Here is a 142,919-nt window from a genome sequence, read left to right on the forward strand (position 1 = left end):
TTGCTGGTTTGTTTCAGTAATTTCTAGGCATAACATAATTTTTGGGAACTCTGGCTTTCATGTAAGTTAACTATTGCAGAAGAAAGCAAGGAACAGTCCTGAACATTCCAGGATATCAATGCTTCTGGTTTTGGTTATACCTTCTGAGGAATAAAAAGGTCAGAGCTACCTGCTTCCCTTTACCCCTTTAAAGGTCACTTCAGGGGTCTAACTATGAATGGAATGGAATGGAATGGAATGGAATGGAATAGAATAGAATAGAATAGAATAGAATAGAATAGAATAGAATAGAATAGAATAGAATAGAATAGAATAGAATAGAATAGAATAGAATAGAATAGAATAGAATAGAATAGAAATAAAGTATGTAACTTTCCCCAAAGAGATCTCAAAGCTCTGTGCAATCTTCTTTCACTAAGTCCTTGAAAAATACACATTTGCTCACAGGAAAAGTAGATTTAGCTGTTTTCCAGATAAAATGTGGCTTGTTAGTCTGTTGTAGTACAAACCTCTCTGAGTCAGTAGGGTTTTCCTGCTTTGGGCTGGTAATGGCAGCAGGAAAACCTTTCTTTTCCTATAGGGGAAAGAGGGCATCGCTGGTGCTGGCCCCGGGACCGCGCACGCAGCTCAGCTCGCTCCAGTTCATATTTCTGCTTTCCAGGTCTATGCGTCTGTTTAATATTCGGCTGGAGAGAATGCAAAACACTTCCTCGTGTGGCGCAATGGGGACAGCGCTCAGTCCCGAGGCGGAGGGAAGTTCAGCGCCCCGGGGCTCGGGGCGATTGCGGCGGAGGTGCGAGTCCCGCCGGAGGCGCGGCTTCCCTTCCCTTCCCTTCCCTTCCCTTCCCTTCCCTTCCCTTCCCTTCCCTTCCCTTCCCTTCCCTTCCCTTCCCTTCCCTTCCCTTCCCTTCCCTTCCCTTCCCTTCCCTTCCCTTCCCTTCCCTTCCCTTCCCTTCCCTTCCCTTCCCTTCCCTTCCCTTCCCTTCCCTTCCCTTCCCTTCCCTTCCCTTCCCTTCCCGGTGCCGGGCAGCGCCACCGCTGACACCGGGCCAGCTCCTGCTGCCGGGGAGCGCATCCAGCGTCCGGCCCGCCTGACCCCCCGTCCGAGCAACTTGTTTTGCCATTTGTCACTGCCAAATGTTCCTTTATTCTGCCTCAGTCGCTCGGTTTGCCACTCATTTGACTCCCCGCATAATTAACTTTGCCAGCCAATTGACTCGCTGTGTAATTATCTTTGCCAGTCGCTCTGGTCTCTGCATGTTAATCACGGTGTGTAATGGGCCTCGGGGCAGGCTGCAGCTCGGTGGGGCTGGCAGCAGGTGCTGGGCAGCCCTGGCACCCACGGGCGCTCCTGGTGCAGGCGGAGAGCCCGAGGGCTGCGGGCGCAGCCGGGACCTGGCGGGGCTGGGACAGCTGCGGAGACACGCTGCCACTTGCTGCTTCTCTTCCCTGAGCCCAATTTAACTCCGCTTCCCAGCAGTGCCCCCCTCCAGCCCTGCCCCTCCTCATTTAATTGCTCTCATTTGGTGTCTCGTGCCTCTGTCGCAGTCCCTGACACACTTCCCCATCTGCTTTATTGCACAGCCAGAGCCCTTCGCTCCCCGAGCAACCTGCCAGGCGTCCACAAGTTCTTTGTTCAGCTTCAGGTGCGGGGCTGTTTCAGCAGGAGGCCTTGGAAAAATCATCTGACTTAGAGTGACAAGTGTGAAGAGCAGTTGCAGACAGTTTATACATCCTCCTCAGGGAAAATAAACCTGTTAGTGTGCGCCATATGCTATAAAGAAGTGGCTCTTGGCCACACAGCTGAAACACTGGAGCCCTTCCTTGACTCTTTGTCTGCTTGTCTATTTGTCTTCAAAGCAGGAACCCCTTACAGCTGACACTTCTTAAGTCCTGTTTACCAAATAGCTGTGGACTTTGTAAATAATGCAGATAAAAGTTTTGGATGTTGTTGGGAATAAATAACATCATGTCTAGATTAATAGCAGGATAATGTACTTTGAAAAACTATCTTGCCTGCCCACCTTCCAGAGAGGGTTGTTTTTCTCCATTGGTGCAGTTTGCCTTTAAAATCTCTCTAGCCTGTGCTTAGTTCTTCCCCTTCTGTCCAGCATCAGTCTGGCCCCTGTATTGCTTGATTAAATTTCATACAACTTCATTCCCTACTGGATATGCTTTAGCTCTAAAAACATGATTCAGCACCAAAACCAAAGACTTCCTCCAATCTAATTTTCTCTGATGGTGTTTTCTAGTTTGCCTGGATGGATAAAAATCCATTGCTAGGATTTTGGCCTTTCTGCATCCTTTGGTAGTGACTGGTTATTTCATAGTCCCGTTATCCTCTTTGCTTAGTGGACCTGTAACAAACTCCTGTAAAGAGCTTTTTAAAATCTTCTCCCATTGCTCAATGTTTTGCATCTGTATGTAACCAACAATATCATGCAGGGCTTATTTTTCTGAAGTGTCAAGAAATATAAACTCCTAAATGCATTTCTGAGATACAAAAGCACAGGTCCCTGTGCTGCAATCAAGAATGGTGATGCTATTTCACCTGATTTTAGCTGAGCTCTCCAACAGGAACTTTCCAGGTGCTGGGGTTAGTACAGCTCTGACCTGAGGCGCTTTGGCCCCTCTGCCCAGCCCCGTGCAGCCTTGCTCAGAGGTTTCTCATGGACCTGGACCCGGTGTCCTAAGGGGTGAGAGATGTGAGTGTTTTGCTCTTGTCAAAGGGAGGAAAGTATCCCCCCTCCTCCCAGCTTTTCTTTTGGTCTCCAGCCTTTACATTCCCTGGCATGTTCCTTGGAGAGCCTGAATTATTGTTGGTAGCGGTTTTGTTTTGCAAGAGGATGAGTTCCTTGGCTGAGTAATGCACCAGCAAATCATCTCTCCTGGCTTGGTCTTCCCTGAACTTCAGCATAACAAAAGGAGAAGGAGCAATCCCATCTCATCTGTCCTGGGCTCTCATGCCTGCGTTTCAGGCTGGGGCAAGATGAAGGAACTCTATTGGGAAGAGATCTGGAGTCTTTCTTCTGAGGCTTAGCAAGCTTTTTTTTCTTTTTCAGAAAAAAATAATGAGTTCATGTGTGAAGTATGACTGGTGTTTATTACTATTTTTTTCCTGAAGTGTCTCTGCTCTGCCTCTCCTGACAGCTTTGAGCTGCAATAAACCCGCTCAGAACTGCACCAAGAGCCAGCTCTGACTGGTGCAGACAGTGAGGCTGCTGAAATTCGATTTCAGCACAGGAAGTGACATGACTAGGGCAAATTCCTCAGCTTGATATTTAGGAGCAAATATAACATTATTGGTGGTTTGGCTGGGGCTGCTGTTGTTCTGGACTAGGTTTGGGTCAGTGGTACACAGTGACAGAAGGGATGTGCTAAGGCAGCCTCACGTTTCCTGCTCAGGGACAATCTGGGGGACAAGGGCACAGCTTTGCACTTCCCCCAGGTCAGTCTCTGCCTGTATGGATGTACAAACTCAGAGCTGCGTGCACAAGGAACTCCAGCAGAAAGGAGGAAAGAAACACAGACCTTCCACTGAGCTCTGGCTAAAGATTAACCTTGCTGACTAATGGAATGCTGGGTATGAAAAATGTTAAAACTAATACACTAAAAAAAAACAGGCTGTATTTTTCCTCTCCACTGGCTGATGGAGGGCAATGTTGCCACCTGTTTGGGCCAATATTTTTAGATATTAAATGAACCTGGTCTCCTTCTGTGATACAGTACTGAGAAGCTAATTTAGGTCTATTAGAATAGTCTAGAGCAGAAAATGAGCTAATAACAGCTTTGAGTGTGTCCTTAAAGCTGTGTTTCACACCCACCCAGAACACAGAGATAACAGTGTTTACTATCACTTTGTAACTCTGGATGACTAAATCAAAAAGTAATGAATTGGGCTGCCTGCTGTGTTCCTCTTTCCTCTTTCATTTATTCATCTTTCTGTAAAAGAGCCCAGAGTCTGTGATCCCCTCCTCTGGGAAAAGCAGGAGTAGGTTCCCCTCTGGGGAAGCCTGGCTGCATTTGGGGAGATGTGGAGGCACAGAATGCTGCTCCTGGGGGATTTCAGCTTTGCTGACAGAGTGGGCTTTGCTTGGGACTCTGAGTCCCCACTGAATAATCCTGCCACCCTCCAAACCCAGTGCAATATCCCTCTCTCTACCACTACTGACAACAGATTGTCAGGGTGAGGGAGGAAAAAGAGACAACAGCAGAGGAAGGAAACAGGGATGCTGCTGGAAATCATTGGCCTTTGAAGACCTTTTTTAAAGTCTCTCTATTATTGCAAAGATGAGCTTGCTATAAACTCCTGAATGGACAGACAGAGCCTGATGTGCAAGAGAATGGGCCTGAGACAGTTTTCTATTATCTGGGAGATTTCTGTCTTAATAGAAGCTTTCAGAGCCAGCATGAGAATTGAGCTCTAAAATTATGCCCCCACAGGAACATAGTGTGTCCTGATGGAAAAAGCAAATAAATTGTGTTTTATGATATTGGACACACACAGTATTATTCTGCTGGCTCTCAAGTCACGAAGACTCCATCGCAGACATTGAGCCTAAATATCTTCTGTGACAAAAATCAAAATCACTTTCTCTTCTCACTGAGAAAATGGGGCAATACCTGGTGAAGGTGGCTGCAGAGCTCTCAGAATCTCACAGATTTTCTTCTCTCATAATCTTGCAGAATTTTCTTCTCCTCTCTGCTGCTCAGCCCTTTCTACTCTCATGCCCTCTTTTTCTTTTAATTTTTCTTTTGACAGTATCTACTTATTCAACCTGTAAGTGTGAAAATCAATGTTTACACAATTTGAACCAGTTAAAACTAATTAAAGCAAACCATCACCTTCCAGGCTGGGTTGAAGTGGGGAATATTCTTTGCCCCAGTGTACACACATCCTTTCAGTCCCCTGCCTGTCACACAGCAGGAGAAAATGGTAAAAATTTCAGAATCAAATCATAATGTCAACTTAGAGAAAGTTCTGCTACCACACTGCTACTCTGTGCTGTGATTTCAGCCATCGGAACAGAACTCACTCCACATTCAAACCTGTGGTTTACGAAATAGATTTTGTGCTTCCAGCCTTGCCACTACTTTATTTACTTTACTTCTTTCTTGCCACTTGTGGGTGGTGCCTCCTTTGGGAATGCTGGCCATAGCTTCCATTACTGACTGCACCATTTATCATAATTCCACATTATTTTATTTTCTGCCAATGGCAATCATGTTATAGCAATGGATTATTTACCTCCTTTCAGCTTAAATATGATCTATATATTTCAGCCCAGCTTAATAGCTCTTACATTTACTGTGCATTTTTTGAAGATTTTAATCAGATGTATGCTCCAATAATCCCTACAACAATATTTATTTTTCTAGCAAAACCCAAGATTCAATAAAGAGGCTGCCTTCAAGTTTTACAGGTTTTTATAAGGAAAGAATCTCATGAGCAATTTTTGATGTTATACTTTTTTTTTTTAATCTGCAATTAAGGGAATATAATTACTTTTCACCTTGTGTTCTGTTTGCTTTTTGCATTCCGCTTCTGTGCTTGGGGTATGAATCATGTTTTATTTCATAGTTGGAAAGCAGGCATGGGTGTGCTGCTGATTCCATGTCTGGGCTGTATTTTTGGTAGAAACACTCAGCTGCTACAAATCATAAAGGAGTCACTGAAGCCAAGTTGGTTTAGATGAGCAAAGGATGTAACCTTTGATCTTCTGCAAGAAAAAGCCCTTGACCCTACTCCTTTGAAAAATCTAATTTCAAACAAAAAAGTGCATGAGTGTCAATCAAACACATACTATTGTCTGGGCGAGGGTTTGCCCTTGAAGGTTTTTTTCCTCCTCTAAGGAATGCAGTCGACAGAATTCAGATAAAAACCTGATAGCTAAGAAAGACCCTTCAGCAAAATGTTTGTCCAGCAGTGTTAGAACTTGCCCTGGATGATGAGTTAGATCCACCTTTGTCATTCCCTCAGCTCTCAGGCAATAATTAGGCAGCTGATTCCAGACTCCTGGAGCTCGCTGAGTTTCCAGCCTGGATCTGCTCTGCTGACAATCCTGCAGTCAGTCCTGCAGCCTGACCCTGCTGGAGCAGAGGGGGCCTGGGGGCCTCTCCCAGGTCACCTCCTGTGCTCTGCTCTGCTTTCCAAACCTCGGGCTGTGTCACTGATGCAATAACTCTGGAGGCTCAGCCCAGCTTTCCCTTGAACCTGCTCTGTAATTAACTCTCTTTCAGGTTCTTATCAGCAGATTAACGTACTGCAGAAACATTCTGTATTTCCATAGCTTCCAAGCCACAGAGGAACTTGGCCACAGCCTTGGCATTACTCAGTATGTCAGCTGGAGTCTTAGAAGTTTTCCAGACCTTTTAATCTTTACTCCTCGCATAATATTGTTCCCTTCAAATAGATGTCATTCCACCCACAGATACTTTGCCTCGTGGGGATCTAAAGCAAGCTGGTTTGAGTAAAGACCCATTTCACACATGGAGGGAAACACAGGAAAGATAAGGCCTCTAAATATAAACTTCCATTTAGGGGCACAATAAAGCCCCTGCTTTAATCCATTCCTGTTGTAATTATTGATGTTATGAGAGCTGTAGAAACTACAGCCCTATTTGTATTTGATGTTGTATGAATATATGAGGAGGAAGTGGTGTGTCCTGAAAGACTGCCTGGCAATGTGAGGATAAAGGCAGCAGGGAAATCCAAGCCACAGTCAGGAGCGCAGGAAAGTTGACAAAACCTTTATCTACAGAGGAATTCACTGGCCAAAACAAATTACCTGGTGAACAGCACTGTGATCTCTGTGGGTATTGTGGCATACCCTCAGCCCTAAGCATGCATTTAAGTCTAATTGAATAAATTAAAGTTTAGCATGTGCTTCAGTGCTTTGCTGAATCAGGGCCATAGTGCTGCCACCAGCCACTCTAACACGGGACAGAGAGGAGCTAAGGACTGTGTGATATCAGAGACATTCCTCAGCAGCTCCCAAATTGGGGACGTTGTGTCCAGCCAGGAGAACTGAAGCCCCTTTCTGTGCTGTGATTTTCAACTCTGATTAAACCATCTCAGTATACATTCCCGAGGCCACTGATGTAATAGATTCCTTCCAGAGAAAAAACTGGTCCAGCAATGCTGCCAGGAAATGGGAGCCCTCACACTTGGTGCCTGTATTTATTGTAAATATCCTGACTGAAGTCTTTTGTGTGATAGTTTGAGAAGCAGCTTGTTGTTGTCACCCTCTTCAACTGCACCATTGTCCAAGTCTGAAAAGAAATTGGGATCTCATCTGTGGTGAAAAAAAATCCATCTTAGAAAAAGAGATAAAATACAGTGAAAACAAAAATAGCCTGAAAATGGGTTTTCACTGGGAAAGAAATTTCCTGGAGTTTTTGTCAAAATAATCTTCATCAACAAAGAGTTCTTAAATGCTATGGGATTTTCAGGGGCTTTTTTCCTGTAACAGATTCAATACATGAATGCTCATTCCCAAAAGTGGTGCTCTCCCTGACCATATGGTCACAACATGACCCCCAGTCCCTCGCTGCAAACAAATTCAGCAGCTTGGCAGCCTTCTATGCAAGGGGCCAGCTCACCTCACCCTTAGCCAGTTCCCAGAAGCAGCAAAAGGGAAGGGGAGTTGTGCAGCTGAGGAGGATAAAACCCTGGAGTGTTTGTGCTGGGTACTCCACCATGCCTGTAGCAAAGGCTTGAGAGCTCTTCTGCTGGAATCAACAAGCCCCTTGTCCCAGTACTCCAAATGTGCAAGGCTCCTTTATGCATTAAAGCAGCTAAAATGTAGGCAGAAGAATCAGCCAGCTTTTTGGCATACTAATAGTATGAAATGTCATTATACTGTTAAAGATCAAAGGAACTGAGCTTGGACCAGAGTTCTCTCTTGCTGAAACCAGTCAGTGACTGCAGGCTATGGCACCTGGGCAGGCCAGCACTAACCAGAGGGGCACATCTGCTGGCTGTGCCTGGCTGGAGTCCTCAGCCACACAATCAGCCTCCACAGCTGCTTTCCAGCTACTGCTGAAACTTGTGGGCTTTCCCATAGCCCTGACCACTTGCCAGATCCTCATTAAGGTGTCAGAGCTAAAGATGAGGAATGTCAGGTAAAATGTGGGGCAAGGATGGGGCTTAGTCACACGAGGTGCTCCAGACTTTGGCCCTGGGGACACGTGGACTCTGCTCCAGGATGATAAGTGCTGTGGTGGCTGTGGACAGCCACACTGTCCTGTGGCTGCTGATGGGCCTCACCTGGTAAAAATTATCCCAGCACTAACAAAAGAGCACAGCTAATTACGGAAATTGAGAGGGGAATGTCTTAGTAAAACCACACAGCTCACTGGGTGAGCCTTCAGTTTGTGGTAAATCCCTCCGTGGAAACATCATCAATCTGCCACCACAGGTACCTTTCTAATTAAAGTGGCAACATCCCACATATATTTCTCAATGTCCAGTGCTCTTTCTCCATTTGCAATACTAGTTTTGATCTAGCAGCTCCTCATGTGATTTGGTTAAAGGCTGCCTTGGAGTGTGCTCCTTCTCTCTCCAGCCACCACAGCAGCAGAACCCAGGGATGCTGTGACAGGGACTTGCTGAAGCCAAACTGCTGATAGAGTTTTGGGCAGTTCTGTCTTACTGGAATTGATTCCCCTATTGAATCAATAAAATCTGGATGTTGAAGTTAGCACAGAGTGTAGCAGTGAGCCATGTGAGTGAGAACTGAGAACATTTCTTAACTGGGGAAACCATGCTGGTGACTGTGAGAGGACACATTTTTCCTTTCACAAAAAAAGTATGAAATAAATCAGCTGTGTTGAAGAAAATACACCTCTTTGCCACCTTTTTATCTTAGAGTCATATTTGTATGGCAAATGATGATGAGTGAGACCCCCACCCTTCCTTCAGAACCCTGCACTTCCATCTGCAGCCTGCTGGCAGCAGAGGAGATGTGGCTCAGCTGTCTAGAGACAGCAGTGATGAAGATGTAGAACATGTGAAGACCAGAGAATTCTCTCTGGATTTTTTCCATGGTGTTTTGTAGATTCTACCTCCATCCTCCCTCGCCTGTGGGAGAAGGTTGTGATGTGACAGGGAGCAATGCTGTCACACAGCTGAGTGAAGCTGCGCCTTTATGTGCTAGTACCAAAAAGTCCTTTTGTAGGAAGGTAGAAATAAGGAAAGATTGGGAGACAAATTCAAAGGTATTCTGGGATTTTTGTGGTTTTGTGATGTTTCTTCACTCTCCCAGGTGTCTCATTAAAAATGAATTAAAATTAGACAATTAGCTGCTACAGAAAATTTACAATGCTGCTGCATCAAAGTACTTGGGAGTATTCACTAAATAAGAGCCAGGTAATTGGTACCTATCTCTACTGCCTGTCATAAAAACAATGGACATGGCGAGTGTCCTGGAGAGATGTGGTCTTTATTGAAGAAAGAAAATGTATGCTTAAAAATACTAATTATAAACAACATATATAAATTAATATGATTAGCAGTAGCTTGGCTGGCTTTTTCTTTCATTTCTCTTTTTTTTTTTTCCCTGCTTCATTTCACACAGTTTTGTTCTGGTTGGCTGTAGAATGGGTTTCCTGGTGAACAAATAAGGAAAGGCAGAAATAATATTACTTTCACAAACCTATGGTCGAAATGCCCTTGTGCTTCTTAAAAATGGAAGCAGGTCAGCTGGAACCCACTCACTGACAGTGCCTGCAGGACAGCTGCAGCTTCTTCTGTCTGTCCTCTCTAACCTTGCTGCTTTTGAGCAGAATTCAGGTCTTGATTACCATCAGGACCAAAATCAAGGCCAAGATTTCCCATGTCAAATGTGCTGTGAGTGCAGCAGCAGCACCTGTGTGTGTGGGGCAGGTCCCCCTCTGGCACAGGCATGTTTGATCCCTGCAGGCAGAGCCACCAGCCTGGACTGAGGGATCCTGCCAACCCTTTGCTGTGAGCAGGATTTACTGCTTTTCCACATCTTCACAGTGGTCTGGCTGCTTCTGCCTCCCCAGCTCTCTACTCTGCAGCATTTCACCCCGACAAAAAGAGGAAAGAAACAGAAAAAGCAATAAGGCAGGGGGAGTGGCAGGAGAGAATTTCTGAGAATTTCTGATTAACTCGTTTTCACAAGCTCCATTTTTATTTGAGACTATACCAATTCCACTTTTCATAACAATGCATTTTTCCTTTGACAAGTGCTTATTTCATTTCATATAGTTGTCTAAATAGTTATCACACTGCTAATGTTCCAGCCAGAAATTATTCCCCAGTGTGCCAGATCCAGACCTTCCAGTAATTTGTGTATGTAAATTTAGATTATTATTATTATGTTCACATGTAATACTACAGGTAACAAAATGAAAGAACAGGTACAAATTATCTGCATATAAATCTGCATAAAATATTCACATAGAGAAACCTAATTTTTGTTTGTAGGAATGTCTGAACATGTGAGATCTATTAATCAATCTCACTAGCACCCATGCAGCTCATATTTATTGTGTGAATCCTAACACCATCTTCCAGTAGTTCATAAAATATGATTGCTGCGAGGAGCTGAGCAGAATTCAGAACTGTATGATTATTTGGTTACTACTCTGGGTCTAAAATGACTTTTTTTTTTTTTTCCTCATTTGACAGCCAGCTCAACTATAGTGATCTGGGATTTAGCAGCTGATGACTGTTCAGCACTGCAGGATGCTTAATGCAATTAGCAAAGTTAATAAAATCTTGGACAGGTGCCTTGTACTGGGGGAAAAGGCATTGTTCTTATTTGCTCATGATCAAACAGTTATGTTACCTTGTTCCTTTTAAGAAAGCATTTATTCCAAAAATTGGATGAAATAAAGAACAGAATCAATGATTGACTTGTTACTGGTTGAATTTTACAGTAAGTTTCCCTGTTTTCTGCTTCCAGGAAAATACAATGCTTTCAGGAAACAACACCCACCTATTTGCAGAGGGGCACAGAAACAAAAAGTACACTGAAAAGGGCAAAGCCTGAAGAAGATTACCCTGGAATATCTGAGGAACAAGGTGGAGCCAGCTCTGAACCATCTACCTTTAATAATGGGTGGAGAACAGGAAATATAAGAGAGGTCAGAGAGAAATAAGTCCAGTGTTCCTCCTCTCTTTGACAGAGTTGATCCTTGGAAATCACACACTTATCAGCTTAACACCTGGAAACACTGCAGAGAAAGTCAGTGAGAGAGCTGGAAAGTATCTGTAGAACTGGGGGCAGCAGAAAGCTCCTGCTGAGAGGTCAGCCATGAAGCATAAGAAAATCAAGGATAAGGTAAGTGTGAGAGTTTGCTTGTACCTTCACTGGAGAGCTCCTCTGCTAAGGTGAATGCTCTCCTGCATCTGCCCTTGAGGGAAAACTAAACTAGGTAGTTCTCTGTGAAGTAATTTCTGTGTTGGTGTTAAAGGAAGATTGGGAAGTCTAAGTGAGAGCTTGTAATTATGATGGACTGGTTTTTTAAAATGAAAAAAAAAAAGCATTTAAAGAAAAGAGCTTGAAAGAGAAATTGCAGAGTCAGTCTGTCAGGTTGCTTGTCCTCTGTTTCGAGTCATGTTGTTCCAGGTTGTATTGCTTTTGTGCTTCCCTCACTTCTTCTATATTTATATCCTTCTAAGAAAAGATTCTACTACAGCTGAAGGGAAAATGGAGGAAAAGATAGTCTTCGTTTCTTTGTCCCCATCTGGCCTCCTAAGCCATCCTCTGCAGAAGCATCTGCTCTCAGGGACCACACACTGCACCTTCCCCATGCCTTCACCCTGGGACCAGAACTGAATCAAGAACAAACAGCAGACATCAAAAATAGTGTCTGGAAGACCAGCATCTCTTATATCTCTGTGATTGTGTTGGATTCTCTGTCTCCTGAGCAGCCATGGGTGTATGCCAGGGTGAGCAAAACCCCAAAGAGGCCCAGCTGAAGGCAAACCAAGGATGCTCCATGTCCTACCCAGCTTGTGAAACCCTCTATCTGTTTTGGTCCCTCAGGAATCTGCAGAGCACAGGTTTTCTTGTGAAAACAATTTTACTGTTCTTGCTGAGGCAAAGGCAGAGCTCCTCATGCTGAGACCAGAATTAACACTGATGTAGCTCCAGACTCTGCATAGAGACACCCCTTTACCCTTTCCGTAGGTCCAAAATGCTTCTCTGTTCACAGGTGCCACCTAGGTACCACTGGTAAATATAAAATGGCAGCACGACTATTGTGGGCTCGGGGTGAAAAGTTTGTAATTTATTGAAAGAACTGTAGTCTTTTGCCTTCACTTAAATTGATAGGAGCTGGTGGTTAAGATCCTGGACTGGGCAGGACAGAATCTCTTTTTGGGATGGTGGAGCTGACTTCCACCCTGCACTTTGTGTTAACAAGCAGGACTGCCCATCCCCTTAGACACTGCCCAAGCTGACAGAAGTACAGATGTGTCAGCTGTCTGCAGCTCCCCTCTGCAACCCCGGGCTAAAAGAATTCCCTAATCCTGCTTATCTGAAGTATTTACACACCTTGTAGTGTCCAGGTGTCAGCAGGAATGGCATGGCTGGGTTTCAGCTTTGAGTCATCGGGTGAAAGCAGTGTGGTCTGGGGCCTGTAGGGACTAGAAATCATTACCTTGTGTTGGCTGCTTATCCTCTGCAAGATGAATTTGTGGGCTTGATCCATTTTCCTCACATAGATGCATAAAACGCCCACACATCTGACTTGTATTAGCGTGTCCTCATTGGCAATTTCCCTAAAGACAAACCAAGCTGGGGAGAACCAGGGTGTTTTAACCATCTGCAGCTCACCTGGCCAGTTGAGAGCACAGGTACAGCGAGGGAGCTGCACAGGGGGTGCTGGTCCTGCTCAGGCAGTCAGGACATCCTCTGCTGCCGAGCTCCTGTTCAAGAACAAGCTCCTTCCTTCCCCAGTGTGCGCAATAACCTTTCCATCCTATAACCACGGCGTTTCATCCTCTCTGGCTACGGGCAGTCCAGTTAAGCCCATGCTCGCTGAGGACACACACTTGAAGAAATAAGTAAATAAGCATTGTCTCTCATCTTCGCCTGCTGTGAGACTGAAAAATCGCAGGTGTCCGAACGCGGGTTCTCGGGAGCAGGGCCCTGGCCATGCGGGGTCCCCAGGGCAGTGCCCGGGCGCGGTGTCGGGGGCGGCCCCGGCTCTGCGGAGCCGGCGGGGGGAGCGCACGGCAGCCGCGCGGGGGGATTCGATCAGCGCGGCTGCCAAAGCCAATTATCGGGGAGAGGACGATATAATTATATTAGGGAACATCTGTACTTCATTAAAAGCCCTCGCGGGGCGGATTCGCGCCTGGCCACGTTACACACAGGCGCTCCCAGCCGCTCCTCGCCCCCGTTCCGCGCACGGCCGCCGCCAGCCCCGCTCCGGCAGCTGCGCCGCCCCGGGGCCGCGCCCGGCTCCGGCTCCGCGCCGCCCCCCGCCCCGGGCGGCTGCACCTGCCCCCGCGGCCGGGCCCCCGCGCCCGCCGGGAGCCCATCCCATCCCATCCGGACCCTTCCCTCGCCATCCCATCCCGGCGCGGCGGGCAGGCGGCGCTCTGCGGCCGGGCTGTGCGGGGCTCCGGGGCGGCGCGCTCCGCTCTTCCTCCTCCTCCTCATCCTCCTCCTCCGCGGCGGCGGCGCCGGGCAGATGCGGCGGATCGCGGGGCGGCCGTGGCCCGCAGCGGGCTCCCGTCGCCCCGCCGCCCGCATGGACGGCAGCGGGGGCAGCAGCAGCCGCGCGTAGCTCGGTGAGTGCCGGTCCCGTCCCCTCCGCCGCGCCCTGCCCGCACCGCGCTGCCGCTCCTCTGCCGCTCCTCTGCCGCTCCTCTGCCGCTCCTCTGCCGCGCTGCTCCGGCTCCTTCTCCCCGCGAAGAATCCCCCCCGTGCCGGCGCCCCACGCGTGCCGGGGCTGGGCTGCGGGACCGGCTGTGCCACCTGCTCCCCGCGGCGGCCCCGGCTCCCCCCGGGCTGCGGAGCTGCTCCCTCCGCCGGGACGGGGCTTGGCGAGCGCGCCCCGCTCGTCCTGCCCTCCTCTACCGGGAGTCCCGGGCTGGGGTTGCAATTGGGCTCCCGAACATTTGTTTCAGGGTAGGACTTTACCGGTATCAATTTTAGAGTTATTTTGTTTCGGTTAAATTTGATTTAAATTGACCCAGTGTCTGTGAGAAGCTGGGAGGAGAATGTCAGTTTGAGGATTGTTTTATTTACCTTACATTTAAAGATCTCTCCCTGTATATTCGGTAATGATTTGTTTTTGCAAAATAATTTTGTTGTGATTTATTAACTCCTGGAGTTTAACAGTCCTCTAAGACAGAGAGGCTTGTTAGAGGTTGAAATAATCAGCTTCAAAGCATAGACAGTGCCCTTGGTCGTAACAGGTGCAGCGTGCATATTCTTATGAACAATGAAATGGTTTCGGCATTCAGGTTTATTTGTATGCTCTGCATTTCTGTGACTCTGGAAAAATTGTCATGCTGTGTTATGTCAAAGATGTGCTTACGGCGTGAGCGTGTCCACAGTACCCAATTAGCAGGACAGGGGAGCAGCTGCACAGACCTCCTCAGCCCGTGGTGGTTTAATGCCCACGGTATTCCTGGGTGACATTGCATAGCCTTGGGTGTTTTGGTGGCTGTTTGAAGACCCACGCTGGGCACTGTTCCCTCTGGCACAGCATTAAACACTGGGAGATGACGAGGAAAAAGAGAAGTGCAGAGGAGGAACCATTTATGCTTTGATTGTATTCTCTAGACTTGATGGTCTCTGCCCATGTGTTGAGTAGGGTGGTGATGGCACATCATATGATGTTACTGACACCTGAAATACTGACGTTTGTATTCCACGGGAGAAATTTTCTGGGCATGTATTTTCCACATAAAAAGATAGTTATTGTTTTTTAGTGCCTTCCCGGGCTCCTTATTTAAGGCAAATGCCCAGAGTGATACCACAATTGGGAATTGGCTTAATAGGAGTCACTAAGGAGTTAGAGCTGTAGATCAGGAGGAAATTAGGCTGCAATTTAATTATTGTTCTCAAGCCAGTGTAGCTGAAAAGGTGTATCCAGCAGTCCTTGCCCAGGTTCAGCTCTTGCTGTGGGATACCTGTGCTCTGTGGTGCAGCCAGTGGCAGCTCGTTCCTGGAGGTGTGTCTGCCCTTCTGAGCACTGAAAGATGCCCCTTGCTGGTGCTCTGTTTCCCAGGACTTTTTTAATCTCACTGGTTTGTTAGGGATGGGAGAAGGGGTGGGCTGCCTTTGAGGGATGGGGGGGATGACTTGGTGCAGGAGTGAGGATGGGGAGTGCATTTCTTTGTTGCACTCTGGCTCTTTGTGTACTTCAATGAAAAAGCAAAGGAAGAGTCAAAGCTCCAGCAAGGGGAAAGTGCCTGGAGGCTCTGAACAAAGCCAAGGCACCGGAGATGTCTGAGAGGTCTGAGCTTATTGTGAGAGATGCACAGGCTTGGAGTTATGCCTGCTAGCTTACCCCATCATAGAGACAGTGCTTCCTCCTCCAGGGAATTGGTGAAAGTCATGGAGGTGTCCTCTGGGGCTTTCAGCCCTCTCCAGAGGGCTTCTCCAGTGGTGGGTCTGTCAGATCATGCTGATAACTGCAAGCAGTCAACTTTGTGTTGTTTTGTAGTGTCTGCAAACCTCGGGACAGCAAAATGTCTTGCAAAAGAGGTGGAGAAATATAACCAGGATTCCTTGTGGTGTCTTAACTTCCCTTGGACTTCTTACAGCCTCACCCAGCATTCTAATTCCATCCCCCACGGCAGGTGAAGGTAGGGATTTGTTCTGCTTCCTTTGAGTCAGGGCATTTTGTGTAGTTCTAATTCAGCCAAACAAGGAAGATAAACACCTTGTTAACCATTTGTAAGGTGTGACTAGTACAGCTCCCTCTGGTTTATTAAGGTAAAAGTGCTGTGTACTGTTAAACTACAACACGCTTCCCAAAAAGACTTTATTTAAGAAAATGGTTATTTTATACCATCAAGTCAATTTAATCTAATGATGTTTGGTTGAAAATATTTATAAAATTTTTAAATCAAATTTGAGGACAGTAATCTTGAAGGATTATTTAAAAATGCTTAGAAATAATTAGCAGCCTTATTTAACTTCTCGGAAAATTTATGCTGGTGAGAGAGTGATTTGTACTTTTCACATCGCTGGCAAAACGTGATGTTGCTGTGACTAAGCTGGATAATGTTTATGGGTCTGCTACAGCAATGAAGCTCTGCACAGTGGCCCTTTGGTTGCCTGAGGGTTTTTGTGCTATACATGCTTGTTTAGCAGGGTTTTGAAATGCATCTCTGGAAGGCAGCTATATGTGTAGCTGCAGATGCTCGTCTGGCCGGGCTGTGGCCAGGCTGCTGCTGTGCTTGGGAAGTCTCTGCTCTGCAGGAGCGTCTGACTGCGTGGGGCTCGCTGCATCCTCACGCTGCAGGTCCCTGCAGGTCACACTGCAGAGCTCACCTGCCCCAGAGGAGCTCTGGCCCCTCTCCACAGAGCTGATCCATCTGCAGGAGAGGGCTCAGGATGACCAGGTCAGGGTGGGGCTGGTGCGAGAGCAGAGACTCCTGGACACTCTGGCTGGCTGATTTAGCAGACTGGTAGCCCCAAGCCATTAGCTAGCCCAGTTTAGCAGGATGTAAACTGAGTTAGATGCTTCAGATACTGAGGATGAGAGAGCAGCATGTGCTGAAAATGAGCAAGGCTTTAAGGGGATTCCATTCCTTTTGCTCAATATTCTTCCTTTCCGACACAGTTACGAGAAGATGCTTTCTAGATGCTGCTGAAGGCATATGAAATTTGTGAGGAGTGGGTAGCAATGCTGTCCTCTGAGGAATGCCTCTTCTCTTACAGTAGGTAGTTAATAAATGAATGCATTCTTTTGCTACTATAAATTCCTAGTCAGAAGTTCGAATCTGTGTGGTGAATTTCTTAATTAATTTCATGTATTCTGTTTTCTGAATTCCTTGCTCAAGGACTGCTCTCTGTGTGTGTAAGAATAGTAGGTCACATGCTCTGGGATGCTTCTTTCAAACATCACCATTCTGGTTATTTTAGGAAGGTTTTGTCTAAGTAAACTCACTCTGGACACTTTTCCCAACTGCAGGTTTCCTGAGGGATGCAAAAGCTTAGCAGGTGTATACTGAAGGCTTTTCCTTTGCTGGCCAAATGTTTGCTCATGTCCTAAATATAGCTTCTGGGAATTCATGTTTGTTTTGGAGCTGGGGAACACTTTTCTCTTTTACTTTCTTTATAGATTCAGAGAATTTAAGCACAAGATTAACATTAAACATGTGAATATTCTCCACTGACTCATTTTTTGGATCAAAGGCAGAGTGCTCAGTCTGTTGAGAGGATGGAGCTCACAACCACTAAATGCAGGGAGCTGATCTGCTGCTATGCTTGTCTGAAAGAAGTATATGATATGAGTATTTTGGATTTATGTCTGTCTGTGCCCTAAATCCCTCTGCTAACTGCTGTCTTGATGTTGCTTATCTACAAAGTGCTTACAAAGCACTAACAAACCTTTGTGATGCTGCTGAGACGTGTTGTTATCCCCCTTTTCCATAAGGGGATGCTGAGAGAGTTTGGTGATCTCCTGAGACCACTGTGGGTTATGGACAAAGCTGGGCATTGAACGTGGGCTTTGAATTCCCAGCCTGGAAGAGGCAGCAGCACGGTGCCAGTACTGGGTCCAGCATTGCCATCTCTCACACTGCCAGGATGCTTCCCAGATTTCCATCCTGACACAGAAGCTTCTCATATCAGCTGCTGGATCAGGCTGCAATACAAAATGCAGCCTGTCTGCAGGAGTGAGCAGTGGCCTGTTAAGGGAAGGAATCTCAGAGTGAATTGTGTGTCCGTGCTGGCTCTCAGCCTTGCTGGATGCTACAGGCAGAGCTGATGCGTCAAGAGTCCTCTAATCTGAGCTTAGAGAAAAGGGAATTTTTCCATCTTCTCTAAGTACAGTGATTTTTGATTTCTTGCTGATTTAAAAATACTCATAGTGCCTCTACCAAGCAGGGAGCCTGAGTCCATGAATATAAATATAGACACACTAGGTGTGTGTGCCTATGAGCTGGCAAATGAATCAGTTTCCAAATCTGAACTTGGCGTGGTGTCACTTTTGACTCTGAGGTGGTTGTTTTTAATCATCCTTGTTTTATTGTATTTCACTTGCTTACATTAGAAGAATGTCTTGAAAGAGAACGGGCAAACTTTGAGCACAGAAGGACAGGCTTTGCACTGGTCTCACCATGCCTGTTCAGAGGTGGAAGGCCAGTGCCTGACTCCCTCCCTTGTCCCTGGTGCATGAGATCCTCCTGGACCACTGCAGGATTCCAGGACACTTGCTGTGACAAAGGCAAGGTTCTGTGTTTATTGCATTTTTCCTTTAGGAAATGCAATTCATCAAAATCCACTGTTCTGTAATACAAGACTGGTGACGAATTTGCACAATTCTCGTTTTCCATAAGACAGCCATCTGCTGTACCTGCACAGTAACATATGAGGGACAGACAAGCCCTAATTGGGAATTTACTACCTTTATGTGCTGGGTGAATGAGCCATCCTGAGCTTTTGCATGTATATAATGGCATCTTTTCTTCTTTCCTTTTATCCTCTGTAGGGAGCTTGTGTTCTTCTGAACTAATATTCCCTTCCATAAATGACCCAATCAGCCTTCATCACTGCTTGTTAGATCAGAAACTTATTAGTTAATAGCAGTTCTGTTCTTCCTTTTAGTCCCTTCTACAGCTAAGCTCATGGCATTTACAGACAGACTTGTTAGTCATTAATATTCTTTGTATTCTTCATCTTTGGCTTCAGAAGAGAAGGCCTTTCATCTTTTGCTTTGCTTTGCTTTGTTTTTTAGAAGAAGCCCAGTTTGACTGGAGGAAAAAAGAAACCAAAAAAACATTTCTCTACTGCTTTCTTTCAAGCTTCCAAGCAGTCTCCCCTGCTGACTTTGTACTTTTGCAGTAGACAAACATTGACTTTGTTTTCACAGAATATAGCTGATTTTTTTTTTTTTCTAGTTTGCCTTTTTGGTTATGCCTCAGTAGCTTGACAGGACCGGATTAATTAATTAATGACTGCATCTTTTTCTGAAATTCTCACTCTTTATTCAGTTTTTCCATCAGGTTTATTGTACCTCAAATCAAGTTGGTATAGAGAGAACATAAGCATGTGTCTAAATTTAGCAAAATTGTGAAGGGTTTCCCTGGTTTGGAGACTAAAAGATTACTGAGACTGATCTGTGGATTCTTGTTCTTTTCTTTAAAAGAAACCCAAATGCTTATACCCAGGAATGTGTTTTAAGTCTGTGCTCTGGGGGTGACATGTGCGTGGGCAGGTTCGTTTGTAAATCATGTTTCTCAAATGGGAAAGGCTTTGTTAACATCACTAAATCCTCACTACTTGTAAGTGGTCAAATTCTTTGCTAATCTGCAGTGCTAACTAAAATGAAAATACAGAGATCAGCATTTGTTGTCTGATCACATGAAATCTCACACCTCATTTCTGATGAGCAGGATCAAAAGATAAAAAACTTGGTGCCTGAGTTGCATGTTTTGTTCTTGAGGTTCGTTCAATGCTTTTTTGAGCGTGCCAGTAGTTCATATCCATTCTGCTCAGGTTTCCTCACTCCCAGCTCTGATGCGGTGCACATCACAGTGTGATCATTAAGTGTGATTACTGCATTTTTGACCTATTTAAAAGTGTCTGGCTGTGAAATTCCAAAGATTCTAATTTAAGCTATAAAACAGATTATTAATGTGCTGCTGCTTACACATTTCATGGCTCATTTCCTGATTACAGCTGTTTGGAATGTGTACGTGTAGGCTGTTCCAATGCATGTGTATAAACATCCTACACCATTTTCAGCCTGGTCACCTGGCTTGGGGATCACGTTCCACCTACCTTCCACAGCTTAAAAACAAATAGAAGAGAAAGCCACAAGTGCAGGAAGTTGGGATGTTCCACATGGGTGCTGTCAAAAGGTCTGATGCTTTCTGCAGGGCTGGAGCTCGGGACAGGGTGTAGGAATGGGGATTGTGCAGGGGTGTGGAAGCTGGGCAAGGAATGTCTTCAGACAATCCCCTGCTGTGCCCTGTGGACTGGAGGAGGTGCCCTCTGAGAGCATCAGGGATCCGTGGCTCTCCCTGGATTGCTGCCAGGAGCTGTACTGAAACTGGAGCACAGACAAGATGCTGAGTGTAATCAGTGGGTCTGCAGAGAGAAAAGATGACTGTTGAGCTCTTCAGTCTTTTCCATTGCTTCATTCAATTCTGACAACTTGTTCATGGAACTGAAACTCTGCAGTTTCAGTTTCAGACCCTCCCTATCCGGGTGCAGAAAGAGTTTGGGGTTATGGTTACATGGGTCACTTAGGATTCAACCAGCATGGAATAATTCACCAGGGTTACAGGTGCAACTGCAAACAGTGGGCCCAATAGAGAAATTCAGGTAGGAAGATCAAGAGCAGGTGAAAGTGTTACAGAAAATATCCTGTGAGGCACTTCTGCACAGTTACACTGAGTCTTCTCCTGGCGAGGCCGTAATGAAAAGATTGCCTTGCTGTGTTTTGTAGGATAAATTAGGTGCTGAAAACTGCACCTGGAGATTTCTCTCTGAGCTGGGAACATGTGTAAAGCTGGGTGTCTGACTGGCTGAGTTTGGTGCTTTGTTCCAGAAGGGCTGAACCTGATCCTGTGTGAGCTGCCAGATTCAGATATCTCCTCTGTGTGAGATTAGCAGTGATTTTATACAAGTTTTGGCTGCAGGATCAAAGCAAGGTCTGGAGCAGGTGTGATGCTCTCTATCAGGGGTGGGATTTGTGCTTCTGCTCCTGGCATGTGCAACACTATACAGCATTTCAGTGTGTATTGCTTCAGAACTTTATGAAGGCAGAGTTGCTGCCATTTGTTACTCAGTCGCTGGAACTGGTCGGGACCCTTTGGATCCTTCTGTCTTTCTCCCAACTGGAAGGTTGGAAGTGAGGATGGCTTAGCCCTGGTGGAAGATATCACTGCACAGTGTACACAGCTGGCAGAGCAGCAGCTTGTCGTTTGCCGTTGTCTTATTTCTTAATGTGGTGTAGTAAATTATAAATGTACACAAACACCTACGGAGTGTTTCATTCACGAGCTGCCAAACTGCAGAGTGCTTTTTGAAAGTGCTGTTTTGGGGGTTGTTTTTGTTTTGTGAGATAATTTCATTATCTGATACCAGGCATTTCCTAAAAGTAAATGAATCACATGAGGACTCTGTGTCCATTAGTGATTCTGCTAATAAAAATCTGGTTGTTTTTTTTTTTCATTCCATAAAAGACCTTCTGTACCACAGTCTTTTTATGCTTTGTGGCAGTTATTAGCTGCTATCAGGTCATTTTAGAAAGATCATTATTTGCCAAAGGATGTGCTGTGGCCAACAGAAGTATTTGAAACCATAGATTGTTAGGATTGTATACATTGTTGTGCAGGAGGGTTATATAAATAGGGATGGTTCCTGCGAGTCCTCTTGTGGCATTACTGACATGCCCCTCTTCTGGGCTGCAGCAGTGCTAACAACGATCCCATTTGTGTATTAAAGCAAGGATTTTCTGAGGTGGAACCACAAATGACATCAGAATTAGGATTAAAGGGCGGTCAGTACTGATGGCAAGCCCAACATAACATACAAGCCTGGCTGCCGTTAGGAGAATGTGCCCATCTAATAAGCAGCTTAACTTGGTGTATTACTGTGAAATAGAAAGAACCATGGAATATGTGATGTGAATAGTAGGCTGGATTTCCCTGTCACTTCGTATTTATGCTCCTGGAGCTGCTCTGGTTTCACCAGGGTTACTTCTGAATTGCACCCAAGGGATTGAGAGGTGGATTTCCACTTCTCAACACCTTTCTTTTTAATCTGGAAACTACTATAATTTCTTTGGTTTAGCTCTAGATTTGAATTTTTCATATCAGATAAAATGTGTGCTAAATATCTTAGCAGTAAAACTAATTGGTTCAAATGTTTTATTTTTCCAGTTCAGCTGCTGATACAACTTCATCCAACTCTGTTGAAGGAAATGGTCATTGTCCTTTTCTCAGTAATAGTAGTTGAATCGGGCCATTAAAGGCCAATTCCAGGAGAGATATTAGCAAATACTAAGGCTTGATCCACAGCACTTTGCAGTCAAATAAATCAGCAATTGCTGTCTACACAATAGCAGGTCTAGCAGGGCTTGAGTGACTTTGAGATTGAGAGCTCTTGTCTTGAGTATTGCTTAAGTTTCCTGAAATCAGTTAAACTGAGATAAAGCCAATGGCTTCTTCATGTCTGTTGGGGTTTCTCAAAATTTATGTTCCTCACTGAGAATAGACTTTGCCCTGCCGTGGGTTGGGAGAAGTGGAAACCTTTTCCCTTGAACTGTAAATAGACTGCTGAATATTTATATTCTAAAGGTGTTCAACCAGCCACTGCAATGATATTTCCAAATTGCCTTAAATCACTTCCTGATGGTTTCTGTTGCAGGTATCCGGGTTTTACTTTTTTGTAGGCTTTTATATGTGTGAAATTTCCTTATAAGGTTGTTGTGTCTCCCTTCCCTTCCATCAGGATTCTTCTTTACAGCCACATCTCAGGGGTATGTTGTGAAAGAAAAGCCTGTTGGTACCAGGCTGTGTGTTTGGGTGTTTCAGTAAAGACCACAAGAAACCAGAGGTTCTCTCCTGCACACCTTCCATCTTGATGTTTTGACAAGCCCCCATTTAAAGCTCTTATGGCAAGTGATTTTTATGAGCACGTGTGGAGGGGAATGTGCAAAGTGCTTGAGATGGTGGGGACTGGAAGAAGCATGACAACTGCTTTGTGTAAGCTGATCTGTGTTTGGGGGAACAAATGGTGCATTGAGATGACAAATGGAGCAGCCGAGGTGCAGCTGGGCAGTTCCATAGCGGGGGCACCGCCAGGCAGCTCCATGGAAGGAGTTTGCAGTCAATAGAAACAATTTCCTATTAGTTTTGAGCTTTCTGATGAATTAATGGTATAATTCTCATTGATTTAATTTAATCAGATTCCAGGGGCTTGATTTGCAGTTTTCTGGTAGTAGTGTCTGGTGATAATGACTGCATTTATCAAAGTCCTTCCATGTTGGAGACAGGCTGGTTTCCATCTGTGATAGAAACAGGGACAGTGAGATTCTGAGACTCGTCCAGTGGCTGCAGTGTGATGGGTCAGAGCACAAGAGTTAAGTGTTGGCACCCTAACAGCCAGACTGGTCCCACGAGTTGTGCATCTCACATCCTTTGGGCCACTCTGTGCCCTTGTCCTTCCTGGGGAGGGCAAACAAACCCCACACAGACCTGGCACTGCTCCCTGCCCCAGAGCATTACTGCTGGCACCAGTTAAAGCTCCAAATACTTGAGGTCTCCAACCATCCCAGCTTGGCTTTTCACCTGGTGAGGACACATGCAGTGTCACATTGCTCTAATTGGTTTTGGTTTCTCTCACACGGGTTTGAATGTTTATTGGCTTTTGTCAGGAGATCAGGAAGGAATTAAAGCTGCATTCTACTTAATTGTTCCTCAACATTTCAATCATGACAAAATTGCTCCACCCCAACTAGTAAAATAACACTTAAGGAGACTTAATTAGAGTCAATGCCTGAATTTTATTTATATGTATCTTTTTATTTCTACTAATTACTGTGTTAAGTAACAAGTTTAATAAGACCAGCTTGTAAAATGAATGACAATAAAAACAGGGGAAGAAGAGAATGCTTGGGTTTTTCCCTGTAACAGGACTGGAGGATTTTTTTACCCATGGGTTAGACTTGCAAAGCCTCCAACCCTCCCCTATTGCTTTTTTTTTTTTAAAAACAAAGATGCTGTCAACACAAATCACCACGTCTCCAAGAGGGTCTTTTACCTTTCATAAAAAATAATAAAGGCCTGTATAAATACTCCTCATATGCTGCTGCTGGATTGTATTAGTGAAATATGTCAGTGGTATGTGCAGCCCCATGTTTCATGGCACCGCTTGAAAAATGAAAGACATTCATGTGAGTTATTTGGAAGACAGTGACAAACCTATTTGGCCAAGCAGTGTCCTGCAGGGAGCGTTTCCAGTGTCCTGCAGGGAGCATTTCCAGGCTCCCAGCAGAGGCAGGTGTGTGTGCCCAGGTGCTCCCAGCGCTGGGGCAGCTGCTGGAATGGGGGTGGCTGTGGGGCTTTGCAGTTTGCTGGGCTTTCCCAGAGTGACCTGTGGGACTGAGTTACAGGCACCAAGCCTGTAACTGGTGGCCATGAAGATCTTTCCTGCATGGCTTCCAGAAGTTTGAAAGCAGGGAAGGCAGGGTGGCTGTTTTGGTTTTTTTTGGTTTTTGGGGCTTTTTTGACAGTTAATGTGCTGTTGGGTCTCTACTATACCTTGGCATTTCTTAGCCATGTTTTACTGAGCTTCTTGGATAATCTGTGTGTTGCCAAGACGTGCTGCAGAGCTCATCAGACACAGCAGAATCCAAGGCTGTGGTCAACCTGTAAAGCAATGTAGATTTCCACCTGACAGTGCTGGCTGGAGCAGGTTGCACCCCTGTACACCTGGTGCCCCATTCTGCTGGGTGCAGACGTTTGCATTGGTGACCAGAGCTGGTTTTTTGAGCCAGAAGAACAGGGGTGCTCAGGGACAATCTGGGTTTGGATTTGGGCAGCCAAGGAGAAGGTTACCCCCGCCACCACTCCTGCTGAAGCTGTTGTGCTTGCCTTCCCTATCCAATACAACAGGGACAACTGGTAGTAAAAAGCAAGCAAGAAGCAGCTTTTGCCTGCAACTTTTTATTATTTTATCTAGTCCCTGAGCCTTCACTGTATTATCTCCTTAAATCTCTGTGCCTGACACTTCTGCTTTAGCACAGTTGAATGTATTACTGTCCTGGGCTGTAATAGAAAAGCATGTGCTTGCAAGCTTCCAGAGGTTTCCTGGGAGGGTTTGGAGTAAATCTCCCAACGTGCAGCTGCCCATTTCAATTCTCCCTTTTCATGTAGCCTCTTTTTTTAGCAGTGAACTATTGCGAGGATAAGTTGCTATATGCAAATTTGAGATTAAACCTTTTGTGTTTCCAGCATTTTCTGTTTGAGTTGCTCAAAGAGTGGTTGCAGGTTCCCAGCTTTGGGCTCTGCCCCAGCTGAGGGCTGGGAGTGTTGCTGCATTCGAGGCTCACGTTCCTGGGACAGTGAGTGACGGGATTGATAAAACCCATGGGAGGGTGATCTGTACTGCAGGCAGCAGCAGCACAAAGTGGGGGCTCTTTTGGTTAATGAATACTGAACGTCTCCTGTCTAACAGCAAGTTGTGTCGTGCTCTGCAAATGAGCATCTTTACAAGAGGCTGAGCTGCAGGCAGGGGGGGCTGCTTGGGAATTCATTAATTCCTGTCTGGCTGATGAGTGTGCTCCAAACTGGGCTCTCTCTGCGGGTCACCCAACAGTTGGTACCATGCAAGATGATTTTTTTCTTTTTTTCAGTTGTTCAGTTCTAATTTTTTTCCTCTTAAAAATCTTTACTTAGGGTTTCTCTGGATGCTTTTTTCTAGCTGCCCACATTGCATTTCCTACATCACAGTGTCCTCAAAGAATTGGTGTTATAAATTTTTGCACTTAGCAGTCCCTAAATTTGGCTCTATTTGTGGCAGGAGTTCCAAAGGGCAAATGCATCTCGGAAGCATTGTGGCTGTGGCATGAAATGGTAATTGTAATGCATGGAAGATCAGCTGCTGATTTATTTTTATTAGGGCAGATGGAAATTACTATGATGTTTCAAGTAGGGCGTAAAATAATATCTTTCATCTCATTCCAGTAGGAATATTAACTTCACATTTTGTATTTCTTTTCTTTCCCAAACCACTGAAAAATGCTTAGTATGTGACTTGAGTGTCTGTTCTATCATGTTTACGTAGGAAGGTTTCTCTTTTTTTTCATGCTCATAATAGGAAAAGTGTATTTTGGTTTGTGATGCTTTATGTAGTGTAGAAGTTCCAGTTCCTTTGATCAGAAGAGTCTCTGTTTTTAAGCAGAAATGTGCATTTATCCCCATAGACAAAAGCACATTAGGGAATACTTTTCCAAACAGGTCACTGTGGGTGAACTTCAGTTTAAAATCCACCTGGAGTCAAAGATTTGCTCTCAGCAGGAACACCTGGGCAGCCACGGCTTGTGGGAGGACAGTTTCTACTCTTGGTTTCCTACAGGTGAGAACCAGTTTGCTCCTGGAGACTTCATAGATACACAAGTAGTTCCCTGGAAGGCTGACTGCAAACTGAGGTTCTGAGCAATGTCTGCATGCTCCACTCTCACTTGTGGAGTTGCCCCAGCTGTCCTGGCATGAGCTGCAGGGAGGACACGACTTTGGAGACTTCAGCTGTGTCCTGTCTGTGGCAGGTTAATCTGCTGCCCACGTCCATGCCTCAGGGTGGTTGGCAGCATGAAACCAGCCCTGGAAATGGAAATCCTGCTGCCACTTCAGGGCTGGCACGTTTGGAGGGGTGAGGGGCACGATGTGTGCCAGCTGCTCCAGCACCCTGCACGCTGTGCTGCTGCTGCACAGCCCAGGTCGTTCTGTGAGTGTTACCTGGTGGCACTCGGACATCACTGGAGAAGGAATGATGGCTCTGCCAGCATGACTCAGTACTCTTGCTCTGATCTACCAAAACAAAGGAGGGTAGGCAGAGCTGTGAATAACCAAGGGTCTTCATCCCTAGACAAGTTAACAAAAACATGGTTGTGGGCAAGCTAGGACTTCATACCTGCATGTGAGGACATGAGTGTGTGTTTCTGTCACATTGTCCTGTCTCCGAGTGCTGCTGTGAGAGCGTTGGGCAGCCGTGGTGTTTCAAGGGGGTTAATTGCTAGTCTAAATAGCATTGTGGGGAAAATTGTAAAAGGCCTTGAAGAGAATATTAAAGGATTCAAGTATTGCTTTAAGCATTAACAGAAGATGCACATGTAGGTGTGTGCATGCATGTGTGTAATTGACAAGGCAAAGCCTTTGAATTGGAAATCATTGGTACAGAAATACAGTTAAGGGTTTAGAATGGACTTAGTTCAAACAGCCATGGGGAGAAGTCAGCAGTAAAAAGATGTATGGCAAGGCATTCACTTCCCTATCAATATATTGATTATACTGAAGGTGGAGTGTGTGCTGAGGTGGGTCTTCTGGTAGGAAAGGAAAATGTATTTTGGAAAAATGACTGAAAGTGCTGTAAGATGTTCTTAACACATCTTTCCAAGTCTGGAGAGAGTCCTTGTGAGTTTTGCTCTGTGTTTCAGGAAGTTGAGGACAAGGACTGTCTTCTGTCTGGGAAAAGCTTTGCACAGGTGAAGAAATCAGTGTGGTCTAAGATCCACAGGTATAAGAGAAGGAAAATAATGATATGAAAATATTTATAGTGACAAGAAATTGTACACTGCTGAAGTGACACTTCTGCTGAGAATAATTTTCCATAATGAAAGTCAAGAGCTGGGCATCCTGGTGAGTTGACTTTGATTCTTTGTAGTGAGAGTGCTGAGATGTTCCTGAGGAGGCCAGGTTGGTGCTTATTAGTCCATAGAACAACTCAAATAGTCTTTCTCTATCAGTGGCACATAATCTGATAAGGATTATGACCAGCTGGCCCCGGGAGTGAACACCTGGAGTTGTGTGGTCAAGGTGTTGCCTGTCCCAAACACCTTGGAGCCCTCTGTGTGCAGCACTGTGAGCATCCCCTCAGCTGGCCTGAGCACTCTGTGGATGTAAAGCTTTTTGTAGGCAAACTTTTGAGAGGAATTTGGAGGAAGTGTCTTTGGGAGTGTTACAGGTTGAGCTGGGCAGAGACCTGATAACCCACATTGCACTTGTGGACAGACTGCTCTGTCTGCTGTTGACCTTGTTAGTGATGCCCCTGGCCTCTCTCAGCAGGTTTAGGATGTCTGGGGGGCTGTGATGGAAAGCTGACACGTCTGTGTGCTCCAGAGTGAAGTGGGAGCAGGTATCCATTGGTGGGCTCCACCACTTCTGTTTGCTCAAGCTGTGCACTCACCCCCTTGTTGCTGGTGCCCAAGGCCAGTGTGGATTTCTGCACAGTGCTGGGGCTGCTGAGCCTGTCCTGTCCATACCCTGCAGTGAGCACACTGCACAAATGCTCTTAACCCCATCCAAACCAGCTCCCACTGTGGCTCACTGTTCACATGAAGGTGCACAGTGGCCCCCAGGTACTGGCGGTGTGAGATGTGGTATCTGTGCAGTGCAGGGTATGCAGCCAGTTCCTTGTTTATACTGCAGAGCTTAAACCTTCTCCAAGAGCCTCTGGTCACAGGAGGCAGCTCATCCCTGTCTCCTGAGCTTTTGTAAAGCCAATAGGCTGAGCTACTGTGGGGCTTTTTTACTACTAAGTGCTAAATCTTTGAATGTACCAGCTCCTGTAGGAGGTATTAGTATTTTTAAGGATTGCTTGGTTTCCGCTTGCAAATACACTGCTTGTATTCCTGGATGAAGATATTCTTGGAATACTTTAGTGTGAACACTCCAGTGGGCAATCTTTTATTCCAGAATAATGGGCCTTTGTCCAATTTAACATAATGTACTTTGGAAGTGGAAGCCTGTAGTTTGTTGCGCAGGAAATGCACTCATTTACCAAATCTCATTAATTAACTGGCACCTATTTAAGGGAGGTCTCTTCTCTCATGTGGTGTTTAAAACCTCATCTATCATAAAAGTAGCTCTTCAGTTTTTTAGCTTTCATCTTTGATTTTACAAATGATTCCTTCTGCATATTAAAAGTAATTTTTCTGCTGTTTCTTGTTATGTAAAAGGAACCTCTTCTTTGAGAATTACAGTTTAAGCTGCTCAGAGTTTTGTGGCTGCTCTGTGCTTGCTGCCAGAAGCTGGGACTGTGCTCAGGACACTGCGTCTTTGCCGTTTGACATAATATTCTACGTGATGAAAAACTAAAGTAGCTATTTTTTTATTCTGTGTGTAGCCCCCACCACTTCTGAAAGGTACAAGATTAATCTTCTGGCTGCCAATCTACAGAGCTTTGCCCACAGCAGAGACATCCAGCAGTGCCTGCACTGCACCAACTGTGTCAGACAAACCTCGTTGCCTCTCCTCAGTGGGTTCTGTAGAAATAACTGTGCAGATGCTTCTCCTCAGCCACCTCGTCTTTGCTCCTTCCCTTGCTTCACTTTGTCATTTCCAGGTCACTTCCCTTGCCTTTGTCAGCATGTTTAGCATTGCTCCGTGTAGGCACTGCCCCCAGGAGCACTGTCATGCATACTAAATCCACGTCTGGGGCCACAGTGTGGAGTGGCCCATCCTCTTGGGAGTGAAATACAGCCATAGGGAAGAACAGGCAAGCTGCTGACCTTCTGGAGGTCAGCTCTGGGCAGCCACACAGGCACCTTCTCCTGTCCTCCCAGAGTCAGGGGGCCAGGGTGGCCCTTGTGCAGGTGGGTGCACTGCTTCTGGCATCCCTGGCTGCTCTGACTTATCTTCAGTGGTGCCTGAGCCAATCTATTTCAGTAATGCAATTATTCACATTGAGCTTAATCAATGAGCCACAGAGCAATCCACTGGTGGCTCCAATCAGTGGAATTACTCAGAAGGATCAAGATGAGCTGCTCTTCCTGAAAATGAAGCTGTCGTTCACACAGAAATGAGTTCAAGGGAGCCCTGTTCTTTATGCAGGTCATGCTGTACTCAGAGTACCTGGCCATAGAAGTCCTTGCCTTGCTGTAATGTAGGAGTAGGGGTCTGTGCATGTTTGGGAGGGTGAGCATGCCAAAGCAGAAGGGCCAGGGTGACAACCTTACTGAGAGAATATGAATAAAGGGCTGCAGAGAATCCTGCATTTTGCTGTGTGCCTGCCAGCAGCACCAGTGCAGTGGGACCCAGCTGAGTGTCTCGGGGACAGTGTGGCACAGCCCAGGCTGTGATCACCGCCTCAGGTGGAAGTTTGTGCACTGTGAGCTGCTGTGTCTGCTGGCACGAGCCTGCTGTCCCCATGCAAATGTTCCTTAGACCTTCAGCACCAACCACTGAACCCCCAGCATGTGGGCAGCTCCTCCTGCCTCTCTCCATGTGCTCGTCCTTCCGAGTGACAAGCATACATGGAGGATTGCAGGCAGTGGGGGGATTCGGTGTGGAAGCTGGCACTCCTCTGTGCTTGGCAGGGCTTTGTCCAGGCTCACAGCTGTACAAGGAGAGGCCAAATGTGTCCCCCTGTCTGAGCGTGCCTCGGCACAGCCGTGGGGAGCAATCCTGCAGATTGTCAGCCCCGTGCTGTGATGTTTATGTGCACATCTCTGCCTGCACTGGTTATGTGTTACTCTGCAAACCTGCCTGTGTCTGCTGGCTAGACCCGAAATCCCACAGCGCTGTCTCCTCCCCAACATGTGCTGGATGCCACTTGCTCACTGAGAGCGTGGCTTGAAGGCTTTACCCTGTCCATGAACTGATGCCAAAAGGGAGTCTCTTTCCTCTCCCCTTTCCTCTTTTGGAGCTGTGCATCTCCTCCCTCTCCCTTGCCTCATGTTTGCAGGTTGTGGGGCTGGCAGCAGCGGGCTCCCTGGGCTCATTCTGTGGTCAATGTTTGCTTTTGCTGAGGGGCAGGGCAGTCCTTGGAGGGGTTTCCATCTCTGTGTTTTCATTCTCTGCTAGATCAGCAGATTGAACAACCCCATCCCACTTTCTGCCAGTTTCTGTCTGTTGCAAGGAAAGCAACAGGCAGCAGTGGGAGAGCAGGACCTCTCCTTCACTCTCTGCACAGTCACACCACATTATGTTTAACATCCAGATGCTGTCTTGCCACTTCTTACCTTGGATGTGACTGCAAGTGGAAACTGCTGAGCTTTTATATGATTAATTATGAGTTCTGAGTATAAAAGTGCAGCCACAAATAGCTGTTTGGCTCTATAAAGCTAAAATGTTGGGTGCATATAGTGATTATTTATTGTCAGACTCTTAAACTGGCTGGAGTAAGTGAGAAGCTGATGGTGAGATCCAAATACTTCCACTCTTTCAGAGGCCTCAGTTCCCAAATTGGAGATTAGGCCCAGATATTCATGGTGATCCTTCCCAAAATGCTTTATCCCAAGGGGCATAACACTCTCTGCCCATCACTGGGCCTTCAGCTCGAGTTCTTGAGTTCAGTTCCTGTCCCTGGTCATCCCATGCTGTCCTGCAGGGGTAAGGGGGAGACAAATCTGAAGGCATTTTGAATTGCCAGAGCCATTTGTATCTTGTGTGTTTGAAATCTAGCTGGGGAGGAGGGCTTGTTCTACACTACATCACTGTTATTTTATGGTATTAGTTTGGGTGTTTGGACAGTTTTCGTGCTTTATTTGTAATCTTCTCTGTAGATGTTTATGTGATACTGAAAACCTAGTCTAGGATTCCTGCTGCTCAGTAAAAATAAAGGCATAATTGAGAAAGATCCAACTGGATCCAGTTTTTCAACTCAGTTCAGCTCCCTGACTAGGGAACCCAAAATGGGGATGAGAAAGCCAAAGTGCACAAGTAGCCAATGTCTCCAGGACACCAGGCTGGCTCAGAGCACGTCTCTGGCATTGCTGTTTCCCTTGATTTATGGGAGTAGGCATGGTAACATTTGGCAAAATGGTAACTTCTCATGGCAGCCTCTGCAGGCTTCAGGCATCAGTTCAGCAAAACCCAGAACCTCTGAGCATCTCCATTTCTGCTGGATGAGACATTTATATGTTTACTAAATTTTGAGCACATGAATAGCTTTCTTGGCTGTTGCATTTTGAAGCACACATTTAAATGATTTACTGACCTGAGGCCTACATGCAGATGTGAATATTAAAAATTAAAATTAAAGAATCCAGTCCAGATTGTGACTCTGAAGTACATGTTTTCAAGACAGTCTTGAGGATTTAAGCAAACATTTTCCATTAACTTTAATGGAAGATACATGCCTTAACTCCTATAGACTGCTTTGAAAAGCATCAATTGTTGCAGTTTGAAGCCCTAAATGCTGAATGTCTTTGCATTGCAAGTTCTCAGCTCTGAGGATCTTGTAACATCTCCTGGTCACTGTTTTGCATCAGGACTCTCACTGTCCTTGTCTCACTGTCCTTGTCACACTGTGTTGCCAGCCCCTGCAATTTTATCTTCAGCTTCATAGCTTCATGGTACTTAGTTAGTTTTATCTTAAAATAACAATTCCTCATCCTGACCGGTACAGTTTCAGTTTCTAGTCTTATTTCTCCTTAGCATGTTTTGCAGGGGGAGATGAACAGCCTTTAAATTCCTGAGGGAAGCACTTGAAACACTTGACAGCATTAACCATAAGCACTCTTTATGGTTAGGGAATTGGAATTTGATAGACTTGTGCATGTGTTTTTAGATCTCAAGGCTTTAACATCAGTCTCCTGACCTGTTCCATTGCTGGGGGAGCATTTGGTGCCAACCTGGCACATGCAGCTTCACAGCCTCCCATGTGGGCATCAACTCCAGTGGCTGCACTGGGAGACTGGGTCTGTCCTGCTGTGTGTTTAGCATGAAGCTCAGCTGGATGGGTCTCCTACCTTTCTGGAGGGCACTTAGAGTTGTCCCAGCTTCTCACATTTCTCAATGCTCTGCCTTCTTTATAGTGGTGCTCCAGGGACTCCAGGTTGGTGCAGCAAATGTAATTTCTGTGTGCTATTTGTAGAACTGCTTTGGTTTTTTGGAGGTAGAACTGTTTTCCTTCAACTCTGCCTTTTGTTCATAGGCACGGTGCTTGAGGCAGAGTGTTTCATTAAAGATTTATGTAAAGCAGGGGCTGGTCTCTGAAGCAGGAGGATAAAGCTGTGCTTCAGAATGCTAATGCAGAGCTGGAGCAGTTTGAGATGTGCATAATGCAGCATCGGTTGGCACGAGCTGATGTCTCATCCAGGAGAGGGAAACTTGCACCATGCTGATCTTTGCCACCCTGTAACTTGGAGGATGGTTCACATTTCAGTGTAGATGAGGAAACGGAAACATCCTGCAGGCAGGCCCTGCCAGGAGCCCAGAGAGGGCACAGGCTGGGAGGAGTGAAGAGGTTTTGGCTCCAGAGCAGCCACTGCACTGAGCTCCATTTGTTGGAAGGCAACCACAACTATGTGATTTTGTTCTCTCTCTGCCTGATCCTCCCTTTTCCAGCTGGCATGAGCAGAATGTGGAGGTGAAGCTTGGCTTACATTTCCTTCACTGAAATCTCTCTGATAACTTCTGCAGTGGCTGAAATGTGTGGAGAGTGGCCTTCCTTCTGTCCCTGGATCCCCAGTGCAGTTGAGGTAGGGAATCCAGGGAGTCTGTCAAACATTGAGACACTTGTGAAAATGTACAGGTGCACCCAGAAGCACGGGTGTGAGTGGCTTCAGGGAGTACCTGGCAGCTGCTGCAGAGCTGCTGGAAACCTGCCTTGTGGGAGAGCACGTGTGTTCCTAAGGACTGCCCCAGCCCCATCCCCAGCAGCTTGGGCAGAGCCAAGCAGCCTTTGTCTGACAGCACTAACCAGATATCTCAGAGCATATGGAGCTTCCCCTGGGCTCCACAGCTGTGCACAGGAACCCACAGTACTCTTCCACACCAGAGCTGTTTACTGTTCATGGCAGGTGCAGCTCCTGTTCCCCACTTTGCAGGCAAAGCTCCTTCCTGTCAGGAGGCACCCAAAGCTCCCAGGGACTTGCCAGCCTTCAGCCATGCATTAATGTATTGCTGAGCTGTTTGTTTGGATGTAAAGGCATAACAGGAAATGGGGCTTGTATTCATGGAAATGTAATTATGTATGTTGTGTAAACGAACTAGTAAAAGTAATTCTGGAACTCATAACAGGACAAGATTTGAATACTTATTAATGAAAACAATTGCAGTTGCTGCGTAGGTTGGAGTAAACATCTTTATCCAATAGGAAAGGCTGTGTTGTCCCGTCCTCCTTTATAGCCCTGGCAGCTGGAAATGACCATCCTGGAGGCCTTGTGTAGGAGGCTTTGGCAAATGTGGTTCTGGATTGTCTCTGCTGTGTGGAGATCCTACAAGTTACAGGATAAAAGACTGGATGGAACAAGCTTGCCTGCACAGGCAGTGCCCTTCCAGCCAGTCTCCTGAAGATAGGATCTATATATCCCTTCAAAGTCATTCATGGAGAGCCATGATAACGTGGAAATCTCTTGGGCTGTCTCCTTCTGCCAGCAGCTCCAGCCGGGCTCACAGGCCAGACTGCTGCATTGAATGTGTGAGAAGCAAAGGCTGCTGGAGGACTCTGGGCATGCAGAGGGTGCTGGTGGTGAACAGCCTTGTCAAGGGATGAATGGGGTAGGGTTTGACTTGAGGCTGAAATTCCAGCCAGAACAGCTCAAGTGTGAAACAGCTCGAAGTTGGAGAGCCCAAAGGTGTGGTTGTGGTGTGAGCTCCCAGCCTACATCAGCTGTATGAAACAGTTGCACTGCCTGTCACTGACCCGTCAGACCCAGCGCTGATTGGTTTCACTAATTTCACCATGTACCTGAATTAATATAGCAGACTGTGACACTCTCATGTGCAGTTTGTTTTGAGGTAGAGCTGTCGCAAATTGGAAAGTCCAGTCCCAGTCCTCTTCACATCAATCATCTGCATGGAGGACACCAGCCAAGTGTGTATTTTAACAAGAACACACCTAGAGAAACACCTGGTGGTTTTTGCTCTGCATTTGCCAGGGCCAGGTAATGCCAGCTGATAGCTTTTATAAGGGAAAGTTCTGAGAAACTCGAGTTATTCTGGTGCAAATCAACTTGGTTGCAATGTGAGTAGAGCTAGAGATAAATATTGGCCAATGTTGATAATCCTAAGCAAGGGACAGTTCTCTAGTTCTCCTAAGCTGTGGAATACAAATTGAAAAAAACTCCAAATCTATTTCTTCATTTTTGTGGTCTCCATTTTTGGGCAGTGCCTGTGATGTAGGACAGCTAAATGTCACCTGGCTTACCTGTTGTGTCTTCAGCAATGAATGCAGGCAGCCATCAGCTTCCAGTGACTTTCAGCATCTCTGCAAACAAGCACTGGCAATGGCTTTGCTGATGTACAGACAATGTCCGATCTGGAAATAACAGGTTGGCAGTGTCAAGTTGTTGTTTCCCAGCAGCTTTGGAGGACAGGGTATACTTGAGATAAATCTATCAGGTAGGATTTCAAATTAGCCAGGGCTGTAAGTAACAGTTTATTGAGCTTATTTATGATGTGGCACCTAGGAAATGAAATGGAGAAATGTCAAGTGCTTTCACCACCAGCCAGCACAGTTTAATACCCCCTCCCCCTTGCTTGGAAGCTCTGTCTTGGCTTCATGCCGGAAGCATATTATTGTAATAAAACACATTCATATTCTAGGTGCTAAATGGACTTTACCCAATAATTAAAACTGGAAATAAAATAAACTCATTCATCATCTTCATTCCCAGCATAGCTGACATTCTTACCACTATATATGGTATAAAAATGTGCACCTTGGGTTTTTTAGCTGTTCATGGTGTAATGACCAAATCCATCTGTGAGATTCTTGGGAATTGAAGCTGAAGCAAAACCACACAAAAGCCAGATCTGAGCAGTTCCCATAAAGGATGTTTCCACCGTCTCTTCTCCTGAATTTGGACTTTGGCCCAGGCTGAAGCCCATCTTCCTTCCAGACTGCTGTTTTCTGCTATTGTACAAAGACAGAGCAGCCTCAAGTTCCTCAGCTGAGTAACCATCTGTCTGCCCTCCCACACAGACACCTGAAGATGAGATAATGTTGAAAAGAAAACAAATATTTTAAGTAATTTTAAAGCCTCAAATGCATCTTTCTGCAATATTTAAAATTTCCAATATATTTTTAATGTGTTAATAGGATGCTATGTTCTTAGAAGTTGTTTGCATTCAGTTTGATAGAATTGTTTCATAATTGTGCAAAAGGTCTGTGCAAATGCACAAATGAATTGGACTCAGTCCTGAGGGCCAGCAGCCCTTCTGCAAACCTGGGGCCTGCGAAGAGTGACATGAGCCCTGCAGTCTGCTTTGCAAGTTATGTCTCTTTGTGCAGTCTTACTGAGTAAAGCCTTAGTAAGCAGTCAAATAATCCAGTACAAGCAGCACAACTGAGCGCAGCAATTTCTTTTCAGAGGAAGGCTTGCTAATATTAGGATAAACTTACACAAAATAGAAAAATTAAAGACAACTTTGAAATGAATCCTGAAATGCAACTGGAGGGATCTTGGATTAAAAACCTCTTGTGTGCTGCTTTATGAACAAACAACTTCATCCGTGATAGATTGCGAGCCCTGAGCATACATAACAAGGCAATTAAGAGAAAGCACAGTCAATGGGATAACATTGCATTATCTTTTTGTTTCACATAAGTCCTGTATCTCCTTTCCACTGCCAGTTTGCTGTAAATTGCACCTTGTCATTAATAGGATTATCGATAACTCTGCCAAACAGAGCTTCTGCAGAATTTAGTATTTTCTGAAATGCCTCCTTCACCATTTAAAAGTGTTACTAATATGCTTTAAACATAAATCTTGTACTGTTAATACTCTAGTTTGCAGCCAGCAGCAAGCAGAGCTCTGTGGATCACTAAAGCTGGAAGACAGGGATGCACTCCTGTTGTGGGATGCGGTGGGTTCAGCTGCTGGAATTTTTTTCAGGTCTCTAAATGCTTAAACATGAATTTGCCCTTCCCTCATGGGACAAATTCAGGGGTGAATTGCACCCTGGATAAATTGTCTTGTGCTACAATCAAATGTTCACCAGACAAGTGGTATTTTCCTTTGCTTCCGCCCTCTCCTGCAGCTTCCTTGAGGGAGCAGCTGTGGTGCAGGTGGCCCCAGGTTGTGCTGCTGGTGTTGGCTCTGTGTGTGGTTTGTGCTGGCCTTGGCCACAGGGACACGGTGATCACAGGCTCAAAGTCTGATGGCCTCTGGGTCAGCTGAAGGACGTGGGTTCATGTCCAGCAACACAAGGCTCTTAATTTCCTGCCAGCAAGACTGTCAGCAGTGGGGCTGCATGTCACACGTGTCACACACTGTCCCTCTGCTTGGACACAGGGTGGATGACTGCAGGGCATGGGCTCATTTGGGGATAAAAGACAGAATTGTGGCTTGAACTTTGTCCAAACCACTTTTCTTTGCAGAGTAGCATCAGATTCTGCAGCTTGGCTCTGGGTTTCAGCCAGCAGCTTCTTCTCTTTGTCATCCTGTTGTGTGTGGGACATCTTCATGGCACCTCTAGTGTGGCTGGGCAAGGAAAAGGGTTGGTGGCACTGGGTCTCCTCTGCCCTTTGACAGCTCCCCAAATCCTCCCTGCCCAGTGTGGTCCCACAGGTGCTGAGTGGGATTCCAAAGCAGAGCTAGTAAGCAAAGGTGCCACTGCCCGTCACTGGATTTATTAGGAAGAGTTACATTGCAGGATTATCCTGGACCACTTTGCTCCTGCTGTGAAGTGCTTTGTTACTGACATGTCTGAAAGCTGCAGTGGATTTGTAGAAATGAAAATAAATTACTTTCCCATCTGTGGTAAAAGGCAGAGATCATCTTTCACTGCTTCTGGTGTCTCACCTCCAGCTTCAATCCAGGTTGTTGTGTGGACCATGAGCTCATTCAGGTGATCATTGCTGCACCCAGCGTTCCCTGTCTCTGTGTAGTATTCTCTAGTGCACAGTCCAGCTCAGACTGAAATAACGCAAATGGATTTAATGGTTGTTTGAAGGGGCTGTGTGGTATCAATCTGACGTAACAAGATGCAGACATGCTATGCTACCATCCTGATGTTTTCAGGACAGTGACTAAATTCAGGCCAAGCAAAGATGGTGCAGAGCATTTCCTTGAGATTTTCATTACCAGTGTGGTGATGTTCAGATATTGTTGAAGTCCATGGCCTGCATGGAGTGGAGCAGTTACCATGATGTGCTCCTGTGGTCGGTCCCTTCTCTAGCCTGTGTAGAGCAGTGATTGAGGCCTCCTGCTCAGTCATTTAGAAGATGGCTGTTGTCTCAAAGCAGCAGTTTGTCAGACTGTAATTTTAAAATTACACTGTGTTTTTCTAGGACTTGGAAGAACTTTTCCAAGACTTTTAAAATAGTACTCCAGAAAAGCTCATTCCTGGTGCAATTAAAAATGAAAAAAAGGAGGAAGAGTGGTTTGAAATGAACTGTTTGTTTGGGAGCTGGGTTTTTGTTTCAGTTTTTTCTAAGAGAATGGTGCCTGAAACTCTTGCTTTTGAAGATGCATTCCCACGCTGAGTCACATGCAGGGTTCCTGCAGAACAGCTTGGCTGGTGTTTTAGAGGTCGATATCTGTTGACTATTTCAGTGATGTTGCCGGTGCGCAGCAGTGGTGTCTCACAGAGGAGGGCTGCAGGCATGCCCTGAGATAAATTGATTCAAAAGGTAGGCACTGCCTCTTGGCTGCTTTTACTTTCCTCCTGCCAGGTTCACTGTGCTGGTGTGATTGCAGCACACACCAGGCTGGAGTTGCCATCTTTCACTGGGTGACAAGGACAAACATTTCTGCCTTCAGAGAGAATGAAGGTTTCTCTATTGTGTGTCACTGTGTCCGGGGAGCATGTAACTGCCTGTCACCTGTGACAAACGCAGCATTAGAAATAAGTCTGCTGTGGGTTAAGAGCCTCCATCTGGAGGTTATGTGGCTGTTATGCTACTAAATGTCACTTTAACTTACAGAGTCTCCCTCCAGCCTTATTTCTCAGTGCTTCGGTTGGTGAGCGCGTGGTTTTGTTGCTGCTCCTCATGAAGTGCATAACTCAGAGTGAGTAAAGGCACCCATCTGAAACCATAATGTACAACTACATTAAGCTCCATTAGTTAAGACTCAGACTGGTGACAAATGAGGGTAAAATGGCCATTTCATTGCTGCATGTGTCTCTTCTCTGTGTGCGTGTTTAATTCTTTGGAAAAGGGGTGGGAAATTAAGGGACACCTCTGTGATACATTTGGTGCCATTTTGAGCCAGCCCAAGTCTGGGAGAGCAATCGTATTTTCATCATCTCTGTGAGTCATCACAAAAAGTGCCAGCTCAGGTTTGATTGCTGAGATTGCATTGTTGCTGAAGTGTGAGACATGGAGTAGAAGGAACACAATGTGGTATTTAGCTGAAAGACTGAGCTCAAGATGCTGACAATTTGAAAGCTCATTTTTGACTTTGTATGCCAGACAAATTTACTATCGGAAGAACACGCTGGCCATGCAATGATGTCATATGCATAGAGTCACCTTACAGATGGTACCTACAGCTCAGCAGAAGTCTTGGTCTGAATACAAAGACCTCTTCAGGGTTCTTCTAAGTCTCCTGGTTGGAAAAAGGCCAGTACTGATGTGATACTGAAATTCCTGCCTGAATTCACTCACAAATCAAAAGTGTCATTGAACTGCCTAGAGAAGGTGAAAATTATCAAAGATTTGCAGATGTGAGAGAGAAGGAAAAAAAAAATGAGGATTCCACAGGGGATGGAGACATGGTGCTGCACCAAACTCTTTCTTTGTGGAAGGGTCGTTTGGAACTTGGAAGCTCCTGGAGGCTTTTGTAGAAATGAGTGTTGAATAATGATGGACTGAGCTCCACAATGACCTCTTGACTCCGGCTTCTCATGGTGTGTGGTGTGGCAGTGAAGTGGAATGAAGAGCTGGTGTAACATGAAAAGCTTTAAAAGTGGAGGAATTAGGAATTTTGAAATTGAGTTCTCACAGAGAAGTCACTCAGCTGGCAAAATGGACTACAGCTCTGAAAAATGGTGGTGGATTGTACCATATATAAGATGGAACTTTTTTTGCCCCCAGGTAATTGTGGTAGCCATCTAACTGCTCACTATGTTAATACAGATTTTAAACAAGAAAGCAATTATGTATTTATGAATGGCAGGCACACACTAAAAATGCCCCGGACAATCAAGAAGAATGTTGGTCATTAGTGTGGTAAAAGATGTATAATAGGCTAAATCACTTAATTTCCCACACATTTCTGGATTTGGCCAGTGGGAAAGATTTCACTGAAACGTTCACAAAACAGACTGAGATAATCTTGGCCAATATCCTCCTTTTTGACAAAACAGATTCTAATAATAAAATCCTGCATTTCATCACTTATCCCAGTGAAAGGCTTTTCGTGGGCCTTCCTTTTCATGGTGTTTAATAGGCTGTAGCACCACTGCCAACCAGCCTGGAGCAGGAAGGGAAGGAGAGCTTTGTGCTGGCCTTGGCAGGAAGGTCAGGGCACAGATCTGGCCAGAGTGCAGTGGCATTTGCAGGGACCAGCTGGGAGCTTTATTGAATGTGTGGGATGGAAGTGAATGGAAGCATTGGTGTGAAGGGGGGAATTTTCACAGATACTTCTATTTAGAAGACAGTTCTTCAACAAAATGCTTGTAACAGTATGGAGGGTATTCAGATGAGGGTGAATTCCTCTGTTTCCCAAAGGGACTTCCATGCCAGGACTGATGGGGACTCTTGGCCCCACTGAGATACATACACAGAGCTCTCCAGGTGTGGTGATGTGACTGCTGAGCAGATAAATAACAATGCATCTATGCTTTTGGACAGTGCAGCTTTTTTGGAGTTCAATCTGCTAAAACTCTTTGAAGAACTTAAATATGCAGAGCTCTGTCTAAAACTTAAATATGCAGATCTCTGTCTAAAACTGAATTCTGTCTTGTCCTGTTCATGTAGCACAGTGTAGTGTTTTCAGGCAATCTCTGAGTTGCTGGGTTGGATTTTTTTTTTCCCACTGACTATTAAAAGGCATCCAGTTCTACCATGTTGTTTTAAAGCTTGAGTATTTCAATTTTGTGGATATTTTAAGCTGGCATCCTTGAAATCCCTAAGAAACCAGCCTGTTTCTCCGAGTCCCAGACATGTCTTCTGAAAACACTGTAAATGTCGTAAGAAGCGATTTCAGTGCACGGCTGCCCAGAGCAGACATATTGATGTTATTTAGCCTTCACTTGCCAAGCTGAGTGTTAGGATTGGGTTTTCACATGCGAGGCAGCTATCGGCTTTACTGATAGCCATATTTTCATAAGCTGCATTTGGCTGTCACACCTTCTCCTGTAATTTCTTGATATGCAAACAAGTCTCAGTTATATATGCTCCTGGCATATCAACTGATATCCCTGAAGAGTTCCTGATTATCCTTCCATTAACTTTTACTCTCCTCTGTCTCCCTTGGGGAGGTAACAAGTAGTCTTTCCTCCATCATGGATTTCCAGCTGGTTACCTTCCCACTTCCCTCCTAAATAGATTCTTTCAGTAGGGAAGTACAGTCTGTGAAATTTCAGTGCCATCCAGGAGTACTGCAGGGACTGCTGAAATGGGAATTTGAAATTCAAAGAGTGCATCCTGGATCTGAAAGTGCCCTCCCAAAGAACAGAATAATCATACACGTCTAAATGCAGAGTTGTAGTGAAGGCAGGAGCAGGGGCTTTGCTGTTCGTACTTGGTGTTTCAGCTCCTCAGCTGTACTGCTGGAAACTTTAATGGAGGCTTGTGTGAGGCTCTGCCATTCGTACATTTTCTGGTCTAATTAGTGTCATTTACAAACCAACATTCAGCCCCACTTCTTGGTTTCACTCAATACTGCACACTTCATAACATTCCTCACTTCCATGGTTTTCTCTTTACAGAGTTCATGTTGGTTTTTAACCAGATTCCCATGCCCCATGTCCATCCTAGCTGCAGCTGGGTCATCCTAGCAAAGCATTCAGCAATGAAATCCTCACTTGTGCTTGTCCATCCTCCTGCAAACTCATGCAATGCTTGTGTGAGTACAACCCGAGTCCTGTTCCCAAAGACTGGGTCCATGCAGGGTGTGTTGTACTGGGAAAACACCCATGCAGGTTTTTGCACATGCTGCTGGCTTGACCCCTAATCTCTATGATTATTTATGCTCTAAGTGTTCTTAAAACAGTCCTTGGGGCCTCTGTGCTATCACATATTCCTCTTGGATTATATCCAGTTGACAAAGGGCTGCGTGTATCTTCTAATTACTGCCTTAAACTGAGCATAAAGCAGGATTTGAGTCAATATTCTTTGTTTGCAGCAGGATGCTGGCTCAGATTCTTTAGAATTATTCAAACTTAAATAACTATTTACTTGAATAAACATTTCAAGACAAGTTGCACATTTCTGCTTTTGGTATTAGCACTCCTAGAAAGTTTGCAAATACCAGAGACTGGGTTTTTTAATGTGATCTCTAACCTTGTTGCTGTAAATATTGATGTGAGCCTTCAGTTGTATTTGGGGAGCAAAGGTGACTCCCCTTTCCCACATGAGCAGAAGCATATTTGTGGAATACTCACACTTATTTCAAGAGTTTTTTGAGGCTACAGAACAGAATTAAGATGGCAAGAATATGGCCCCAGCTATGAGCTGATGCCAGACCTAATTTGAGCATGTGATTCATCCAATTTCCCATGCGGAGTGGAAAGTCAAGGGTTTTCTTCAATTGCATGTATAAATCTGCAGGCTTGAGAGATTACAGGTGACATTAGACTCTTCCTTTTGCAAATACTCCATGTTTGCATATCTGTAGATGCATAGTTTACCAGAAATTCCCCTGTGGAATTTAAAGTCCTGTGTCTGTCTGTGCAGGTCTGGAGCCTGAGAAGATTAAGTAAGGGTGAGACATTTAGCCACAGGGTAACAACTCTGGTGTACATTCAAATTTTGTATCAGCAAGTTTGTTATATTATTAAAATAGTGCAACTTCATAACAGTGAGAGTTGCTGCTTTTAAAACGTCACTGTTGCTCAAACAATATGCAAAATGAAGGAATGAATATAGTTTTTGTATATTGGGTGCTATCTGTAGACACAAATTGGGATTTTCACTGTCCTTGTACAGCATATCCTTTTCCAAGCATTCCAGAGGGGTGTCTATGTCTATGCCTAAACCTCAGGCAAGCTGCTACCCTGCAGTCTTGAGGCTGGGGGGGAAGAAAACCCATGTGTGTTGTTTAGGGCTTCTCAAAGCACCAAAATAATGAATGATTAAAGCTCTGTGCCTTCTGACGGGTCACATATCTTTTTGATCTACAGGATTTGCACCCTTGACACCATCTTTTGAGGAGCACTTCCAAAAAGTATGGAATGAATGTAGGTTGTGTGGGAAATATCTCAGTAGTGTGCTCACAAAGCTCGAGTCAGTCTCCCACTGTTAACTGGACATGTCCTTCTTGGAAATGGGCTTTGTAGCCCACATTTCAACTGCTAAAGAGTTATGAGGTCATCAAGTGCAGCTAATTTTGTGTATATCTTGGACCATGTTCACCCCTGGGTTTTATACCACAAAAATCAGTGGAATGATGCCAAGAAAAAAATCAGCTCCTCTGACAGGGGTGTATTTCACTGAGCTCTCTGCCATAGCTCTAGGAAGGGTTCTGGTCCTGGTTCCTGAGGGTTATAATTTCTGAATGGGCACTGAGAATCACTAACAGAGCAGGTTTTGGATGGATATTAAATCTCATGTTTCAAGGTACAAGCTGTTCTCCTAATTGGGGAGCAGAAAGAGGTTGCTGTAGTGGGCAAAGTGTTGTATTTCTGCCCCTGCAGTGCTCTTGCCTAAGATGCACCCAGTGGTGGTGGCCAGCGTGAGAGGCAGGTGGTGAGCTGGATGGACCACAGGCAATTCCCATGTTTCTCTGAGAACAGATTGTTGATCCCAAAGCCAGGGCATCACATTGCTGGTGCTTTGATTGGAAGCTAAGAACTAATGTCTGCAGTCCTTTTTAATGACAGACTTCTAGCAGTGATCACAGAATTATCTTGCAGAGTTAATTTCAACTAATGAGCAATTACTAGCTCAGCAGTGACTCTCCCTTGCCCATGGCCCCTGGGGAAGGGGGGGTCAGGGCTCAGCATGATGCTTCTCTGAGCTGTTGGGAGCCCCAGCATGTGGGCCCAGCACCCTCACCTGTGCTGCTGCTTGGGCTGCAGCTCAGATTTCCTCCTTCTGAAGCAGAGGGATTTATTTTCTACCTACAGACTTGCGGTGTTATCCTAAATGTCAGCAGTCTCTTCTTTCTTTCTTTTTTTTTTTTTTTTTTCTTTTTAATACTTAATGCAGCCAGAGAAAATCTGTCAGCCAAAGATGCCTTGCCTGCCCAAATGAAGGTTGCACTTGTATGGGTTTGAGCATATTCCAGCATGAATGTGTTTAAATTTGGGAGAGCCCCAGGGGTGCTGCTGCTGCTCCCAGGCCCGTGCGGGGCCTCGGGTGACGCTGCGGCAGCGGGTGGTGGGACTGGGAGCGGGCACAGATGGTGCTCCAGAAGGGGAAATCCAGAATTTCCCGAGCTCATTTCTTGTAGGGAGACGTGTCCATATGTCACCCATAGAGGATGAGAGCCTGCTCATCAGTCTGGAGCACTCTGAGGCTGCTGGGATGAAATAACCTGAATCTCTGTCTAGGTTGGAGCCAGTGCTGGTGGTGCTGATGGAGCCCTGTGCTCTGTCCACACTCCCTGCCAGGGAGGGAAGTCCTGAATGTCTGAGTGCTCAGTGCCTCTCCTGCCCAGGGCTGAGGGGGGACTTTGCTAGGCAGCCTGCATGGCTGGATCCATCAGTGACAGCTCTGACCTCCCAGTTTTCCTGCCACAATCCTGTGCACAGCTCCTGCAGGTGAGCTGAGGCTCAGGGATGTGAGCACCATAAATCAGGTGCTTGGCTGTCTGTTCCCTCAGCCAGGCACTGCACACTGGAGCACGGAGATGCTCCACACAAAGGATGCCTTGCAGATGGACATAAATCTAAGGGATGCCTCCAGACCCTGGCATTGGCACAAATGTCAATTAAATTTTTGCTTCTATTCTGGTAACTGAGCATTGCTTGAACACACTGTAATGAACATTGGTGATAACTGACATTGGTGACAGAACTTATGCTGCTCTTCAGAATGTGTTGATGTTTTCTGAGATAAAAATGAGACCCTCTCCCATTTAATATTTTAGCAAATTTGGGGAAGAAAATAGGTCAACAGAAATGTTGTCCCACTCAAACTGGAGCAGTGGTAAGGAAGTTACTTGAATTTCTGTATTTACATATTGAGGAGGAGGGGTGCACTTACATGAATGTGTGTGTCTCTATATAACTGCATTTACGTACGTAACACCCAAAATACATCATTATGCATTCATATTCACATGTGGTGTCTGAGGATGTTTGTGTAAAAATACAATTTATAGGATTTTAAACCTCCCTGACAGATTCCAGGAGACCAATTTCTAAATGTATGCCAAGATTTTTGACTAAGAGACAGGTAGCAGTAGGTGCTAATAAAGGAAAGAACTGCAAGTAAAATGTTGTGACATCCACCTCTCTGAGCAACCTGCAGAGAGCTGGCAGAATCATCAAACCGAGCTGAGAGTAATCAGCAGGGACTGATAAAGCTGCTCTTGTAATTATTTGTTTGATATACAGCTTTCCTTCTTCCTTCTGCATAAATAGCAGGATTGCTTTGCTTAGTGTGGGAGGTTTTTTTATTCCTGTCAGGGCTTGTTCTCACCAAGATGTCATGAGAGGAGGACTGAGATCTGCATTTTTGTTTTATTTACGGGCTTTCCATTGTAATTCTGACAGCATTCATTGAGCTGGGGAGAGGCAGCCTTGCTCCTGCAAAGCTGTCGGTGTTCCTGGGAGGAGGCAGCTCTGAGGTCTGGAGGCAGTCGTGATGTCGTGCTCAGGTATTTCGATGTTAAATACAATTTCCACAGTGGCTTTCCTGATTTTAGGTGTGAGTTTGATGATGCCCAGGCTGCCCAACAAAACCACACAGCCCTGCGGGTTGACAAGTGTTAGTTATCCTGAAATAACTTCCTCTCCTCACCACTTCCACTGCTGAAGCAAGAAGATCCAAGCATTGACTGATTTCCAGGCAGCCCCAGTGGTGGCCTGTCAGCGGTGACTGACCTGAGCCAAAAGGCTCCTGTTGATGTCAGTGGTTTCTGGGAATGCTGCCTGCATGGTTTTGTTCCGGGATTTCCCTCTCTGTCCATGCCTGGTTGAGCTCTGACTTCACTCAGGGCGAAGTTTGCACTTTTGTGTTTAACAAAAGGTGCAGTAATTTGTTCCCACCCTAGGCACCCTCATTTTCCTTTTCCCATTTATGTACTATTTAGCCTCTTTCTTTCCTTAAAAAAGAGAGGAAAAGGATAACGGATCATTTCTGATCAGATAAAAAAAATATAACTTTTACTTTAAAAAAAATTCTATGCACCAGAATAGTTTTTATATTGTCTAAGGGTTTTACCAGGATACCAGAAACTCTGGAGGAAGGGGAGGCATAAGGGGAGAGAGAGCAGAAAATAGGTTTCCTAGCCTAAAGAGAGAAAACCAGACTGCTGCCTTTGGCACGCATTTGAATATTGTCAAGGGCATCTGGAATATGTTGATAGCTGTTCTCCTTCTAATAATTCTGAAAATCTGCTAATGATGAGGCACAGACGTGCCACGGGCTGTGTCTGCCACGTGCACACCCAGCCTTGGGAAGGGGTCTGAGACATCAGAGGCTGTGTTGCTCTCCTGGCAGGGTCAGCACCAGCTCCCTGTTACTCAGGAGAAATTCTTCAGACTTGAACCAGATTAATGAAAAGAGAAATTGCTCTGAGACTAAGAAAAAAAGCTTTACACCCATTGCAGTACTGTGGGGGGTTGTTCTTGAGCTATTACAGCTCATCCTTTCAATGCCTTCCGATTCCAGGCAATGATGGCATTTTAAGATAAATAAAGTGTTCATAGCTCTGCTTGTTATTGAAGGACTTTTATTATTGCTGATGTTACATGAAAAAGAAAGTTATTAAAAAAATGTGGCACTAACAAATTGAAGCCCCCAGGGAACTGTTGCCTGAATGGGATTTTGATTGGAGTTCAATTTAATTGGCCATAAATCTTCTCTTTCCTGATTTACATTCTACTTCAGACCAGTCTACCAAATTCATGATAATCAGGTTTTCATTTTTCTCTATTGAGCAAAATACTCTGACATGAGCATAAACAGAAATATTCCTTCAGCAAGGTGACCTTGTTCTTGCTTGCACTGTGCTGGTAATTGATTTAATGCCTCCTCACCTATAAATTGGGCCTCTTTCTGAGGCATGTCCGTCAGATTTCGAGGTAATTGGTTAGCAGGGTTGTTTTTCTGACTGCAAGATATTTCTCGTAAACCTCAAGTACAAGATAATTTTACCTCTAGGATCATTTTACTGACATGATGGAATGAATTCAGCAGGCAGACATACACTGGCTCTGCTGCAGCTTTGAATGCACCTATGTGCATTTCTTGGAGAATTACAAAAAGTCTTGTTCCAGCCTGGTGTAAATCTGTGGAGAAGTAAAGCTCAGTAATTTCTGTGGAGTTCAATTTTGCAGAAGAAAAAGAAGCAAAGTTTTCCAGGCACCCTGAGGCTCCTGGCCCACATCCCCTGCTCTGAGTGCTCTGTACCACAACACATCAGGGAGCTCTGCTGTCCTGTCCTCTCTGCTACTCAGCTCTCCTTCCTTTACCCAAGGTTGCTTTCTGTGATTGCTGGCTTAGATTTGTGAGGAGTTTTCCTTGCCCTCCACTCTAAGAAGGCTTCACTGGGTGAACTCTTTAGGGAACTGATACGTGTGGGTGGATGAGTAAGAGGTGAGAACCAGGTGGGATCAAAGGAAACAAAATAGTCATCTAATTCTGGTTAGATATCCAAAGCCATAAATTCTCTTGCTGCTCTTGCAGTCTCATTCATGGGAATCTCAGTGAAGTCCTCAGCTGCTGCAAGGAGTGGGTAGGAAAGGGGAGGGAACCTGCATTGAGATGTAATCATCATTATTGAGATTGGAGAATATTGGAGTTAAATGTTTTTCCCACTGTTCTTATCCCTTGTGCTTCCTCTGTGTTTCTAACTCATGTAGAGATTTCATTATATTGCTCATTTAACCACTTCCAGCAGTACTGGGATTGACAGGTTGAGTTTTCAGCAATCTCACAACTTCATAGGCTGTAAATTGAATGTTTTAGGGCCTGGTGAAAAGGTGATAAGAAAGTTACATCTGCTTTCACTTTCCTAATTACATCATCATCAAATACATTGAGTTTGTTAATGCCAGGTACTCTTGCTGAAAATACGTTTATAACAATGGCCTTGGCAACTGGAAGCAATTACTTTGCTGTGGTTCTCCTTTTGTATTCTGAAACACCAGAATTCTTTTCTCTTCTTTCCCCTTCTTCCCTCCCTACAAAGAAGCAGAGAAAAATCTGAATTTTAACTTGTTATGATTATCTTCTGATTTTTTTTTTTTTTTGTCAGCAAAGATGAATAGCTGGAAAATTACTGAAAGTAATGTAAAGAAAAATGAGCATCTGCTGCTGAAGTTTCTGCTGAGCTCAGTGCTGTCTGGGGCTTGTGTGACAGTGGTGGGCAGGTACTGAGGCTGATGAGACCTCAGTGTGTCTTCTGCTGTTCTGAGAGGGCCTGTGGACAGGGTTAGTTCCCCATATAGTGATGGCTGGGTAGTAGACCTGGTTACTAAAACTGGTCAAGATGTTTTTCCCAAAATGTTTTATTGCGAGCTGTCTTCCTTTAGCTATGGTTTTGAGGATTGTTTGATCAGAAAATATTTTTGCAGGATTGAGATAGGATGGGAGACGTCTCCTATCTTGGTTCCCAACTCACTGTGGATTAGGTATGTTTGTTAAAGTCTGTGCCTTGCCAAATTAATGCTTGACTTGAGTCTCCCATACCCTTGGTTTGTCCCCTGCCCATGCTCCCTGAACGCTGACTTGCTTGGGTGACACTGGAGCCTCCCTCATGGCACAGATGGATACCCCAGCCTCCACACCTTCCCTTACCATGTCTAGTTCCTGTAATTCTGCTGGGAGATTGTCAGAAGCTTGTGCCTTTCATCCCTGGAGTGGGAAGGCTTTTATTTATTTGGTTAATCCAAAAGTTAAGTGGGTGGGAAGATAAGTCAGCCCCGTTCCTTTCGTCACATGGTACCAACTCTTGTTTCCCCTAGAGAGAGGCAGAGCAGATGGAAGGCAGAGATGAAATGAAGATCAAAAGTAAACAGTGCGATTAGGTTTTTGATAAAGGATAAAACACTTATCACATCAAAGGCTCTGAAAACCACATTAAATGTTTCCTGAACATTGTGTGTCCACGTAAGCATTAACTGTGCTTGCCATGGGGACACTTGTAAGAGCCAGTGGTGGAGCTGGGGGATGCAGGTGGGCATTTGCCCTCGTGGCTGTGCTGCAGGTCCCCTGGCTGGCCCAGGAAGGCAGAGCTGGCAGCCTGCAGCTGTCCTCTGGCACCTTGAACCTCTCTGGCTGCAGATCAGCAGGCCCACATGCATGCTTAGAACTCCTTTAAGCCTCCTCAGTCTTCCAGGTCTGGGCACTGGTTTTCCACAGATTTCAAGGCACTTGCAGATGTAGATAGATGTGGAGTTTGTGGGTAACTTTTCTCCCGAGCACTGGTGATCCTTCGGTTCCATGCTTTAGCTCAGTGAATCCAGTCCTGAAATATTTTGTGTAAGCTGCATCATTGGTAGGGAGAAGTCTCTATGTCTTTTTTTATCACTGTGTTGAAATACTGGGCAGTGCTGGCCAGTGAAGGAAGATATAAAGGTGTATCTTGCCATTATTTTTTACATGGTCTGCTGATTGCTCTGGCCACTGCTGGTGGACATAGCATTTTGGTGAAATTAACACAAGATGTTACCAGCCCAGCTCAGCAGCATTTGGTGTTCCCTTTTCCAGGTAGTGCTGAGTCCAATTTGCCTTTCTTTTGAATTTATCACCTTGTTTTTCTGTAGGCAAGGAAGGAGGCACATGCCCTGCCTTCTGCCACATGGGAGGTTCTGTGTAACAGAGACCAGGCCCAGAAACAGTCTACCTTTGAATTTTCTTTTTAGTTTTTTTAGCCAGTGCAGATACATGTTCCTATCTCCTGGTCTCAGCCCTTCAGAGCACAGAGGTAGTTTAAATGCTGCGTGTGTGCAGCCACATGTATCATCCGTCATTTTGCATGTTGGGGGTGGAAGTTTGCCCTTCACTAACATCTCACCATCTCACTTCCTCCAGAGCACCATTTATCAACTGAAATTGGCATCAGATTTGCTTCTGAAATGAGAGGAACAGCAAAACATTGTGTGTTGAATTGGATGAAAGTTCACAAAGCACCTGCTGAATGTTCACATGCTTAAATCTCATTACTTCAGGTTAAGTCCAAGGGGTTTTCAAGTGAGGTTTTGAGTCATTTTTACCACATTTGAGCTGTTATTTCCAGAAAAAGTGGAAAAACCTTTTCCTGTCAAGATGGACTTCTTTACAAATATCTAATATTCTGGACTCAATTTTTACTTGACAGGGTTCATATTAAAAAGCTCAGATATGGGGCAATACTTGAATGGAAATGTGTCAGTCACAGAGAAGCTAATTAGAAGTGACTTCTTGCACTGATTAATCCAAGCTCCCACTTGAAGCAGGGCTTGAAGTTTGCTCAGAGTCTTGTCTAGTTGAGTTTTGAAAACCTCCCAGGATGGAAATTGAGCATCCTTTCCAGGTCCCTCTGCCACAGTGCTGAGGGGATGATTTTCTCTTCAGCAGGAATTTCTCTGCTGCAGGCTGGGAATGCTGCCTCTCATCCTGTCACTGCTCTTCAGGGAAGGGTCTGCCTCTATCTGTGCTGCCTTTTCCATCATCCAAAGAGTTCAATAAGACAAATCTCCTTGGTTGTTTGCTTGTTTGTTTTCCTCTCAGTGCTTCCCTTGTTTCTGTATTCTGTGAGTGATTGACAGCACAACATTGTCTGTGTATTTGGGCTCTTTCAAAGAAAGATCTTGTTTCTATTTAGTACTCTTGAAAAGAGAACTCTGGAAATGTATGAACAGAAAAAGGAATTGGGCAGTGTGAGCAGAGAAGTCCCTGTCCTGAATTCACATCTGCCAAATGCTAATGTTAGTTATTTTTGAGCTTAGAAGTGCAAGAGGCTTTTATCCTTTGTACAGCTGGCCTCATCCTGCTGTGAATGTAACATAAAAGGGAGCAAAAGGCATCTGTTGAAACCTGCAGGTCTTCTTTGGTGGCAATCATGCACCAGCTCAGATATGACACACACCTTTCCTGAAAACTTAAGGTTAGACCAGGAACTTAATAATAGAAAAGTCAAATTTAATTTCTTGACAATACCAGAGATAGATGTCTCAGTGACAGTTGTACAGCTGTTTTATTTCCTTTTTAAAAATGTACTTTTTCTTAAAAAGCATTACCATGTATTTCAACAAGATTTCTCATTTAATAAGATGCAAAAGTTTAGGCAATATCCTGTTTAGATGGTTTCTATCTGATAATAAAAATGGCATTGACAGTGAGAGATTGCACCGAATAAATCATTAGTTGTGAGTTCTATTTTATGCTGCAGCCAGGATGTGTCCTGTAAGTTCACAGCTGTTCTAACTTTTTCTTTTCCTCATCTAGACAGCTGTATGTCCATGAGATTTATTTCTTGATCTGTGTGGACATGAAATCCTTCTTGGGATTATTGCCATAGAAACAAGGCATAACATAGAGCGTGTTAGAAGTAACAAATGGGATTTGGCAGTCCTTCCCATTTACTACACAGAATCTGAGCTATGTGCTACAAAAAGCAGCAATTACTTGCTCTCAGAGCTTTATTAACAGGCACATCTGCACATTCATTAGAACTAGATGCTTCAACTTCCATTCTGGCTGGGATGGCATTTACATATTCTGGTCCTTAAATGAAAATCCAACATCTAGTTTATTTTCTAGTCAAGGTAGGAATTGGTCAGGTTTGACATTTTGGTTCCTTTTTGTTGGTTGCAAATCCCAGAGGCAGCCCGTGTGAGCCTCCCAGAAGGAGATAAGGGATGGAACTGCTGGCTCCAGGGAACGCTCCCTCCTTTGAAGGATGAAGTCACCCAAGTTTTGCTTGTAAAGCCTGATCTCCCACGGAGCTGGGACTCAGCTCCCAGCCTCTCCCAGGGTTTCACACCCTGCCTAGCTCACAGGAATGATTCCCTTCTCCTCAGTGGCCCAGGGTGGCTCTGAGCTGCGGGAGTAGATGGGCTGTACCAGGCAGGGAAGGGTTTTTTGCAGGAGTGAGCCCAACAAGCTGTACCTGGAGCTGAGGCTGAGCTGTCTGAGTCACAGCACAGCTGCTGATACACATGGCAGAGACAGGCAAACTCCGAATCCTAAGCCAAATCCATGGGTCAGATTTTGAAATGGTATGGGATGGTGAAGAGGCAGAAAAGCAGAGGGAAGAGAATACAGAAAAGGGCAGAAGAATATATTAAAACCCAAGGTGTGTCTGCTGGCTGTGTGTGCCCAGCAGCTCTGTGGCCCTGGGCATTCTGCCATGGGAGGTCAGTGCTGGCTCAGTGGGGCACAGGATGCAGATCTTGCTTGGCTCTGGTGCTCTTCTCTTATCTTTTTCCTATCCTCACTTTTATGAAGTAAAACCAAACATGAAAACAAATAGGTCACAGAGGGGTCCCTTGCTCTGGATGATGCATTTGCAGACCTGGAAGGGAGCATGCACTGTTCTTTTCCCATCCATATCCTATAATGCTGCCCCTAGCTGAGAGGAGCAGCTTCCAGGGGGGGTTTCAGAGGCAGCTGGAGATGCTTTAGAGCTCTCAGGGCAAAATCTCTCATCCCTCTGCAGCAATTCAAAAACAAAACAACTTTGCTAACAGGAGGAACATTCAAAGCTGATTGTAAACCACAAAATCAAGATGAAACCTAGAATGCAACCTGAAAAACCCAGATAATTGAAATGCAGGGATTTGAATCTGGGCTATGTGCTCAGAGTCTGCCTGGCCCTCTTTTCAGAAGTGCTGAGGACTGAGCAGAGCATGTGAAGGCAATGAGTGCTCAGGATTTCTTTGAAACATTTATTTAGTACCTAAGTATAGATCTAGGACTGACTAACTTCAGGCTCCAAATATAGTTCAGGTGTCTGCCTTCTCACTCTTCCTCATTTCTCTTTTCCTTGCTATTTAATCTCTTCGTCAGCTCCCACATTCTCTGTTTCCTCCAACTCCCTTAACTTTTCCATCCTCCCCCAGCTGACTTCTGCTCCTGTCTCCTCACTCACTCTGACACTCTGCTGTCCCATGGGAGCCACAGGGCATTCTCCAAGGCCCATCCCAAGCAAGCTCTGGGTGACGCCGCTTTTCTCTCCCTCACACCCTAAATTCTCCCTGCTTCATTCTCAGCAGGGCAGAGGTTCAAACACACTGCTTCATCCTGTTCAGGAACCTGCTGAGGTTTAAGTCCCAAATATCTCCCCTCTCCTGTGTGGGCCTGATCAGAGATGGCAGTGAAAAGGGAATCATCACAGACACCCTTGACTGGGGGGGAGCCCAAAGTGGCTGCCATCACTTTGTACCCCAAAAGCATAAATCAAAATGTTCCATTTTCTGTGCTCTGCCCATTGCAGGTGTGATCTGCCAGTACCAGCAATGAAAGAGGTTATCAAGAAGGGATCAGGTTAATTTTGTGACAGGAGGCTCTCATTAGTGGCTGTGCTGTTCCAATCAGCCAGAAGACAGATGTGGCTGTGATTTGATGGATCTTGTCCCTGTCTCTGTTGCAGGAAGGCATGCCCCAAACGCTGACTTCTACCAGTATGTTTACCCCATGTGGCTTCAGCCCTCATCTACATACTTCAAAAGAAGGTGAACAAGGAGGACTCATCTTCCAGGATGGAAACCTTACCTCAGCATCTCTGGATGCTCTAATCCAGCATCTGATACCTACCACTGATTACTACCCTGAAGTAAGCAATTCACAGTATAATAAATGGTTTAATTTTGATGAATTGGGGCAGCACTTTATGCAAAAGTGCAAATGTGTTAAATTTTGAATTAAGAGGGCTCATTTAAAAGCTGCATACAATTAAAGCTTGGTAAATTGATGCATTGCTTTAAATGCTGTTTCACTGCTCTATAATTGTTCCCATGAAAAAGCAGATCCCAAAGATGATGCTGCCTTTAAATAAGAGAACAGGGTAGTAGGGGGAGCTGTCGTGGTGATGAATTAGTGATGTAGCAGTTGGAGCTTTTCAAAAATAGCAATGCTTCCCAGAGATGTTTAGAGGAAAACTGAAACAAAAAGCTCCCAAGTCTGAACTGGACTAAATTAGCTGAATTTCAGTGGCTGCTGAAGTCATCCGGGTTTGCCTGTATGTACAGAGCATTCCCTTGGTGATGACAGAGATGCTTCTTCTGGTGGATTTATAATTTACCTGGCATTGTATTCACAACTTTGCAGTCACTGGACAGCATAGTCCAGATCCTAATCCTTGCTCCATCAGTGGAAATTAAGTGTTTTCTCACCAAGTGTGTGAGGATCTAAACTGGAAGCAGGTTTATGGTCCTGCAAGCTATTGACTTCCCTGGATTTTGCACATCCTCAGTGGAATTCAGACAGAGTTTGACTGGAAGACTTTTAAGTGCTAATATAGCTCCATGGCTTGTATTTCAAAGCACAGAGGAGCATTGACTTCTGGGTACTTGAGGAGACTGGGGAAGTTATCAATGCAGAGCAGGCAGCATGTTTTAAATTACCCGGAGCTCAGTTTCTGATCAGCTAAAAATAAGTAATAAAGAAGCATCTCAATTAAAAAAAAAAAAGGAACAGAAAAGCAATAAAAATAGGTAATGGACAGATCAGGCTGTGAGATTTTCATTATAATGTATGATATGTAATATTATACCTGCTGCTAGGGAGCATGGCTAGGGCTGGGGGAAAGGAGATAATTCAGGTGCAAGGATGCAAGGAGGGGTCAGGGTGGAACAACTGCAACTTCATGCATGTATTTTAAATTCACTGCTGGAATAATTTGAATAATCCAAGGATTTATCCAGCAGACCTGCTTCCCACAGCTTGACAGATGTGGAACTGCATATGATATAACTTGGCTGATAGAAGTGAAATTTGGGGAGTTAATAGAAAAAATGAAATATTGCTTAAAATAGGCTGGGTGATATCTGCAGGGCAATAGCAAGATGTGGCTGATGTGGAGGTGTCTGCAGCTCCCAACCCAGTACAACACAGAGATTCCTGCCCATTTAGCATTACTGTCTCCAGCATCCTGGTTGTGCTGTCTCCTGGGCTTGCTGCTGCACACTCTCTTCACTGGATGTTTACCCAGGGCTTAGGTAACCAAGGGCTGGACATGAATGCTGTGGAGGAAGGAAATGCTGCTACCTCCTGTGCCCAGTGTAACCAGTTCCATATTCAGGGTGAGGAATTGTTGTCTTTTATATAAAAAAAGTCTTGCCAAGTAGAAAGGAAAACCTGTGAAGTTCAGGGCTTTACAGTCAATAGCACCCACTGTATGGCTGCTTACAGTAAGTCTACTTGTCTTTCTCCTGCAGAAAGCCTATATCTTTACATTCCTGCTGAGTTCCAGACTCTTCATCGAACCCCATGAGCTTTTGTCCCGCGTTTGTCACAAGTGCATTGAGCAGCAGCGGCTGGATGACCCCGTGCTGGACAAGGTTAGTTTATGTTTACAGCAGAAATGTGAGGTATTCTCAATGGGTAGAGGATTCTGGGGCTCTGGTGTGTGTGCCTTGCCTTTCTTTAGATTGAATGAATCTTTCTCATAAAGGATTTGCCACGGAGATCCTGCCACTGAGGCATCCTGGTATCCATGTCTGAGAGCAATGCTTCAGGCAGTAGTCACTTCAAATCTTCTAATTTTCCCTTTCCCCCTGTCTCAGTCTTCCCAGGTGACTTTCCTTCTTTAAGGCTCTGGGGAAGCCTGCAGGATGCAAAGAGGTAGGACATGACCCTCACACACTGTTGTGTGCAGATGTCCACACACCACTCTCTCTCCCATTTTTACTTAATGTCTCTGCCCCTTTGCTTTCTTGCTCCTGGTACAGTAATACTTCCTCTTGGCCTTTCCTGTCACTTTGAGCAGCATGTCACAGGGGGCAGGTGCCCACCACCCTCCTGCCTTCTGCCCTCAGAGCAGCACCCAAGGAGCACCAGGAATGGGCAGGAGCAGCAGTGGGGCCCTGGCAGGTGAACAGAATGAGAAAATCCAAGCTGTTCCTGCCTCAGCACTCTTCCCACTTTGCCCCAGGGATTGTGCAGCCTGGTACAGTGTATAGCAACACATGTGCATCCTCTGGCAGTGCCACAGACAGTGCAGGGGTGATGGATGCTGCTCAGTGTGGGGCTCTGCCCAAGCTCTCCTTGCTGCATTGATGAACACTTGTTTGGTATGTTATCTGAAGCAGGAGATGCACCCTCAAAGCAGTGGAGGGGAACAGAACATGCGTTTGTTGGAAATTTCCAGAAACTCCAAATTTCTGAAATGGTTTTCAAGATCATGCTTTCCAGCTTTGGAACTGTGAGTTTGGTGTCAAATACTGAGTCACCAACATCTGACCATGTATGTGCTTATTATTGCACAGGCAGCTGGTTCCACGAGTAGCAGGAGCTCTGCCCTCACTGTGAAGAGCCATTCTCCAGAATGCTCAGCAATCCCAACCTGGGTTACCCATACAGTCAGTGTTAAAAGAAATATCTGTGTGGGGTGAACCATGCAAAACAACTTTTCTCAGGTGTGAGGTTCTGTTCTCCAATTCTATGACAGATACAAGTTTGGAGAATTAAATGTGAGCATTGCAAAGTTTTGCTGCTCATTAAACTTTTAAGAAATGAAAAACACTGTCTTACTATGAAGACTTATCTGCCTGAAGTTCACCTGGGTGTTATAGCAATACAGGCCTGGTGGGACACAGCTGATTTTGTGTTCCCCAGAGTGGGGCTGATTTTGAAACTTTGTGCAACCTGCCATCCCTTGTCCTGTGACTTGCACAAAGTCCTCTCCATCAATTCATAATGCAGTTTACACAGCTGGAGCAAATGTCTCCCCAGACCTTTGTAGTTTCCAATAAAGCTTTCCCTTTAGCAGCCACCTGCTGGTCTTTGAGCCTGAGCATAATGCTAGTTGACAGCAGTTATTTTTAGAGATGTGGTTCATTGAAACCTGTTGTTGGTGGAAAGCCGAAATATGCATTTTGACCACCTTGGTTGAAAAACAAAGAGCCAGGGAGCTTAAGAGTATAATTTTTCCTGATTACAGGGTACACTTGAGCTGCAGTACGTGGGGATGCAGAAGAAGGCTGTTTGTTTTGGTCTGTGTTTTCTGTAAATAAAATGCAGTTTGTTTTTTAACACAATTTCCTTTTCACATAACAGAGGATGAAAGCTTTGGGAGCAGCCACACTGGCTGTCTTTTGAGATAACACTAATGCACCAGTTGTGCCATTCCTTGCATTTCCCTCCTTGCCCCATCCTGACTATTTCCACTGCCACATCCTCAGATAAATCTCCATCAGAAGTGGGGATCAGCTGGATGCTGTGTGAGTGTCTTTGTCCCATCATGACATTGAGCTCATGTGGGAAGAAAGCAACATTACCAGCAGCCCAGGTAAAGTTACAAAAGTGCTGCTGTTTTGTTCATCTTTTTCTTCATTGTGCATCTGCCACTGGCCACTAAGCAGTTTTTTTTATACAGCCAGAAAGCAAAGGAGCAAAAAACCTCTTTGATGGTCAAGAAATTAATTGCAGTTTTTCAGAGAAGGATGAAAATATAGAAGGGGTGTAAGTACAAAAGGGAAGAACAAATGGTTCGAATCAGCAAAAAGGCCAGATGTTTTAAAAAAAGGTATAAAGGTTGCACCAACAAAATGTCCATCCAGCCATAAACAGGCCAATTGCATGTGCAGAATACTTAAAACTGCATGTAAAACAGGCAGTTGTGCATGCACCTGAGTTCTGGTACATTTTGCATGCCAAAATGTATTATTTGTGCACCACACTCTTTGTATGCATGTGTGCAGGTTTTGCAGGTGCAACACAAATGCCTTCTTTGAAAACCTGGCCCCGCGTTCAGTGACACACACAGTGGGAGACTTTAATGAATAAACATGTTTCAGTCCCTGAGCATCATTCAATGGTTTGCATTTCAGGCTCGAATCAGAAAATTTGGACCCAAAATCTTACAGTTGCTGACAGAGTGGACAGAGACATTCCCCTATGACTTTCAGGAAGAGCGGATGATTGGCCATCTCAAAGACATGATTCACAGGATAGCTCCATGTGATGAGGTGAGGATGCCTGACTTGGGATGTTCTGCTGATGTTCTGCTGATACATTAAGTTCATTTTCCCACTTGGTTCCTCCTTTTCCTCTTTTTTCTGCATTCTGTCCCATGCCTCTTCCTGGATACTCCCAGAGTTCTTTTCTCCAATAATGTAAAACCTGTAGTATCATCCCACATCTCTCTTTAGGTGCTCCTGGAGCAGTGAGCATTGGAATTTATCTTCTGCACATTGAATTGTAGGATAACAACATTCCCATTTTATAGAAGGAATGTGTGAAGGCATAGCATAGACTGAATGTGCTGGTGACAATTCAAATTGCAGCAGAGCTGTGATCACCCAAGTTACAGTCATAGAATCACAGACTGCTTTGGGTTGGAAGGGACTTTAAAGACCATCTTGTTCCACATCCCTGCCATGGGCAGGGGCACCTTCCTCTTGACCAGGCTGCTTCAAGCCCTGTTCAACCCTGCCTTGAACACTTCCAAGGGTGGGGCATCCACAGCTTTTCTGGATCCAAGTTCTTATATTTAAAGAAAATACTAATATTAGTGGACATGTAGCTTGTCTGGGAGCAGGGAGGTGGCAGAAGAAAGCAGTGTGTGGCCTGCTGAGCACAGAATCAGGCTAGAGGTCTGTATGGTCCTGGTGCTCAAATATGTGAGCTCTGTGTGTGGCACAGTGAGTCACAGTGAATGGAGCTCTGGGAGACCTGCTTGCAAATTCAGGTGGGTGAACCCCATCAGTTAATTCGGAAACATTAAAAAGACCACAAAATTCATGAAAGTAATAAGCAAATAGTACACTGAGAGTCTCTAATTACTTCTAGGTTAACTGTGGGATATGGAAAAATTCAGTTCCACTGGCTACATGAAGGCCTGGCCTCGAGCCACAGAGGGGTGCAGTCCAGTAGAACAACAAGAACATTCCCATGAGGATGAGAGAGAGGAGAGAGGACAGAAGGAATTAGCAGGGCTGCAGCACAACAGAAATGGAAATTGGGCTCTCCTGTGTGCATGAAATATGTCCTAAATGGAAACAGCTGCTCTTGGCCTGGGCTGGCAGCATGTCTGGCACTTCCAGGGAGCTGTAGGCTGGCATGGATTGACTGGGCTGGGCAGCCCATGGGAGAGAAGGAGTTGGACAGGGAAGTTGTGAGACACGGTGGAGGTGAAGGCGACAAAAAAAACTCAGAAAGAGCCAAAGTGGCTTTAGTTCCATTTACCAGAGTAGTAGAATTCCCTCAAGGAAAAGAGGCAACGGCCTTGCTCCTGGCCAGGCACAGCAAAAGATGCCTTGCAGCCCTTCAGCATCAGAAATGAGGGAAATCAATACAAACCCCCTAGAATTGTGTCCACTGGAGAGCAGGAACCAAAGGGTGGAGAACAGGGACTTAGCATGTGCTCTTTAGCAGCAGAAGTTGCCCTGGTGAAGAACCATAAATGCTATAAATCAACTTTCTGCATGCAAAGCAGTGGTTTATGTGCCTAACCTGAGCAAGCACTGCACACCTTTGGTCTGGAGCGTGCACAGCTGTGAACAAATCCTTGTGGGTGCCCTGGGGGGCCTCAGACTACATTAGTTTCAAATTACTGTTTTTCAGATATTACTAGGTGCTGTAATTGCAAGTGATTATGCCTGAGCAAAATCAATAATTAATTTAAGAAACAGCTCATGTCCTCCGAATGCAAATTTCCTTTTTTTTAAGGGACAGGACTGAAGAGTGATGGTGACCATTAGTTTTTTGGAAGAAACTTGTTCCCATTGTGAACCACAGAAGTTAAAGACTGAAAGATTTGTGATGTCATCCAGTCCATGTAGGTCAGTGCAGGATTTTCCCCTGCAGTGTATGCTCCTCTTCTTTGTAGAGTCCACTTTCTAAAGGCTGTGATGTGCTTATAAAGGTGTCCATGCTGAGAAGCATTTCTTAGTAAGTGCTGTGATTTGCATTTAGAGTTAGAAATTTTAATTAAAATTTGAGCTCCTAAGCCACCTGCTGAGACCTGCTGTCTTCAGAGGAACTTTCCTAGTTAAGAACGAAACATTTTCTTTAAATATTAAACAGTAGTGTGCTTCTTTTGACTGTTAATGTGGCAGTGAAGTGAAATTGGTTGATAAGTCCAGCATGCAGCCCCTATACAGTGGGGGGTCACTTTGTGGCAAGATAATTACCAGCACGCTGAAGGTAATGAACAATGTTGTTTTCAGTTAGTGGATGTAGTTTAAAGAAGGCAGGAAAGGCTTTTAGAAGGGCAAAAGCAGGATTTTTTTATTTTTGTTAATTTCTTTCTCAATGTGCACAGAAAGGCTTTCTAAGCAAGGGTGCACCCAACTGATTTCCATTGAGTCTCTTCAAGAGCTGATTTCTGTGTAATTGTTTGTGTCCTTTAACTGTGTCTCTTTTTTTTTTCATTCTTTATTAGGTGGTTGGCTTACCTGAGTTTTTGTTTACTGTTGTCCATATCTATTTTTTGTGTCATATTCCCTACAAAATTAGGTGAAACTAGATCTCTTGATAAAGATTTCTTGGAAGACTGGCTAATATGCATGTCTTTCAAGCAATTTTATGCAGCTTTTTGACTTTTTGTCCAAACTATGAAGAATTTGTTGCTGCATAGACATGGCTGGTCCAAGATTTTTCATCCAAACTCCTTTTAGAAAGAAGAGCTGGGTTTCCAGCCAAGTTCTTTTAGCCAGATGTTTTTTATTCATTAGAAGGCTTGGCTTTCAGTGCTGTCCCCTCACCCCCAAAAAACTGAGTTTCCCATTTACAAAATAAGTTCACAAAATGCCAAATAACTCCCTATTTTTCACTGAAAAATCACACTGTGTTCACAGAGCTTCATAAGATATGTTGGGATTTGCAAACACATCTGGAAGTAAAACAGAGAAATATTTAGATGGTGGTAGTAGTTTGGGTCCAGAACAGTCTTTGTTAATCAAAAGTGTGGCCATCTGTTGACATGAGGATTTACATGAAGAAGGCCTTTCTTGGAACTAATATACATCAGTAACAAATAAAAACTGAAGGAGTGGGGTTTTCCGTAGTCAATTTTCACTCCATCTTTGGGATTTGATTCCAAATACATTGTGTGTTGTCATTCTCCAAGACATGTCCCTCCTGCCTTCTCTTGGTTCTGGCTTCATTTCAGACTTAACAGCTCTGTTTTACAGAAAAGAGCCTGACTTATCCTGCTTATCTGGTTCATATTCTAGCCCAGCTCAAGAGGGCATCTTCCTTAAGTGAAAGGAGGGCAATGTGAGTCCAAGGGAGCAATGTGAAACTTGTTAGAAAGCTGCATCAAAGTTTCAGTGTTATGGCAAAAGTTGAAGCACTTGGGATGTTCTAAAGGTCTCCAGCCTTTCATACCCTGTAATTAAGAGAGAGTAGATGTGAGAAGTTATTCTTCACTGTGAAGTAGGAGGAGGTGCTATCTCCAGTCTGCAGATTGGATTCTGTGCAGCTGGGAAGATCACTGACTCTGGTTTCAGGTTCTGTGAACACTTAAAACATGGATGCTTTCAATGCCTAGCACTGAACACTATCCACAGCCTACAAAACTCTGAAGACAAGGCTGGATCTAAACCATGGGATTACTTCCCAAAGGCTCACTTGAGCTGCATCTAGCTTGGGACATGACACAGGTGTGTTGTTCTTTGTAGTGAGCTACAGTCTAGCCAAGGACATTTCCAATTAATCTTATCCTTAGAACCCATCCACCAGTTCTGTTATCTCAGTTTTGTGATGTCTGCATCTGTCAGCCCATCCTCCATGGCCAGAGACTCCACTCATTGTCTCTAAAGAGTTGCTCTGAGAGCAACCTGGGCAAGTTGGTAATGATGATCCTGCTGAGCACATGGCTGTGCTTGGAATACAATATGAGCTTCCTTCACTAGCAATTAACATTTGGATATTAAATACTCCAAGCTACACAACACCCCAGCCACTCCAGCTGGGTAGCAAGCAGCTGTGAGCTTCTTCTGCATTCAGGTCAAAAGGATGGAGAAATAACATTAGAAACATTTCTTATTCCTAATAAATAAGAGTTGACAAAGCAGCATTGACAGGTAGAGTTCTCAACCAAAATGTAGCTGGCATAAAAGATAGGTACCAAAAGCTGCTGTGCTCCAGAAAGCTGCAGTAGCTTTTGGCAATGTGGTAGCATTTCCTCTCCTTTGAACCTGATGTTGGCAGGAATGTGGAATATCAGTGCCAGCCCAACCCACCAGTCCTGCCTGCCTCTTCTCTTGACTGCAGTCTCTGTGTCCAGAAGCACAGAATTGTAATTAAGCCAACTGGTTATTCTGAAATAGGCTTGTTGGAGATAAAATGGTAACCTGTTGCTGGCTTAGGAGTATTCTGCAGAAAGCAAAATTCAGCACAAAAAACCACTCCTATGTCATGTTTTCTGGGTGGCTTATGTTTCTCTCCCTATCTCTCCAGGCTTACTGGAAAAAGATGAATCAGCTTTTGCAAGCCCTGAATCAGAAGCTTGCAACCCTCAGCCATGGGCAAGAAGGGATTGTCAAGATCAGTACTGCTGTCTCTGATAAGCTGGTTGCCTTTAAAACTAAACCTCCATCAATTCAGAGAGAAATCCTGAGCGTCTGCAGTGACCCTTACACCCTGGCTCAGCAGCTGACACATGTGGAGCTGGTAAGTGGGAATGGTTCCCAACTTCTGCAGCCAGAGATGTTATTTTAAGCCATCAGCTGCTAAGTATTCCAGACATAACCAGAAAATGTCTGCACTGCTGCAGCCTATCCCATGCTGTATCAGCACTGCAGCAGGAGGCAGGGTTTGACAGGTTAAGAGATGCTTGGGAAGCAAACTATATATCAGAGTGTCCCTATGCAGCTTGGAGCAGGTCACTGTACTTCAGCTTGTTTATTTGTGAAATGAGAATCCTATCCCAGCAAAGTCAGGTCTCAGGAATGTCACTTCTATAAGATGCTCAGAGCCCCACAAGGTCTGCAGGAGCTATTGAAATGGCTGGTCATTAACCCTTTTATAAATTTGAAATAAATTTTAGCAGTTCAAATCCATTTCTCCAGATGCATGAAGCAGTGGGTTGTCTGATGTGCCTTTCATTCTCCCCTTTGGGATTTTGTGCATGGACATATAAGGGTGTGCAGATACCACCCCCACAAATTCCTGCTGTTCCCTCTCTGCTGGGCTGCAGTCTGCTCCCAAACAGGCTCTTGTGTGAGAAATTGCAGTGCTGAAGCCTTGGATGTGCTGTTGTGCTGCACACCCTTCTCCCAGGGTCAGGTCCTCCCCACAGACCTGCTGGATGTGCACAGAGAACATAAAACATTGCTGCCATCTGCAGATCTCTTGTTGCTCTGGGGCCCTGCTGCCTGTCCTCCTGTGGACTGTTCATCCTTCAGGGGAGGGATGGAAAAACAAAACATGAAATGCACTGTGGGTTGGAATGAGTATTAGGAAATCAGCCTTTGGATTTCTGAAAATAGTTCATATTCCATTTGTCAGGAAGTAGAATGGATAGTTTTCAGAACATGCAACTTTGCCTCCCTTTGCTTTATATAACTTAAGCCAGAGAGTGGAAAACCTTTTGCGTGGAGTTTTTTCTTGCTTTTGTTTTTTTCCTCTTCCACAGCACAGCTGTCTTCCAAGGGGAAATTCCCTGTAACTGAGGCATCACTTCCTTTTTAAAACAGAAGCAGCTAGAGATTTTAATTCCACTGTACTGTAATCAATTTTCTCTACCTTCTCTTTCATTGCTCTGTCTGATACATCCAGTGCTCTGCACTGAAACTGTCTGATGCTTATTTGTTAGTAAGAATTATTTGATACTTATATAAAACAGTTATTGATTAATAAGAGCCCTATACAGTTATCAGTGTTAAGGTGAGAGGCCCAGTGAAAAAGCATAGGACTAAACATAACATTTTGCCTTGACTAGAATTACCATTTATGTTATTGTTGCTTGAGTATTCTAAGTTTGGACTGTAGGAATTCCAAAATACCTCCTCTGAAATATCTTTGTGGCCTACAACCTCCTGAAAATATTTATTTTTCTAATAAACATTTTTAAGGAGAATGAAAAACCTAGCAGGAAAGTCAGTGTGTTGTTGGAGCTGCCATGTTTTTTCAGGAGCTGCTGGAGGTGGCTTCTCTTTTGCTAAGAGAGATTTGGATACTTTATGCTTGTTTTGCTTACTGCCTGGGATACTGTCCAGTGTAAACAAAGCCTTGAATGGTTCATGTGCATCTTCAGTGCCTTCCTTAGCCAGTGACCCAGAGCCAGCACCCCGGGGCAGCTCCTGAGGGCCAGTGGGCAGGGAGCCAGGGCAGAGCCCTGTGTGGGCACCTGAGCAGAGGATGCTGTGAACTCCAGATGACAGCATTGCTGCCATTGCAGCAACTTGGCTTTTGAGTGATGCTGCACCACAGCAAACAGAACTGATGTCTGCTGGCTCCCAGATGAGGCCCTGTGCATCCAGTGTAGTGGAGGGGACTCTTACTGTGGCTTGTTAGTAATGAGACGTATTTATTCTAATTTTCATCTTTCTGCTGACATAGTTCTAATTGTTGTTATGAATTTTAATGTCCAGTTAGTTGGCTGTCTACCAGTTCAGTGACACCACTCAGAGCTGACGTAAAATGATGCTCTTTTATCAAGAGAAACAGAAGATATTCTGGGGTGCTTTCTTATTTTTCCCTCTCTCTTCCCACTCCCTTACTCTCAACAGGAAAGACTAAGTCACATTGGACCCGAGGAGTTTGTGCAGGCATTTGTACATAAGGACCCTCTGGACAGCACCAAGGTATGGTTTCTCCACATACAAAGTGTCTCCTGTGACCCCAGTTTGTCCAGGTGTGACGAGGTCCCCAAGACAGGGCCCGAGTCCCAAGCTGACATGGGCCAGGCCAGCTGGTGACCTGTGTTGTCATGGCAGGGATGGGAACCTGTTGACAGAGCTCTCACTGGCAGGTCACTGCCATTCCTCCCTGGTGACAACCTGGCCACCACCCTGGTGTGCTTTTGGCCTTGTTTCCTCCCAGGCTGCTTTGGCTGTGGCTGTGCACAGCCAGGGAATGGCTGCTGCTCTGGTGAAGGGCTAAAGGCTCGGGATGTGATGTAACAGCCTCAGTGTGTGCCCAGACACCACAGCAGTGAGTCAGTGCACCATGAATCAACTCTTCTCTCTCTACACAATAACCCAAAGCACCACAGGGAACAGAGTGCCTGATCAGGGCTTCATCCAAAGGCAGTGAAAGCCACTTGGAGTCTTTCCACTGATTCCCCTGAGGTTTGAAGTAACATTTCAGTGAGTGTCTCAAAAAGGAAAGATGCTTCCTAGCTGGAGAGTCAGAGATTTCACATGCTGTCTGAAAAGAAAGGGTAGAAAATTCTTGCCCTGAACTGTGTATACATTCCCACTGAGATCATACATCAATGGCTGAATTTCCTCACTGGATGCCAAAGGTACCAGGAAGATCCGTGTTTGTAGTTCTGCACAAAGAGCACCAAAATAGCTTGTAATGGTGAAAAGGTGGATGGATGGATGGATGGATGGATGGATGGATGGATGGATGGATGGATGGATGGATGGATGGATGGATGAAACATGCAATATTGGGCCCTTTCCTCTCCTTGGACTTGTGGAGATTCTGCAGTTTGTTTCAGGATGAGGGAAATAGGCAGAGATGGAGTTCCCAGGTATTCTGGGCATTGATCATATTCCTTAGAAAGGAGATCAAAGGCAGCAAATGTGTGTTAGAAACACAAGATACCAAACCAGCCACAGTGAGATTTCAGCAACCTGGGCTTCAAGTCAGCAAGGCTGATCACAGTGGGGGTAGTCTGGAGCTCTTCTTCATGCTCTGTGTGGTTGATTTAGAAAAGCTTCTGTGCCAAGACACAGCTCAGGGGGAGAGCATTGCACACAGAGTCACAAAATAGTTTATGTTGGAAAAGACCTCCAAGATCATTGACTCCAACCCTTAACCCAGCACTGCCAAGGTCACTACTAAACCATGTCCCCAGGTGCCACATCCATGCATTTTTTTAACACTTCCAGGGATGGTGATTCCACCACTTTCCTGGGCAGCCTGTTTCAATGCCCAACTACCCTTTCAGCGAATAAATTTTTCTAAACCTCTTCTGGCACAACTTGAGGGCATGTCCTTTTGACCTGCTGCTTGTTACTTGGGAGAAGAGACAAACTCCCCCCTGCCCTACAACCTCCTTCCATGGAGCTGTGGAGGGCAAGGTTTCCCCTTTTTGTCTCCAATCTGAGCTCCCTCAGCTGCTGCTCCTCAGATCTGTGCCCCATGTCCTGCCCCAGCTCCTCTGCCCTTCTCTGGACACATCTTTGGACAAAGTAGCACAAACCTTATGTGGATTCATATCCCCTGACCCATGAAGAATATCCCTGTCAAACACAGGGAGTTGGCTCAGGTCTGAATTCCCTCCAGCTGGAGATCATATTAAACATCTTTCTTGCGTGAGGGCTTCAAAAGGCTTCCCTTATGAATGTTTATCAAGCATTCTGAGCTGCAGATGGAAGATGCTTGGGAGGTGCTAAATATTGCTGCCATTTATAAAGCTTAACCTTTAAAAAGCAGTCTGTCTCCACTTTAGTGTTGCACATTTTTCACAAGTTTTGCCTTATTAGCTGTGGCTCTTATGCCCTGGCACAGGACATCAGTTCTGAGATGGAAATACTATTTTCAGACCAAAACCTGGGTTTTGTGTAGTTTTTACTGTAATAGGAAACAAGAAACAGAGCACATGAAAAGCAGCTCCTATGGTTAGACTGGGGCTGATTTGGGTTCCCTTTGGTTTTTTGATATTTACATGCTGCTTGCTAACATTTACTTTTGAGATGCTTTAAAAATACACTTTTATTGTGTTTGTAGTCTATTCATAAAGTGGCTCAGAATTTCAGTTCTGTTAGGCTTTGCTCCTCCATAACATGGTACTGTGATTTCTGCTCTTAAACATGTGTGTATACAGAATCACAGGTGAGTATTTTCTTACTTTGAGTTACCTGGGGAATCATATTAAGCCACATTTCCGAAGGGGTCCTTAGTCACTGGTTTACCTTACATAATATGGGTGATCCCATGATGGATTATGCATTATGATTTTCCTCTTAATGGCGTGTGTTTATGGTACCTCTGGGAAATGATCGACCTAATAAAACAAAAATCAGTATTCTCTGGTACCCTCTAGTGGATGGTACTGAATGTTCAGACAAATCTCTGGAACTTTAGAGAGCTGAGTGTCCTAGATGGATTGTCTAAGAGTTTAAAGCTGGGCAAATCTCTTAAATTCTTACAATCCCATGCAACACATTCAGGCTGTGTGAACTGACCTATCACTCCTCAGAAGTCAAATTTTCTGTTCATGAAAATGGAACTGGAAGAATTCAGCCAAGTATCTGCTCACATAGCCTGTATCAGTTATGGGAATTTATGTTAAGTTTTATATAAATAAGTGAAAAATATCCTTCTTGTAATGGCTCTTATCAATGAAGTGCCTCTGACATGTAAGTGACCTGATCAAACACAGCCATCCAGGCAAAGCTGGTTGCTAAGAATCCATTTTTCTGAAAACTCACTAAGGAAAATAGTGGTTTTTTTCCACAAAAAATCAGCCAGAACTGTGTTTTCCCTTGTTTATCTCTTGTACACTTCACTAAATTCTGGTCCCTCCCCTCCAGAAAAGGGCTGTTGGTGATTTTATTTGCTGAGGTGGAGGAAATCCTGGAATCAAAGTCACAAACTGAGCCTGCTGTGGAAGACTGTGCCTGTCTTATTTTATCTGCATGTCCTTGTTGATGTCAGAATCCTGCAATGGCTCAGCTGTTCACATCCCAGTGAACAAGGGTCCGTGCAGACTCCCAGTGAACACTTGCTGCAGGCAAATGGGGCTGCTTTCTGGACACCAGTGTCAATTGTGCAGTGTGACACACCCAGGTATTCACAGGATTTTTAAAAGGGGCCCTTAAATGCACAGGCTTCCATGAGCAAGAGAGAGATGTGGCCAGTGATTACCTTTGTGCAGTATTTATCTTAGTGATCAAGTGTCTGACTGGAACACGGTTCTATCTTTCTCTGCTTTCTCCCCCCCAGACTTGTTTCAGTGAACAGAAGAAGACGAGTAACCTTGAGGCCTATGTGAAATGGTTCAATAGACTCTGCTATCTTGTAGCAACAGAAATTTGCATGGTAAGTTACAAGTATGTGCCACGTTTTACCACATACCTGAAGTACCACTCTGAGATTTTATATTAATAAGCAATCCTGGGGATTTATTTCTTATGACCCAGCTAAGCATCTGATGGTAAGTTTTAGTAGTGTTGCACTTGCAGAAGAGACCTGATAAATGACAAACATATTGCAAAACAGAGGTGGTGGCACACAGGGGAATGCACTGTTCTCTTGATGTAGTAGAAGCACAGTGTGGAATAATGAACCCTGCAGGGAAAAAGAGAGGAAAAAAAAGCCTTGAGTTATCCTGTGAGATTTCTGCCAGCAAAGATTCTAGCAGTGCCATATTTGTTATCTGTCATCCTAAAGATCTGCTGGGTGAATTCCCACTGCATGGCTCTCTGTCCTGCTGTCCACTAGTGTAGTTATTTCTGTTGTGCCTTAACTTGTAGTGGTTTTAGTTTGTTTAACTTGGTCCCATCAAAATGAAATTAATGTTTTCCTCTTTGAAAAAGGTATGGAAAGGAGGAATATTAATAGTTTTAAGAGCCACTAATAGTTTAAGAGCCAGCCTATGACACATAAGAATTACCATTTGAAGATCATCTCTTTGGAAAAGATAGGGTGATTCCAGTCCAATTAAAATGGGTTTTTAAAATGGTAGCATTTGGTCTGGCTGTATTGCTGAAGGGATAGAAGAGGGGAAAGGGATTAATGCAATGAAACAAGCTCTTTCTGAGACAAAGATGCTGCTGGTACAGGGGTGTGAAATCCTGCCCTTAGGGAAGTCTGTGCTGTTGATCCCACTGACTCGAGGGAGGCCGGCATGGAGCTGAGGCTCTGCTTCAGGGCTGCTTGGGCTGCGTGTTCCAGCACTGAGACAGTCACTGGGGCTGGGAATTGCTGTGAATTTCTTCAGTGTCACTGCAGTGAAAGCTTTGATTTCAGAGGCTGCCAGTCACCAGCATCCACTGGATTGCTGGAACAGAATTAGGGCCAGTGACTGAAAGCAGATGGCCCAAGCTGTGCATGAAGCCACTATGCATGGAACAAATGATTAGGATGACCTCCAATTCTGCATATGCTCATTACTGATACTCATTTATTTTAATTTACAGCCTGCAAAAAAGAAACAGCGAGCACAAGTCATTGAATTCTTCATTGACGTTGCCCGAGAGTGCTTTAACATAGGGAATTTTAATTCACTGATGGCAATCATTTGTAAGTACAGCTTCTAACTGGGTCTTCCATCAGCTGTCACAGATGAAAAAGGAAACCCAGCTCTTATCAATGGCTCTGTTTTTTTCTCTCTCACTCATAGCTGGAATGAATATGAGTCCAGTTTCAAGGCTAAAGAAGACTTGGTCAAAAGTGAAAACAGCCAAATTTTTCATTCTGGAGGTAAAAAAAAAAAAAAAAAAAAAATCCTGATGCATTGCTTGAATTATATTCAGGATATTTTTGTTTGGGAATTTTACATTATTATCCAGGTGCGAGATGTCTGGAGACACATTTCAGGGGCAGAGAGCCTGATTTTAAGCTGAAATATGCCAGGTGTAGTGAGGAAGGTGTAAAGCTGATGATATGCAGAGGGAATTCAGAGTACTCAAAAAAACAAGGGGAATTTAAAAAACCCCAAGGTATGAACCTATATGTACACCACAGTGCTTCTACCGATGCATATTTTGTTTGGCCATGGGCACAATGCTGAATGTAAAGCTCCCAGTCTATACGTTGAGTGAAGAGCCAAGGCTGTATTTTGTATTGAGAATTCCAGGATCTGGCACACATAGAATGTGCAGTGCTTATTCTTCACATAAAAGCTCGGTAAGCTGTCAGTAGAAATATCAAAGGTATAAGCAGCCATGGGCTGTAGACCTCTCATTGCATCTTTGGTGCGTTGGGTTCTGCAGGCATCCGGATTTTGAAGATGGAGGCTCTGCTCTGCTCTGCTCTGCTCATGGTTTGCTACAACTGAGTGTAAAATTGTCTTTAGAGGGCCCAGGCTGCTTTCTAACCAGTGTGTGTTGTTTTGTGCACACAGCACCAGATGGACCCTACTGGCAACTTCTACAACTACCGGACAGCGCTGCGGGGAGCTGCCCACCGGTCCCTCACCGCCCACAGCAACAGGGAGAAGGTGGGTGAGCCCACAGCCCCCGCCTCCACACCGAGGGTGCATCTCTGCTGAGAGTCACTGCCTCCTACACTTGATGCAGATGCTCTCCTCCCTTCCATGGGTCACCAGTGCAAGGCCTCTGTGCTTCAAAATGCAACTGGAAATGTGAAAAAATTAAAAAAAAAAAAAAAAAAAAGTGATTGAAAGAGTCTGGATAGGATCAAAGCAAATCTTTGTGGACTTGCTGTCTGACATTGGGAGGGTTAGAGAGGGCAGGACACACAGCATGGAGGGCTTTGTAGCAAGTGTCTCTACATCTCTGGAAAATTCACATTGTTCAGATTGATAAACCTGATGGAACAGGTATTTCAGACTGAAAAGACTTTTATTTTGGTGATGGAGCATGAGCCTGGCAGACGCAGGTGGAGCTGTGCTTTGTTACAGCTGAGCCCCAGGCTCTGGCACAGAAGTCCCTATTGTGTGATGTGTGAGGTGAGATGGAGAGCAAAGGGCACAGCAATGGAGGCAAGGTGGATCTCCATATACATCAGGGAAAGATGATTTACCACAAGTCCTGCAAGGGAGTCTAGTCTAAATCCATTGCAGCAAATTTGGGGTGATATTCTGTCCTTGTGAATTTTCATTTCATTTGGTTGTTGCTGCCATCTCAGTGAGCAAGAACTGAAGTGTTTTATCAGTGTTCATGGCAGATGTGGGGCTTTCTGACATGTCACTGATGCTGCAAAAATCAGACTGACAAGATGTTAAGAGTGTAGGATCCTCCTGGTTTGTGCCCCAATGTTTCTTGTTAACTTTCTTATTCCTCCATTCAATTCTTTATTTATTGGTATGTGAAAAAAGGTTTGTGTTCTATACTGCAATTGCCCATAGTCATAAATGGGTAATCTCTGCTCTAAGCATGGCAGAGCTAAAGTAGATGCTGCATGAACAAGCACAATATGGAATTTAATATTCTTTCACTAGAGGAGCCAGGCCAGATGCTAATCTCACACCCCTGTAAATTTGATGTAAATCTGCTGAAGCTAATGGAATCTCAAAGCATTTACAGTGAAATGAGATCAGCATCTGGTGGCAGGCTGACTCAGCTGCAATGGGAGTACACCGAGTTGTTCTGAAAAGCACTTCTCTATGCAAAGGAGAGATCATTTGGATGTGTGTGACTGGAAAAGCAATTCTTTCAACTCTCACACACTGCAGTGAGGACCTGTCAGTCTGAGATGCTTTTGCAGTTTAGCTCTTCTGCAACCATCATAGATATTCAAGCCAGTTGCTTTATTGTTTGACTTAATTTCCTGTGAAGTTAGCAATCTCTGTCATATCTCTACCCCCAGCTGGTTAATACTGATGGCAGAGAGGTTATTAGACTGAAAGGAATCTATTTTACATCAGAAAAAGCCCATATTCTGTTTTCCTTGTGTAGAGAACATTAGTTCAGGAAAATGCTCCAGGATATGATTTGGTAGCTCATACTGGGTATTTTACAGTGTCAGATACAGCAGATCATGTAATGCTTTCTGTAGGATTAAGGAATTTTGTTCCTTTTTAGAAGCAAGATTATAATTTATTTGTTTTATTGAAATTGAACACATCCAAAAGAACATGATCACATCTTTTTGACAGAAGATGTTACATTTTTTCTTGGCAAACTCATAGCAAAGCTTGCTCTGAAGAAAATTTTTATCTTCAAATTGAATTATGCTTGCAGAGGGGTGTACTGGTTAGTAAGCAAGTCTGGTTTTGCCTGTGCAGTCAAATGACCGTGACAGCTCCAAAATGAAGTCATTCCACTGGGAAACTGCATTGTACTCATGGCATAGCTCTGGCTTTGAAATGTTGGGAGTGTGTACAGCACAGTCCAGTGTGTTGTTGCTGTCTGATACTGTGGAGAAAGGACAAGTCAGATCTCATTAACTTTCTTCTTTCTGCAGGAGGCAATTGTCCTTCAGCATGTAGATGGGTTGGATGGCATGGAAGGGGGATAAAAATGGAGAGAAATACGAGTTTCTGGCACTAACCCAGGTTTTATGCTACCAAAGTGCCTGGAATGAAACCAGTATTAGGGTATAATTGTAATCACTTTTATTGTTTTTCCTACAGAAATTACATACATGGTAATATATTTTATTGGGAAAATAAATAGTGACCAAAATACAACAATTCCATGGAAATGTGTAGAGAATTGGTATCCTTGGGTATGTCTTTTCAGCACCTTTTGGATGAGATGGGAATGAACTCTGCCATGTTCAGAGCTTACTGGGGGCTCTGCAGCTGTATTACCCTGGCATCCAGCCCACATTTGTGTAGCTTTCCTCTCAGCAAGGCTTTTCCTTCATGTTTAGTACCACTAATGGTGCTGACCTTTCTCCCAGGCAGTGGAGCAGGACAGAACAAGCTCACATCTGTCTGCAACAAAAATATGTAGACAGAACCTGGCAGTGTTTTCTAGCTGGGAATCAGTGTCTGGCTCCAGCTGTCTGTAACTTCCCACCTTTTGAGATCACACTGGTTACAAAGTCATCATCATTTTTGGTAGAAAACAAACCACATGGATTGAGTTGTATTCTTTACTGCAGGTCGACTGATCTAGTTTGGGTAATATGAAAATAAATCCTGAAACACACTTAGTTCAGTTTGACTAGAAATTGTTCCACCTGATCCTAATTGGAGGGCTCAGCATTTTGGGAGGATAAGGCTCTGCTTTGTTTTCATTCCTGAGTTGCATCAGTGGAATGTATCAGGATAAGTATCCAGTGGCTCTTGGGGCATCCGTCCAGGCTTTGTTATGGCTGTTTGCAGTGACATTACAGAGTTTATCTGTGGCTGTGCCATAAAAAAGCCAGCAGAGATGCAGATTTTTAAAAGTTTACTGGGTATGGTAATTTACCTGGAACAGAAATTGGCTTCCATTTTCACAACACACACTGGCAGTAGCTCGTGGACTCCTTGCCTCAGTGTTTTCACTTCTATGGCTTGTTCACCCTCATTGGAGCATCACAGCATTGTAGCATCCCTGTAGACTGGAAAATAACAGCTGCCAATCCTGTTCTGGGTCCATTTCATATCCTGTTACAGCTGATGTACAGCATGAGATGGAATAACATTAAATACTTAACTAAAGGATTGCTCTCTTGGCTCTTCTTTCTTGTCATGGGGGCTCTTCAGTTTTGGTGCTGCTTAATAATCTCCAGTTCAGTTAATATACAAACAGACCAGTGGAAACATTTGGCCACTGCCATGCAGTGTGTGTTCTTTTATGTTCATGGTGGTTAAGTTTGTACTTGGTGGTTTAAAAGACAGACATTGCTGCCACAGGAAAATTCTCACAGAGGCAGCTGCTGACCTTCAGCTTAAACCCCCTAAGCAGCCTTTTGTTGTCACAGTGTCAGTGCTGGAGAGGTGGGCAGGCTGAGGTTTGACTGTTATCTTTCTTTTCCCTTTGAGCTGTGAGACAAAGGACCCTGAGAGAATCTGCTTCGCTCTGGATCTCTGCTGAGGTTGAAGATGCACTTCAGGAGTGCTGAGGTGTATCCTACTGCTGTTCTACTGCTTTCTGCTGTAGAACATCTGGCATAAAATTTATTTATCCCTGCTTGTAATTCCATCAATTTCAAGAGTCCTATCCAGACTTCTTTTATAGCAAATTATGACCCAGCTCTGATGGGCTAGAGGAAGGCTTGGATATAGACCACTCTGCCCTGGATGATGGCCAGGGCTAGTTTTGAGAACTACAGTGGTCTCTCTGGCTACTGTTAGCAGTTTCCTGTCAACCAGTTTAATATTTTCAGTCCTGTTGTCTGCAGATTAATTTCGAGAAGCAGGTTGTACTAATCAGGCACCAGGAAGGAAATTACATGCCTCAAGAGGTAGCTGTGCATGGAGCTGTTGAAAATGAAACAGCTCCTGATTAACTGTTTGTAGACAAGTCCTTGGTCATCAAATTTTATGCTGTCTTTCCTTGTCCAGGGACAATATTGGTTCTTTGATTCCCACCTGTGTTTAAATTGCTCAATTTGTGTGTTCAGCATCTCTGTTTATAAGGACACAACAGGAAAGGGAAGAGTTCTGCAATGTTATTTTGCTCTTTGCTGTCTGATGTTGTCATCAGACAGTGATGTTGTTGATAATAAACTGGGCTTTTAGCACTTTCTTAGTCATGTTGTTGTGCTCAGTGAACATTGTGTACAGTTCACTTTCATCTCAGCATACATTCTCCTGGTGGCTGAAGGTCTCTCTAGACACTACTGCCCTTTTGCTGGCCTGTAGCTGTACTGCTTTTCAAGTGCATAGCACATCAAAAAGTTAATACTTCTCTATTCTCATCTCTCCCAATTGAGTTGTTCTTTCATGCAGAGAAAATACTGAACTGAAAAGATAATGGTTGTGTCATTTCTCTCCACAGATTGTGATCCCCTTCTTCAGCCTATTGATCAAAGACATTTATTTTTTGAATGAGGGATGTGCTAATCGCCTTCCAAATGGACACGTCAACTTTGAAGTAAGATCTGAGAAATGTTTTTACCTATCCCATTCTGAAAGCCAAGGGACTATCTGAGACTATTAGCCTGCTATTTTCAGTGCAGACCATCAAACACTGAATATGAGGTAATATTATTATATCTGAGTGGAATGATTTTATGTTTACAGAAATTCCTGGAACTGGCTAAGCAAGTAGGAGAGTTTATAACATGGAAACAAGTGGAGTGTCCATTTGAGCAAGATCCTAACATCATCCACTACTTGCACACTGCTCCCATTTTTACTGAAGATGGTAAGACTGTACAATCACTCATCACTGAAAAGGTCTTTCTTCATCACTACTAATTAACACTGATCCATTCTTTGGTGATCTCTCTCACTGACCAGTGCCAGCTGTTTCCTGGCTTTCCTGCCAAACAGCCTGTTTATGCCCAGTTTATCAGTGTGTTTTTGCCAATACAGCCTTCTAGCACATGAAGCTGCTGCCTGATGGCTTTTCTCTTGTCTGTAGCTTCTCTATAAGGCTCTGTCTAGGAAGCTGCCATTGTGGCCTTATTTTTTTAATCACGAATTGAGGCCACACAAGCATGCCATGGGCTCCTGTGAATGTCAGCTGTCTCTTAGCCACTCATTCTGTGATTGATGGAACCAGAGCTAATCTCTCTCCCAAATGAGCACTGCCATCTCTTCAGTAAACACAGCTCAGGGCGATGGAGTCCAGCTGACTTCCTCCTCTACAGCAATGACATGTTATGTACAGAAAAGAATTTTTGAAGAAACCTTTTCTATTCATTTCAGCTGTAGCTATGAAAGCCCTGTTCTGAAATTATTTCTCTGATTGTCTTTTTATACTTTTGTGTCCTTGTCAGTTTGGTATTCAGCATGTCAGTATGTGTCACTTCATGCTGGTTTGTGTCAGCTGCCTCTCTATACATTGTCACACACACAATTGTCTATAACAACCTTCCCATAAGCTATTCTGGTGGTGGGTTTATTTTTCTTCATTCTATAGGCAGTTTTCCCTACTAATCCAAGGTAATCAGACCAGACATTTTTTATTTCATAGACTACTTCAGAAAGCAAAGTACTGCTTCTAAAATCCTGCCTAAATCTTAAAAATGACTGCCAAAATAGAATAATTAATATGATTAAAGTAATATGTATCAAAAGGAGATAGGATGAAGGCATTTCTTCTTGTTTTAGGCTCTAAAGAGACAGAAAAGAAAAGTCAGGGTAAGAGTACAGTTTTCAGGCTACTGGGCTAAAAAAGAGTGACCTCAACCCACTAATTGTATGCAGATTTTCTCCCTCATGTCCTCCCCTATATTCATGCTGCTTTTGTGAAATGCCCTTTGCAGAAGTCACAGGAAACCTCCCCCATTACCCAGGGATAGTGCAGAGGAGAAAGAGCTGCCCTGAGTGAAAGGTGGGAAGATATCTGAGAGAGATTCAGCAGTGGCATGTGAAATGCAGCTGTACTGTGCTTGTCACAATGTGGAGGAATGGTGGCCAACACTTGAATATTAAAAGACAATGCTTTTCTAGCACAAAACTTGAATGGTGAGATGGTTCCAGCATTAAAGAATAAAAGCATCACAAAACAGTCAGATGAGGAAATGTGTGTGAACACAAATTACAGCCTGTGATTCTGTGAAGACAGTGAGATATTAATGCACTGCCAGCTTTTCCAGAGGAGACTCTAAAATCTACATTAATTTTGGTGTCATAAAATGCATCCTACAGTGTAAAGATTTGCAGGGAGGCGGGGAGAAGGACAGATTTATTTTCTTCCACTGTATTCCTTCTCTGGTTTCTGTAACTCACTCTTACCTTGATGGTATTTTGTATCCTTTTAAGATACCATGTTCTCATAAGCTTTAAAAAGATTGAGGAACATAAAGTTGTGTTAGGTGATGAGAATATCCTTAGTTTTTAAAAGCTTATGTGTTCAGGTGTCAGCTCTCACAGTCTCTTTTTAAAAAAGTTCATATAACTCTTGAGTAGCAGTGCTGTGATGAGGAAATGTGCCCAGATCTCTGTATGCAAAACCAGAGACCATTCAGCTGCTTAATATTGTAATGAGAATGTCATGCTAACATATTTTAACTCTGGGCTCCTCCATTGTTCCATCAAAATTAATGTAACAGCTTTCCAAGGTAGATGTGCTAAACATCAGTGTCCCACTGATTACCAGCTGCTTGAGGGACCATGAAGTTTTACAGTTTCTCTTCCTGTGTTGTACAAAAGGACATACAAGAATGCAGGGGGATGGGGGTTACCAATGCTGTTGGAAATAACACATAATTACTGTTTCCAGGTTTGTATCTGGCTTCCTATGAAAGTGAAAGCCCAGAAAACCAGACAGAAAAAGACAGGTGGAAATCCTTAAGGTAACCTCTCATTTTATCAGCTCATTTTTAAAGTACCTCCAAACAGCTGCTCTGATACCAAAGCTTGTGAAGGGCAGGTATTTAAGCTGTGACCCCTGAGAGGGGTCTCTTCCATTTAAAACTAATGTGCAGAGCTAAGGTTGCACTGATAAAAGCTCATTTTAATCTCAAATTATCGTCCCTGTAAAGAATACCCTTAGCTTGCTGTACCCATGGACAAGCCTGATGCAGATGAAGAATGCCCCAGGTCAATTGGATCTTCCAGTGATTTACAGCTCTTCTAAGAGATGTGAAATGGTTTGATATAAGTGAGACTATGAAGAGAGTGATTAAAGCAACTCAGACCTTTAAATTCTCTCTTTTTAAAAAACTGTCCTTATCTTTTACATTTACAGATCCACAATTTTAGGAAAGACTTGAAGATTGAGAGATTATTGCAGTAGGTCAAGGAAAAGAAATCCGCAAACATTTTGCACTACTGATTCCAAAGATGCCTGTTTGGGATTTAGACAATTTCTTTTGTTTGAGTTTTTTTGTTGGGTTTTTTTGACTGCCTAACATGATGGATGAACTGGATTCATCCACTGTAATCAACAGAACTGTGTGCACAATGATGCTTTTCTAACTATGAGACAGAGAGAGGAAGGACAAACAGACTATTTGTGGCTGTGCCCAAACTGCGTCAGGATCGCTGTAATTTCGCCTCTGAAGGAAAATGCAAGAAAACCAGGAGCAGGGAGAATCATGGTACTGCAACAGAGAATGGAAAAATACAAAAAAGGAAAGTAAAAATACACAAGAGTATTTCAGAAGCAGGTGCTTCAGACAGCAGTTCTTTAAACCTTTGAGGATTGTAAAATTAAATCAAAGACAGACAACAGCAATCTGGTTAATTGCTGAATGAAGAAAAAAGAACTTAACCTTGCATTAGCAGTCCCCCAGCCTTGTTGAACAAAGCACTGACTGCTGCAGGTTGGAGCTTGCAGGGACGAGGACTGACACCTCTCACATACACGTCTGTCACATGCAGGCCACGTCAGCATGGGAATATTGTCCTGAGCCCAGGGATTTTTACAGAGAACATTCTGGAGTGTGACTCTTGCTTAGTTAATCTTCCCACCGCTGTTGTTGCTTTCCTTACTGTGAATCTGGGCCAGTCTGAGGAGGGCACAAAGGGCTGATGGTGCTGCTTCAAGACACCCCCACCACTTCTGAGGTTGAATGAAGAAGCAAATAAGTCTGGACTCAATTTACCTTTATTTAATGTATGTAGTGTATTCCCTAAATTTATTGATGCTGAGTTGCATCTTTTAAGGGGTTTTATCACACTCAAAGAAAAAAAGTACTGCATTACCATTTCTATCAGGTTCCAATTAACATAGTACTGCTTATTTTGTAACATTATACTTAGGAGGATGGGGGGTAATTGCTCTGAACTTGGGAACTACACGGTATGCTTTAATAAGACAAAGGGTTTCAGACTGGAATGAATGCACTAAAGAATTTGTCATTCATTAACAGATAACCATTTTTGTCTTTTTTACTTTTAGGATGTAAAGTTCACAGTTTCCTTACAGATAACATGAAATAGGGACTATGTCTTGTGTTTAAAGTTGTACAATAATCAAGGTGCTACTGTAATAGATACATTAAATGATAATGAACCATATTAGATTCAAAACTAAACCCTAACAGTAGACTTATTGTTGTGTGTGGAAGGAATGTTCCTAACTGCCCCAGAAAATATCTCAAAAAGCTTAAATGAAACCTAAATGCCACATCATACTGAACTTTGCATTTTTATTACTGACTTGGTGCTACCTTTTCAGATGTTCCAGTCCTTCTCTCCCTACAACAGAAGGATGCAACCCTTTCTTTGAAATCAGTAACAATTTTATTTCAGCACAAAGGGATTCCAAGTGGCTGTGGTGTTTGGAAAAATTAGGGTAATCACAAAACCTGGCTGTGTTGGCCTATTCAGACAGAAAACTGGAACTGTTCCTTCCCTCTGCCAGGCCTCAGAGTTGTCTGTGCCTGAGTGAGCTGTTGACCTGGAGGCATGGGCAGGCTGGTGTTTGAGGGCAGCAGCCTGGGAATGCTCTGCGTGGCTCTCTCCAGGTTTGATGTGTCTGCAGAGCAGTTCTGTGTTGGGTTATGGCCTGTGGGAGCCCAGTCTGGCTCACTGAATTCACTTACGAACGGAGCAGGATGGATTCTTCTGGATTTGCAAACAGGGCTTGAGGCAGAACTTCAGGTCTCCTTCTCCTGTAGATCTATCAGCATGTGAATTCAGACAGGGGGGACATAAAACTCTGATTTATTGAGCTTTGTATGGAAGAACTAAGTGTAAGGATGGTACAGCATCATTGCAGCCACAGAATGATGACTGTTCTGCTGATACTGTGAATCTGCTGTTTGTTAATTTTTGTACACGAGCTGAGAGTTGCACAGAGAAACTATACACATATTCCTTCAGGCAGAACCATTTCCAAAATGAAGCCATTAAAAGCCTGTTAAATTTCAGATTAATCCAGAGCAATAACCATAAACGTATCTACAACAATGCTAATGTTTAAATATGTTTTCTAAATGGTAATTTTTTCTTACTATCTGCATATTTTTAACAGGCACAGTGTGACTTCACAGTGGAGATATGGGGGTTTTGCTAACCTGAAACCCAGTGCAGGTGGATGGGCCCTTTCTTTTTGCTTTTTAAAACTGAAATCCTCACTCCTTTTCTAATAAGCCACTAGAGGTTGGTATAGATGAGATTATAAATATGTGACTATTAATTAAAATATGATTTCTCATTATAAGTCCTTATATTTTGGGGCACTTTCCATGAATTTGGGCAATTTTGTAAGTACAAGTTAAATTAGATCTCCTAAAGTTTATCACTGTTGCAAACGAAATCACATTTGTAGTCCAAAACTTTCAGACCTCAGTGCTTAAAATGGAAGCATAAAGGTCAGACCTAGGTGGGTATTAAGGGCTTAGTGGGACTGTCAGAAGCACTAAATAATTCTTAAGCCTTTATGTAGTCACACATTTAAAAGGTCATTTTTCAGAGGTGCTAAACATCCTCATCTCTTGGGGAGTAGTGAAGCAATTCTTGCTTTATAGAGGTGCGTGGCACATTAATTTGTAGTGTCTGATCTCCAGAGACATTCACTGCTCTTTGCAGCAGGACTTGGAGATGAGAGTGCAAAACAACTTAAGATGAGAACACAGTGCTTTTAAAAAACAGACTTCAGGAGACGTAGCTTGTCTTCACAGAATTTTGTAGCTAAATCCTATTTAAAGAGAAACAATGTAAGCCTTAAGTTGCATCTGTCAGTTGCATTTCTAATTGATCTGTGGTCTAACCAGTGTGAACAGCTCCGGGCAGGAGTGGGGTTAGAGCCTTGCTTCACCAACAGCACCTGAAAACAAAGAATGACAACTGAAAACAGAATGACAATTTGGGTGATAAATTTCTTCTAAAAATGTATTTATATTACAGGAAAATGAGAATATATACATGTCCAGTAATCCATTTTTCTTGCTATAAAGCCATAAAGAACTCCTGCCATGATGAAAAGAAAGGATCACTTCCCACTAAGCACTAGACTACTGTAAGCTGTGCAGTCATTAGACCAACATCTAGACAAGTTACTTTTAGTAATGCTGTGACTTTCTAATTCTGCTTCTTTGAGTGGATTCACTCCCTGGCAGCTGCTTGAACTAATGCTGCACAGAGAACAGAGCAAAACTAGACCTGTAGATCTGCAGTGTTGGTATCAAACCCCTAAGCTTGTAAGATGTGAATATGACACAGTCTGGCAGAAGCATTAACTTAGTTTCTGGTATATAGCAGTATTTTAAAAGACCCAAATACATGAAATCACTTCTGCACCTCCTCCAGTGTATTCAGAATGGTAGCAAAAGTCCCATTTTTCCATTTCTTGAGTGTGCCATCCTGCAATGTGGGGATAGGTATAAAGCTCAGTGAAAGCAAGGAGGGAATTGTGTGCCTTCAGCTTGTGTCAAGTCAGTAGATGAACTTGCTCAATGCCTTTCAGAAGACACATATGTTGCCCTCAATGTCAAATCTGCATTGATCACTTTACTGAATTAAAGGTGCATAGATATAGGGCAGCTGGGCACAACTAAATTTTCAGGACAGAAACTCAAAATGAGTCAAGCACTCAAGCATTCTGTGCACCAGAGTACCCTGATCAGACTGCCATTATTCCCCCTCTTAGGCAATGAACACAATCCTGTTGTACATCTCTGAAAGCTCCCCGTGTGGATAGAGCAAACTTCGATCTCGGCTTCTGCTGAGGTGTCACTTTAAAAAAGTGTGGACAGCTGCTAAAGCACTTCAAATGAGAAACAATTTAAATGTAGAGATATTTTTCTGAGCTCAAGAATATATTATGATGTGGTCAGTGGTGATAAGATAATCACTCAATTAAAATTAAGCCTGTCCCTTCCTGATATCTTGGCTATTTCATCATGCTTTATTGCAATAGTATAATGCACCTTTTTTTAAAGCACATGAGCACTGCTTTGCACATGACTGTAAATCCAGTTTAGAAAGAGCTCAGATCACTGAATATGTAATTGGAATTATCAACTAAAAAGACATGTTAGTAGAAAAAATAGTTATGCATATCAATGTAAAAATGTTACACAGTTAACAGTCTCTGGCCTAGCAATGCCTGTATTTCATGGAATGAGACTGATTCCAAGCACAGCAATGTGCCAGAGGAAAAACTCCAATTAATTCTGATGGGCTTTGGAGCAGTCTTGCAATTATTAACTATAGTACAGTTTTTAGTTATTCATAGGTATTAAACTGTATTGCCAGCTGGTGTAGTCTCTGTGCCAGGTGCAACTCTCAGATGGGAGATGCACTTAATAGGGTGAAAGTCCAGTATTAGCAAAAGTTTTATTTGACATTGTTGAAGTTTCAGCAGCAAATTCAAGGGCTACATCTGATCTAACAAATTAATTCCGTCTGAGAGCAAAATTTGACTTTCTGGCTTTAAGAACCTTTTTCTCTTTTTATACTGGTAGAAATTAGCCATACTGTCTAAAATTACTCTCTCATTGGCCATTAAACCCCCTTTGATTGTGAACTGATTATTTCCATTGTTGCAGTTGCAGAATGGGGTTAGGGAGTGACAAAGAAACAAGAAAAGGCCCCTTTGTTACTGCGCAGAGACTCAACTGTGGGCCAAAGATGTCTTTTCTTTTATCCTTTCTAACATCACCTGTGCAGTGGAATTCCCTCTGTAGGTGATGCAGGGCATTCCTGAGGTGTGGGTACCCAGCTCTCGGGATGATCTCAAAGCTCAGTGCACATCCACATCTGAGCCTGCACTCAGCTTTCTGATGCTGGGACACATCCCTTTTGAAGGAAAGTTCTTGGAAGTTCACCTGAAGCAAAGCCTACTATACTTCCTTACCCACCCAACAGAATTATTACAAGAAGATTCTTTGAATTAAAATAAGTTTTCTCTAGTGGACTTGAAACAGTAAAGAATTTGTTACTTAGGTGACAGAGGTTTTAAGATCTAAGAAAAATAAGTATTTTTAAAATTATTAGAAATACTTTGATGGTTGTTAACTTTCATATTTCGCTGCATGGTGGCAGAGTGGAAGAAAATATCTTCTATTAATACCAATGGCAGCTGGGCAGGTGAAGGCAGGAGAAAATACAGTGTAATACTGGTGCAGAAAATGTTACCAATAATTTTGTTTTAATATTGGCTAGGGTGTTTCCCATCCCCTGAAACCACTGCTCCCTGCTCTGAGGAACAGCTGAACCAGTTACCTTTTTAGATGGAACAGATCTAAAGTTTAATCTGGTTTGTATTAATTTCTTTTACATTTCTTTCTGCATATTTTCAGATAAACAAAAAATACTAAATACACTGAAGCTAATGCTCATACACGGCATCACATCCTGCATTGTTACATTATGGAAGTGTAGCTAGGGAGCAGATAGCTTGGATGGTGGTGTTTCAAACACTCTGCAGGGGTGCAGGACACTGAAAGTCAGGCTGCAGCCTCGGCTCAGAGAGCAGCTGAGTGGGAGCCGCTCCTGCCGAGCTCCCCTGCCCCGCTCCGTGGGCAGCACAGGCTGCAGTGCTGGGAATTCACAGCGCCTTGGGCTGCTCGCTCCTCCCTCGATGCCTTTCCTCCACAGAAGTGGTGTTTTGCTCCATAAACAGCTCTTGCAAAATGCCAAAGGAACATTTTTCTAGCTCTCTGCCATACAAAGGCTCTGTATTCATACTCCAGCTCTGTCAAAACAGAATAGGAGCCCTTCTCTCTTTTCATCCCCGTGGCCTTAAAACTGCCAACCCAGATTAATATTACAGTGTAGCATGTTTCCAGGCCTCCTAGAATGCAGAAGACTTATAGTTCAGAGCTCAGGAGTCCTACAAGTTAAATGTTTGTAAAGGAACCTTCTTTCTAAAAGGTGCAAAGCCCCATCTGATGGAATTTTGAACAGAAAATTACATATTCCAGCTACCTTTCAGAGCAACGTAACTTCCTCAGTGAACTATTACTGGTCAGTACTATATCACTGCTTTCATTATTGAATTATGCTCCTAAAATTCCAGTCTTTCTGAAATGAATATATGATGGTTTTTTGATGATGTGGGCAAACAGAATAGAGAAAATGGGGCTGTATGTTAGGCTGTTGACATCATCTGTGTTTCTTTAGCAGCCCAAGCTGGGTTATCACTTACTGTCTGTCCTTGCCTTGAACCAGAAGGAATTGTTCCAATACAATTGTCCAAATTATTAAAACTTAGTGAAAGATGCTCATGCAGAGCTATTAAATCCAATTGTTTCAAAGTCTGGTTCTTACAAATGTACAAGTACTTCCCTTAGGGGTCTGTGTGTAAAAACACCATTACTAGTACATAACATACATGGAAAACAAATTATCCTCTGGGTTCCAGAACTCTTAGCAAGCATTCATCAGCTTATAAAGGTGAAAAGTTGGATTTTCAGACTTTTTTTTCACTTTTAGCAACAGCAACTATCAACTGTCTTAACTAAACTCCAAGATCATAGTCTTCTAAAACTATTAGAATGATACTATTTAGTCACAGACCTGAAAGCACAGAGTAAAAATAGGTAAGCAGAACTATTTTTATTTTCAGACTGAGAAATTCAAAGGTTGCATGACAGGCCCAGGACTACCTGGGAAGAATGTCCTTTCAAAAAATTACCCAAAAAGATATCCAAATTTTAGTTTTACATTTCTTCTGGTGTTAGTCCTTTTTACAGCTGTGTTTAGATAAATGGGAACTAAATTATCACTTTAGGTTTTAAAAATAATGAAGCTAAAAAATAAATATGACTTGAAAGAGTGGTAAGTGTTAATCATGTGAGTGATAGCAATGAGGAACTGTGCTTTTCCTGTATCTTTTTCATTAAATTTAAAAATTCATGTTGTGATTAGCATTTTCAGGTCAAATTGAAATCTATCTACCCTAGAATCACAAAATTGTAGAATCATTTAGGTTGGAAAGGACCTTTAAGATCATCAAGTCCAACTTTTGACCCATCCATAACACTCAAACCATGTAGCTTTGTTAGAAATTCCCAGAACAAATACCAACACTTTATTAATTGCACAGGCAGGAAACAGTAAAGTTACTTGAAAGTGGCTGTTATGATTTTGTGACTGTACATAGATCTTGCAAAATGTTATTGGTAATATGCATCCTGTAGCCCACATAAACACTGCGAGAATAGCATGGTCATTGTTACGCTTTATAGCTGTTGTGGAAAATGTCTTAACCTGCATTCATGATGATAGTGCCCATCCTACTCCCATGCCTTTTTATACAGTTGTGGTAAGATTGTTATGAAATCCTTTTGTCAGTCATGTTCCAGCTAAATTACCTATGTATAGAATTTATATATTAAACCCCCCTAATTTATACTGTGTTTTAACAGTTTGCCTGAACTGTCTATGGTTTCTAAATTTTGTAATGTGAGTGTCAAATAAGAATAATAATTAAAAAAAAAAAAAAAAGGCTTGGCTGTGTGGATTTTTTCCTTTGGTTTTATACATAGTAAAGATTTCTACAGGGTAGGCTGTGAAGAAACTCCAAAAATACAATGAGATGTCCCTGACTCTGCACAACAATTAATGAATATGTGTGTAGGAAGAAACCTGTGGTTTCTGCTCTTTCTCATTTCCATTTTACTGCTTCTCTCTTCATCCTCACACATGCAGTTCAAGTATGTGCACTGCAAGGAAAGGAGACAGATTCACAGTTCCCATAATAAAGTATTTCCCCAAATATGAGTTGTAGAATGGAAACTTCGTAATAGTAGGAGGAAAAAGCTGAGACTGGGTCTGAGTATTTTTAGTTTGTTTCTATAAAACTCTTGATACAACTGATGTTTAAATGCATTATTTTAATATTTGTGTTGCTGACAGCAATACAAATAATAAACTGAGAGGTGCTACTGTGATGAGGGCCCCATTTCAGTAACAATGTACAGCAAGAGACATCGTTGGTTCAAGCAGCTTAAATTTTTTTTAAATGAAGAAAAAAGAGGCTCAGAGATGAAACTTGTGTAGACGGAAGTGGTGGAGTTCCCTTGATGTAACATTTGGCACCTGCACCCACGATGTGAGTGTGTAACTGCTGTTCAGCACAGCTGGTCCTGCCTGTTGTCACCAAGGGAGAACAGCTCGATGTGAGTGGTGTCACTGTCTCTGAAGCCTGCAGAAATGGATGTGCAACCTCCTTTCTCAGCAGTGTTCTTACAGTGCCAGAGCTCCTCTTGCCAAAAGGAACTGTTGAGTCATCTGAATTTCCTGTAAACTGTGGCTTATCCAGGCTTCCCCATGTGAAGCCCCCAGTTCTCTATTAGGCTAAAATATTTCAATCCTCAGGAGGCCCAGCTGTGCCACAAAGAGTGAGAGAAGTCCAAGTTCAACCATCGCTGTGAGCTTTTCAGTTAAGGGAGTGGATCAGCTCAGCTCAGCCCAAGGTGACCCCAGGTGGCCCGTGGATCACCAAAGTGACACCCAGGCTGCCCAGGGGAGGGAAACTCCTGCTCCTGGTGAGCCGCCAGGGCACGGTGTCCCCATCGGCCTCAGACAGCGGGACGCGCTGAGGGCAGCGCAGGACGTTCCAGTCTGCCCCGGCCACAGCTCAGCTATCGCCTGGCCACAGCTTCTCCAGAGCACATGGGAATGAACAAGTGCCCACACTCACACAAAGTTTCTGGGTCACTGCTTTTCTAAGAAAAATTCTAACAACTTCTAAAGAAGGAAAACGTGTCCCTAAGCCATAACCATGCCTTGTTCTTTTTCACCTGGCTGAGTATATTTGCGTTTTTTTACTCTACTGCATAATCTAAAAAAAAATAATTTAAAAAAATCTATTTTAAAATTTTTCTTTATAAAAATAAAGCTCTAATGGAATGGAAATGCAACTGTCAGTGGGTTCTCACTTTGCCTTTCTGCTGATCCACACATGCAAGCTCCTATTATCTCTTTGAATTTACACATGCCACAACAATCTGGAACACTGGCTTCCTTGATCAGTAGTTACAGTGATTTGTGAAATGAATAATATATTTTGCCTGATATATCTTAGAAATTCTCATGGTGGTTTTTCCATCCCCATTCAGCTCATTCCCTTATAAAGAGACAGTATTGTCATTACTTTGTCCCTGAGCTCCCAAGCAAACATACAGCTGTTCCCACACAGTCGGGGGAACCTGAGAAAATCTCTCTGTCAGTATAAAAATCAATCCATGGAGCTGTAGAAATCCATACAAAACTAAAGACAAAACACAAGTGCTAATCAGCCACCCTCTGACACCAGAGGGAGGAAAAACAAAACCAATACATCTGTAATTAAAAGAAAGCAAGCACAGCACTGGAAGTACTGAAAGTCATGAATTTTTGGCTCTGCCTCTGAGTTTTTCTGAGGCTTTGGGCAAGGCAGACAACCCTGGCTCTAAATTTTGTTTCCAAACAATAAGAAAACTCGATAAGATCTATATCTCCTGAAGAGCTGCTCTGAGGATGGATCACCTCCTGTGGCAAGACATTTGAAAGGGGAACCTTACAAAATTGCATTTTGAAGCAAATGGTTTTAATATAGCTTTTCATACACTCACAATGTGTCCCAGCAGCACAGTAACACCGAATTGTAACGTACTCTGTTGTACAGAGCAATCCAAAACATAGTTGCATTGTGTGTTGCTCACTCCACAAGCTGTGCATACATTTGGCATTGCAAGTCTAATTAAAGAAGGATATCTCTCACGTAAACAAAAGTAAATACCATAAGGGCTGACAGCGGAAGTGGCTGTAACTGCACTCAAATGAATTTCCCGAGTTTTGTAAAGACTGAATTTCTCTAATTTGACTCTTCACTGTTCTTTACCTCATTCCTGACTTTAAAATGGCCATTTCTAGAGGGACTGTCACTTTGTGCTACATAGCCTGGTCATGGGCAGCAAATTTCTGCTGACTTGATCCTTCTCTGAGACACCACCTAAATTCCAGCTGACATTCCTCTACTGCTGTGTCTCCACTGCCACCTCCTGAACAGGAAGGAAAATTAACTTCTTCCAATTCTGCTTTCTTTTGAATGTCTGCAGAGGTGGTTTTGAAAGTGCTTTGTTCAGCACACAGAACAGGAGCTGACACTGCTTTGCAATCTGTCTAGAAAGGCTACATTCTATAAAATCCATTGTAAGGCTTTTACTTCAGAGGGAAATTTCTTTATGTATGTTTGATATTATGCTGGTTCAACATTTCTTGTTCAAAAAGGTCCAATTATTAACTTCTGATAGGTTTATTCCTCTTTCAGCTGTCAGCTGAAAGCCTCTGACCGAAACCAGTAAATTTTTACAGCTCCCATTCATTCTGTTTTCACAATGCACAAAAGTTATTTCTACCTTTTCTATTCAGGCTGCAGATCCTTAGTCTAACAGGAGAGAACTAAAATATCCTAGAACTAAAATTTTCTTGCTTCCAAAGGTAGTCAGTTCTGAGAGTCTCTTCTGCATTAATTTCCTTTTTTCCCATTAAATGTGATTTCCCAAAATTGTCCCTGCAACTGTCATCCATTTATAAGGGGAGAGAAAATTAGCAAAGGTGCAACCCAGTAAAAACTTAGAAGAGGCAGCAAGGCAAGAGAGGCAGACAGCGTGATCCTATCACATCCCATCTTCTCTGCCCTACCAGGAATACCAGCCACTGGTTTGCCATCAGCCTTCTAGGAAGAAACTTTCCATAAACTCCAGATGGTCTTCCTAGACACACCTCCTGGATTAAGAAATCAGAGAAAAATTGTAATTATGTGGTACAGTTGGCTAATATCAGGCAGATGGATATTTTCTGCCTCTTCACAGGTGCACATTCACTCTCTGTAAATTTAATTTTATGCTTCTATCTTTTTTCTGCTGCTTGCAGTCTGAGAGGATTCCTCAGACAGTATCAGTGGATGTTGGGAAAACTCTTAATGCTTGGCAGATATTAGTAGTTTTTTATAAGTAACAGCCAATCATTTAGGTGCTAAATGAGAAACAGTAAAGCAATGGGACCAAAACCATATTTGGCATTAACAGATCTGATATACAACATAAATTATGGTGTTAGAAATTTTTCAAAAATACAGGGGACAACAAACAGGTGTCAATGATCTGTATCTTAGTTTCTTTTCTTAAAAAAAAAAAACACACACACACAAAAAGACCCCACAAACAAACAATAACAACAACAATAACCACAAGAAGACCTAAGAGAAGGAACAGGATTTCCACTCTAATGCAAACCAGTTTTAAATGGTTCTTACTCTAGTTGGAAATTAATTTTAATAGAAAATTTTAAAACTACAAATGCAAAGGTATATTTAGAACAATTTACTATTGTTATTGGGGATTGACATTAAAAACACAGCAGCACTCATTAAATTATAAGTATGTTATACCTTAGCTATTCTGGATTTTGCTTCAGCTGCAAAACCTTGCTGTATTAAAATTATTCTAGGAAAGAGTCACTAAGTTCAGAAATTTTTCAATTTACCCATTAACCTTCAGAGATTGTGATTTTCCCCAGACGAAACTAAATCTGAAGCTTGCATTTCAGTTCAACTTTTCCCTATTTTGGGGTTTGCTTGTCTTTACTTGGTAGCAATCTCTTTGTGTTTATTAAGTTCTGTCTGGAGGAGGGCAGGAGGAGTTGTGATCCCCGCTCAGTCCAGCACCAGCCCCGCAGTTAAGGCAGGCCTGGGCTGCTGGGCTTGACCTCGACCATGGCTGAGCTGGGTTTGCTTCCCAAAGTGCTCCGGAGGGTGAGGAGCTGCCCGGCCATCCCTGCAATTGCACAGGCTGCAGTTCTGCATTGCAGGCTCCAGCAGATAAAATATTTTATTGGGTTTTTACTGTTTTTTACACAGGAATGGCTTGCACAGAGAACCGTGAGCCTAAAGCCAGGCCTAACTGCAGGATCACCAAACTTCTTAAATGCTGTGTTTGGCCAGTTCATTAGAAGGAATTAACTGGTGGTTGGGACAAATTGGTGATTTGTGCACTACTACACGTGTTTGATGAGGCAACAGAGGAGAGCAAGCCCACAGATCTGGAGTTGCCTCTGAACTCCAGATTGAACCCTCCATGCTTGAACCTCTCCTTGAGGCTGGCTTACAAAGCCATGAACATTTGGGTGAAGCCGACGCCCAGCACGGGATATGGAGCGATGTGGAGTGGAGTGGGGCGGGTGGCACAGGACGTCACGAACCCCGCCCGCTCCCTCAGAGCTGCGGCCACGGCGACGGCGCCGCCTCAGGGGCGGGGCCTCTCCCAGGCGCGCCCGCCCTGCCGGCGTTTACGCCGTGCGTCTGACGTCACAGCGCACAGACGCCGCGAGAACGAGGGAGAAGGAGGAAGCCGCTTCTCCGCGCGCCCCGCCGCCATTTTGTCTGTGCGCGCAGGGCGGACACGGAGCTCGCTCCTTGCTGTTCCAGTAGTAAGTGGTGAGGGCGGCCCTTCTTCATTCTCTTTCCACCTTCGCTTTTTTCCTCTCTCCTTGCTGTTTCCAGGGAAGGATGACGCAGCGGGGAAGCGGAGGGGAGGCAGGGTGGGGTGGGGGGCGGGGTGGGAGAGCTGCTCGCGTTGTCTCCGCGGCGCGGGGCGCATCCAGCGCTGCTGCGGGAGGTGTTGAGCGGGGAGGAGGATTCTCGGCACGGGAGCTCTGTCAGGATCTATGCGGAGGGCTGGGGCGGGCGGAGCCGGGCTCGCCGTGCCTGGCGCCAGCCCAGGAGCCAGCAGGGACCGGCCCTTCGTCCCCCGCGGCCCCGAGACCTCCGGGGAACGCGGCGTGGAGCGGGCTCGGGGCCTGCCTTGGGCTGGCGGCTGTCCCCTCCACGCACTGCAGCATCGGACTTTGGCCAAACCGAAGGAAATAAGCCTTTGACCTCCTCCGCCTGCCAAGGTTTTGAGGAGAGGCATTTAGGAATTGCTGTGTAGGCAGCTTACGGCGCGGCTTTCGTGGCCCTCGTGTGTTTGGAGCTGTTCAAGGGGGGAATGGCTCCTGCCTGAGGAACCTTATGGCAAATGTGGGAGTGAAAGCTGCCTGTGATATGGATTAGTTCCACATGCTACAGGAATGCATATGTTCGTGGCAGCTGTCAGTATTACATAAGTGAAGTTTTTCGGCGCATAAAATCAAATAGAGCACCGTAGTTAAAAAATTTTAAGGCGGCTTCTAGCGTGAAATAGACTCAGACCGATTCTGGCCATTTCCTCCTCATTTAAATTTACTTGGCTCCTTTAGGGACGGGATTTGTAATTTTTATCTTAATTTCACTAATGCTATGTGCATTTGATTGTAGCTAAACAGCAGTTAATCTTCAACAAAGCATTTTCTCCCGTTTCCTTTGTCAAATATCCATCCTTCTTGTCCCCAAGCCCTGCTCTGCAGGATAATTTAATGGTGATTTTATTTAGCTAGTTGTTCATTACAGAGCCTTCTGCCAAGTAGAGAATGGAAAAAAATTCCAAACAACCATAACTAGAATTTCCAGTTCACCTGTAACTGAGAGTGTGTGTGGATCTCTGCACCTCAAGAGTAACTGAAACTTGAGTGTGCTTCAGAACCTGAGTTACGTAAGGGGAAAATAGAGGGAAACGGCTTTGGAGATCTGTAAGAAGAGAGGAAATTAAAGCACATGAATGAAACACCAAGTCGGTTTTAATTTTTCAGGTGGTTTTGTTGTCGTTCGCTATGCTGATATCTTTTGTTTTTATTGGGATCTCATGAGTAAGATTTTTGTGAATCGTGCCTCACCCAAAATGTGTACCAGGCACTTGTTTTGCACAGTTTGTTAATGTTTTTGGTTTTAAAAATATTGTTGCAGATGTCTGGATGTCTGTCTTTTTTTTTTTTTTTTTAATAGCCTCTCATGGATCTTCTGAAAGAATAAAAAACCCCTTTTTTCAGAGTAGGCCTGTCATTTGTATGTTCTAGGAGTTTCCAACTTAATGCCTTCTCTTTGTATAGAGGCATTGTTCTCTGTAAATTTACACGGATTTGCACAATTTACACATGATTTACAATCATGATTTTTCTACTCTATTGCTGTCATTGTCTCTAAACTACTGTTCTCACTGTCACTGATTACTGCAGAAACTTTTTATTATCTTGTATAAATTCATTCTTTGGAATATACTGGAATAGATATAGAAGATTATTCTTATTTTCAAAAAACTCCTGCTGCAGATGAGTAAACAACAGTTGGTTTTGTTACATTCTTTGATTTTACTGCTGTGTTTTACTTTGCCTTTTTTTTTTTCCAGTTGTGCATGTACCTGTTTGAACAAAGAATTCCTGCACCTAACATCCAGCAAGAGAAGCTGGTGGGTTTTGTCTTTGTTGAATCAACTGAACTGTAGGACACCCACAGTCCTGCATGCTAATAGGGTGTAAAAGTTGTGACTTGGCTCTAGTTGCACCAAAGTTGTGTTAATCCATCAGATTCACAGTGGTTGTTGCTAAAAGCGACTGTTTCTTGGTGTTCTGTAAATAGTTGAGTGAGAGAAGTTTTTAGACTGATTGTGTATTCTTGATTTTCATGTAGTAACTTTGTAATACGGTAGGAAGACTTAAATCCAGGTTTTCTTGTCAGAGGATGTTTGGAAAGGAAGGTTTCTTCCAATAGGAAGCTCTTTAAGGATACTATTGTGCTTAGTCACTTGAGAGGTTATTTAAAACAGTCTTTAATGACATGTTTGGAGCTATTAAATGAAGATGAGTTGGCCTATTTAATCTTGATTTGTGTTTCATAATAGCGTTGGTGTTGGGATGAGAGAGCTGTGTCCGCTCACCAAGCCAAAATAATGGGGGGAGGGAGCTGAGGAAAAATTGGTCTCTTTAGTTCTGTCATACTTGATCAAAGTACTATTGTTGACTTGCACCTACATGTGTGTTTGTTGATTTTCTTAAGTTGTTGTTATTATTATTGTATTTTCCAGTGGGAGATGAGGCATTCAAAGCAATCTCATTGTCCTGAGTGGGACGACAGGAGGAGCTGGGATCAGAGGAAGCACAGTAGCAGCCGCAAGCGCAGAAAGAGGTCCCACAGCAGCGGCCAGGAGAGCAAGCACTATAAACCCAGTCGCATTTCAGAAAGGTATAAGACTCTGAACTGAGTAGTGTAAATGTTTCTTACCATGTTTAAAGTAAATGTGTTTTCAGGGTAGGAGTTCTTGAGTGCCCAGAGTTGTCAGTTTCTTATGGTTTGGCTCGCTTAAGACAGGCCTGATAGGTAGTTGTTAACACAGCACCTGAAGCAATAAATAGAAATTGTTGAATAAAAGCAAGTAAATGTTACTAGTTTGTCTGTGGTGTCAGTTAAATATTGTTATTGCATACAATCAATATGAAATTTCAAGTGAAAAGGATGCCATTTAATTTAATGTGAACAAAAGGAGGAGAAGGTTTGTTTAATCGTTTAATACAGTGGTAAGTATGAATTTCTCTTACTAATTTGGAAGCGATTTGTGTTTTCTCCCACACTGCTTTCACTGGAAAGATGTATTTTTCTGTTTTGTCTTGGGTTTTTTTTCCCCCTTGAAAAGATCCAATGGAATTCTTTTAAAAGCTCATGCCCATGCTTATTAAAATGCTGGAAGGAGTAGGCGTGCAGCAGTCAGGGAACTCTGTGCCTCAGCAGCTTTTTTAATGTCTGTTTTCTGTGCAAATGATCCTTGTTCCAGATACTCTGAGGTTTTAATGTTGGTTGCAGAGCACTTAGAACGATGCTGCTTCTCTCAGTGTCTAGGTATTATTTAATGCCTGGAGCTTTGAAAGCATAGTAGGGATGATCTCTGTATTGAAGATGGTTTGTCATGTGACTTAAGTTTGTAATGAAGTTGCTCAGTATATTTTAGAAAGTATTTCTCCTTTTTAAGTCTGAGTTTCTTACTATGCAAACTGTGGTCAGATCATACATTGTTCATGTGGATGGCTGCCATGTATTTGAGACTGACAATGTTGTTAAATTCCTAATAAAAATCAAAAGCTCCACTGTTTCTGGGGAGGGAGTCAATTAAAAAACATTTGTTCTGTAAAGACAGATACTGTGTAACTCAGCTCAGGTCACTTATCTTGTTGGAACCTCAAGTTTTTGAAGTGGAGAACATTCACTTAAAATATATTTTCAGTCATTATTTGGACGATAGAGCCATAAATGAAAGAGACCATCATGACCGGAGATATGTTGAGGAGTACAGAAATGACTTCTGTGAAGTGTATGACCACAGGCATTATCACAGAGACTATGAAAAGAGTCACCATCATCACTATAGCAAATCCTCTGGTCGGAGCAGGAAAAGTAGTCATAAAAGGAAGCATAAGAGACATCATTGCTCCAGTCACCAATCGCATTCGGTATGAGTAATTTTTAACTTTATTATTAATGAATTAGTGGTAAAATAGACTTCTTAAATGAGTGCTAGAGCTGCAATTCCTGATCCACGGTACTTTAAGAAATACATTATTAAAAAAGGATTTGTATTTATTTGAGTGTGGAGCATGTGAATATGTTGTTAGTTGAGATTCTTGAATCATTGTTGGGTGGGGGGTGGGATCATCAGTGCTAGCTGTACACTGGGAATGTAGGTGGTTGGTAGTCCAAATCACTGGGATTGATCTGAAAAATGTTATCTTGAAATTGAAGGCAGTCAGCTGTCCTCTTTTAAAGTACAGTTGTCAGTTAGCTTTGCAGCATAGTGAAGTCTGTTTTTTTTTCAGGTAGACTGTGAGATACTATCCACCCTATTGCTAAAAGTAATTGTGATGACATGCCTTTTTAACATAAATTGAAAGTATGAATGTGCATGTCTGGGTGTGAAACAATTTTACACCCAATTCCAGAAAGCGTTGATAAGGCCTGTGCCCAGCTAATGGCACTTAATGTCTTGTGAGATGGGATAAGTTTGCTGCTTGCCTTCTTTGAAGGTGTGCTCTCTGAATTTCTCATGATTGTCATGATGCCCACTGATGCATCTACAGTTTCAGGTGTTTTATACCACTTTTCTGCAGTAGAACAGCAAGGTGTATTAGATCATGTAATAGAAATTAAGGACTTCAGAATAATTTTTCTCCCCTCTCTAAACATGGGGAAGTAAAATTGTTTACATGAGTGGATGTTTTAAGAATAGAAACATTTCACCTGACTGAGAGCTTAGGTATGTACATAAATTCTGGTTTTTGCTATTTGCTAGCAAATAATTAGAAATAGCAGTGTTGCAGTCTTAATCTGTCTTCAATTAGGCCACTGTTTGAGAGACAAAATTGTGTTGTTTTTTTTTTCTGTTGCTTGTATCACTTTAAGTATTTATCTGAAAATCTGTTCCTTGCCATGTTTTTCTTCTGTAACATAAACTGTGCCCTGTGAATTTCTGGGGACTGAATTTGAAATTGCTCCTGCCAACTGTTCGTGGCCTGGTGTGTAACTGAATGCCTGAATATCTCCCCGCTGAATGAATTGCGTATTCTGCCCTGAATTCACTCTGATATATTGATTGGCTGGACGATCTTGGTGCCGTTTCCAGAAGAGTCACCGAAGGAAAAGATCCAGGAGTGTAGAGGATGATGAGGAGGGTCACCTGATCTGTGAAAGTGGAGACGTTCTAAGAGCAAGATGTATAGAACATTTTTCAACACTTTTAAAAAACTTTTCAGAAAAAAATCTGTTTAGAATAGTATGTCAGAGGAGGGGGGCTAAAGAAATCTCATTGCTCTTTTTGTTCTGTTTTTTTTGTGCTTTTTTGTTTTTTTGCATATCTTCTTTTCTGTAGAATTTAAATACTGTGTTCAAAAAGTTCCAATTAGTAAATGAACTTGAGATTAGAACAAGAGATAGTTTTTTGGGTAACTGTTTTCATGACTCCTGTCCAATAAAATAATGCATTCTGATGCTGAAATTTAAAGTAATTATGCTTTTGTAATGGCACATTTTAAAATCTACATTAATATGTTCATTCTCCTTTAAGTAGTTGTATAATTCTAACTTATCTTTGTTCTTTTTAGATGAAATTGTTGCGACTTTAGGAGAAGGAGCTTTTGGAAAAGTAGTGGAGTGCATAGATCATGATATGTAAGTGTTGGGTTATCTTTATGAGTGGATCTCATGATAAAAGATACTTGGATCAGAAATTAAAGCTCAAGGACACTTTCAGAGAAAGTTGTAGCCCAAATACTCTTTTTAATGATTGAGAACTCTGTTTTATTTAATTTTTCTGTTTCTATTAAGTATTGCTGCTGTAACTGGAGAATGTGAGAGCAGCTGAAGAGTGCAGAACTAGTTTGGGAGACTTTTAAAAGTGGTAGAGTATAATGAGAAAGTAGTTTTGGTTCTCAGTGGAAGCAGTTGCTTGGAATTGGTTGAGCTATAAATTGCTGTGCTCAGTTTTCATAATCAAAATTATCTTTGAAAGTTTTTTTGAATCAACAGTAACCTAGTACCCAGTACTTTAATGGAATTACTGCTTCCATGTAGGGGGCCGTATCTGGTGAAGGAGAAGAAACTTAACTTTATTTCCATTAATTCTGTATGTTCTAACAGTTATTAGAACTCAGCATATTTTAACTGTGTGTTTTATATCAGCAATTGTATGACATGGTTTTAGTACTTTTTCCTCTACCTTTGGTTTGTTCCTTCTGTCATTTCAAGTGAAGTCTGTTCTGGAGTTTGAGGTCATATTGGAAGGCAGAGAGTGTTCTGAAGTTGTTAGAATTGAAAGAGCTCTACAGAGACAAAAATTGTCGAAGAGCAGATGGGACAGAAGGAGCTGTGTCTGTGTTCCATTTAAGTTAACAGCCTTACAGTCTGAATGCATGCAGGCATTCAGTGCAGGGCAGTTTTCACTGGTATAAACTGCTCATAATCCAAACTTCAGAAATTACTCAATTCCCCTGCATAAGATTCCATAAGAGCACTGGAAAAGAGCCAGTACAAGTTGCAGGGGAAAAAACCCATCAAATTTTTGTAGTATTTTTGTTCAAATGAGAATTTAGTTAATTTTTTAATCATTCTGCTGGCAGATTCCCAATGTTTATTCTACTTTAGATGAGATAATAATACTGAAGTCATTTATAAATCATATGCTATAAGTATTTGAAAAAGATCAGGATTACTTTTTTTATAAAAACTGTTCTAGTTGAGTGCAGCATGCTTAAATCAAATTCCCCTAATCCAACTCCATAATTCTCCATGACCTTTAATCTTCCTGTGTTTCTTTTATTAAAATCAAGCTGCTTTGGGGTTGTGGGTATTTAACAATAATTGATTCCGTTTGCTTTGCTTTCTTTTCAAGGAGAGGAATGCATGTAGCAGTTAAAATAGTGAAAAATGTTGGTCGATACCGAGAGGCCGCCCGTTCAGAAATACAGGTGCTGGAACACTTGAACAACATGGATCCAAGCAGCAATTTGTAAGTATGAAATTGAGTAGTCACCATACCAAGGATTTGAGGAATGTGATTTAGTCAATAGGTCTTCATTTGTTTTCTTTTTTTTTGTTTCTCTTTTCAGCCGCTGTGTCCAGATGCTGGAGTGGTTTGATCACCATGGCCATGTCTGTATTGTTTTTGAGCTACTGGGGCTCAGTACTTATGACTTTATTAAGGAAAACAGCTTTCTGCCATTTCATATTAATGACATTAGAAACATGGCCTATCAAATTTGCCAGTCTATAAACTGTAAGTAAATTTCAATACTCCTTTCAAATATATGGGTGTGTTTTGGTTTCTCCTTTAGGAATTTAATGTGTAAATTATGGAATACTCTTCTCTTTTTCCTTGTAGTTCTACACCATAACAAACTAACTCATACAGATTTAAAGCCTGAAAATATCTTGTTTGTGGAGTCTGATTACATAGTGAAGTACAATGCCAAAATGGTAAGCTTGTTCTTTGTTTCTCACAACTTGAGTTGCACTGCTTCTGTCTTCATTGAATCTTTCTTAAAAAGAGATAACAAGTAACTGAAGTTTACTTAAGGTTAACAAAAGAGGAAAAAAACTCTTGTTACTGCAAATGGTCTTTACTCAGCTCTTTTGGGTATTAAGATTAAATGACTTTGTTACCTGCTCTTCTTTCTTGGAGCACTGAGCTGCAAAGCAATTAAAGTATTTAGAGGAAGTGTTTTGTTACACATTTTATGGTATTTGAAGGAAGTGTTTTGTTATTCATTTTATGCTGGCTGGTACTTTGAAGATGATGTGATAATGCCTTTTGCCTAAGCATGCTTTTAAAAAGTATTAACAGTTGTTTTGGTTTCTTGCAGAAACGAGATGAGCGCACTTTAAAAAACACAGACATCAAAGTTGTTGATTTTGGAAGTGCAACTTTTGATGATGAGCATCATAGCACATTAGTGTCTACAAGACATTACAGAGCTCCTGAGGTTATTTTAGGTCAGTAGAGACTTTTAAACCTTCTGAAAGTTCATTGCAGTTCATTTAGATGTCTTTACTTTATAAACTGGAGTAGTTGTTCATGGTTCTCTAGCTAGTTGTTCAGTCATCTCTCAGGTGGTGGGGGTAAAATTATTGAGAGTAAACAGTAAAATAAATACTCTAAAACCAGGAACAAACAGCAGGGTTTGAGGAGGGCATGGGGTGCAAGTTGGGCATCAATAAATGTGTGGAAACTAGGCATGTGCTTTGTGGGTTGCACATTTTGAGAATATACTCAAGTAAAACAAACTTTGCCTATTTTGCAGCATTGGGATGGTCTCAGCCATGCGATGTATGGAGTATTGGTTGTATTCTGATTGAGTATTACCTGGGATTCACAGTGTTTCAGGTGTGTATGTAAGCTTAAATGGGTTTCTTACAGACTACTGATTTTAATATTTTGATGACATGCACAGAATTATGTAAAAGGCAGAACCCCATGGACTTTTAAGAGTTATATAGATGAGATTGGAAAACCAGGAAAATGTTACATCTTGGATATCTTCTTCAGAGTATCTAAGATTATCTTTTCTGGCATTTTGAGTGCAGACTGTCATGTTACGGCTGGAATTAAGAATAAGCACTTGTACAATACTTGGTTTATGAACTGTTGTTCAAGGGTCATCCTCACTGTGGAAAGTGTTATATAATCTACATTGCATGTTTCTAATGACTGAAAGTGGCAGAGTTTAAAGATACTGTGACCAGTGCTCTGGCAAAAACTTGTTTGCAGTTTGATTGTTGTTTCCAAGCGGCTCAGAGGAGAAAAATGTGGTAAGTGCTTTCATTGCTTTTTCCACACAGACTCATGATAGTAAAGAACACCTGGCAATGATGGAAAGAATACTGGGGCCTCTACCCACTCACATGATCAAGAAATCTAGGTATGTTCGTTGTAGAAGTGGTAAGTTGCCCTAATATTTTCTCTTACAAGAGAAATTGCGAAGTTGCCATTGTAAGCTATGAGTTGCTGCAAATCAGAGATTCATGGCAACCTTAAGTAGTTGACAATAGTCCTCTTTTCTGATTTTAGTATGAATTATCAGCCTCTTGAACTGTAACTTGAGTATGAATATTTCTAAGTCTTTAAAGCTAAGTTTGGTATGGTCACCAGAACAGTATTAGACATAATTTTTTCTTTAAACTCTCAGAATTAAGAACATGTTGTCATCACAATAATTATTACAAGGAAGAAAGGGTTCTTGTTTGCTAATACAGCTGTCATCCTCTTCTACTGCCCCTCCAAATCCCTCAGACATGTGCTTCAGTGATCTTTCTCTCCTCCTCAGAGATAACTCCATGCAGCAGGAGTTTCTCACTTCCATGACAAGGAGAAACTGCCAGCACAGGGTTCTCCCCTGACCCCTCTATGTCCAAAATTTAGAAGTCCTGGGATTTGATGGTCCATTTTCTTTCTTACATAAGCTGTCCTCTTCCTAGGCCATGTAGATAATTCTGTAATTTATGTTAGAGTAGAATTCCAGTAATTCTGGGTTGGGCAATGTATATTGCTTGTTGTCCAGTTGATTATAGTGCATTTTGAAAAACAGGAAAAAGCTTGCAAAGCAGCAATTGCAATAGATTCAAGTAACACTTAAAAAAAAAAGCTACTGTTTTCTAATTATTGTGGCAGCAATAATAAAAAAGAAGCAGATCCTTGTGAATAAATACACACTAAAAGAAATGTTAGCTCCCAAGTGCAGAGATACATGCAGGAACACTTAATGGTGTTTTAAAACTTCTTGGAAAAGCATCTGCTTGCTGTGTGCACTGACACCAACTTACTGTTATTGCCCTTGTCCTGCAGGAAACATTATTTTCACCATGACCAGTTGGACTGGGATGAGCACAGCTCTGCAGGCCGCTACGTCAGGAGACGCTGTAAGCCTCTGAAGGTAGGAGACAGCATTTTTATTGCTCTGCTAGACTGCAGTTGTGAAAGCTCTCTCTAAAATACCTCCTGCTTTTTTGTTTTTTTTTCAGGAATTCATGCATTGCCAAGACACAGATCATCAGAGTCTGTTTGACCTTGTTCGCAGAATGCTGGAATACGACCCAGCCAAAAGAATTACTCTTGATGAAGCCTTGCAGCATCCTTTTTTTGATCCACTAAATAAATAAATTCAAAGATCTTCTATACTTCTTCAAGGAGATTTCCTAGACTGTGTCAGTCAGTCAGCAGAGGTTGCATGAAACTTTTGTAAGCTTTAAATTATTTTGTACAGTTAAGTCTGTAAATAATTACATATGTTTTGTATAACTGTTATGTTTACCTTGTTGAGCAATTGTAGTCTTATGGGTATCAAAGTGAAAAATAAAAGTAATTTTCATTTTTGAAAGCCTGCGCCACTCTCCTTTTACAGATAATGCTAGTGGACCCTCTGACTTTAGGTGAGGAGTCTGGGCTCGCTGAAGGAGTTCTAGAAGCATTCCCTAAAACTTCTTTTACTATTCTTGAAGAAAGACCCACTTAGTTAGTGCTCTATGTAACAGTCTGATGGCATTTTGAAACATGCATGGAAACAGTCAATATCCTAAGTAGGTAGCTTTTGTGAGTCACCTTTTTCACAGATTTTCTGGGACATAGCATGCATTGCTCCCCAACCCAGCTAATTAACTCTTGGAAACTTGTCTGATGCTTTCAGTTTCAAATATTCATAGCTAATCTTTTTAGTTAAGATCTGTAAAATAACATTTCCTATTTTCAATATTGCTTCAAGTCATTCAAGGTGAACATTTCTGTGGTAAATTTTTGGAAAGACTGTACTGCTGCAGGGAAATACGGCATGCAGATTTGTGGCATATTTGATGCCTTAAACAGCTGGAACAGAGGCTAGAGAGTTAAGGGGAATAAAAGGATATTTATTGAAGGGCCTTCAAAGGCCACACCCTGGCAGTACCAGAGCCACAGCTTTGGCTCTGCCCGGATGGGATAAGCTCTTGCAGTAGTGAGATCATTTTGAAGTCTTCAAGGTGTATTTCTGTGGAGCTTTATTTGTATTTACTGGTAAATGAGGTGGCCCTGGGACCTGAGAAATGCTGGCATTGAGACTGTACAGGATGAAGGTGTGGCCAGGTTCTCAATTGTGGTTCCTGAACTCTGGTACTGGGTTGAGAAGAAAATAGTGCAACTTTCCAAGACCCATTAATATGCTTTGGTACTTTTGGTGTTTCCATCTCTATAACTTGATGGTTTTTACTCCAACTCCCTTAATCCATCTGACTCTCTATGGGTGGCTTGCTGAGCAGTAGGAAGGGAGCCTTCCATGGAAAAGTTCATTCTGACTGTAATAAGCAAGTTTTGGCTATTTATTTTAATCTTGACTTTACTGTTCAAGCCTTTCTTCAAAGGAAGGAAACTAAATTGTTTTGGCTCCACAGGAGCATGACTTCAGGTTTTGTGTTTGCTGAGTTAGCCCTAATACACAGTAAGATTTTAAACTGATGTCGAGGAGGCTTCATTTGCAAGAGGCTCCAGACGTGCATATCTCTGAGCTGGGGATAGAATAGAGCTGGGCCAGGCTTTGAAAGCTTATCTTCTGTTACTAGTGCCACCTCCTGGGCTTGATTACAGCTCATCACAGCCACCTCCTTTCCTTGGGTGTTGGTGTTGGTGACATTGTTTCTGCTTGGCATGACAGAAAATGTAACAGTCTGTGCCATGCAGGTCAGCTCAGTAGGGCTGAGCAGGACAAGAGTAAATTCCTTCTCCCTACAGTACTTTCCATCCCACAGCTTCAGAGGCAAAGCAAGGACTTGGCTGAGTGTATCAGCTAAGCAATGCAAATCAAAGGCAGATGGGGGGAGAAAAGTTTATATGCTGCTATAACAATAAAACTGTAACCATAAAACAGTTCTATCAAAATTAGGGAAAGATGGTGTGCTCTTGCTTACAGAGTGCTTCTAGCTGTTGATATAGGTACTGAAATTCGTAGTGTTGGGTAAAGGAGATACAGCTTAGCCCTATTAATAAGCCATCTTTAAATTGACTTTCCTTGTTCCAGTAAATTTAAAAGCACTATCAGGATTAATGTGGCACCTGCAGCAAGGTGCCAAGTGCTTCTTCAGGCCTTGCAGCATCTACACCAGTGTTGGTTTGCTGGCACATGAGCCCAAGGGCCCTGGGCTCCCCAGGGAAGCTGTGTGAGGCTCTAGGCAGCATCTGGGGCTGCAGGGGCCTTGGTGCTTCTGTCTTTAGTAAGGGATGGATTTTTACATGCACACACCTCCACCCCCCATTGTCATCTTCATACTTGAACTTTGTAATGTTTGCACGTTTGGATCAAGTTATAGTGGTTAAATAATTGTGCCTTCAAAATACAGTCTGTGACTGGGTCAGTCAGGCAGACCAGACTAACAGTGTGCATTTCCATAGTGCACCAGTCACACTTTACTGAACATGGAGGACAAGACAGAATAAGGCTGTCTTTTAAGTGGGCAGCCCAGGCTTCATCACTGAAGTGCAGAGTGTGAGAGGAAAGGGTTGAACTTGGGCTAAACTGCATGGGAAAGGAGTTTGCATTTCTGGGACAGGAACTCACCTGCTGCAGGAGTGATCAGTCCTGCCTGTTCCTTCAGTGTCTGGATATCAGGCTGCCTGAAGGGCTCAGGTCACACAGGAAAAGATGCTTTGCACCAAAGCATCTCCCACAAAATGATGGCACTGTGTATCTGTGTGTGTTGTACTGCTCTCATGGAGCTTATAAGGAAAGTCTTGGTGTGCTCATACAAACAAGAGGGGGGAAAGGAGGTAAGAAAGAGGGTCTCACAGAAACCTGGAGGTTTTTTTTTATCTTCAGGATATGTAAGAAAGCAGGAACTGGTTGTCAGCAAGTGCTGTGGATTTACCTGGTTTAACTGCTTTGGAAATAGCTACAAGAAACCTGTGCGTGTGTGTGTTATTAACACACTTAATTAGATCTGGCAGTGATAATGTTACTGAAATTGCAGCATTTCCTAACCCTGTCCTACACTTCAATAATCTATTCTAGAATTAAGAATTACTCTTCAAAGGGCGGGTGTCTGTTTCCAGGGTGCAAAGGGTACACTGTAATTTGTACCCTATGTGCTTAGAATCTGGACAAACATTACATTGCAGGAGGATGTTTTATAGGTAAGTTAAGAGTTGTGGTGGTCTGTGTAACAACAAGGAGAAAGCACGATAGAATCTGTGGATGCTCGGTGCTTATCTGTGAGCAGTTTTCTCTTGTTCAAAAGCTCCCGAAAGTGGATGGAACGCTCCACTGAGATAACAGCGAGTTACAGTCCATGGTGGGGTTCTAACCTAGAACAGATCGCGGTGCAGACTGGCTGCAGGCAGAAGGTACAAAGCTCCCGGGCGGGTGCCGCCTCTGGCAGGTCGCACGCTGCCGGGGAGCCGGGGCCGGGCGCTGCCGCCGCCCGCTCTCCGGCGGGGGGAGCCCGCTGGAGGGCGCCCGGCCCGCGCCCGCCGCCCCCGCCGCGGGCAGCGCCGCTACCGGCCCCGGAGCGGGCACCGGAGCGGGGCCGTCCCGCCAGCAGCCTGCGCTCCGGAGCGGCTCTCGCAGCGCCCCGCCCGTGCAGCACGGCCGGGACCCCGAGGGGCGCGGGGTCCGCGGGCGGGGATGGGGCCGGGAGGGAGCGGTCCCCGCGGGGGGCCGGGCAGCGGGGGTGGGATCTGCTCCGCGTAATCCCCCATGGGGGGCGGCTGGCCGCGCTCGGAGCATCCCCCCTTCCCCAGCGCGGGGGGAGGCGGCGGGGGAGCCGCCACCCCCCGCTTCCTCCGTTTAAGACCCGGGCTGGCGGGGCGAGCGCAGGAGAGCGGCCGCTCCGCAGCTCCGGCCCCACGCCCGCGGCGCGCACGGGGCGGCGCTGGATGCGCCGGCGGCGGGAGGCGGGCGGCAGCCGAGCGGGACCCCGCGCAGCGGCGCGGAGCGCGGCGCGATGAGCGCGGGCAGCGGCAGCGGCGCCGCCGGCGCGGCGGGCACCGCCACCTCCGCGCTGTGCCTGCTGCTCTCGCTCACCGCCGTGGCCGTGTGCCTGCTGCTGGGCGCCAAGACGGCGGAGCTGCAGGGCCGGCTGGCCGCGCTGGAGGAGCGGGGCGCCGCCGGCCACGGGCCGCTGCTGGACGCGCTGCAGCCCCGCGTGGAGCAGCTGTTCCGCGAGGTGAGTGAGAAGCGGCTCCGCGGCCCCGCGGGCGCGCAGGACCGGCCGCTCCCCGGAGCGGCGACAGGATCGGGGAAGGCGCTCTGGCCCCGCTCCGCCGCGGGGCTCGCTCCATGTGTCACCGGCTTCTCATCCTCTGTGAGAAAACTTACTCCCTTCTACCAAACTTTCCCCTTTCTGCTGCCGTTCCCGTGAATCAGGCGTAGGGCGAGGCGTGGCAGATCCCACCTTGATTAAAAGAGAAAACGCCCCAGGTGAAGGGCCGGCAGTCGAAAGTTAGAGGACATGCGACTTTACCCCTTATTCTGTTCACTGACACAGGTTACCCGAGTATTTTATTTGTCTTGGGATTTAATGGACCGCAGTTTCTTTGTTAGAAATTATGAACACGATTCCCGCTATCTGGACTCTCTGTCACAGCGCATTGTGGTCTGGCAGTGCAGAACTGATTTATGGCAGGCAGAGGAGACCCACCACTTGTTACTTCACTTTCGGTCCTGGGGTTTTCTGAAATTATTCAATAAATATTTCTGTGCTGAACAATTCCGCCTACTTGGAGAACTGTTATCCGCGCTGATGCCCTTGTCAGTGCCTAACTGAATCAAATCTTGGGAGAAGTTGCACTTTATCCCGGGGTTATCTTTTTCCCGATTCTGGTGTTTAGGTTTGGGGCTTTTTACAGGCAAGGGGGATGTGAAGGGCTCCATCACTCATAGGAAATGCTTCAAGATCCCACTGTTAGTTTGCTGGATTTGTATAAACAGTAGTTAATAAAGTTCAGTCAGATTCAACACGGCTTGTGGGGCTGCTGAAGGGCACCCCTGAGTGATCAGTTCTGACATCTGGGGAAGGTTTTACACTGGCATTTTATTAATGGTCTGACTGCGGTGCAAAACATGCATTAAAATCATGACAGCCACGAAGCCTAAATCATGCAAAAATGTGTTTGTATGTGGAGCTCTGGGAAAGCTCTGGGGCTGTGAGCAGGGATGGAGGCAGCACTGGGGGCATGGGGAGACAATTCCTCATGCAGTGTGTTGCTGTTGGAGCTGGGGTGAGGGTATTGCTGGCACCACCACAGCACGTCCTTTTGCCTGGAAACATTTTTGCATTGATGTGCCTTGATAAAAGTGAAATGTTAAAATATTTTTGTGAAAGCCCTGAATACCAGACCAGGGGGGTGCCTGTGAGGCGTAGTCACAGCCTCTAGTTAATGTCTGTTCTCCAGGCAGGAATTAGCCTGCCCGTTGTGGCAGTGGTTCTGTTCCAATTACCCCAATAAATGTGCTTAGCAATGGGAATGGTTTCTGTGGCATTGCCTAAGATCATGTGCAACCGCTTGCTGAGATTTAGTTAAGTGCAGAAAGCTTGTTTTGTACTGGGAATGCTCAGATGGAGTTTGTACAGGGGAAAATAAAGAAAAACCACATAATTGGGTTTCTAATGGAAGAGTGAGCTTGTTGAAACATTTAGTCTGACCGAACTTTTGTCAATGCTAAAGCAAATTTTGAATCAAGCAACAAATTCGAAGAATCCATAGTAGTAATTGCACTATCTATTAATGGTCATTTTAAATGAACCTCTGAATTTATGCTAAAGTTTCAGAAAGTGTTTCTTGCCCAAACTCTGTTACATAAGACCTCTCACTTGTCAAGCAACTACTGCCCTTTCTGTGCTTGAGAGTTTCTGGAGAGTGAGAGAGTATTTCCATCGTCATGAACATCAACTGATGCCTGGGGTCAGTTTTTTTTGTTAAATTCTGTGTTGGTCCTCCTTTGAAGTTTACCACAGTATTTCAGAAGTGAAACCAAAGCTCCATACGCTCTCTGTGCATGACCCAGCATCCTTTGTTCTCTGCCACGACCCAAAAAGCTTTACTCCATGTACCAGTGGAGGGGTTTGCTGGCATAATTTATGGCAGAGCTGTGTATAGAGAGCAGCAGATACAACACCAAACACACTGTCTCTGTTCCTTTTAGTGGTGTTTAAATGTTTGGCAAATAAAAGAGGATAGGAAATAATAAAGGAAGGATAAGTGTGTAGTTAAGGTAATGAAAGCCAATTTGGACAACAAGGATTTAGTTCCTGGCCCTGTGACAGGCATCTGTGTAACTCTGGAGAAATTGCTGATTTGACTGTGGCAGGACCTTGCCCTTCCCTTGGTTTGCCCCATTAGTGGGACGTGCTGCAGGCTCCTGCTTTGATGCCCTCTGGAACATTGCCAACAGCACGGTCCAGACGTGGCAGCATCTCCACTTGCTCTGTGTCAAAAACCCCAACTCCAAGTGTGCAGCTTTCACACTGGAGGGAAAATATTAACAGGAGGATTATAGAAACATCCAGTTGTTGTAAACAGAGCCGGATCATTTTGTTCACAAAGGATTTATTGTCCGCAGTGTCCAGATTAATCAGTTTCATGACAAGAACAATTCAATGGGAGAACAGAGGACTCGCTCCAGGATTCAGATCTCCTCTGCTGTTCCCAGTGATGCCTACTGAACTAAAAATGTGGGAGAGCTTGTTTTCATTTCCTCGAGCATCTTCATCATCCAAATTACTTTAAAAGTAAACAGATAGAACTTGAGCAACTCTGTAACATTTAGACTGCAGGTGGCTGTCAGAAAAATCTCCTTAGATGTTTTTTTTTTTGCCACATTTTCTTAAGGAAATTGCAACTTTCTCAAGGAAAGCATGTTTTGCAGAAGGCAGCTGGATCGTTCCAGTATTTATACTTCCCTTAGGACAGCTTCTCTGTCAGGTGCTATGAAACCATCTTGATATTTTCAGGACCTCATAGTGTCACATCCAAGCAGATAGAGGAAGCATAGGATTTCAATGACAGATAAAACTATTTAATCCTCAGAATAAAAAGAAAACAACCTAATTCACAGGTAGCCTAATTCCTGAATAGTCCACGGTGTTCAAATATTTGAAAAAGGACTGGGTCATCAGTTGTACAATATCAAGTCTTAACACCCTAAACTGAATAAGCACTTTGAATTATTTGTCTTTGAAATGTAGGGACTCCAGTTATCAGATTATTGGTTTGTCTTTTGGGTAGGACAGGGCATTCCTGGGGGACTGAGAGAGTGAAGATTGTGGGTGAAGATGAGCTGCTCCCACCCTTGCTGGGCTGTCCCAGGCAGGGAGTTTGCTGAGCTAATGTAATGTACCTGTCATCAGGCTCATTAACTTGGGCTTGGCAGTGGGCTAAATGCAGGCACCAACAGTCTCCTTGGCCTAGGGAGCAGCCAGAGTGTGCACACATCTGCCTGCAATGCACCACGTAGACTCTGCTCTAGTTTTGGGGATTTTTGTGTTCTAGTTATCCCATTGATGAGTTTTTCACTTTGGGGATGGAAATACTGGGCTTTGGGTAGGCCTGAAGGTTGGTGAGCACTCCAGTTTTGACTGTCCTTTAGTTCATCCCTCTGCTAAAGAAACCTCTAACACTCCACAGAGCACGAATTTTAAGTACAAATCAACCAAATCAGGTCAAGTTTGAACATGGGACTTGTAAAGGAGCTTAGGATGAATCTTGCCAATGGAGCTTTTCTCAAGGGACTTTGGGATGTGCAGGAGGAGGGTCTGCCTTCTCTCTTGATAGCTGTAGGTGGCCACTTACTCAGAAACATTTAATATTTTTGTGCCACTGTAGCATGGGACTTTATCCAAGGAGGTTGAACCAAAGAGGATGGAACCATTACCCCTCCCTGGAAGGAAGCTGGGTGGTTTGGATGTTGGCACGTGTGCACAGTCCCTGTTTAGGTATAATGTACTCTCTAAAGGGCTGTTTTCATTCCCTCTCCACAGAAACTGGGCGAAGGACTCGCGAGGCTGCGGACGGCGCGAGAGGCCCCCCAGGACTGCGTGTGCCCCCCAGGTAGGTGCCAGGTACCAGCACAGCCCGGGGCCACCCACCCGCTGCACCGGCCACCGAGCTCCTCCTCTCCTGTTTTACATGCTCCTTTCCAGTTAGGAAAATGTCTTTAGAAGTGGTTTTTCCCGAGCTGAAGCACTCCAATGTCTCCCAGTGCATTGCTTTGGCCTGTTTACAGATCAAGGAGTTTGAGGTTTGGACAAAAGCGACATTTGGCTATAAGAATAAAAGAGTGAAGAACTCAAGTGGGTTGTGAGCCCTGGGTGTTGGGCCAAAACAATTTAGAAGTAGTAACAAAATCACTGGGGCTTCATGCAAGTGTGATAATTAAAAGCTGCAGCCTCTCTGCTTTTTCGGAGGGCAGGATTTCTTTTGCTGTAGGAAATCTGTCACCGATTGTTTAAATTTCCTCCCAGAGTTTAATGAACTTCTAAAACTGTCAAAACTTCCTGTTCTGCTGTGGAAGTGCATGCTCCTTGGAAACAATAAACAGCTTAGATTAGTTTGTAAAGGAACCTCATTTATAGAAATGTTCTGTGAAGTGCTCTGCTGTCACACTGAAGGGTGCGAGTAGCTTTGAGCTGGGGTGCCTGGAGCCTTTATTTTCTTTTTTCTTTTCACAAAAGTGGTGAAAGATTGTGCAGTGCTTTGATGCGGGAGAATTCACAGGTGCGTTACAAGGACTTCCAAGCATCAGAGTTCCATTCTAGTTTTAAAGGAAATAAACAAACAGTAAATGCTACATGAGGATGGTGGAGTAGGCAACAGGGCAGGGTGAGTTTTCCCTGCCACCCTGGATATGAACCCTACCAAAACACACAGTGTTAGTCCATAGGACAAAAAAAAAAAAAAAAAAAAAAAAAAAAAAAAAAAAGGCCTGTGAGATTATGTTTGATCTCAGAAACATTTCACTAATGATGCTCTTAAATGTACTCACTGCTTTTCTAGTGGAAGGCTCCCTGTGTGCCTCACTGCCTGGTAACAAAACCCACCAGCTGAGAAACAAATCCTGCTTATTTTCAGCTCTTTGCAAGGTTGGTCAAATCAGATTTCTCTCTTATGATGCACAGACCCAACAAGTCCACCAACCTCATGGGACTCTGTGGCTGTGTCTTTCTCTGGTCTGGGCAAACAGGGCACTGCTGGTGTGCTTAAGTGGTCAAGAGGTTTTTCCTTTGCTCTGTGGAAAGCAATTGGGATTGAAGAGGCTTCTTTTGTCCAGGAAAGTCCCAATTCTGTTCCGGGTCACTGGGTTGTTGGTTGCTGTGTTTGGGAGATGGGGGAAGAGGGGAAGGGGAAGGTTTTCCCACGTGCTGCTGAAATGCTCGTTACAGTCATTAGTAACAAACAAAGTAATTTGAGGGAGCTGAGGGAAGGAGAAGTGATCTCCTGGTGGGTAGGAAATGTCCCATTGGTGGCTGCTCCTGGCCACCGCTGCAGGGAGCTGACTGGGGATGTGCTGCTGGACTGTCCTGAAGCCTTTTGGCTGCTTTTGAGCAAGTCAAAGACGTCTTCAGCTATGTTTCATCCTTTTCCTCTTTCTCCTGAAGAAGGCTGAATTGCCTCCTGCTCTGAATTGCTTGGTCTAGAAACATCTGAGATCTTGTGGGCCTCACTGCTGAGCTACAGCAGGCTGCAAACCAACAGCTAAGCTTCAATTTGTCTCTGCACTTAAAAAGCAGCCCCCGGTGAAAGGAAATTTTCCTTGTGGAGGGGATGGGGAGATGCTGCCAGCCCTACTCCTACTTCCCATGGGCAGCTGGTGGATATTCTGTACACCTGGGCTGGGCGGCTTTCCTCTGCCAATAACCCTGCTAAGCTTAAGGACTCCTCATTGCGGCTGGATTTAAAGCCAGCTGGGGAGAGAGAGCGGCGGATGAGGATGCTCTCTGCCGTGCCATGCAGGCGTGCTCCCTCCCTCGGTGCCCCTTTGGGAACACGGGAGGGGCTGCCCCGCCGAGCCCCCCGTGGGCAGCGGCAGGAGCAAGCACAGGCTCAGAGCTCTTGTCTTAAGCAAGCCCTGATTTTTCCTAGAAATGAATCAATTTGGGGCTTGTTTGGTTTGGATTTGAGGGGGTGGGCGTTGTTTTTAGGGCACTGTTTTGATGCAATTGACACGCTACGCATTCAAAGCAGTTTGGAACGAGATGACAACGATCCACTTAGAAGTTAAAGGAGGGTCAAGTTATTCCAACTACGGTGAAATCCTAAATCGACGCTTGTAAAAGACATAAGACAAACACCCTTCCCTCTCGGAAGAACCCCCAACCCAAAGGGACCCATTCTGTGCTTTGTGCTCCGCGGGAAGTCAGCTACGCGGCTGTGGGGCGCAGCTGGCTCGGTTTCCAGCTGTGGAGCCGCGGGGCCGCGGGGGCCGGCGGCCGGCAGAGGGGGCCCGGCCGTTTCGCCAGGGCCACGGGAGATCGCGATCGTCAAGGAAATCATCGAGGGACTCCTTTAAAATCATCCCGTCCGACTGCCCCGCAGTGAGCAGGGACGTCTCCAGCAAGATCAGGTTTCTCGGAGCTCTCTCCAACCTGACTTTGGAAGTAATAGCGATTTGGAAAAAAAAGATTATTAAAAGAATAGATTTTTAAAAGCTTAAAAATAATACTTTTCTGTCTCTAATGCTGAGCATGCCGCAAAAAGTTGCCTCTGCAGTTGCTCTGCGCATCTGTGTACTGCTTTGAGTTGACTTGTTTTGCTTTATTCATTCAACCGAGGCGATGCGGGGGAGGATGACAACAACTTTGTGTCACTTTGAGTCCTTTGTGGTTCGGGCATTTTTGTGGCTGAGGGAGAGGAGAGCATCCTTGGAGGGGTTGAGGCAGCTGGACTGAGTGTGGGTCGGGCTCGGGAACGCTGTGACAGGCTGGTGACCCCACTCTGGGGCCAAACATGGCCTTTGAGTCCCCTCAGCTATTTGGGACGGGGCGGCAGCGGTTGGACGCTGCGGGCGCCGGGCAGGGCCAGGACAGGCTGTCCCCATATGTTGTGTTGCAGGAAAACAGCAGCTTAATATTGTGTTATTGTCATTCCCTAAGCCAGGCCTGTAATACTTTGAAGAGAGGCCCCTGGTCCCCTTGTGTTCAGCCTTTCTCTGGTGGGAGCCTCACAAAGCCTTTGCTGCAGGATGAAACGCAGCAGGTGCAGGAGCACTGGCGTCGATGGCATTTGGGACAGCCTGCTGATGAGCAGGAGGTGGGTTAAAGGCAAGACTAAAACTTCACACTGGTAAACAATTTGTTTATCAGTTATGTGGGCTCTGGCTGCCTCCTCATAAATATGCTTTTAAGGATTATTTTTTAATTTTCCCACCCTGTAATTTTAACAGTCTTTGAAAACCTCAGGTGCAAAAAGCTCTTGTTAACGGCAGTATTTGCAGTGCCAAAAGTCTTCAAGCTCTGTGAGAACAGGTCCCTCGAGAGCTCAAGGTGGTGGATACACTGTGCTAGAGCCTGAGAGCAAATGTTTCCTCAAATCCAGTAAAAAAATGCTTAAACCAGCCCCCATCCACAGAGCATGCCTTGCCCAGCAGCCTGTCCTTGCTGAATTGTGGGCTGAGGGTGTGAAGAGCTCCAGCTCTGCTGGCTGCTCTTGCACTGCATATGTCTACATATGCATTATGTTTCCATGTGCCTTTCTATTTAACAGTACCTCTGGAGCCTTAACTCCAAATTTCCTGGCCGTTGGATGATGCATATCCCCGTTTTCATCTTGAATTCACGCTGAGACGGTGTCGTATGCTTTTGAACGTATGGATATATTACAAAACAGCGTTAAATGTTCAGTGTAGTAATCTGATGTTCCAGCTAATATGTGACAAATATTTCCCAATAATGGCTTGGCAGCAGCAGGAGTGCAGTGGTGCTGCAGCCGGCAGGACGGCGGATTGCTCCATTTCCCTGCAATTCAAACCATGTGTACTGGGAGAAGCCGAGCATTTCAAACCCTCTCCACCTCTGCAGACTCAGCAGCTCCAGAGGCTCTCTTGCTTAGATTATTTATAGAATTTAAAATTTTTTTGTTATTACTTTTAAAATATTTACCCTAACTTTATACCCAGGCATCAGCGTTCTCCAGCGTGTCCTGGAAGGCTGGTGTGGCATTTATTGTGATTTCCAGTGACTTGAAATATCTGCCTGATTTTTACTGGTGTAAATGTTGCCTTCAAGTGTCACTCACTATCTGCCTCCTCCCCGTGTTGTCTCCCCAGGTAATTAGCACAACAGAATTTCCCTAATTGTTGGAGATCAAGGGGGAGAGGGCTCTTCTGGCTTTGTAGTCCTGACAAATGGCAGATGTTTTCCAGGAGGCCAAATGGGATGCACCCAGCTCTGCTAATTCTGGCTCTTTGATTTGTTCTCTCCATGATAGCAGCTCTGTTATTGCATCTTTAGGATCTGGGCCTGTAGTGCCACATTTCTGAGTCCTTCAGGGTAGTTCAATAGATACTGAAAAATATCAACTATAAGCAAGTACCAATTTTTTTCTTCTTAAATTAGCAGTGATCTCTGCTTTTCTGAGTTGCTTTGCTTATGCTGACCTTAAACTCTGAGGTATTCCTTATACTTACCTCAAGATACCCTTTTCTGCTTACTGAAGCCATGAAAACTTAGTATTTTTCTGTAATTTGTATGATAGAGTGAGACAAAGAGCTTTACAAATAATTCAAGTTTTAAGATGTCTTCTGAATCCCCCTTTGCCTCAGTTTTCTGTACCCCGCCAGTCGCTTCCCTTCAGCAGGGTTTGCTTTCTCCATCTGCCTGTGCCCACAGGAGGCTGGGACATTGGAATTACGGATTAGTGTAAACAGGATTTTCTTGGTACTAAACTTACAAATGCAATCAGAATTCTCTCCTGCACAGAAAAGGCTGTGCCAGGATTTTAAAAAATGAGCCAGAAGCCAAGTGTTAAAGCATCTAAATAACAAAGAACAACTGGCTGGGAAGGACTTCAGGCAAATGGTGCCATTTAAATGCAGGCAATTTCTTTTTGTTTCACGTGTTTTCAAATCTTATTCCTTCAAAAATCCAATCTGCAGACCTTAGCAACTTTTGGAAAAATGCTCTTTGAGCATAGAAATGACTGCTGGCTACCTTCCATCAGCTCCTTCCTGGCGACCATTCCCCAGTCCCTTTTGGATATTTGTGGAAGGCCCCAAGGACATCTGGAGCTGTGTCTGCACGCCACATGTGCAGGAGCTGCCAGTTCCTTCTCCCAGGAGCTACCTGGGATGGGCACTGATACCCTCCATCATCTAACTGCTGGAAAGCAGCTGCCAGAGAGTGATGGGTCCCCACCTCATCCTTGGGACCTCAAAGCTTTGGCTTCAGGATTCTTTGCTGATGGAAACCTTCAGGTCAGGGGTTGTTTTCTTGAATGGTTGCAATAGCTGGAAATAAATGGAGGAGAGGGAGTCTTGCTTGGTTTGGCATCTCCTCCCAGCCATATGGGTGCCAGCCAGCAACAGGAAAAGGAACCCAAAGTCCTGGCAAGAAAAGTGACTTTCTGGGGGTCCCGTGGGTGGCTGTGTGCTCTGAGGGGGTTGCTGGAGTGGTGGCAGCAGCCAGGTGTGTCATGGGGCTCTGCTCACAATTTTGGCAGTGTTCCACACCCTTGCTGAGGAGCTCGTGCTGGTGGTGCTGGGGGGACCAGGAGGTGACAGCCAGGTGTGCAGCAGAGGGGAGGTCTGAGTCTGGAAATTTGGGGACTGCTCTCAAAGTGAGCTCCCCCTGTGTGCTGGTGTGTGAGGGAGGGCACGTCCTCTGCTCCACACCCATCCAAGCAGCACCATCCCAGATCTGCTGCTGTGTCAGCCAGCAGTGACATTTAACGTCCTACTGAGGTGACTTCAAATGCTGGATGTGGTCAGGGCTTTCTGAGGCAGGAAATAGCACAGGATCAGGGTTATTCCCAGAGCTGACGGCGCCTCTGACACAGAGGCAGAGCACGAGCTAAAAGGCAGTCTGGCCTCAAAACCACTGTCGCAGGGAAATGGGCCGGAGGCATCTTCCAGGGAGGCTGAGGCAGGATTTATCCTGGTAGTGCTGGGTGCAGCCCCAGCATTTGAACACCAAGGCCTGGAGCAGCCCCCAGCAACATTTGCTTTTAGACCACTTCAGCAAAAAATAATTAAAACTGGTGACATCAGTAGGAGAAGGCTTTGAAAATTTATTTTTTCTAAGTCTGCCAAAGTTATTTTGAGTGTAATGAAAACTACAAAAATAAACCTGATGACCATGTCCTCCGCAAGAGGCTCTGTGTAACTTTATCTTTGTCTCGACATATGAAGTCATTTACCCAGGCACAGATATATTTTGCTGCCAACCCCTTCAGCGCTGCCTTCCAGAGAGAGACTTTGGAGAAGGTTGGTTCATTGTTCATGGTCTGATTCACCTGGGAAGTTCCCATTGGTTTCCAGTTGTTTTCCTCCTCTTTCTTGTTCAAATGCTGGATCAATGTCACACAAGTGAGCAGTGACTTGTGCAGAGCTGATTATTGAAAATAGACAGTGCTGGCATGGTACCTGCTGCACCTCCATCCCTCCTCATCAAGTCAATAGTGCTGTCATCTCCTGTCCACCCTGGGTGTAACAGGGTGGGAATGTTTCTCACCTCAGTGGGCCGTAGGTTGAGTTTTTCAGTCATGCAGTGTTGATAGAATCAGGTTTTAGCACAGAAATTATTTTGAGCTACCACTGATGTACTCCTGAAGCAAGAGCCACCTTATTTCTCTGGTACAAGAAGCTCCAGACTGACATTTAATGACTTGCATTGCCCAAATACTCTCTGCACAGGCGTCAGCATCACCTGTGCCTGTGGCTGGGGCATGTAGGGGACAGCAATCAAAGCCAAACTCAAGCAGAAGGCTGTATAAAAGTTTTTCATCTGCTCTCTCTGCACTGGGTAGGTGCCACATCATTCACCAACAGGTACCATTAATTAACCTTCCCTCTGGCCAGCCCAGACAAAGGCTGGACAAATAGCCCCATCTGCCTTATCAGATTCTTCCCTCGGCTTCCCACTTGAGAAATCCTAGGTTATCTATGAAACTGGTGTCTCCTGATTTCCATGACCAGGAACACTTCTCTTCCCTGGTGCTGTTTGTTTGTTCCTGTTTTGTTGCTCCAAGACATGGTCATTTGTTTGACTTTGGAGGCTGCAGGGGCAGTAGGTGCAGTGCCCTTTAAAGGATCCAAATATAACTCCATCACTCCTGACACTCCAATGAAGGCTGCAGCAGTGAAGGGCTGAGTGGTACTTAGTTGCCAGCTGGGGTCAAAACATGAGCAAATCTATGAGTAGCTTTATTTTGGTTATTTTACAGATTTCTGGGTTAGACAGTCCCTTTCAGCACTTGTTAAATAGAGTTTTCTGGGAGGAAAGTCTTCTGAGCTCCAGCCCCTGAACAATGCTGTTTTCGCATCACAAATCTGCTCATGCTTTGACCACCACATTTTATGGGAGGGAGGAAGGTGAACTGCAGAGTGACACCCATAGTTGGCTGTAGCTGAGAGTCCTACCAGGATTTTAAGCAAGTAATTATGTTGCAACAGTTGCTCACTGGGAAGTGTGGCTTGCCTGGATTACAGAGGCCAGGGTGTGAATCCAAACACCAGCCACAAGCGTGGATCACTTACCCTTCCACTACCACCCAAACCAACACCAGCCAAGCACTGATCATACCAGCTGTGATCATACTTAAGACTCCACGTGTTATTTCAGACAGAAAACAGAGAGAGATCAGGAAACTTCTGTCTGTTATTGTCTGTGCACTAGCTGTCTGTCTAGATCAGCAGTGAAATTTCTTATCAAGTCTGATACACAGAGCACCTGGGCCTTGCTCCAGGGGAGGGTGCTGTGACACCAGCAGGTTTGTGCTAAGGGAGAGGCAGGTCTGACACTGTGTGATGGGATACTCCTGCACCTCGTTTTTCACAAAGCCAAGCTGGCTGTAGAAAATCACTGAATAACTATTTTAAAAGCAGCTAAAGTGAAGAATTTGGCCACAGGTTTGTCTATCCGTGGTTGTGAGGAGTCTGGAAACAGCACTGGTGTCCCTGGGTCCCTTGGCCTAGGGGTGCTGGGTGGGGTGGCAGAGATGCACGAGGGCTGTAGCTGGCTGGAGTTGGTGCTGGATGTGCAGGAACCATGGAATGAACTCAAGGTACACCAGTGTGAGTGGCAGGTCCTCTTGCTGATGCACTGCAAGGAGAAGCAGCTTGAGGAGACAGATCCAGTTGCTGATCTTTTTTGCATTGCACCTGTCCTACCATGACAAACTAGACTGCAAAGAGACTGTATTTCTTTCTGCTTTTCTAAATGGCACCCAGGAGGCAGCAATTCTCATCACTTCCCAGCATGAGCCCAGGGTAGTCCCACCCGGGATCCAGCCTGGGGGGAGCAAGGGTCTCTGCATTCTGTGCCTCCCTGCCAGCATGGACTGGTGGGTATGAGCACCTGGGTTAATGCAGCTTTCCAGGACACACTCATGTGGTTAATGACCTAATTAAGCCTCCACCTGTTCTTTGTTGTCAGCATCAGCCTGTTTTATCATGTGGCAGAGGAGGCAGTGGTGCCAGGATGCCCCGAGCACGTGGCTTTGGCAGCCTGTGCAGCACAATGTTCTTCTTGGGTTTCATCCCTGTGTCAGATGGAGCGAGCTCGTGGCCTTGCGTGGGAGTGAGGCACAGAGTGCTGGAAATGCAGGAATGACAGATTCCCCACTGCACCCCTGCCCTCAGCATGTGCTTGTTTGCTTTTTAAAATGTGACCATGTGGGGCAAGAAGGAAAAAAAGCTGCATGTGCTGGAGAAATGGAGTGTAGCCAGAGGAATGACAGAAGAGGGCTATGGAGAGCCCATCACGGCCTTGAATGCTGATTTGGTGGCAGGAATTCACTTTTTTTCCTGCAAATTTATGCTGGGGATGTGTTTGTGAAAGACCTCCCATTTATCCTGTACTCCATACAGAATCTTGGTAGGGGTAGGGACGTGGGGCTGTGTTGGTTGCAGTTGAAGCTGTTGTTCATGTTTCTGGCTCACTTTTAAATTGGGTCCATTTATGTAACTACATATTGAAGGCGTTAAAAGAACTTGGCTTCTGCTGAATGGGAGCTGCCCTTGATGGTTTATTTTTTCACAATGGTTGTAGTCATGGCAAGACATGAAGGCCAAGAAAAGCCAGTCTTTACCTGAGGCTGGTTGTGTGACACAGATTACTTTTTAACCCACTTGAGCAACCCTACAGCAAGAGCCACTGACTTTGGGACCTTGAAGGTTCCCTTCAGTGCAAGTTTGCTGGGACATTTATGTCAAGACAGCTCCAGTGATGGATTTGGCTCCAGCCCATGTGTGATGTTTCCCGTACATTGAAGGAAATTCCACGTTTCTCCCTTTGTTTCTGGCTCTCAGTGGCACAACTGTGGATGTTGGCTGTACAAGCAGCAGAGACCATGTGCCCCTGGGTGGACCTATTGAATCCTGTGAACCACATAAAAATTTTAACCATCAGTCCTAGGCTCTTGGATGGCTTCCCAGCAAGGGTGACATGGAGGAGAGAGAAGTATTCACAAAGAAAAATTAAATAGGTTCAATGATGTTCCCAACCATCTGTGTGTTTGTTGTCAGACTTCTAAAAGAATACTGGTAGAGATGAGATCTGTCAGTACAGTACATCTGGAAATGTTTCTTTCTGGCTCAAGTTTGTCTGGGTTTTCTCCCCATTTTGTGCTGTCTCTGGGCTGTCCCCATTTATGCTATTCCAGCCCACTCAGTGCAGGAGGATCCAGCAGGTTTGTGCTGCTTCACTGCTCAGAGACACTGAATAACTTGGAGGAGATGTCAAACAGATTTTTCTTTTTCTTTCTTTTTTTTTCTTTTCCCCCAGCAGATCTGTCTGGAGGATGAGAACAGTTGGTATTGATATGATCTGCTTCATATTTTGGGAAGTCTTGGCAGTAACTACTACCAAATAATGATGCTTCTGGGGCCCTATTGTGCAAACATTTAAATATGTTCAACTGTGTTGCGCAGAAGCCCTGTCAAGAGACTAGCACACTGTCCCAGAGGGACTCGAGGGCATGGCTGATGGCAAAAATGGGCCTTGATAGGGAATTGGGAATGTATGTTCCCATTTCTTTAAAGAAATCCTGGCTGTTTGGCTGCTGGCAGCTGCTGGTGGCTTGCCTGAAGGCTGCTGGTTATTTATTGGAGGTGGATTAGATGGGGAGCACGCTGTTGCTGCAGGATGGGGTGCTGTTGGTGGGGACAGGGCTGCTCATCTGTGCCACGGGTGCAGGGACTCCTTGTGTTCATTTGCTTCTTTCAATTTTTCTCCTAAACTTTGCATCCTAAACCACAGCATGTCCAGCTTGTTCACCTCATTACTGGGGCGATCACTGCATGTGGGTCTGCCCCATCCCTCATCCTGGCAAGGCGTGTTGGGGGAAGGCAGTGATGCCCTGAACCTGGCCAGAAGTTGCACATGCATTTCTTTTCTTCTGCATTTTCTCTTTTTTGTATTATTTTTTGAACCTATCCATTTTGTAGATCAGGACTGTATAAAAGTGGGTTTTTTAAATTCCAAAGACATGGTTAAATTCCCCAAGAAGTTCTGTTCAACTCCACTTGGGAGTTTATGCAGACCAGTTGACTTTAAGGATAAAAGCAGTGCATTTGAGCTCCTCGGGGGTTGCTTTAATGTCAATTAAGCCAGACGTCAAGGAGCTCTGCTTCATTTTCAGAGTGACAAGGTTCCCAGTCTTTAAACCATTTCTTCACCCAGGCGTGGGGTCAGAGTGCATCGGTGCCTCGCAGCATCCCCGGTGCCGGGACAGGGGGGCTGTGCTGGAGGTGATCAGACACAGGAGCTCTGCTCTGTGTGGAGCAGCAGCAGCACAGCCACCCCCCTGCTCTGGTTCCCTTTGGTTGTGGTGGCACAAAGACACATTCAGGGCCTTTGATAAAAGCCAGGCTTGGCTGCTTTTACAAACACAAACAAAACAAAACCGAGAAACAGCAGAGGAGAGGGGGCTGGGTTTTGTTAAAGTGGGGACTTGGGATTTAGCAAGAAAAGGAAACCCAAACCTCCACTTCTTTCTGAATTAACAGGGGAGTCTGAAGTTGGGAGCACCCTTCTCCATCTCTCCCACCCTGTCAGGTCAGTGGACATTTCCAGACCCCTCCCTGGGAACATTTCTTCCTCTTCAGCCCTATGGTGGTGTTTCTAAGGAAGAAGGAGTTTTATAGAAATACATCTCTCTCCCCCCTCCCTCCCATACATATCCCTTCCTATATAGAATCCCATAAATATTTATATTTAATGCTTGGTAAGTGGCAAAGCAAAATGCAGTGAAAATTAACAAGTGACAAACACATTCCTTCTCCTAGGTAACTAAATGCCCACCCTCTCTTACTGGGGTTTATTCTGGGCTTTGCTGATTGCAGGTTTTAGCTCCTCTTTGCTCCAGACTGGCCCTGACTGCCAGGTCAGTGCTGAGAGCTCATCCCCAGGGGATTCCACAGGTGGGAAAGGGTGAAATTAAGTGGCTTCATCTTGGTTTGCTTTAAAATGGTAATTATGTGTTGCTTGTACCCTTTTGTTGAACTGTTTTGTTTTTAAATGTATTTAATAGTTAATTTTGGAAGTTTTTCTTGCTGTAGCTGGGGGCTCCTTACAGCTGTTCCACTGCTGTGTGTCTATATTCCATTATTACCCTGAATTCCAGCCCCTCTACAGAGTGAATTCACTGCTGGCAGGAATTCCCCTGTGCAGAGCCACCCTAATGAACTGGCGATGTCAAAACTTGCTCTGATGCCCTGAGGAGATTGGCCTTTGCCACCAAATGCTGAAAATGTTTCCTTTTTCCTGGGTATAAAACTGTGCAGGGAAGGCAGAGGGAACACACACACTGAAGTTGTGCCACTTGAGATGTGACAGCTCATCTGAGAGGCCCTGGCACAGGGTGCCCAGAGCAGCAGTGGCTGCCCCATCCCTGGAAGTGTCCAAGGCCACGTTGGAGCAACCTGGTGTAGTGGGAGATGTCCCTGCCCACGGCTGAGGTTTGGAGCCAGATGAGTTTTAGGCTCCCTTCCAACCCAAACTGTTCTGTGATTCTACAAAAACTCTTCCTTGCTAGGTTCCCTCAGGGAGGTTATTCATGGCACTGCAGCCTCCAGAGGCTGAAACCATAACAAAGAACCTGTCGTGGCAGATTCTACCCTCAGTCACATCCCCTGTGCCCCCAGGAATGACCCCAAAACTGGCCTCTGCCTCGGTGATGAGGAGCCAGGAAGGATATCAGGAACATCACTCCCTGCTCTGAATACCTGAGGGAGGGGAACAGAAAAGGCAGCAGGGCTGTTCCCCTCTTTTTGCCGAGGCAGCATTGCTTGGCCAGGCTCTCTGTGTGGTGGGAAGCACCAGAGCTGCCAGGTGCCCTCGCAGGGAAGTGGGCACAGCTGCTGCTGCTGGTGCCCCACCCAGCACAGGTGTGGCTGTGGGGGCTCCTCCCCTCCATACAGGCCCAGGGGCTGCTCTGGGGTTGTTCACTGAGCCCTGTGGGGTGCCTTGGCAGGGTGCCCCAGGGGCTCCAGGCTGGGGGATGCAGCTCGGTGCTGAGCTGAGTCTTGTGTCCTTCAATCCTTCTCAGTTCTCTGCAAGGTGCAGCAAAGAGACAGTTTGGAGGTATGTTTATTCTGCTGTGAGCTGGGATTGCTGGTCAACCTGGTGATGAGAGCTATGTGCAGCTGACTTGAAAATACAGAATCTCCTTGCCTTTTGAACTGCAGGGCAGGATTAAGGTGTCCTGGAGTGAAGCAGACAGCAGAGGTGTGTGTACATTTATGCACAGGTGTGTGTGGGGGAGCCTGTGCCAGGTCTGCCTGGGAGTGGCTGCTGAGGCAGCCTGGGTGCCCTCTCCAGAACTCCTTTATCATTTTGCTGTTGGAGATGTGGGGCTGTAGCAGAACTCTCTGTGCAGTCTTTGTTGCAGGAGGTGATATAATGCTCCAGGGGGGATTTTGATCTGACCAGGGGCACAAGTGTGTAATTTTGAAGTTGGTTTTAATTCATCTGCCCTGGAACTGCATGTCTGCTTGACTGTGCTGTGACTGGTGAATGTGGGAAATGTGCACTTTAAGGAGAAATCCTGTGTAGAAGGGTGAAGTGGCCCAGCTTAGAGATCTTAAACCACAGGATGCTTTGACCATGGGTCCTCACCTTTCTGGCTGTTATTTTTAGTGCTTTTCTTGCATAAAGTACTGTTTTTACACACAGACTGTGCAGCTACACCAGTGCAATCGAGGTGTGGTGGGGAGCAGGGGCTGAGCCTGGTTGTTGGCCCTGGTGAGACACCAGCACGGGGAGAATGGCAGGTGACATACTGGGATGTAATCCCAAAAAGGTGATTCCTAGAGATGGAAAGATTAATCAGGCAGTGGGGGCAAGGTTAATAATGACATTAATTGGCTTCTGTCTGTAGGAGTCCTTCCAGCTCAGTTCTGTGACTGCACTATTGTCTTTAGTGCTTTTCCCCTATGGTGTTTGCTTGTTTGTTTTTTTTTTATTTCTGTGGAATGCCTTTGTTGGAGGAGGGTGGAGGCAGACCTTCATGGGTGAAGGAAACTTTTTCTGTGTAGGTGTTACAGAATGAAAAATGAGAGGAACCCCAAAATTCCTCCAAGCAAGCCCTGATTTGAAGAGGCATCTCACTTTGTTCTGGGCAGTGACTGCTGATGGCTCTGCTGCTCAGCCACGCTGAGAAGCAGGAGCTGGTGGCTCTTGGTGGAGCTGGGGGATGCTGAGGTCGCTGCTGATGGGCCCCAGCTTTTGTGAGGTTGGTGCCAAATTCTGCTTTTAGATCTCAGTGCTTGGTAGAGTTTAGCAATAGCCTGGCTTAATGTGAAATGGGGCCCTGGGTCTGAGCCATTAATCTCTCCTGCTTGCCAAGGAGCCACCAACAGCCTGAGGAGAGGGGCCAGCTGAGATACAGCCTTCAGCTGGAGAAGAATCCCTCTCACCAAGGCCACTGACTGAGGCTGTTTTCTCTCTTAGGACATCCCTGACAGCACCTGGGATGCTGAATAATAATGCCTGTTACAGGCAATTTGTCCTTATCTGATAGCCTGAAGTGAGAAAGCTGGAAGGAGGAAGATAAAGGGACAGAGGCTTAGCCCAGGACCAGAGGGTTTGATTTCCCTCTCCCAGCTGCCAGCATTTTGATGGGGAGCCAGGAATGCTGTGGGCTGTGAAATGTTTTTGTTTCACTTCATCGGCTTTGTGCAGCCAAGTCCTAATCGAGGCTGTCATTTCCAGAGAGGGAAATGGGAGGTCTGTCTTTGAAACACCTCTGTGGGACTGCAGTAGGGGAAGGGTCCTGCCTGGCAATTTTAAGAGCTAACCTTTATTTGATGTTTGAGGAGGTTGTTGTTTGGTTTGGCTTTGTTTTCCTTCTTAAAAAGTTTTTTTTTTTTTTAAGCAACACAGAATTGCTGTTTAGAATCTACATGGTATAAAACAGGGCTGAGCTGAAGCTTTCCAGTGCTAAGCATCACACACAGCTCTGATGGGCTGGAGAGCTGCAGCCACAACTTGCTCCCCTCATCTCAGCCAGGTAAAAAAACATCAGTGATTAACATGATCCTGTCTGCATCTTTCTTAGGGACCCGCCTAGAATATCAACATCACTAATGTGTTATCATTTAAGTCTCTAATTTCTGTTCACATGCAACTCTTCAGCTCTCATCTGTGAATAATTCATCTGAAATTCGGAATAGCAAACTGACTTATTTGTTTGCAGATATTCTTGGAGGAGCTCTCCTTGGTTTACTTGTCTTCCTTACCAGTTTATGTATCTTGACATGTCATTTCCTTCGTGGTCTTCCCCCCACTCCCAAAATTATTTGCATATGAATAATTAAAAACAAAAGGAGGCAAATCCCCATCATAAATGTCTTTCACATTGGGTTAGACATGATTTTTGGGGAAAGATGACTGCTGTAACCTGTAATTGAAACATCACAAACAACATACCTGTGCATGAAAGGGAACCTGCTCTTCTCAGTTCCTGCCTTGCTTCCATCTCATCCTCTCTTCCTCAATGCTCTGCTGCCTTTCCTTGAATGCTCTCTTAAAACAGCAGGAAGGAGCCATGATTTTTAAATTAGACAGGAATACATATTTTTGCAGCGGCCTACTTGAGGACATTAATTTAGTCATCAAGCCCATCCTCCTCCCGCAGTCTTCAGTGCAGCCCCTGCCTGCTGAGCCCTTTCCTACACTGCTGAGTGAGCCCCTGCACTCTGCTGTATGCAACAAGACTGTTGTCATTTTAAGGTAGCTCTTAAGGGGAATGTAACTTAAAGTCCTTGTGTTGCAGTCAGTCCCAGTTATAGTTTTTGTTGGTCAGTATTATTTTGGTTAATGTTAACAGATTTCTTTTCTCTTTATTGTGATTGAAAGGTTTTTATTAGGACATAGAGATTTTTATTAGGCTCACGTATGCATTGATTTGCCCAATGTTCCAAACAGATCATCCAGAAGATGATCATATTTCCTGCAGGTGGTTTAACTGTAGATTCTGTAGTGTTGTGGTACCACTCCTGAAATAGATTGACCTTTCAGTTTCAGTTCTGCTCAATTCTGCCAAAATTATTTCCTCCTTACTCTGGTTCCCATTATCAAATTGCAAAGCCATTAGTTCTAGTTCTTGGTAAGGATGCTGCTGTCCAAATCTGGCCTTCACTAAGGCTGAGTGAAACTCGTGATTACTTACTCAGCCTGAGGCAAAGTACCGGGAAAATGAGATACAGGATTGGACTGAACAACTCCCATCAGTAAGAAATTAGTGTATTCTGAAAATTATTTTTATTTGAACTAGATCAACGTCTGCTGGAGAGCTTGGGATGTGTCCACAGAGACAAAGACAAGGCAGCCTGTGAATCCTCTTTAAGGAGCTACAGTGGTGATGGCTGTCACTGGTTGTCCTTTTGGGGGGCTGCAGGGCATCTGCTGTGTCCCTGTCCAGTGTGGGGACAGCAATGACTTTCTTTTCATGAGGAAATAAATTGATTACAATTGTTAGAAATTGAGGTGTATGAAATAGGTGCTTCTTCTGGGCTTTTCCCCCTAGAGTTACTGGATAAAAATCCTACTTGAAAAAGTAGAAGTTTTATTTCAAACATTGACATAAGCAAAATTTCTTGGGCTTGAGTTCATCACTCCCCTACTCTTGCTTCATACAAACCCAGCCAAAATGAACAAGTGGTCCTGCAGGAACCCAGCCTGCTCTTGTGCTCTGGGCTCTGCTGGCCTTGCAGGAGCAGAGGTGCTGCTGCTGTGACCAACATTGCCCCTCCTCTGGAGCTCACAGAAGAGCCTGTGGAAACCATGAGCCTGCCGGGGTCTAAGGTGCCCCTGTGATTGATTGATTTTAAAAAAACAAAGATACTACCCACAGAACAACCCTCTCCCCCATCCCACCCTTGAGCATTCACTTTCTCTGGCTCTGAATGCGTTATCCTGATGCTGTCAGCATCCTGCTGCAAGTCTGCAGGCTGCAGTGCAGAGCTGCAAAATGAGGGTGGGAACCTGCTGCACTCAACAGCTTAACTTGTTTCTTTTGCGTGGCAATAGCTCTGATCTAAAATTGTTCCTGAGAGTTCAAAAAACACAGTCCCTGTGATCCAAGTGTGAGTGACACAGAGCACTTCTCCAGCTGATGTCAGACACCAGACTTCCTGCAGGAATTCACCTCCTGAATCCAAATTTCTCACCCAGCAAAGCCAAAGGTGTGTGCTGGTGGCAGCTTGGGTGGCATCCTGTGTCGTGCTGGGGGATGGTAGAGGAAGAAATCTGGGATGGGAAGGGGGCAAAGTGGCTAAAAGAGTTTAAAAACTGGCTAGATCCTGGTAATAGTTGTAACAGTACATGAAATATCGGCTCACACTGAATGAGAAGATAGTCTTGGCATAATTCAGCAAAAAAAAGACTCTTGAAAATGTGTGGCTTTTCTTCAGATTTACTCTTAATACCCTAAATTATCTCCAGCTTTGACATTTTAATTGTACAGCACAGATGTGAAAACTTTCCACCAGGTCCTGGCAGAAATCCCAGCAAACTTCTTCAACCAGAAAAGTTAAAAAGGGGGGAAAAAAATGTTTCTTGCACTTGTAAACCCTATTGTTTCAGAATTTATGAGGTAATATTGACCTCTCCAGGCTTTATAAAAATCAGGATAAAAATATTGCAAGTGATGGTGTGAAGGAGATGTGATGGAGGCACTTTGTGAGTAGTGTATTTGATGCTGAGGAGCTAGGAAGATTTTGACATTTGTTTGGTTTTTGTAAGATCAGAGGGAAGCAGAGATCCAGACTTTGGTGCTCAATACTGGCCTAGATATTATGGGTTTAGCACTGCTGCTTTGAATTTTATTCAGTGGTACTTTCTCGCAGGGGACAGACTTTTCCCATCTGTTTAGCAAGTAATCCTGGACCTGATTCCTTTTGTATCCACTCTGCTGCCAGGAAAGATAGGAAATATGCATAAAATCTACAGAATATGCATAAAATCAATTATGTAGGGTTTGGGGATTCTTTTGAGTCTGTCTGCTATAATGAACAAGCTCCTTGAGAGAGAGACCAGTACAGCCCCAGAGCTTTCCTTCTTGTGTCTGGAGCATGTCTGGGGAGGTGGAGGGAGCTCCTGCAGCTACTTCTTCCCTTAAAGCTGTGTCCTGACCCTGTGTGTGCATGCTGAGGCCTTCCCTTGCCAGAGGCCTCTGCTCTGGGAGACGAAAATGGAGTTTTAATGCAATTCATGGATTGGTTTTGGCAGTTTCTGTGCTGGACCCTTTTGGCACTGAAGACTTTGTGACAGTGGCTGCTGTCCCTGGTGGGGTGGAGAGGCAGAGGTTCACATCTGACAGCCAAGCAGTGGCTGACCTGTGACACCTTTGGTCAGTGGTCATCCTTGGTGGGCAGGGCTGTGCTGCTGGAGGAGGAGGAGGCTCTGTCAGCCCAGCTTCCATAACCTGCATCTCCCGGCCTTCCTCTGCTCGGGGTGGGTCAGGCACAGCCCTGTCCCTCTGCAGCTCTTGCAGCCACCCCTGGGTGCTGGGGAAGAGCAGCCCCAGCTCCCGAGCCTGCCTCCATCCCCAGAGGGCTCATTAGGGCCAGCTCAGCTGTGGCCGCAGGGCTGTGGGGACAGCCTTCCCTCCTCTTGAGGGGGAGCTTGTGTTGGGCTGGGCCCAGCAAGGCTTTGCCTGGAGCCTGATGGCTTTTAAGGGCTGGGTCAGATCAGCTCAGCAGCTCCTGGGGGGATCGCAGGCGTCCACAGGCTGAGCTTCTGCTGCCCAAATCTCTCCCCTGTCCCAGTGGAAACCATTACAGAGAGACTGGGAACGTGGAACCCTTGCAAGTGGGCTCAGAGAGGATCCAGTCCTCACCCAGACGTCTTCCCCTTATCACACCGAGCTTGAACCGTTGAATTAATTGAGTCTGCAGAAGAGGGATGGGTGAGCACAGAGGGGCTGTAAATTAAATTCCCATGTGGGAATGTGAATGCTGGAATAGAGCTGGCAGGGAGGATTGGTGCACACATGGCCACTGCTGTAGGTGAGGGGGTCCGGAGCTTGTGAGGGCTCATTTTCTGGAGCAAAGAAACATTGCTGGGAGTTCAGGGCTGCTGCAGCAGGGAAGAAAGAACAGGGGCAAGTTTGAGTTGCCAGATCTCCAGGAGCATGGCCAGCCCACTCATGATGGTTCTCCACAGTCATTCTGGCACACTGGAGCTCTTCATGTCCCTTGGGCCAGCAGCACTATTTATGGAGGCAGAAGCACCAGCTTTGGCTTGTCTGTCTCTGCTCTATACCATGTGGTTTGCTTTTGATGCCAGTAAAGTATTTTTCTAAAATTTGGTGGGTTTTTTTGTGGCTGCTGGGCTCTTCCACAAAGGTCCAACATCTGAAATTACAGCAAGGCATCTCTGGAGCTTTGCTGATGTCTCCAAATTTCATTAGCTTGGAATTGCTGTTAGTGCACTAATTGTATTTCCCCCCACCCTTTATTTTTTTTCTTTTTGCCTGCAGGAAAATGTATGGTTTTTACAAACACTGTTTGTTATTTAGCTCTGGCTTCACAGAATGCCTGTGAAGATTGGTCTCCATGAGACTCAATTGCAACTAATTTTCATTGCAAACAAGACCCTGCAGTACATACATGTGCAGCTGGGTTGGCTTCTCCTTGGAGCATATGTAATGGTTTCTAGATGGAAAGGAAAGTCTGAGATGAAATAGATCATGACATGACATTTTGAAAGTTTATGAAACAATAAAACACAATAATCATGGTTAAAATTTGATAAATGTGTGGTGGTGTTTTTCTAGCACAGAATACAGTTCTGCAATAAACTCTAATTAATACAGTCTGTGGTAAACAGATTAATTCCTGTTAAAATCAAACTTTCCATGCCCTGAACTGAGACAAGCATGCATTTTAGCAGCCAGCATCTAAACCAGGGAGTAAAAATATTTCAGTTCTTTTTTTAAAAATTGTTTTTATATTCATTGTATGCCTTGAGAAAGGCCAAAAAAAAAAAAAAAAGCAACTCTGAAACTGCCCTGGGTGGCATCAGGCCCTGGCTGTGTATGCACAAACCCATCCCCTTGCTGTGAAACCCTTACAGCTCCATGTCTGCCTGTGCTGGACTGTGTGGGTTTATCTCCTCAGGGAAGGGGTGATTTTTTTACCTGGTTGGATACATTTTCCCCAGAGGGCACAATTTCCCTTTTCCCTTGGGCTGAAGAGAGCGGCTGTGGGAAGGGACACAAATGTCCTCAGAAAGCATCATTTTGAGTGGGGATGTGCTGGGACACTTTGAGTTGGATTTAATGTTTACTGCAGCTGTGAAGACACATGCTTTAGTTAGAATAAATTATCTTGGTGAGTCATCCTCTGGTAAATCAGGATTTGGGAATCTGAGATGCTCTGAGTGTCAGTGTGTGATGGTTCCTGCATGAAGAACCTGGTTTTTCTGTGTTTGGGGAGCAGGAGAACTTTTGCCTTCCCAGGTCTGAATTTCTAAGGCTACTTTTGAATGAACATAATGATTAAATATAATTACTAAATCTAAAATTGTTGTTGTAGCAAGCTTTAAATTTCTTGCAATGTGGAAGATGGCACAAGTTTTTCTGTTTTAATAAAACAAACTTCATCCTTACTGCAGAAGCTGTGCACTGAAAATGCACTTTTTCACCTCTATCCCGCTGTGGTTTTCCTAATGTGTTTCTGAAATAGACCTGACTTGCCAAGGAAAACATCAACTATTACACTTGCTAGGAGGAGAGGATTAAATTCTGCTTCCTGATGGCAGGATTTCAACCAGGTAGTTCAAACCTAATAAAATTCCATTCTGTTTTTTACAAAAAAAAGAGATTTTTGTATTGGCACTGGCTTGGGGAATGTGTACTTTGGCTGTGATCATGTGGGTTCTGTTTCATTGGAGCAGGGATGCCCAACCTCCTACACCACCAGCACGAGAAACCTCTCAAAGCCTCTTGCTCTGGTCTCCAGAGAGGATGCTCTGCTGAGAAATTCATCAGCAGTGCTGATATTTAAAACTTAAAAAAAAAAAAAAATTAAAATCACTGAAGTAAATGAAAACTTGACGGAATTAGTGTTGTGCTCCTATGGTTTATTTTGGTTATTGGAAGCAGCAACAGCAAGCTGTGGTGCATCTTCCATGTGGCGGCAGCGCCTGGAGCGAAACTCTTGGAGAAATCCAGAGCAGGGAGCAGAGCTGGGCACGCTGGGGCTGCTCCCCAGTGCAGGGGAGCTGGATACAGCCCTGCCCGGTGGGGCTGAGGCACAGCAGCACTGCTCACCCACAGCCAGGAGCCCAGGGCCAGCCTGCCATGGGGAGCCAAAGGCAGGGCTCCTGCTGGGAGCAGGGATTGGAAATGACGATTTAAATGAGTGTTCCTGTGAAGTTCAGCTTCCTGGGCTGGCTCTGCTCCGCAGGCTTAATTATTAAGTTGTCCCAAGAGCATGGGATTTGCTGCAGAGGAATTTTGGGGTTAAAGAGGAGGGTGTGAATCTTTGCATGCAAAAACATCTTTGTTTGTTAATGTAGGGTATGTGACTCAAAACCTGATAACGTGCCACTGAAGGTTTTCTAAGTGAATATATCAGTGACTTGTTTACTGAACTAATTAAGTTTATCATGCCAACAGTGTTTATGGCTGTCCCTGGGATCTTTCTGGCAGACATATTAATGTGTTTTCACATACCTAAAATTTGTAAAACCAATTGTTTATTGTGCATTTGAACATAAACAATTGTGCCAGACTGAGTTTTATCACTGATGTTTGTAGACAGCATGAGCATTTCTGCTGTAAATACCTCCTCTGTTACAGTGCTTTTCAGCCTGATTTCTCTCCCTTTAAAATGCTGTTACCTCCTCTCATGATTCCTTGCATAGAATTGCCTTTGAATAGAGTGTGTATAATGTGTGATGCACATGTGAGCGTATATGTGTGTGTAATTAAAAAAAATTTAAAAATATGCACCTTTTCCTCTCAAGAGGGTGTTGCTTGGGTCAGGCTATTTAAAAAATGGGAGAGAATCCACACTTGGGTAAGTGCATAGGAAGTGTATTTCAATAATGAGATAAACTCAGCAAGTAGGTCCTGCTTCTATACTGCCCTTCTCTTTCATGTAATACCCTGGAAATGCAATGGTAGGCATCCAGGTGTGCTGTGTCTTACTCTGAAATAGTGCCAAGTATTTCACACTGGACTGTTTTAGGAACTGGTATAAATTGGTATTTATACTGGGGTGGAAGAGACCAAATGGTCTTAAATACCTGCATAAACAAGTCCCAAGCCCTGGGTTAGCTGTGTGCATGCTGGGCTTTGGGAGGGCACTGCCAGGTCTGGGGGCTGGAGGAGTTTGCTGAGTTAGGATCTCTGGGCATGTGGCAATCTCCTGAAGCACTGAGGCTGAAGGAAAAGCAATCACCTGGCCTGTTCTGGGGACTGCAGAACTCAGCCAAGATGTGTAAGCCTCAGACTGTTTATGAGCAGTTATCCCCAGGAAGCAACAGGTAGCGAGAAATCCAGTGACTGAATAATTCCTCTGCTTAGGATGGTTTCCAGTTTTCTCTTTCCTCTGAGCACCAGAAGGCCTTCAACTATTTCTGACCTGACTTAAATGAGTGCTTTAATTAATGTGTGTGTCTGTTGCTTAGCCATGAGGAAAATCAGGTTGAAAAAGGTTTGGGTTTGTTTGGAAAGCTCTAAATGGCCTGAATAGTTTCAGCCTGAAAACATCCCTGTTCACATTATCACAGCTCTTTCCCAGCCCCCTGCTTATTTTCCTTAGGAAGTGCAGAACTAGAGAGGGACTTCAAAAATTAAATGGGTGACCATGCAGGTGCTTTACCTATGGGGACAAAACACAGCCCTGAGTTTCCTGATGGAAGAGATGATGGCGTGGGGTTTTACCACAAGGTCACAGGAGCATCTCTGTGTCCCAGCAGCACACCTGGGAGCAGCACGGTGCTGCTGGGGTCTCCAGGGTGGCACTGGGAACATTGGGAACACCCAGCACAGCAGAACTCCTGTCAGGAGGTGAACACCTCGCTCCCAAAGCCCCTTCTGGAGCTTTCACACATTCAGCTGTGAAGCAGGTGGAGATGTTTTAAATGCACAAAAGCACCTTTGATCACCGGGAAGGTTTCCCTGCGGTGAATGTTCCTCCCATGTTCCTCCCGTCCTGCAGTGGTCAGTTATCGCAAATTTGAAAAGCAAGTCAATTATCTAGACTTCAAAACTCTCCTTCTCCTCCTTCCTGGGTGGATTGGAAAAGGAGCTCTGGATTCATCACACTTTAACTTGCCCACCTGAACTGAAATTTTCCAAGTGTGAAGTGATGGCTCTGCTTGAGGGATTTTGCCCTGATTTTATTGTTGGCACCAGCATAATTCTCCAATACGAGTCCTTTTTCTCCCTATAGTTCTGTAATTAAGAGATTAATAACACAATTATTTTATGTATGAACAGGGACTACTCCTTTTAAATAATTTTTCCTGAAGAGCAGATTGTTTAAGTAACTGTGGTGATTAGTTGTGAGTTTTCAGACTGAATCAATAGCAGATGTTACTTTAGAATGACCTTTATGAAATGTGGATGTGTTTTCATGCTAAGTTGACTCTTCAAGGTACCCTTGAAATAAATCAGATGTCTTAAAAACCCCTAACCTATGTTGTGCCAGAATGCCATGCACTTAGGAAATAAATGACAGACAGCTCTGCTGGCCAGAGCACCTTGGAATCTGCATAAGTGATTTTATGCTCTTGCAGCCAACAAACATCAGGATGTGGTTTTCTTGCAGGTTTCCACGCTAATTAAGTTATACATGGAAAAAAACAATGATAAAAGTTCAGATGCTTTTTTTAAGAAACCTCTGGCCAGGTATTTTTTTTTTTATGCAGTTATCTCTGTGGTTTGTTTTAGAAGCTATAAATTTAGAAAGTAGGAAGACTATTTCTAATATGTGTAGTTGGCTGCTCATTAACAGGTTTATAGCTTTTTTAGCAGTGCAATTAGCAGGCATCTGTGTGAATGGAATGATCAGATCTTTATGTAGATTAACATCTAAAAATCTGTTCTTAGTATTTGACTTTGATTTGTGTGGTTATTCTGCAAGTTTTTTCTGATGGCCTTGACAAGTGATGCCGATTTGGCTGCTCTGAAACCCGCTATCATCCTCATCTACACCAGAAATATGATGCTTGAGTTGGGTTAACCTGCCTTGCAAATACCACAAAAAGATTGTGGATAATAGTGAATATGCATCTTGAAATTCTCCCACTTGATGTGGGAATACCTCCTGCCTTGGGGACTGAGGTAAGACAAAGCACTCTGGGAGTCTTTGTTTTGCTTGCAAGCAGCAGATACCACACTGAATCTTTATTTAGGTGTGAGACCTCTCCGTATGCTGCACTCAGTCAGCAGTTACCTGGTAGACTGCAGTGACTTTTATCTGTGTGTGTCCCACCTCCATCCCCTCCCTGGAGTTCTGTCTCAAACCAGAGAAGAAATCACATTTTCAAATGTATAGTGTTTTTTTTGAATCAGTTGTTAGGCTTTGTTTTGACTTGATTGCAAGATTTACTTCCAGTTTCAGGTAACTATTAATACCTTCTTTAGAGTAATATAAAAATTTGTGTTGTAGCTTTGTTTATGGCTTTTTTTCATCCTGTCTTCTCTAATGTTGTTGAACAAAAAATTGAATATATCCTTTGTTTCTCGCTATGTATGTCAATCTTTAGCAGGGAAAGATGTTTCCTGACCAGTACCTTTTTCTTAATAGGAAAATATCCAGGTCAGCTGTAAAACATGGATGAAACCACAGGTCCATTTCCTCTGGCATAACCCTCTTTTATGAGAAGCACAGGACATATTTTTGCAGTATGGTACCAACAGGCTCCCATTTGCAGAGTACATCCATGCCTCTGCCTGATTCACTTTGTCGTGGTGAGAAATTTTCCAGGCACATTTTTTCCTTGGTTGTGTGATACATTAACATGGGAGTGCTCAGTGAAACCTGTCCATGGTATTTGAGGTTAGGGGGATATTCCAAGATTGCTCATGAGGTACTCAAATCTCAGCTGTGGAGGGGTAGTGGGAAGGAATAAAGGGAAAATACAAGTAAGCCACATAGAATGATTTCTCTGCAAACTTCCTGGCCTTGGTTTGATGGGCTGGGCTGCTGTGCCTGAATGCAGAAATGCAGAAGCACTCAGAGCTCACTGGGGATGTTTCTGAATCTGGAAAAAAAAGACAATAACGTATTTTTAACTGTTGCTGAAGCTTTCTGTGAGACCAGTAATTGAAGTGAGTCATCATGGAGATCTGGCATTTTTCGGTAGAGTGTGGGTGTGTATTTTGGGAGAGGCTAGGTATGTATTGTTATTTCTTTGCTAGCAGTTCTTGCACATCTAGTGATACGTATATAGCACCCAGAAATCTCAATGAAGCGCCATTATTATCCACAGCCTGGAAATGAAGTGCCTTGAGGGCTTGCAACTCACCTGGCTGTTACTGAGGCAGGTAAAATAAAAAAGTGTGAGTAATAGTTCCTGACATTTTTGGTTGTGTGACATAGCAATACAGAAAGCACTTGACAAATCCATTTCTGCCATAAACGGTGGAAGAGGATCATGAGATCTGTCAGACACACGTGTGGGTGTTTCACTCCTGTCTGTCCTGAGCATACAGGTTTTAGTTCAGAGTCTCATTGTGTGGAAGAACAAGATGTTTAACTGTACTTTTCTCTGACATCCTCTCGTCCTGGGTGGAGGGCAGGGAAGGAAACCCACCTGGCTCTCATTTGGAAGGTGTGTGCTGCAGTCTGGGCTGCCTCCCCCAGCACAGCCTGCTGGGCACCTCCTGCTGCCCTGGGTCTCTCCTTTGTTTCTCACTATGTACGTCAAATTTGTAATGTTAAAATCCGTTTCCAAAGGCTCAGTTTTAGCCCAATGTCTAGAAAGAAATAATGGTGCTAAAAGTGGGACTAAGTGAAAAATGGCTTTTTAAAGCACAGTGAATTCTGGTGTTGTTTCAGTCTCGGTCCCTCTCTGTTCTGGTTGTGAGAACTTGTGAACAATGGAGGAAATGGTGCTGTTGTGATTGCAAGACAGAAATTAATGAGATGCACAAAATACATGTTTTTGGCTCTGTTTCTTACACTTTTCTATACTATTTTATTTATCTTTTGGGAAAAAAAATTGTCTCACATTTTTCTTTGAGAAAACATAGTAATATGGCTTTCACATGTACTTGGGGTGACTTGCTGAGCCCTGCCCTGTGATGTAAGACCTACTTCATATAATTTAAAGTGAAAGCAGGTGTATTTGAATAATTTTTTTTTAAGTTTTTTTTAAGAATATGTGAATTAAGTGGAAGATGGGTTTTTAAAAAGTTTTTATTTTTCTTGGGCTCATGTGCTGTTATCAGGGTTTTCCCTCCCTGTAGCACGGACCTAACTTGGCTTCTCAATCTTGAGGTGATCTTGGGGGATTGGGACCTGAACTACTTTTTCTTCTTGATGTCTATAACTCTGAAATTGAGTCAAAGCCCCCAGATCAGCTTCAAGTATCTGCTCTTCATGCACTTCTAAAGACTTGCTGATATGAAGAACTGAGTATGTTGTTCATAATCAAGACATACAGGGGAAGAAATAATCCCATTCTGGCTTGGCAAAGTCAATATTTAGAATAAATTCTCCCAAATGAGCCACAGGAGACCATCGTGAATGAGATTACAGCAGTGTGAACTGCTGTGGTAACAGCTGCACCACCAGATTGTCGCACTTGGGCAGAGCGATGAGCATCCCCAAAGCGCTGTAAAATGTTATTTTATTGGTTTGGTTAAAGCCCTGGTAGTTGTAATTAGAGTGACAAAAAACACTTCAAAAGTGAACAATCACTTTATGGCAATAAAATCTCGGAGCAGACCCACCCCTCCTCAAGGAGCTGCACGCTGGCTGCAGGGCAGGAGCCTTGGAAGAGCCTGAAATTAGTCTGGTGAGAAAAGTGCAGAATGGTTTGTCAGCCCAGGAAAAATCTTGGTTTACTTTTGCCCTGCTGTCCTTTCTTCCAAAGGGAACGTTGGATTGTAGCAGCATCGGTGGGAAGGGGCTCTTGTCCAGGCTCCCATGCAGAAGGGTTTGATCAACACCCCCCTTGATTTGGGGGCCCAAAGCTGGGTCCAGTTCCTCAGCAGAGGGGGCACAGTGCTGCCTTCAATCCACTACCCTCTGAGTGCTATTGAGCAATGCAAACCAATAAATCCACAGTGGATGTGGCCCCTCCAGCCAGCCCCACCCTGTGCCTCCCTGGGCCAGGGTATTGGTTTGTCAGGCTGAGCCTGGCCGTCCAAGGATGTGACATTTAGCAGTCTGCCTTGTGAAATCCATCATTTGTGTTTGGACATCCTCAAATGCCTGCAGGAGAACACGAGGTCAGCCATTAGGTTCACAGTTGTGCTTGCACATGTCCAGCTGTTCAGCCCCCCATGCTGGAGGGTCTTTTCCCCCCTTTTTTTGCATATCACAAACTGCTGCAGGTCTGTGGACCCCCACAGAGCTACTGGGTTTTATACTGTGATAAGCCACAGCAGTTTAATTCTCTTGTGAAAAGCATTGTTTAAGTGTGTTTAGGCTGAAGGAGTATTTATAATTGTTTCATGTGGTCTGATTATGAATTTCATGTGTTGAAAACATAGAATACTTTTTTTTTTCTTTTAAACACACAACACATGGTGTGGAAGGTGGAAAGCTTTTTTCTTCTGTGATTCCACCCCAGTATATAAGGGGAAAAACTTAGTCTGGTGCTTGTGATGACTCTGGAGGTTCACTTTAGGTAGCTGCTCAGAGCTTTCCTTCTCGCTGGCTTGTTTGTAAAAGAGCCTTCAGGGAAAAACTGGATGCTGCTTCATGAAACTGCATGCATGAACCATTAAAACAAAACAAATGGAAAAAGGAGTACCAGCTATTCTACTAAATTTGGGCTTTGAAGTGGATACTTGCTGTACAGAAGTCTCTGCTTTTGTCAAACCCCATGTTCTATGTCTCTGCCTGTTTTCCCCACAGCCCCATCTTGGTTTCCTGGTCTGTTTGCAGAGAAGATTAGCATCACTGGGGTGGGGCAGTGTGTAATGGTCACCACTTGCTACAGGTTATGAACTTTATTATTCAGAATTATTCAGATTATTGCATTTTTGCAGGAGATTAGGATGAGGGAATAAGCAGAGAGGGATAAATGTCTCCAGGTGTTCAGCTTGTGGAAAGATGGCAACTGATACAGGTGGACTTGTGTCCTCCGAGGTGGGACAGGACATTGGTCCTGGAGGCTGCTGGGGTTTGCTCTGATGCAACATGGCTGTGATTTACAGAAGCATAAACCTAACATAACTCCTTCAAGACCTGTCAAGTTTTTGCAGATTAGGATGCACCTTAAATCCTGTGTTCATTTTTGAGCCCCTTGCTGCAAAAAACACATCGAGGTGCTGGAGGGAGATGGGAGGAAATGGCTTCCAGGAGAGGTTCAGGAAACATTTCTTCACAGAAAGAGCTGTCACGCCCAGGGAGGTGCTCAAAAGACACAGATGTGGCACATGGGGACATGGTTTAGTGGTGGATCTGGCAGCACTGGGTTGTGGTTGGGCTCTGTGATCTTAGAGGACTTTTCCAACCTTAATAATAATGATTTTAGGTAGGAATCTGAGCAAAGTTGGATCTGCTCTGCTGGATCTTTAACCTGAAGACTAGGAGAATGATCCTGGGAAGCTTTGGTACTGCAAAGCTAGTCACATGTTTTGGTATGCATTTGGTATGCATTTACTACTTAAAAGTAGTCTTTTTTATGAGTTTTTTTTCTATAGGAAGAGAAGATTTTTGTAAAAAAACATCAGCAAAGTCCATGGAAGAATTGGTGGGTAATTCAAAACCCTGGCCTTGCTTTTGTTTGTTGAAGCTATTTGAATTGTATAAAAACATTTTGATTAACACAATCTCTGATTTTCAGATAGTTTTGGAAAGGAGCAAGCTTCTGTGGGAAGTGAGCTCTTCCGTGCTGCCTGAGCAGACCAAAGAACAGGAGAAATGGGGATTCTCTGGAAAAATACTCTTATGATTCACTCAGACTCTGTAAACTAATATGGGAAGGGCTTAGTCTTCCTAAAATTCAGAGTGGTAACACCTGGTTTTAGTTTTTAAAGGAGTTTGTTGCCTGTGCTGCTCTATCAGCAGAGCATTTCATTTTCCATTACTTTAGGCAAGAGTTTTAACGTGTTTTTTTAGCAGATGTACTACTGTGAGTTTTTTCCAGTTTCTAGAAATACAAATATTCTGTTTTCTAGTAGGAGAGGACCAATTACACTCTACTATTTTGCCTTGTAGCTCAATAGTGTGTATACATTCTTTTTCCAAGGAAAACTCAGAGCCAAAATATCAAGGAAATAAGCACAAGTACAAATTGCTGCTGTTCTGTTGAATATTCCCACTCTGCACATATGGAGGGACTATGCCCACTTTTGTAATTATGATCTGGTCCTTAGAATCTGCCTTAATCTATGTATTACACTTAATTATATATATATATATTTAAACTTATAAACATCTGAAATAACTCACCATTAGACTTTGAATACAATTTGAGGGGACTCACCAAATCCAGAGACTGAATGCTAACAGCAGGAATCAATTATGAAACCTAATATGAGATTAAAAGGTTCCTGAGTATATCTGTAATTGAATTGTACAAAATGCCTGATTTGTGCACTGGACACAGCGCACAAGAGACCACAAGTAAATGAAGCAAATTATAATTCAATTAGATAAATGCTTCCAGAGCAGTTCAAATCCCATCTTTAAGACCACTTAATGTGAAGAAAATGCTTTTGCTTTTTTCTGTTAGGATATAAAATATAAAGCCTTATCTGAAGGGTGTCCTCTGTACCACTTCTGGCAGCAAACTTGGGTGTATAACCACGCTGGCTACAGTAATGATGTTAGTCTGTAAAAGAGAAAGAAAATAGATGTTTTGTAGAGAAATTGGAGAAAATTATGATAATTTGTAGTGGTGAAAACCATTCCACTGGAACTATCTTGTAAGCTCAGCTCAAATTTTCCCATTTTCATGAGGCATTTATGAATTCAGTCCCCTTGCAGAGCCTGTCACCAAGTAAGTGCAGCCTGACTTAAATTTAATTCAATCTAATTTGTGCTTATCTTGGGATATCTGTTTGTTTCCTCCCTTACAATCAATGCACACTTGGCAGTTTGAGTGCTGTAATGTTTAATTAACCATCTCAGATTCTTTGTTTAATTGCAGGAGAAATTTAGTCCTCACTAGATGTCCATGTATACACCTTACAGTAGCAAAACAACCCTGATTTTTAACAGCAATAAGAACCTAAAATGTCAGAAATCGGTAAAATATGAAAGTTTCAAGTAACTTCTGCCTTTTTTTTTTCTTATTTTTCCAGAGGGTAATGTTGGAGTCAAATATTTACCACCCCAGCTAACAAGCAAGGGTATGGCTGTATCCAAAATTTGCAGAGAAATGATGGATAAAGTGTGATGTAAGTTGGGTTGGTGATTGCAGGAATCCAGAAAGCTCAGTTGGGATTGGTACACAGGAAAGGAACAAGTCAAGCTTGTTTGCTTGACTTAAGTCTGACACTCATTCTCATTGTTTTCTAGCAGATTACTTTTATTGGGGATTTCTAAAATTATTTTTATTTACTTTTTTTTCCTCCTAGTGGGGAAGATGAGCGTAGAATTCCATCAGACTTCTGCAGGGCCAGCAGCAGGAATAAGTCTGGCAACAGTCAGGTTGTGCTTCCTTGTCCAGACTTCTCAGCTGTTTGGGCATCACTGTTAGTCACTAAAACCCCATTAATAATAATAATAATAAATAATAATACACCTTTAAAAACTTGGGGCTGGGAGGGTTCTGGCTGCCAGGCATGCTGGCAGACTGTAGCCACTCAGTAAATACCACAGGAAATTGCTTAATGAGTGCAGATATAAGAATATCTCTGCCTCTAAAAAATTTTTGGCTTGGCTGCTCCTGGATAATGTGAATTAGGCTGTGTGCTTTGTGAGGCCCTGAGGGCAAAATTGGCATGACTTCCCTGCCCGTATTAGGAAATAATTGCTGCCTAGATAAGGGAGGGCAAGGTTGCCTATTAATTTTAAGTGGAAGCAGTGAATGGGCTGGCTGGTTATTTCAATGTATCCTATGGAAAAACCTCTGTTCCTCCACCAGTGGTAGCACAAAACAGATTTATGCAATGGTTTGCCATTTATGCAATGTTTTATCCTGTCTGGAAGAGCTCTGTCTTGGGGTGCTCCTGATGCTCTCCTGATCCAGGGGACACTTGTCCAGGATGACCCCAATTGTCCCAGGTGAAAATCACTGATCTGAAACCTCCATTTCTATACAACAAATTGCTGGGTAAGCAAAAGCAGGCTCAGAAATAAGTCCCATGTGCAGATATTTACTGTAAATCCTCAATGTTATCCAGCAGAGGAGTGTTGAACACATCAGTCACATTAACTCTTGGGCAAGTTTTGGGTAGCCTTGGGTGACCTATCCAACAAGTTTAAATTGCTCTTTCACCTGCAGTCTTTAAGTATTTTCATCAAAAATCTTCCTCTGTATAAATCTGTTGATTTTAGGATGTGGTGATATAAATAATATTCCATGGATGTGTTCAGAGCAGCAGGCCAGATTTTCCTGTCTCAAAGTTGGAGGGTTGTGCCAGAGATGAGTTGAGCTTGGTGCATTTAAGGCAAATTTCCTGATGTTTGATAGTTCTGGGTGACTGTGATAGGCACTTCTCAATGTTGAACATCTTGCTCATTTTAGTTTCTTCTTTGAAAATTCTTTGGTCTGAAAGACTTTGTGATGAATTGCCAAAGTTCACATTTCAAATTACATTCCTTCTGGGCTAAATGAAAGAATAAATGAGCATCATGCTGCTTGTGTATTTCTTGTTCACTTTATTATTTTCTGTTTTCAAAAGAAGTGATTTTTTTTTTTAACTTGTGAAATGAAATGAAATGTGCTCTTTTGCCAAACTAATGCATGGTCAAATTTACTGAAGAGCAAAACTCAGCTCTGGGTTTCCAGTACACCCATTTGGACAGGCTAATGGAGGTATTAAAACACAATGACTGATCCTTCCCTGACTTCAGTTCAAGGTACCATTCACGGAAGCTATTTTAAAGAGTCAATTAAGATCCATCCAAATGGTTCTATAATTATCTTTTCTTTCTGGCTGCATTCTGTTTGTTTCTCAGCCTGTAACCCCAGCAGCAGCTGCATGAATTGGGGAAGCTCTTTGGTTCTCCCCTGACTTGTCATGACCCATCCACCTTTCTCTTGCTCCCAAGGTGAGCTGCAGCAGGGCAGATGCCCTGGGGACTCAGACCACGGGGGTTTATTTTCGTCCCTTGTGTTTCCTCCTAACACACACTTGTGGGTGGATAGTGGGAAGACCTGTGGGATTTGAGTTTATTATGGCATCCTGCACCAATATGGGCAGCGCTGGTGTGCTTGAAATGCCTTGAAAGTGCAATTACTGGGCATGAATTTTTGTGGTCAGGCCGAAGGAGTCACATTGTTCCTGAGTGTTCTTTAACACCAAATCCCCCAGTTTGCTGATCTACCACATCTGCAGAGAGCAGGAGCTGCCCTGTGTGCTGGGTCTCTAAAAGGCTGGAGGGCAGCTTCCTGCAAAACCTCCCTTTGGAGTTGCTAAGATCAGCCACAAGCTGAGAGCTCAACCCTACATTTCACATAAATCTGTCATGGTCCAGCAGGGAAAACTATAAGCTCCTTCTGGTCTGAAAAAGACTTGCTTCTGAACTGCACTTCTATTACTCTTGGATCACTCATTCAGAGAAATAATCCCATACTAAAAACAAGATCTTTATTTCTTAGAGCTCTGTTTCTTTCTGCTTTTCTGAATTTCTCATCTTCCCCTTCCAGTATGGTCCAACCAGGCAAGAGACTGTAAATCCACTAGGAATCAAGATTTCTTGTTTCCTTTTAAAAAACTTCTCCCCTTTCTATGCTTAAACTACCTCAGTTAAACTATTTATGACAGTAGGTGTAAATTCATGGGCTTTGTTTTCTTAGCTTGAGTCTGTTTTATGAATATGTTTCCTCAGTTCTGCTGAACTGATCATCTTTAACCATCAATAAAACTCCCAGTGCAGAACACGATGAATGCCTCTTTTGAACTTCTCGAACTATAGGAACTTCAGTTATTGTTTGAGAGTTTTTTTAGCCTAAAATTAAGTATTTTTATTACATCCATTTCTTGAATGGTTAATTAAAAAACCAAAACAAAACAACTCCAAAAGCCAAAAGAAATAACAAAACTATGAATGAGCAAATTTAGGAAATGGCCCTAAAATACCTTTTGGCAAACTTCCTTAGTGGGCATCTTGCCATACTTGTCTTTGGAGATGCAGGAAGTTTAATCCTCTAGAGCTGATCAAATTTGCAGAACTTTGAGCTTTTAGCAGCTTGGTTTTTTGTTTTGGTTTTTTTTTGCTGTTTTTTTTTGTTGTTGTTTTTTTTTTTTTTTTTTTTTTTGTGGTAAATAGGTGGGTTGAAACAAACTGTGTGTCTCCTTGCCCCTTTTTTGGGCTAAAAAGGAGCAGATTTATCCAACACAGAATTAATGCTGCTGATCTTGGCTGCCTCAGCTGTGTTATAGGGTTGCTCCAGGGTGGTTTTGCAGCTGTTTCTTGAAATTCTGACTTGTGTAATGTAAGAGTGTCTGGTTTAGTGTGATGCAGCAGGCAGTGGAGGTTGAGCTGGTGGCTCTGGAGTGACAGGAAAGTCGAGGCACAGGACACAGGTGCACCCTGCATCAGGATCAGCCCTTGTGTGAGGGGCTTGAGGTGGATGGGTTTGGTTATTTCTGCCAAACCCTGCCCTGTGCAGGCTGAGCTCCTACAGAGCTGGTGTGGGGAGGTGAGGGCTGGGATAAAGCATCAAGGTTTAGCTCAAGTGCTGGGGCTGCACTCTGGATTTGCTTCTGTGTGCACGAATGGTGGCTTTCATCTAAATAAAAATTCCTGAGCAATTCAACAGGTATATTTTTATTTGTATAGCAGATCACCTATTCTCAGTGCTGGCTCTCTAAAATCTTTCCATCTGCACCTTCTGTCATTTCAGAGCAGGGAAGGCAGCACATGCACTATTTTGTCTTTTCTTTAGAGCATGTGAGGAAGGCAGAAGGGGACAGGAAGATCATCACTACCTGTGGTACAAACTTTTTGGTAGAAGAGCTTCCCTTTCTTTCTTTCTTTCTCTTTCTTTTTTTTTTTTTTTCTTCTTTAATTTCCAGCAAAAAGTAAGCTATAAAATGGGTGCTGTTGAATGCTGACTTCAGCTGTAAATTTCTCCCAAAAGGTAATTTTATTTTTTAAAAAATGGTAGCTTTGTGTAAGTGAGCAATAATTCCTCCCAGAGACCTGTCTGTAGCAGGATAAGAGGATGTGCAAGAAAATGAGGCAAACCAGACCCTGACCTGCTTCTTTTTATCTGGTTGCTGTCAACTCAACTGATCTTGATTGTCGACTTCTGCGTTCCTGAAGTTTACTTGTTTATCTGAGCAGAGGCCAAATCAAACAGCCACAAAATGTGCCTTTAATCTGCAGTGATAAAGAATACCTTGGAGAGGAAATTACATTGTAATGTTGGGAGAAGAAGAATAACTGGAGAGAAAAGCATGTGATAGCACTGCTCTGCTTTTTTAGAAACAGTTTTTTCCCACCACATTTTTCTCCCTAAAGAAGGGGAGGGAAGGGGAACTGTGGGGAATGGCAGGTTCCTGCTTGCTGTTTTGGAAGGAAATTGCAAAATATTAATTACAAAGATAAAATTTGAGGGGGAATTGGGAATTGTTATTTTGAGACATTTTCTTTCCTAA

At 44.1% G+C, this 142,919-nt stretch overlaps 2 protein-coding genes across 9 annotated transcripts; both read left to right on the top strand.

The window, feature by feature from the left end:
* Nucleotides 1-13,643: 13,643 nt before the first annotated feature.
* Nucleotides 13,644-84,608, top strand: RASGEF1C (RasGEF domain family member 1C). 3 transcript variants are annotated; one of them, XM_021552241.3, is made up of 15 exons: nt 13,662-13,774; nt 15,661-15,802; nt 53,644-53,826; nt 55,430-55,552; nt 58,043-58,180; nt 62,619-62,831; nt 64,892-64,966; nt 68,283-68,378; nt 69,479-69,581; nt 69,682-69,761; nt 70,405-70,500; nt 74,900-74,995; nt 75,145-75,268; nt 77,294-77,366; nt 77,762-84,608. In XM_021552241.3, exons 3-15 carry the CDS (start codon nt 53,650-53,652, stop codon nt 77,784-77,786), a joined length of 1,419 nt encoding a protein of 472 aa, XP_021407916.1. In that variant the 5' UTR covers nt 13,662-13,774; nt 15,661-15,802; nt 53,644-53,649; the 3' UTR covers nt 77,787-84,608. The 3 variants fall into 3 exon arrangements, with proteins under 3 accessions (XP_021407917.1, XP_021407916.1, XP_021407918.1); XM_021552242.3 differs by lacking the exon at nt 15,661-15,802 and having other exon boundaries at nt 13,644-13,774; XM_021552243.3 differs by lacking the exons at nt 13,662-13,774; nt 15,661-15,802 and adding an exon at nt 37,707-38,420.
* A 5,633-nt stretch (nt 84,609-90,241) lies between these two features.
* On the top strand, nt 90,242-100,713 carry CLK4 (CDC like kinase 4). 6 transcript variants are annotated; one of them, XM_021552118.3, is made up of 14 exons: nt 90,243-90,385; nt 92,211-92,270; nt 92,886-93,043; nt 94,077-94,302; nt 95,469-95,559; nt 95,947-96,013; nt 97,233-97,349; nt 97,450-97,616; nt 97,722-97,816; nt 98,203-98,332; nt 98,641-98,723; nt 99,179-99,258; nt 100,182-100,269; nt 100,358-100,713. In XM_021552118.3, the coding sequence occupies exons 2-14, from the start codon at nt 92,217-92,219 to the stop codon at nt 100,493-100,495; spliced, it is 1,494 nt and encodes a 497-aa protein (XP_021407793.1). In that variant the 5' UTR covers nt 90,243-90,385; nt 92,211-92,216; the 3' UTR covers nt 100,496-100,713. The 6 variants fall into 6 exon arrangements, with proteins under 6 accessions (XP_021407795.1, XP_021407796.1, XP_021407797.1 ...); XM_021552119.3 differs by having other exon boundaries at nt 90,243-90,381; XM_021552117.3 differs by having other exon boundaries at nt 90,244-90,388.
* Nucleotides 100,714-142,919: the final 42,206 nt, after the last annotated feature.

This window comes from Lonchura striata, chromosome 15 (genome assembly GCF_046129695.1).
Source record: "Lonchura striata isolate bLonStr1 chromosome 15, bLonStr1.mat, whole genome shotgun sequence".
In the NCBI taxonomy this organism is placed as follows: Eukaryota; Metazoa; Chordata; class Aves; order Passeriformes; family Estrildidae; genus Lonchura; species Lonchura striata.

Coding starts and splice junctions, on each gene's coding strand:
- RASGEF1C (XM_021552242.3), top strand. CDS start 53,650: ATGCCCCAAACGCTGACTTCTACCAGTATGTTTACCCCATGTGGCTTC. Junction 69,762..70,404: donor CCAAATTTTTCATTCTGGAG/GTAAAAAAAAAA, acceptor TTGTGCACACAG/CACCAGATGGACCCTACTGG. Junction 70,501..74,899: donor CCCACAGCAACAGGGAGAAG/GTGGGTGAGCCC, acceptor TTCTCTCCACAG/ATTGTGATCCCCTTCTTCAG.
- CLK4 (XM_021552118.3), top strand. CDS start 92,217: ATGTACCTGTTTGAACAAAGAATTCCTGCACCTAACATCCAGCAAGAG. Junction 92,271..92,885: donor ACATCCAGCAAGAGAAGCTG/GTGGGTTTTGTC, acceptor TGTATTTTCCAG/TGGGAGATGAGGCATTCAAA. Junction 99,259..100,181: donor CACATGATCAAGAAATCTAG/GTATGTTCGTTG, acceptor CTTGTCCTGCAG/GAAACATTATTTTCACCATG.